We start from the raw sequence: 144,179 nt of genomic DNA, 5'->3' as shown, positions 1-144,179 counted from the left end.
GGTTCCTAATCAGTGGATTTAGGATTAATCAAGAAGGAGAGTACCTGCATGCGCCTGATCAAATCAGACAAGTTTTAAAAGAGAAAATGGAAGTATGAGAGGTTATGGAGGGGACCATGTGGCAAGGACTGGAGAGTGGTCTCTAGGTTCTGACAGTGATCACTGGCTAACCCTTAGCAAGACAATGGGGACCTCAGCACTACACCCTCAAAGCATCCAGCCAAGAACCCAAGGAAGCTTGGAAGTTGTTATTTCCCTAGTGGAGACTCCAGGTGAGGATGCAGCCAGCCAGCACCTTTAGTTCAGTTGTGTGACACCTTGAGAAGACAACCCAGTGCCCAATGCCCAATCCATAGATACTGTGAGATAATAAATGAGTGTTTTTTTTTTAAGCCACAACGTTTGTGGTAATTTGTTATGTAGCAGTGGAAGACTAACACATCTACCTAAAATTCATTAAAAGAAAAAAAACATCAGTCTCGGTGGCCCCAGGCAAAGAAAAAAATAGACCCCCTGCTTCCCCAGTTCAGATGCTATTTAAAGAGCTAAAACTCTAAGACACTTTAAGAAAGAAAAAAAGTTGACAATAGCATTCTCATTTGCCCAGGATTTGTTTTTACAAAGATGGGTCTCCCTTCAGTGATAGAAGTTACCATCTCTGATCAGCTCCTTTGAGGGGGAACTTTGAGAAAAGACTTTGAGGGGCTCCTGAAACTACTGGCACCCCTTAAATATGCCTACAAAAAGGGTAGCTGATACCTAACATCCAAAATGCCACTGGAGGCTTTTAACAGGAGAAGGGTCTGAGTTGGAGGGAGACCCCTGTGTAGGCCCACCCCTATTCTGGCAGAAGTGGCTCTATTTTTCCTGGGAAAGTGGTCAGTCATTCAAAGATGCAAAGTCTTTCCCAGAAGGATGGCTACCCTGGAGAGTCCACATAAAGGAAGTATTTGCCTCATAAAGGGCAGGGTTTGTCTCCTCCATTACTATTGAGCTATTAAGATAAGGAAGGTTGTGCTTGCCCCTTTAGGACCCAGGAATGAACCTACCCTCTCTCTTGCAGACAGGATGAAGCCGAAGTAGACACAGGCCCTTAATAATAATAATAAGCACCAACAGTTTCCGAACGCTGAGCGTGTGGTAGGAGTGGGGCTAAGGGGGCTAAATGCGCCATTTCATTCATGCGTCCCCAGGTTAACCTCATTCGAATGGACACTCGAAGACGGCAGAGGCTGGCTCCACTTTGATGATCAGGGTATCCCTAGTGCCTCTACAGTGCTTGGAACAAGGCCGGGACCTCAAAGCATATTTGTTGTGAGTGAATGAATACCTGACAACTGCGGTTTAGATATTAGGGTTATCATCATTTCCTCAGATGAGGAGCCTGGGGCTCAGAGAAGTTAAGAAATTCGCCCCCCTCACCCACGGCCGAAACCCAGATTTCCTTACCCATTCTGTCCATTCTCCCTGGCTCCTTGGGGGACCTCTGCGTTGGACCCCGCCAGCGACGAACCCGGTCTCCGGCGACGAGACTCCGCGGGCGCCCTCTGTCGGCGACGCTCCGGTGGTGCAACGGCCCCGCCAGCCAACGCGCAGGTGCGCTGACCCGAAGGCCGGAAGTGGGGCGCAGCCTGCGCGCCGGCCTCCTGGCTGCCCGGCCCGCCTGACGTGTTTGCCTCACGTCTGGGGAAGCTGAGCGCGTTTCCTCAGTGCGACCTGGATATCACTTGTGAGTGTCAGATGCGTCGTCCTGGGCCTCCTTAAGGACTCGGCCTCGGGGTGGGGCGTGGCCACGGAGCGGGAGAACTTGCCCAGGTGGGTCGGAACCGGAGGCCATTGGAACTGACAAGGGCAAGGTTCTAGAACGCTAGGCCCTTGACTTCCCTCTGAGGAGGAGTGGGGGAGTGAGGCTGGGGAGTGAAGTTGCCTTTGAACCGATGGGCAGAACCTGTGACGCAAGTAAGACCCAAATTAACGGGAAGCGGGGAAGACCTTTGCTTCCTTTTTCCAGAACGTTCTGTTGCAGTGTCACCTGGCAACGCGGGTGCGCTCGGCGCCCTCCAGGGACCCTGTTTACTTAAGAGAATAACACCCCATTTTGATATTGGATGTATTTTCCTCCACTCCGGTGGATAGTCCTTATCCTCTGGCCCCGGGCACCAGCCTCACCTAGTCCTTTTTGGTTTTTCCCAGTTGTTTTAAAAGAGACCCAATGTTCACCCACATCCAAGGCAGATTCACAATTGAGAAGACGTCTTCATTCTCTCTTTAAAAGTGGTGGCTTTGTTCTGGTTTTTACATCAGGCAAGGTCTACTTCTGAGGCGCTTTTGTTTTTGATCCCACCGAATAATTATATTCTTAATTTATTTATATGTTTTTGCCTGTTGAAATTCCAAACATACAAAACCAACTTTATTAATTTCTATCTTTAAAACTCCAATGAGAGTTACTTATATTACTTCTCCCACTGGATGGGAAAATTTAACTCTGTTTGTTAGGAGTAAAGTATAAAAAGACAAGTCAAAAGGAAAATGAAGGAGAAGTGGCGAATTATTCTGAGAAGATAGGACAAATGCATTTGCTAGTCTCGATGATTCGATTTTCTCTTAGAGTGTTAGAAAAGATGGTATGAAGAGGGCGGGCCATGCGCTTCCATGCAGTTCACCAAAAGAGGTTTTGAGGATATTTGATTTGAAACTACCCTTCTTTCTTTTCATAATACTCAGCATGTCCCTAATCATTATATTCCAGATATTGAACACAAGCTTTTAATCCCTTCTACCAAAATGTTTTGCACTCATTTGAACACTTCTAAATTGAAATTCTAAATTAGTATTCATTGAAAACTGGTTTGACACAAAGAAAGAAACATGAATGAAACCTTCTAAGCCTTCTTTGCATTTCCAAGTGCGTTTTCAATTCTTTAGGAAAGTCATTGTTACCAGTTTAGGGAAGATTTATTCAATTCCCAAGTGCCACCTCCAGAGGGCACAGCTGTCTCAAAAAAAAATTTTTTTTTTTTTTTCTTAAGTTTCTTTAGTTTTGCCAAGGACTCTCTAATCTGTAACTGATTCCTGGGATCCAAACTTGAATAGTTTTACCTAATATATTTTAATGTTCGTTTAGATGTTATGGTATTCTATTACTTTCGGCAATTAACATTTACAATATTTTAAATTTTTATAAAATAAAGAATTAAATTCAACATTGTCAGTTTGCCCCGAGTTAAAAAAATCTGATTCTCTCTAGTTTTAAGTAATCACTCCTGACAGATTTAAACAGCACACTTTAATTTTTTAAAGTGCATTTAAAGGTTTATTTGCTAAAACCTAACTTTACATTTTCCAGAGATTGCACTCATGGCCCCAGTTATCCTAAAAAAATGAAGTGTGAAATGTGCTGTATCTTGCATATAATATTATTTAGGATTTAGTGTCCAGTATGTTCTTGTAGATTCCCCTAATACATTCTGAGTAAATGCTTTGGAAGCGTTTTACTCCTGAAGCTACAGAAAACATCTGGGGGATTTATTTTTGTGACATCAAAATTTATGGTAACTCTTTATTTAAAAATGCTTTTATTCATCCATAAAGGAGGGGACGTTGAAGTGAATTTGCTCAGAAAAGAATGGGGTTATTTTCTTCTAGAATGTACAGTAAACAGTTTACTCGCTCTCTCTCTTCTTTGTCTCAGCCCTCTCTGCTGTGTTTAGTGTGAAATTGAATCTTGTAAGGCTAAAATCCAAGAAGAGGGAGAATTAAGGATTCATGCAAATGATTTACATATATTTCTTTCCGGTGTTTTCTTTCAAGCTTTTGCTTGCTGCTCACTTTGGGCTATTTTTCTTTTCCTGTTATTTTTTTTCCTGTTAACGTTTTTTTCCTGTTAACGCACAAAAATCTATCAACAGGGTGTGAGAAGGATTGTTTGTAAGTATTTAAAACTGCTTAACATCTATTTATATGAAAACACTTGTGAGGTTTTGGAAGCTTATGTCCATGTTGGCATTGAAAATTTTGGGAACTTATACAGGATATGTGTTGAAAGTGTTTAATTTCCATATTTGCTTCACATAAAATGGGAAAGAGCTAGGGCAGGCACCAAAACAGTGTATTCTGTGACAAAGCATGCTTCTAAAGTGGTGGCAGCTAAGCGTGAAAGAACCAAGAGAGGACTTGATGAAATATCCCTAAAGTCAGATTAAGTCATAGATGAGCCATTCGGGGTTGACATGTATGGCACAGCAGAATAATTAGCAGATCCACGAATTATCCCTCTTCTATTTCAATTTGAAAAATAAATGTTAGTTTAACGATTTATTCCTTATTGGTCTTGCCTCCCCAGTGGGATGATGGAAGATATTTGATGGCAAAGAACCATACCTGATGTATATATTTTTTTCTATTTCATCCCAGTAACTAGCCCAGCATTAGATCAAAAAGGCCTTTCACAGATAGTTGGCAATTAATTGTTCACCTGTGGAACTGTTGGCCAAGATTTACTCCCAGACAGAGAATGCCAGACTTGAACGTTCAAAATGTGTGAAATCCAAAGTGTTTTTTTCCCCATCGTGTCTCCGAAAGGCTGGTGGCACTCTGAGCATTTGCTTAGGTGAATGGATGTGCTACTGTAATCTGATGGGTGATTTACAAGAAATTTACCATTAGTATTTGGGATTTTGGGTGCTGCATTCTTATGAATTAGATTATAAATCTGAGGCTAGTGTAGTGGAAAGGATTCAAGTGAAAGTCAAGTTACATAGGATATTCAAAGAAGGGTCAGGAAACCAATGCCTCAGCAGAACAGAGATGACTAAGATAGAAATATGCTCTCACCTTGTCCCCCCATTCATATATCATAGAACTTCACTTACTCATCTGTAAATGTTAACTGTTCTATATAAGATCCTGTACCACTGAAGTTGAGCAACACGCAGAGCCTTGAAAAACAGACATCTATCTGTGGATGTGCTTCAGTGAAGCTGCCAGCGTGTGCCTGTAGGGCCTCCTGGCTTGGAGGAACGTTCTGTTAGGTGGTCTCTACAGTCACCTGCCAGTGAAAACGCTATGTGATTCTGCATTGAGTTCACATTACACTCATTTTATTAGAATCAGAAACAGTTCTACAAATGCTGAAGCATCATAAGGAAACGTGAGATGAAGACCAACGAGCTAAAAGTGTGGGATCATTAGATTAAGGGTGTGTCCTCCGCTTGTAGGGTTCTGTTTCTAGGCCTCTTAGCCTAGGGACATGTGTTAATTACATGAGTAGTTCAGATTTTCTGTCTCTGACAGTTGAGTCTAGTTTGAAGTGCTTATAATTCTAATTTAATTAGAAATGCATTCAAAGAGCTAATGTTATTTGCAAGAACTTAGAAGCAAATCCCTTAGTAAAATAAGTAGACCTTTGGTAAAGTGAATCATAACCTAGTTTTGAAAGTATGGATATTCTTCTATCAGCTTTGCTTGAAGTCTAGCAGAATGTGGGGAAGAGTCCTGGTGTAGATGCAAGACTCATCTGTTGTCACTGTATGACTTAGTTCAGAATCTATATTAAAGTTTTTTTTTCTCCCAGCTACCACCATAGTCTCCAAAGATGAACCATTTATTTAAAAAGTCAGTAATCTAAACAGTTCCTCCCTTTCCCTTCTCATTGTCAAGGCATCCCCTGGTTACCTCTACATTCATGTAGGTGAGTGAATTCCTAGTCGGGCAGTGTTGCAGGTGGAGTGTAACGTGTTATCGATGTTCAGTTAATGTTCAAGCAATAGTACTCTCACTTCCCCTTAATTATGTTAGCGATTTTTAGTCCATTGCAGTCATGGGCTGACTTCATGCCATCAGAGCCTAAAAGCCAGGGCCGTACCATGGTGTTTAATGTCAGGGGCCTCCTGGCGGCACAAGAAGGACACTTGCTTTGCACAGAAAGGCTACATGTTTGGCAGGCAGAAAAGATACAGGGTACTCTCTCCATAAGTCACAGTGTGACTTTTCAAAGTCTGTTTGATTACATTTGCTGTGATATGGATGGGTTCCTACAATTTATCTTCAGTCTCAGAAAGTGGTTTGGGGCTGGATGCACATTCTGGTGTTTGTTAATTCCTGAGGTGACACTTTTAAGTCCCAATGTTTGGTGTTCCACAGTCTCAGAAAGAATGATTTTTGACTCTTTGATCCTATAAGAAAAATCCAATTGTTTTCTGTCTTGTAGTTCATGCCAATGGCTTTAGTTCTCTCATGTTTTAGCAGTTATTTTCTTTTCCAAGGCAGAGTCATGGGTGGGGGGGAGTCTGTTAGGATATTGCAATAGTATAAATAACAAGCTGGTGAAATTACAAATATAACAGAGATTCTTAAGAGGTTAGAGCAAAAATTGGTTCTGGTTATCAAGCTGGAGGAATGTTTGGAAAAAGGTCCAGAGCCCCTTTTTTTAATGTCATGTCTGTGTGCAGTATTCCTTACTTTTAAAATCATCCCCTGTTTGCTAAGAAAAGAAAACATGGGCTAAGAAATAAAATGCCCTGGACATGTTTCATTTAGTTAGATTTTTCCTTCCGTGGTCCTCCTGGTGGTTTTCAACCTCTCCAGTTCTCTAACAATGTTACTTGGAGAATTAAAGACAACCTGAAAAACAAAACTATAGCAGGGAAGAAGGGCAGACAGCAACAATGTACTGAATTCTCTATGTTGTTCACGGAATGGCAGCAGAAACAAAAGAACTTTTTTTTTCTTTTTTATAAAAGCTGCTGTTACCTTTTCTTCTCTTTCAGACCATTTTCTTCCTGTTCTTGGCTTTCTTGAAGCTTTCAGCATCTCATCATGAATGGCTATTTTAACTTCTTGTTATTAATAAATAAGATGATGTTACCATTACTAATTTACTGTTTGGAAAGTAGAGGATTTAAAGTAGCACTCTTGAAGGTTTTAGAGTAAATGCAATTTCAAGTTTTTTTTTTCTTTTTCACCCATTGAATTGGATTTTTCTCTCAGCCAAAGTGTTTTGCCTTTTCTTTACTGCTGGTGTTGTTTTTTTTTTAAGGATAATTGAAAGTTGTTCTACACTTATAGCTAAAAAAGTCATGTTTCTCACTGAAAAACAACCCTGGAATGAAAGCCAACTTAAATCATACCAGCGCAGACTCAAAGTGAAGCTGACATTCTGGAAGAAGGGAGAAACGCTAATGTTCCCAAGTAATCAGTTTGGGCCATTTCAGTGCTAAATGACAGGATCAAGAAGAAAAATTTTTAAATTGATTTTTAAGACTGTCTGCAAAAGGAGGCTGAAATGAATATTAAGTGATTTCTTTGGGGCTGTCAGAAATAATAATGGAAGAAGAGACAAGCCCAGTCTTGCTGCTGATGGTAGGATCGGGGAATTTAGATTAAGTGCAGTTTGGAGATCAAGCTCTGTGCTTCAGTTTTTAAGAAATGTTAATGAACTGAAGGCAAAGGAAGCAGCAAAGAAACCTACTATAAGTAGGTATGAGCTGAAAAGGGGAGAGGAAAAGATGTGGCATCACAGGTTGAAGTGTTAGGAAAGGGGTACTATGCTGGGTGTGTAGGGTGATTTGTACTCTGTGACAATGAGAGAGCCCACTCCTGGGAGCATGTGCCACCAGAGGTGTTCTAACACGGGGACTGGATTTGTCTGGACACACCCATCCTCTCTCCCACGCAGCCCCCTGCCCCTGTCTCAGCCAGTAGCCATATACATCTGTCTATCAGTTGGCTGGTTGGAGTGGGGCTCCAGGCTTGCTGTTGAACAAGTCCATATGGCATGAGGATTGCATTCATGTATTTGGTCTCATTAGCACCATGTTGGAACCAAAAGAGTTAACCCACTAATTAATAGAGAGATGCATTGGGTGTTCGCTGGGATTTGTAATCAGTTTCCCTTAAATTAGCCATGTCAATTACCACAAGCCCATAGAAACCAAGAGTTGGAAAGAGATCCAGCAGGATTTAAAAGCACTTAGGGAGACGTGGAGGATTGGAATAAAAATGGAAAAGAACACCCACCTGACTAAGATTGTGCTTTTCCAGCACATGAATGCTAACTCACTTGCAGCACTGTGAAGGACTGATACAGCATTCTGATGGATCACTTTCTTTACACTCTTGTTTTCAGAAATTTCTTGAATTCCACTTTTTTTTTTCTTATTCTCTGAATACATGAGCTGGAAAACATTATCTTCTTTAACATTCTGCTTACTGATGTGGAAATGGACAACAAGCATTAATTCCCCAGTCGTTTGAGAACAGTATCCAGCTTCCTTCTTGGAGACTTATCTACCTTTCCATTCTTTTGGGATTGTACATCAGGGTACCTGGCCATACCTAACCATAGGGAGGGCAGTGTTGTGATTCAGTCTAAGCCAGTGGTTCTCAGCTGGGAATGATTTTGTCTCCTCAGAGACTTTGACAGTGTCTAGAGACATTTTTGATTGTTAAAACTAGAGAGAATGCTATTAGTATCTAGTGCGTAGAGGCCAGAAATGCTTCAAAAGATCCTACAATGAGTGGGACAGCCCCCTACAAGAAGGAATTATCGAAAGTGTCAGTAGTGCACAGGTTGTAGACCCTGATCTGAGCCAACTGGACTTTCCCTTCTGGGACTCTGAAACACCAGTGATATGATAAAAGCAACAAATCCCCAAAATGATTCTAACGCATTCATTCTAGTAGCGGTGCCTTATTAAGACTGTCAGGTTGTTCCTGTTAGCTAGATCTCCTCTAACCTTTCTGGGTTCCCACTTTTTTTCTGTTCTAGATTTCTAGCTTTTTTAATCTGTTCTGTGAGCTCCACTAAACCCTTTTGATACTGTCTTTTTCTGCTGGGATTAGCCAGAGTGACTTTCTGTTGCTTGCAATTAAAGAACTCTAAAGTGATGTAGAATAGCTGACAGTTTAACATAAATGTGTCAAATGACACTTCATAATTTGACAGTGCCTTGTAAGTCCTATGTGTGGTTATTAAGTATCTGGTAAGGTGAGAGTCAGGTTAGAGGAAGCAGCAGCCACAGAACAGCGAACCCCATACATTTGAGGTTTCTTGTGCTGACCTATCACTTCAATGGTAAGGAGAATCAGTAGACCAACAGATAGTTTGAGAACTAACTTCCAAGCTGAGAAATAAAGTTTTCCTGGATGGTAGGGCCTCAATGGCAGCAGATCAAGTGCAAACATCAAAAAGTAGGATTTGGAAAAAAAAGAAAAAGGAAAGTAACCTACTGTCTTTGAAACTATGCCTGCCTTTGACCTCCTTGGGCTGCTTTGCACAACGTGGAAGCCAGGGGCTACAGATGAATAATTTCCTTTTTTTAAAAAAAAAATCATTCTTCTCATGTCAGGCTTCATTTTAAAATAATGAAAGCGTAGATGGCAGTACCCTACTCACGGGCATAGAAGTTTTCTTTAAAGATTTTAAAACTCAGGGCTGTTACTAGCATGGTGCTCTAACTCCATTTAACAGGAGAAACTTTTCTCAAATTAAGATGATTCAGGGAACAGAATCTCTTGATTACTGAGGCTGGAATAAACGCGTGTGGGTAGTTGCCTGAGCCTGCTTAGCTGTTGGAGACCTTGGGGGCTGCCTCATAAAAAAGACTTGTTTTATTGGAAGCTTCTCTTTCACTAAGTGCATGGGTTGGAATATGTTAAACTGTTCTTCAGTGAACAAAATCATAAAAAGATGTGAGCACACAAATAGATGATTCGTGTTGGAGATCTCATGAGGTTCATTGTACTTCTGAGAGAGGGTTTCTTTTTTTAAGATGCCAGCAAAATGCCATGGTATTTTATTTTTGTCTCCAGTAAATTGCTCTGAAAACTTACACAAATTAAACATCCTGTTTTGTGTTTTTGAGACTCACTGGGGAAACTCAGTCTCTCCAGTCTGTTGTTTCAGGTGGGAAGTAATATGTGTGTGTAATCACCTTTTTAAAATAGTTATGCATGTGCATGAGCCATTCAGTATCAGCCATTCAGAGTTGTAAGCAGTTGTGTTTATTATCTAAAGAAGAAGAAAACAAAAGTGAAGTTTTTAGAGAGTGTGTGTGTGTGAGGTATTGTAAGGTGAGAAATCATTTCGGTTGCTTTTTATATTTTAGGAATTGATTTCTAGTACATTGTATTAGTGATACTCAAAATCCATTGTTGAGGCCATTTAGAAACAAATTTAAAATAAATCTTAATAAAAATAATAATTAATGATCATAAATTCAAATGGGAGGCTGCATGATAGAAATTAGCAGCTAAAAGAGCATACCTTTGGAATTTAATGGGGCTCTGTTTTTTCTTGGGTCCTCCATCACAAAAACCATTTTCCTTCATTTTCAATGTTGGTAAATGGAAACAGCTCCAAGATACTCACCTGTACCGACCTCCCCCACCCCCTTCCACTGTTCTTTGAAATTGAAGGATTGCTTCCTTGCAGTACTTTCCTGCTAGGAGGAATGGGACAGCCTGGAAGCCTGGTGCCCCTGGGCCTGAGCAGTAAGATTAGTGTGTGTAGTTAATTTTAGTGTTTCTCCCCTTCAGCGAGGTCTCCTTGACAATAAGAACTGTCTGACTTGCTTACTTCTCATGAAAACATCTCAAACCCTACTAGCTGGAACTCTCAGTTGAAATGCTACATTTAAAGGCCAAACAGAACCCTAATGAATGGGTTATTGCAGCACTTTTGAAATATCAGTTAACGAAAAAATCTGTGAAGTGAAGGCTCAAGTCTTTTCGGAAGGAGCAGAAATGAACTGTCACCTGGATCCTCCCTTGGCTTGAATTTTGGCTCTCTTCCTCTCTTTCTGGCTTCTCTACTCTCTCCTCATCTCCTCTTCTCTGCACCCTCTGCACCTCCAACCCCCTTCCCCACCATGCACACCTGAGCTACATGAAATTCTGGTTTGAGTGTATTCCCTGGAGGCTGAAGTATGCAAGAAGTGTCACCCACGGAGGTGTTCCTTTCGGAATGTCATTGTTTAACTTCAGGGTCCTGTTATTCTTGTGTGAATGAAATGTCAGAAATGAATTTCACCGTGTAATTTCCCAGGCATTCACAGGCCTTTGCCATCTGTCATTGGATCATGTTTTTACCTTTGGTTTCCTGCCATGTTTAGGGTTTTGACCTATCCCTTTGAGTCCCGGTAATTTTACCTCTCAATGTAGTCTCTGATGGAGGTCTCTGCTGCCACGTGTGACTTTTGTAACTGTAAGGCATGGAATGATTTCTTCCATGGGCTTTGCTTTTTATTATTTTTAAAACCTTAGGTGTCATGAATCCTGTCACTTGAACAGTGTTGATTTGCGATTAATCCCGTAGGTATTATCTATATTTGTCTTCAGTCTTTGCTGAGGAGGAGGGCCTACATTACAGCAAAGTCTGTCTTTTTGAAACGTAGGACTGAGCTCTAGCAGCTGAAAGAAGCAATTTAGGGGAGAAGGGCTGGGGTAGGAAATAGTAATGTTGTTTATAAAGAACCCAAGTTTAATTGGAAAGAAGGAAAACTGAAGTTTTCATTCCCTACATAGTGAAGATTTTGAAAAATCCTACTGCTCTGAAGTAAGAAGATGGATTTTATAAAGTACAGGCAGATTGTTTTTGAACTGAATGTTAAAGCTCTGCTGTCAGAGTTGACAAGTTCCCAAATTCAATTTTCAAACTAAAACTTAGAAAACCGAGGAGACACTGTGTCTCCTCAGTAGCTTATCAAAAGAAATGCAGTGGCAGACTCCCACTGCTGTCTCAGGCTGGCCAGTTTGGGGGAGGCAGGTGGCACCCCCATCACATCTCTGCTCCCTCTGATCCATGGTGCATTTTTGAGATGGGCTGCAATTGGGAAGGGCTCCAGCTTCTCAAGCTTGCTGAGATTGGATGATGATGACAGGCCACCCAGCTCTTCTCTTCAAGAATGGGGAGAGTTTTACCATTTTTAGAGAAGCTTCAAGCACCAGTGATCTTTGCTCAAGACTTATTGGTCTTCATGGTTGGCAGAAAAAGGATTAACAAACATAGACATTAGCACACGAGTCGTTGCTGTATAAGAACAGTGTAAATCTATATAGAATTTGAGGCACAGCCACCAGCAGCCCTCTCATCTTTGTTTCTTTTGGGATAAAAATTAGCTAGTTATGGCTTTTAAGTTTTCAGGATCTTTATGCATGTAGACAAAAAGGGCTGTCTTAAAAAAAACAAGAAGATAGGTTGTAACTAACTACTCTATTAATATAGGTAAATATTAAATATTTACAATGTGCCATATACTGCCTTGGAACCCATTTAAATTTCACAACAAACCTTGAAGTAAGTTAGATCATCACTATTGTGCAGATGGGGAGGATGAGGCTCAGAGATTTTATTCAGAATTTCCCAACTAGTAAGGAGAAGAGCTGGAATTTAGACCCAGCTCTGACTCCTAACCTTGCCCTCTTAACATTTTACTGTAAAACTGCCTCCAAAGTGATGACAATGATGAGCTCAGTGGTAGAATTTCTTCCTACAGATTCTTTCAACAGTAAATAAATATCATGACCTTTTGAATACTCTTCAGGTTGTGTGATTCTATTAAGTCCTAAAATTTCACAGGCTTTTATTTTGTATCCATTTGGTCTTTGAAAATTCAGATTTATTAGTTGCTGTATTTCATTTTTATTCCTGTAACAGTTATAAAACCTTATTAAATTGAAATCATATTACCTGGAACTCTCATTAGCCAGATGTGTTTTTTTTTCCCTTTCCTGTACTCCACTTTTAGAAGGAAGAAGAAAACCAAAGAAAAATAAGTTCATGTCAGAATTTCTTGTAAAGGTTAAATATGTCCTATGGTCCTGTGCCTTTTAGATGTTACCCCTAACATCTAACTATCCTTAGTTAGTTGTTAAAATATGAGTAGATCTCTTTATGATTTTGAAATGCTTAATCAACAGCAAAGTCTGCTAAAAATGTTAAGAGGGTCATATTAGTAACACTAAGCTAAGGGCTGTGATAAGGAATCCCTGTATCCTAATAGTTTATCATGATAAAAGATGATGTCTCATCCACCTCACAGTGCAATGAGAGTCAGCGGTGGTGGGGGCGAGGGGTTGTTGCTCTGCACCATACACTCATTCAGATACCTGGACTCTTTCTATCTTGTGGCTCTGATATTCCTCTAAAATCTCAGTTTTCCACTGAAGCAAAGGAACCTGACTGGCAAACAGAGGAATAACAGCCAACCTGAAAGATTCTCTGGGAAGTTATTACGGGCCAAGTTTGAAAGTGGTACATGATGGTTCCGTCCACCTTCCAGTGGCATGACCCCATGTCTCTGCAAGGGAGACTGGGAAATATAGTCCAGCTCTTTGTCCAGGAAGAAAAGGAAATAGGGTTTGGTATCCACCTAGCATGGTCTCTGTCACAGCAGTGACGTAAAGTCCTGAGATTTTTATGGCCCTTTTGATATTGTAAAACATTTAAGAAATATCTGATTATCGTCTAGATTAGTGATTTCCAAAACTTGAGTCATTAAAAATATCTCTGGAACCTCACTTAGACCCACACAGAATCAGAATGGGAGTGAGGTGGGGTTGGCTAGAAGCAGACTGGGAATCTATTTTTCATAAGCTCTCCAGGTAATTTGGATATAGCAAGTCTGGCACTAGTTTGGTATTTTAGAATCACTGATCTAGATAAGGCAGGAAATATAGATTAATTCATTTCAGGAAGATTTTTAGCAAAAAGGACTAGGAGAAAAAAGAGTGATCCTTAGTTACTTGTATAGTAAATGAACCCAAATCTCTGTTTATACTAACCACTGTAATTAGTCAAGACTTCAGACATTCTGTGGCCAGTTGTTTTGAATGTTCATAGAGTATTTCATAGATAATACTGTTTCATTTCCCAGGGAAATGCCCCATATAGGAGGAGAGCCATCCTGGATATTGCAGGCACTGACTACTTATATTTTATTATAATTATTAAAACAATTTCTCTGTGTCTCATTTCAACCTTTTTCACTCTCCTAGCAAGCACAATTATAGATTCCTAGCTACCTAAACTACCCGAGTAGATGTGAAGGCAATTGCAATGGTAAAACTGTTTTCTAAAGCAAACAGTCGTTGGATTTTAAAAATCAAATTGTGTTTCCTGTTTTGATCATGAAGGATGTGGAGGAGCCAGTTTGTTTGTTTTTAATCCACATGTTCCTCACATGAAATTGTTCTGCTTCATTAAAAATTTTTAATAGTGTGTGACTTCTGAGGAATAAAGGTAACCTCTTAAAACCAGTAAAAGATGCAGGTGAAATTGGTCTCATCAGTTTCACAGGGCCATTCATTATGTGATTGCTACCCCAAGTGAGAGTAGGAGTGCACAGGATGATATTTTAGGTTTACTCTTTTGTGTTGCCATTAGGTTGGATTTATGAAAGACAGTGGACATTTATCACCTTTCTCTGTTATTCCAAAACCATAATTTTCCAGTCTCTTGGTTGCATGTGAATATTTCTGATAAAATGCACAGTTCTCTGAACCTTTGTAATAATGGATTTGTTTAAGATCTTAAATTATATATTGCTGTGATCTGAACAGAGGATAAACCTCAGTCTGCTGTACTTCCATGTTGAGGGCAGCACTGTAAACCGTTCTGTACAGTTCTGATCATATTAGTATCACAGTTACTCCGCATTGCTTACCTAATCCTCCCCCTTAGCTTTGCATTCAAGCACGCCTGTCACCTGACCTCGGCTTCAAGCTGCTGGTGAGCTTTTCAGTCACTTAGCCTATGGAGCCCTTAGCCCAGATCTCTGCCGCGTCCCACTCACTGGCTGATTCATCATCCTCCAGAACATCTTGGGCTTCTTCGCACCTCACATTTCCAAATCCCAACTCCTCCCAAGTGAAATTCAATCCATTCTTTAAGATTCAGTTTGAAATGCCACAGACTTTGAAACCTTCCTTCTTCAGTTGAGCAATGACAGTTGTTGCCTGCACATACCACTTATGATATGTTTAGTTTGGGATATGCACGTTAGATTTTCTACTAGAGCATAAGCTCCTGGAGATCAAAGATTCTGCTTTAGTCATCTCTTATTCCTTATGGTGCTTTATCCATAGTGAGCATTTATTTAACCTTTATAATACACAGCATTCAGTTGAGAATTATGATGCAAAGGGAAAACTCAACCTTAGACTATTGATTTAGAGCATGGTTTCCCAAAATGGAAGGTAATATAAGTTACTTTGGGGAAAAAAAATATGGTTTTATATAAATATATAGGTTGTTTTACTGCAGTGCTTTTCAGAGCCGTTAATATGCTTATAGCATGTAATATGCTACTGTAATAAGAGATAATGTAGTAAGTGTCAATTTTCATATTCTTTTCACTACATAGCTATTTTTTGTGAAGCATATTGATAAACCACAGTTTTTAGTAGCTGATTTTGGAAACTACCACTTGGAGTAATATTCTGCATCTCTATAGTACCCTTTGTTGACAGAAGTACTTTCACCATTAAAGTCATTCTTTAATTTCTCTAAATATCACTGACTGCTCATAAGAAATAAAAAATATTTTCTAGTTTGTGTTACTAAACATAATTATTTTGGGTGTTGTGTGTTTGTAAACTGCTAAAACTTATCAAATATGCTATTTGCTTTAGCTGAAATATATATATAGTTCAGAAAAAATCATGGTGATCTAAGTGAAACCTTTAATAAGGAAGACATGCAGCTGGGAGTCATTCTGTTGCCATACATCTTTAAAGAGATATGCAAAGGCCTTGGTCTTTATAGTAATTTTCCTGAAGGTCACCCACTATTCAGACTGTTTATGTAAATCTCTGTTAATTCAAGCTTTACTGAATAATTTGCTGAATGTAAAATCAATGCTTAGGTTTTTTTTTTCCTTCTTCCATTATTGATTTATCTGTTCTACCCATTCTTTCTGTGGACACAGATTTAAGGAAAAAAAAAAACCAGGTTATTGTGTGTTTGTATTTCTCTCCTTTAAATGAAGTCTGTTATCACCAGCAATCATTTGTCTGGGCTGTAATTGCATGTACAGCAGATGAGATTGAATTTCAGAGCAGGAGGAGTTAAAGGATCTTTTATGTTGAAGCTAAACCTATGATTTTTTATGAACTTTGGGGTGCCTAATTAAGCGATTAGTAACAAGCGAGAGTTTCCAAATGTCAAGTGTATAATTATGAAATAAACAAGAGCTGGTTTTTCCAATAAACTTCTGTGCTGTGCCCTATTACTTGATGGGCCCCAAACAAAGTCTTCTGGTGAAGAGTGCAAAATTAGGATGGATTTCCACTGCTGATGGTAAGAAATCTTGTCTTATGGAACAGAACTACAAAATACTTAGGGTAAGTAAATTTGAACCTGGTAAATCTATGGATAGGTATTAATTTCATCTCTCAAACCATGTGTTATAAAGAAATTTCATTTTATTCCTTTTTGTGTCTTTATTTTGCTTGCTTCAGACTCTCTTGCTGTTGTACTTCACTACCAACATTTCCCTATAATTTAAGAATTCAAAATGGTTATTTTTTTAAACCAAAAAGTGAATTAAATTTGGTGGGGGTGAGGAGAAGAGGGCTGGCTATAAGGCAAGTCAAACATATGACTATCTAATTGGAAGGAAAGTCTCCTATGTTACTGCAGATGAAGGATCTCATTTTTTAAGTACCCCCCCCAACATTTACCCTTGATATTTCTGTACAGATAGTCACTGTTTGAAAAATCCCTATAGGTTTTAGACAATCAAATATTAGGGCCTACAGTATGCTTAGGGAGAGTGGCAGACACGAAGAAAATAAAAATTCTTATCTCTGCCTTTGGAAAGTTTAAAAGATTAGTGAGGAGGCAAAGTGTGTGCAAAGAAGAAATAATTAGCAATATTTATGATTAAATTTTTTTGTAATTTGTTATACAAGTAATAAATCCATTCTTTTAATTAAAGATAAAATATGCATATAGCTTATTTTTCTCTCAAAGAGAGAGGTAGGTAGGTAGATAAATCAATTGATCAATCTAGTTCTTTTCTTTTAATAACCCTTTTATCAACACTCTTTTATTTATTCATTTCTTTTATGCTAGGCATTTGCAGTATGTTCCAGCTTGGTTGCATTCAACAGAGAAACCTAGATAGCAATGGTTGAAACAAGACAGAAGTTGATTTCTCTCTCTTGAAAGGAAGGTCAGAGGTAGGCAGTGTAGGGATCTTCCATGATGCTGTAGATCTCCAGGCTCCTGCAGCTTACTGCCCAGGCACATCCTTATTCCCTGGTCTGATATAGCTGCCAGAATTCTAAAATCACATCTGAATTCCAGGCAGTGGGACTGAGGATATGGAGGAGAAAGGTATGCCTCTCCTTCTGCAAAATTTAGTACTGTGGCCATAGTTAGCTGCAAGAGGGTGCTGAGAAATGTGTTTATTTGTTTTTAAGCTGAGTGGCAATAGGCCCAGCTAAAGATCAGAGTTTTTATGATAAAAAAAGAAGGATTGAAGAGATTTGGGAGGCAGCTGGCAGTCTCTGTCACAGATTGTTACCATGTTTTGCTATTACAAACGATGCAGAAATGAACATTCCTGAACATGGACAATCACACTGGTTCAGGCTAGTAAGTGATATGTGTCTAGTGAGTTACAGGAACAGAAAGTTCTTGAGGAAGGGTTTAGAGAAAGATAAGATCATGGTGGCTGGGTGACTGGAGTAGCCATCGTCATGGAGGTGGGTTTGAGCTTGGTCCTGATGGCTGGGTGAACTGCAGATGGGAGGACGAGGAGCATATCTGGGCAGGTAAATAGCATGCACCAATTCAGTCATATAGTCATTCAACCACTATTTATTGAGCACTTACTATGTGCCAGACACTGGTCATACAGAGATGGAACCAACATAGTCCCTGCTCTCACTGGAACTCACAGAGAAATAATTCATGCCACTTTGATCAGCAGAACGGTTGTCTTTGGGATAGGCAGTCAGATGACCTAGGCTGGATAAGAAGGCTAGGGCCAATCAAAGAGAACTTGAAGGCCTATTTAAAGAGATTAATCCTGATTTCGTAGCCAGTGGGGAGTCACTGAGTGTTTTAATCAGAGGAATGATCTGATCCAAGTGGTGTTGGAGGAGAGTGAACTTCACATGCACAGGTTCACTGAAGGAGGGAAAGGAAGCTTTGAAGCAAAGTGCTGTCACTGGGCTTTCCCTGTGTGATGAGGGCCTGAGGTAGGGAGCTGACCCAGGGTACTGAACAGCGTGGTGGCTCAGAGCATGCTTTCTGAAGATAGGTGGTCCTAGTTTTCAGTTCTACCTCTGTTCCCTATGAGTGGGCTGGGTGTGGTCCTGCTTGCCCAAATTCCATAGATTGTGTGGCTTAAACAACAGAAATCTATTCTCTCACAGTTTTGGAGACTGGGAAGTGCAACATCAAGGTGCTGGCTGATTTGGTTTCTTATGAGAGCTCTCTTCTTGGTTAGTAGACGGATGGATGCCTTCGTGCTGTGTCCTCATATGGTGGACAGAGAGAGCTCTGTTGACTTTCCTCTTTTTACCAAGACACCAGCCCTTTAGTTAAGGGCCCATCCATATGACCTTTAGCCTTTATCACCTCCTTACAGGCCCTGTATAGTCACATTGAGGGTCAGGGCTTCAACATGAATTTAGGGGAGCAAAAATGTTCAATCCATTACAGTCCCCATAGCGATCTGAACCACAGTTTCTCTTCAGCAAAATGGGAGAAATTCCATCAAATTGTAGGGTTGTTAAGAGGATTAGGTGGGGTTAGGTTTATAAAGTACTCAGCACAGTGTCTGGCACAAGGGAAGTATGCAAAACTGGAAACAAGAAGGAACAGGTGGGCCAGGCATTTCAATGGAAAAATTTTAAGACTTGGGGAATGGATACAGAAGACAAGGGAGAGTCTGGGCACAGAGATGCCACTGAGGATGTAAGCCAGGGTGCTGGGGAGAATGATGTCAATTGACAGCAATTGGAGGGTCTGGGAAGAAGCCAGTTTTGGGGAAGAGATTGATGAATTTGATTTTAGGTCTGTTGCTTTTGGTGAGATGGCTGGATATGCAAGTGGAAATTTCCAGCAGACAGTTGGGGCTTATTTACAAGAGAGGATATATGGCTGCTAACAACAGCTCCTGGGGGACACAAAATTGGTAGAAGCTGAAATTCAAGAGGAAGGAAACAGAGAATGCAAATGAACCTGCACAGACCCAATGAACTGGAGGCCCTAGCTTATGCAGTAGAAATTTAGTTTTGTAAACCTCCTGGTTGAGCAAATGAACAGTCTGAGGCAAACTTCGAACTGGGAACTGAATTCTCCAGATCATTTCCTCAGTTCTCCACTTTACTTTGCATATTATAAACACAAGGAGATGGTTCAGGGTCTGAAGCCATACAAACTTGCAAAAAGAAATTAACATCTTAAGCATTTGGGTCATGGATTTCATGTGAAGAGAAAAGTAGCTTTCTCAGTAATAGGACAAAGTAGCTGGGAAATTTCTGAGCTAGGATATTATCTCTAAACACTGCAGAGTCTCGGGCAATCTGAAAAGCCCTTAGCACTTCAGGATCCAATTAAAAGGGAATTATTTTCCCATTCCACAGCTAAGGAAATGGATCAACAAAGAAGTTGAATGACTGTTTTAAAACCTGACAGATGTAACACGGCAGACAAGGGAACGGGATTTAGAAGGCTCCCCCTTTCTGAGACGCTGAGTTATTTTCTTCTTAGTATGGTCTGTCAGTTCTCCCAGCCAAGAGTCAGTTGAAATCAACCTTTGATAGACCCCTGCCAGTAAATAAAAAATAGCTCACCTTTGTCCAGTTTCAGGCAAAGGAAAAGACCAAGTATGTAGAATTTATTGCACTTACTATTAGCTTTTCATTTTCCATGCTCTACCCACATAATCCTTCATACTCTCCCAAATAAAAGTAAAGTACTATTTTCCTCACTTCAGTTTGCATCTGCTTAACTTTATTCTGCTGAAGTAGTTCTTGCTAACATCCCTGATGTCTTTTAATCACCAGATCTATTTGGACTTTTTTTTTAGTTCCTCTCTGAATTTTTCTGCTGCTTGACACTTCTTCATTAAAATCTCTGTTCTGTTGGTTTCCATGAAACCTCACTCTTATGATTGTCATGACATCTCACAGACTATCCCTTCTTGGTTTTCTTCAGAGGATCCCCTACTGCTTACTAGTTAAATTCTGGCATTCTTTTTATCCTAAGCAAACTATTTTTCTCATTCTGCATACTCCCCAACCTGGTCGATCTAATCCATTCTTATTATATCAATTATCATCAATATGTCAGTGACTCCTGAATCTTATCTCTGGCCAAGATTCTTGTATAAACTTCAGACTTACATATACAGTTGGACAGCTTTATTCAGATGTCTAAGGACTGAAAGATCAAAATATTGAAACCAAGAGAGTTTTCTTCTCAAGTTTTTTCCCTCCTACCACCCTCCCATCTATGAAATTTGAAATTTTGGGATCAATGATAATCCCTTTCTCCGCCAGCACCAATGGACACCTACATAGTGGTTAATCATTCAGTAGCTAGTGCCGATGTTACTTACAGTTTTGATGGCTGACACTTGGGGAAGATAAATAAAGCATGATTTATAATAAAAGGAAAGAGACAAAAATTTAGACATGAGAATGTCCCATGTATAGATGATACTGTTAACTATGACTACTCCCTCGTCCTGTCTTCAAGGTAGACTTGTTTACCCCCAAATGATTCATGTATTTTGATGAAATTAAACATTTTTTGGTGGAGAATAAATTATAAATGTGGACAATTAAAGAAACATTCTATTTTGTGTCAGAGAGAGCATGCCCTCTGCCCATTCCCAGACAAACATGTGGAAATCCAGGGGAGAAAAATGTCTTGCCCAAGGTTGTAGAGCTAGCTTGCTGTAGACTTCGAGGTATTTTGATTTTGTGTTCTATACTCTTTCTCCTCCACTGCATGACTTCTATTTGTAATGCTTGCTGTCCTCGTAATGACCCAGGAAGCTCTCACAGATTATTCTCTAGAAGCTTTACTGCTGAATTCCACTCAGCCCTCTAGACTGTTCACGCTGATTATAAAGGTGGGATTGGACATGACCTGATCTGGCCAAACAGCACACATATCATCACCTTCCCTCATATATGCTAGGTGTTACTAGTCAGTTCAGCACTGTATTCCTAATGAGTCAAGGAACAGTCCTAAAGTCCTTAACACAAGGCTTTAGGCAGTTAGTGTCAATCAATTGGTGTTTGTAAGAGAATTGAAACCCATTTTTCATCCCTTCAGGAATGGCTTTAGGTCGCATTTCTTTTGCTTCTGAGATCATTGTGGTGGGCAATGATGCTTTGAGGAATTTTATCAGCCTTTTGACTGGCATCATGTCCCCTGTCATGTATCTTTAGATTACTATTAAGTAGGCAGCCCATTGTATTGGCAGCACCTGCTTTTCCTGCACTGCATTTATAATCACCTTTGAGATGGTTTACTGAAGAGTTACTTCCTCCCCATCGTGGACTTTTTCTATTAGTCCTCTACTGAGGCCTGTGCTGGGTTCTGGATTTCTTCTTTGGAGAGTTTGTCAGAGCAGAGTATTTCCCACTTAGATGTGGAACAGTTCAGGCAGTAAGAAAGGAAATGTATGTAGAGGTAAAAGACAGAAAGTCAGTAATGGAATTTGAGCCGCTGGACATCTGAAGCTTCAACACCAACATGGTGTGCCTTCCTAACACTTATCACTCAGGATTGCCTAAAATACTTCTCAGCTTTAATATACAGTTCTTTCTTTCTTCAAGTTAATTTTTTTGAAAGTATAAGAAAGATGATATTTCTGAGTTGATAGAGTCTCTGAGACTAAAAAACAGTGTGCCAGATGGCGGGAGCAGCAGGGAACATATTCCATCAGGAGTAGAGAGGTAATTGTGAAGGAATGGAGAAAGGTGGGAGGGATTGTAAAATGATAATGAGGAAGTAGAGAGAGACTAGGTTATTGTAATCATTTAAAAAAGAAATTCCTAGTGGATTTCATGACATTTAGTTAATTGATCATAGGTATTCAGCCTATGATTTCTTTATTTCCAATACTGTACTAGGTATCTGGAAAGATATGAGGGATACAGTTTCTTTTTCAGAGAGGCTTAAAATCTTACCAGAGAGATAACTACTTATGAAGAGATAAAGAGAAGCATGTGTGTTGTCTCCCCATCAACTTACATGTCTGGAATAATACCTCACCCTTCTGGTCTAAGTTCTGGGATGATACCACTTCTAGTCTAATACTGAACACCACCTTGGCAGGTCTCCCTGAACTTCATTTTCATCTTCTTGGTTATTAGTCACCCAGGGTTATGTTTAATTCCTTCTTTTATCCTTAGCTCCTTGCACCATTCCAGGCACATAAAAGACACTCAGTAATTGTTGAATTGTTATTTCTCTTTATGCTTTGGCTCTTGTAGCTCTTCCTTCTAGTTCAACCATTTGGAAAATTCAAATTCACCAGCTCCTGATTTCACACCTGGATTATTCTACTCTATTCCAATTTTTCACTCTTGCCAGATCAATCTTTCTAAAATACCACTTTTCTCAAATTGTTTCCTTGCTCAGGGATTTATGGGTGTTCCCTGTTGCCCTTGTTGTCAACTTTTCTGCTTAAGCTTTTTAAGACCTCCCCATTATCTCTATCTATCTCATCTCTCCAGCTGTATCCATCATTATCCTCAAAGCAAGCCTGTGGCTTCATTAAGGTCAACCTGCTTCTTAGTTCCTGTCTGTAGTTATGTTAAATTCAGCTTCTGAGCACAGGAGTCTACTACTCTGCTTGCCATGAGTAGCCTTTACTTTGCTCTGCTATAGTTTACTTATCAAGCCCCATATCCTTCAACAAAACTTCTCTTATTTATCATTTAGTGAATCAACACATAATAATGGGCTGTCTCTCATGGAAACAAAGATCACGAATATGTGATTCCTGCCCATAAGACTCTGACCCTAATGGTGCTAAGCACAGTGTTTTGTACTTTTCTGTTGAACTGAGTAACAGTGGTGGCCCCTCCCCTGCACAGTCTTCGACAAACTACCTAATCTTTCTCTGCCTCAAGTTCCTTCTCTGCCTCAAGTTCCTTATAAAAGGGGAATAACAAAATAGATACAGATAAAGATATAGACATATAACTTCGTGCCTGGCTCATTGAAAGCAATTACTACTTTAGCTATTTTTATTATTACTTAGATTAATAACACAATACACACTAGAAATATAGAGTCCCATATTGTCTTTTAACAGTTTCATAAGTTCAGCAGTTTTCTCAGTTGGGCTGGAAACTGGGTGGACCAGGTCCTGCTCTTGCTCTGTTGGAGCCAATGCAGTGCTAAGTGCAGGGCCAGGAGATTGTTCTTGGAAGGTTCTTGTTGATGAAGTGTGAGCAGCTCACATGAGGTCTTCCATACCCTGGCCATGGCCAGGGTGAGAAGAACCCAGGCAAATAGACTGGGATTGGTCTTCTCAAGAGGCAGGGTAAATAGTGCCAGGAGGGCAGTGAGTGGTTATGGAGAAGAGAAAAATACAGGCTTTTATGAGTATCCAGGTTCACATGTAAAAAGTTTTAGATATGAAAGAAATCTTTAAGTTGGGGTAAAGATGAAGAAGCGCATTTGTTGGGTTTCTTCTGTGTGCCAGGCCTTGGACTTGCTGCTTTCATAGACACCATCTCATTTACTGCTCACAACAGACCAGGATGACTTGTATTGCTGTCTCTAGTTTATGTATGAGGAGCCTGAGGTTCAGAGTGACTGTTTGCCTGGCTGAGGTCACCCAGGGAGTAATTGGCAGGATTTTCTGCTGTACTGTACTATGTGTGATATTTGTGTGATGTGACAATTTCTAAAGAAGTCTGGCAAAAGTTGTATCACTTAATTTAATTTAATGAGGCATATACAGGGCAGATAATATACTAGCAGTTACCACACTGTTTTGTGCTTCTGATTAGTTGACACTCTGCCTTCCTTTAGGCCCTTATCCTCATAAGATCTCAGCAGTAGGTAGGTCTATGGGTTTAGCCTTGGTGCATATGAAGAGGACAGCATTGCCTCTTGCCTGGACATCCCTTGTGTAGTACAAGTGTACAAGGGATGGTTTGAGAGACATCAGTAGACACTCTTCTTCCTCTGTCAAGCACATTGTACTAGGTTATCTGGAATGTCTACATTGCTTATGTCTTTGTGCAAAGATATTAGAGGCCTATTTAACAAACAGTCATGTATCTTAGGAAGGGGGACCACATGGAGCAGTTATTAGTCATTAGTACCCTGGCTCAGTGAGTAAACATACCACACAGGGCCTGGATGGAATGGGAAGAAAGACAGATAATTTTTTATTGCAAAGAGAAAAATCAGAAAACCTGGGCACTACACTAGGGATACTGGTTAGCCAGGGAGAGTCAGAGTCTATCATACACACAGAGGTTGCACAAGTAAGCAAGATCAACTTCAAATACTTTGTTCTTAAAGTTAGCACAGACCCTGGCCATTGGAGGGGCAACAGGTACCATCAGCAGCCTGCCTTGCTTGTTGGCTGTGGGTTGCTGGGCATTGCCTGACTTTGTTTTGCTGGAGGATTCTTTTCCTTAGTGCCATTTTCCATGAAAGCTGTGCTGTTCTGCATTTGAATGAGTGTAAGAGCATCTTCTTTAATCTGGAACATTCTGCTGTGTGTGTTTTCTGGAGATTAGGCTCATTAACTGTTATAGTAAAGGGATTCTGGAAGCCTCTCTTGTAGGTCAGAAGGTCCTCCTGGGCCCAAGAGCTATTTATGGAGAGGAAGAAAGATGACAACAGTGGATACACACTAATATTCTCTCAGTGATACCTTGTTCCTTCCCCTCCCACACCAGAAATTCATCCTCCATCACACTTTGAGATTAAGACAATAATTAAACTATGCAGTTTTTAGGTTAAATCAAACCATAAAACTTTGATTTCCAATCTCTTAAAACTTGTGTTGGAGCAGAGAGATAAGAGAACATAAAATCAGTCCTTTAGAACCTTCCACTTGCAGGGCTGTTTACCTGAAGCATTATAGCACGTACAATTATCAGCCTTGTTTGATTCCCAATTATTCTTGTGACACAGACACAGATTATGGGGTGGGAGTGCAGGGAATAAAACTGAACATGTTATGTCCTACATGACCTTATACCCAATTACTGGAGAATCTGACCTCGTTAAGACTTGGGGCTGGACAAAACTGTAAATTATTGCAAAACATCCTTTGCACCAGACTTAAGCAATATGTAAATCTTGCCTATCCTTTTTTCTAGAGGTGGAGGCAGAGTGAGCATAAAACTGCCCTTTTCAAGTCTTGACCATCAATTAAAATGTGCATTTTAATGTAGCTCCATTCTGCAGGTGCATTTTAATGTAGCTCCATTCTGCAGGTAAACAGCCCTGCAACGTTCCAAAGGACTGCTTTCATGTTCTCTTATCCCTCTGCTCCAGCACAGGGTGTTTTTCCATGAGAGAATACCATGTAGGCTCCAGAGAGGATGGAGGTAGTCCTGTTTGCTGCGTGAAGAATGCCAGAGGTTGGAACACACAGTTATTACAGAATCTAAGTAGATTGAAAATGGGCAGCAAGAGAATATTGTCGAAAGACGAGTCAGTCTTCATTGTGGAAAATACATTTTAGCACGTATGTACTTACTGTACATTTCATTTGGATCAGAATGCAATTCATGGTTATGGGAGGTGGGAGGTTCTTTATTTTATGCATTGCTTAATTTGCATAAATAATCTTATTGTTCCATAAGAGTGAAATAGACTCATTTCTTTTTTTTTTAACATTTTTTATTGATTTATAATCATTTTACAATGTTGTGTCAAATTCCAGTGTTCAGCACAAATAGACCCATTTCAGTTTGTTTGGAAATTCTTTTTTTTTTTTTTTACATGTTGGAAATTTATTTTAGTCGCTTTAGGGAGAGTAATGAAAAAGTTGATAAATAACTTTAACTTAGTTGTTTTTTTTTTAAAGTCAAGTGTAGTCAATTTATAATGTATTGGTTTCTGGTATACAGCATAGTGATTCAATTATATGTATATATAATATACATATATTCCTTTTCATATTCTTTTTCAGTATAGTATATTACAAGATATTGAATATAGTTCCCTGTGCTATACAGTATGACCTTGTTGTTTATCTATTTTTTATATAGGAGTTAGTATCTGCAAATCCTGAACTTTCAATTTATCCCTCCCCACCCCATTTCTCCCCTGGTAACCAAAAGTTTGTTTTCTATGTCTGTGAGTCTTTTTCTGTTTTATAAATAAGATCATTTGTCTCTCTCTCTTTTTTTTTTTTAGATTCCACATATAAATTATGTTATATGGTATTTTGCTTTCTCTGACTGACTTCAGTTAGTATGATAATCTCTAGGTCCATCCTTGTTGCTGCAAATGGCATTATTTCATTCTTTTTTATGGTTGAGTAGTATTCCATTGTGTATATACACTACATCTTTATCCATTCATCCCTTGATGGACATTTAGGTTGCTTCTGTGTCTTAGCTATTGAATATAGTGCTGCTATGAATATTGGGGTGCATGTATCTTTTCAAATTAGAATTCCCTCCAGATATATGTCCAGGAGTGGGATTGCTGGATCACATGGTAAGTCTATTTTTTGTTTTTTAAGGAACCACTGTAGTGTTTTCTATAGTGACTGCACCGAACTACATTCCCAGCAGTAGTGTCGGAGGGTTTCCTTTTCTTCACATTCTCTGTAGCATTTATCATTTGTGGGCTTTTAAATTATGGCCATTCTGATTGGTGTGAGGTGATGCCTCATGGTAGTTTTGATTTGCATTTCTCTGATAATTAGCAATATTGAGCATTTTGTAATGTGCCTATTGGCCATCTGTATGTCTTCACTGGAGAAATGTCTGTTTAGATTTTCTGCCCATTTTTTGATTGGGTTATTTGGTTTTTTTTGTTTTTTTTTGTATTGTATAAGCTATACTGAAAAGAAAGAAATCCACCCATGTCAACAATTACATGTGAATTTTAAAAGATGAAATCTAAAAGCAAGTAGACCCATCACATTAAATGGAAAAACAAATCCATCCATAACAATAATTCCAGTAAATGTGAATGGAGTAACACTCAAATCAGAAGGCAAACACTATTAGATCTGATAAAATAGCAAGACCCAACTCTATGCTGTCTTCAAGAAACACAGTTTAGATTCAAAGGCACAAATAGGTTAAAAGTAGAAGTTTGGAAAAAAATATATTATGCACAGTAACCATAAGAGAGCTGGAGGAGATGTGTTTATATCAGAAGCTACTTGGGTGATTCTGATGTGCAGCCAGAAATGAGAACCACTTATCTCACCCACAGCGGGGCTGTAGAGCAACTGGGAAGGCTTCCAGGAGGAGGCAATCCTTGACAGGTCAATTGATATTGCTCAGGCAAAGAAGATGACGGGTTAGCCACCTTACTGAAAGGGATGGATGCAGTATGGGTCGGAATTAGGTGGCCAGTGAACTACATTTGGGGATTGTTCCAGGGCAAAATGATAGGTGAAGAATGGTGAGAGGGAGGCACGTGCAGAGTTGCCAGGGCTTGATGATGAATGGCCTTATCTATCACACACACACATAAAGCAAAAATTCTTTTACATTGGCATGTTAGGTTTTAAGTGTAATTAATATGTGAAACGTGAAGAGATGAATAAAAAGACCTATAATCATGTAAAGGTGGAGAAATAAGGCTAGTGTAAGGAGGAAGGGAGTAGAAGAGGACTAGTGGACAATTGCATTAGGCCCATAGGCCACACGTAATTTTTATACCTGTGTCAATTTGCTGGCTTGTGGTGAAGATGTTGGTGGGTTAATCTGGTTTACCACGCTTCATAGCAACAATAATTAAAGGATTTGCACAGAGAAAGTCTGGTTAGTTTCACCTGTGTCCATTTCAAATCTAACATCTCAGTAACTGGGTGTGGCTCTTTTTAGAATTCTTAGGGTATGAAAACTTCCACAGTTTGGATCTTTACAATACTTTTTCCACAGTGCATTGTCTGTAATGGTGATTCCTGAGATTATGTGTTTAAAATGTAGACAACAGGGTCCATAAATGGGATCAGTTGGTCAGGGATAGAATTCAGGAATCTGCATCTTAACCTGCCAAGGTGATCCTGATACAGGAGTTTGTTTGATCCCACTTTGAGAAGTATATACTTCCTAGAATTTCATCCTTTTTTCTGTGTATAACATGGTAATCGTTTTACATTTTGAGGAAATTATAATGATGATTCTGCTCTGAAATTCAGTGACCTAAAATTGTCGTAAGGAAAGACGTGCAAAAGTGAACTTAAATGTCAGCAGATCAACAAAATCTTCAGCATACTTAAATATGAGAAATGTTATCAAACAGAAATGAATGTTGTACAACAAAATACAGATCAGTCACTTGAGGTGCTGCCAAAACTATTTTCAGAGGTAAGAGCCGGATGACGCTATTCAATGCCAAATTCAGTTTCCTCAGCTTGTGAGGAAATCTATCTCACTAGCCTCCACTGTACTGTAGTAGGAATGAAGCCTTTGGAATCCGACCTAAATTTGAATTGCAGATCAATTCTTTTGAGAGTGTTTCCTTGCACAAGGGTCTTACTTGGCCTGTTGGAGTTAGGTATTTTGTGTTTTGTGTGTCTCGTGTATGATAGATGGATGAGAGTATAACCACGAAGGGGCATAGAAGGAGTTAAATAAGAAAATGCACATAAAGCACCAGGAAAAAGAATGTACTTGGGAAACATTGGTTCCCTTTTATACATGTTCATAAATACCCACATTTGAAACTAAACTTGTAGTTGATAATGAAAAGGACACATTCTAATAGCCCAGAGAATTTATTGGTGAAACAGTCCTAGCAGTGTAAAGGTGCAATTCAGGATGCTTTTAACTATTTTAACTATTTCTCAGGGGAACAGTTCTGCTGCCTCAATATGCAGAAAGGCGGACAGTGCCCAGGTCCTCCTGGCCTGTTTGGGGTGGTGGGTAGGGAGAGATTTACTTGTCTATCTCAGGGGTTCTTCAGTCCTGTGACCTGATCCAGTCACCTCTTTTTTAGCCCTAACCTGGGTTAACCACAGGTCTATGTCCCTCTTGCCCCCAGAACCTCTGACCTTCAAGATGCTGATAGATTTTGTTAAGAAACAGTGTTAATTACCATATACAAGTACACAGGAGAATTGAAAAAAGGTAATGAATCATGAGGCTGACATTTAAAATATGGGAACAAATAGACATTTTAATAAATTTTCTCTCAGTCATATAATTTTTGGCCCATCCTTTTCCTGAAAAGATTCAAGCAGTATAAGAAATTGCAATAAACTAAAAATGTAATTATTTAGGTGTCCACTCTGAGAACAGTGTTTAGATTGTGTTTAAACTTTTTTTGGGAAAAGAGTCAATAACAGTGTTAAGAGTAGAAGGTTCTTTACCTTTTAATAAATTCAGACTTCAGGACAAAACCAAGCATTTTCTTCGCTGAACAAACCAAACAAATTAACATGGCTGTGATTCTCGGGCAGTTCCAGGGGGACAGGAAGAAGAGGAAAGGTGATTAGTAAGATCAAATAGACTGACCAAGGGTAACATTAATTCATTTTGATTCTCACAAATGTATTTTTTTGTTTGCTTCAAAATTGACATAAAATATGAATTTACTTATTACTTATTGCAAATTTAAAATTCTGATGTCTTTTCATTGTAAAGAAAAAAGCAATTATAAATTTAGCCCCCCCCCCCCGTTTTTTTTAGCAATAGGCTAGGCAGTATTTGCTAATTTGTAAGTCTGAAGACTCAATTCTGATGCATAACCCAATTGTTTTCTGAGTGGAAGATTACAAAAGGAAACAGGCTCCAGACCATCTTTTCTCCCTTTCAGTTATTACCTGATTCTGAGAAACAGAGACAACTTTAGGCAAACATTTTAGAAAGAGTCTGCTTTGGAATAAAGAATAGAACCAATCAAGTCATACTTTAGGTTGTGTTATGTCTTTATTATACGATTGTTACATAATTTTATGAATGGAGAGGGTCAGAACTGTATGTGTGTAAATCTGTCTGTGTTTGGGTCAACAAAAATTTCTGTGATAAGTTACGATTTCTTGTAATGAGTGTCTTTCAAGTGTGATTTCGGTTGAAGTGACATTTATGAAGAAATTACTGTTAAACCAGCTTAAAGTTATGAGAAGACTGTACATAGATATCATGCTTGAACCAGCCCAAACTTACAGAGGTTGACAAGAAAATCTTCTTTGTTTTAACAGCAACGTCGTAACAGAATTAAAGCTGAACAGATTTTGTAGCCTATAGTTACTTGTTTTTGTTTGTTTGTTTGTTTGCTTTTTAAAACAACTCTGATGACTTGCTAGGCAAAAGACCTTTTCACATCCAGGTAACAGCAGCAATCCTAGAAAGGACTGGGTAGACTGGGAAAAACTAAGAAAAACAGTGATGGAGAAAACATAACTATGAGTATTCCACAGCAGCATCTTGAAAAATAAAAGGGGCTATTTCACTTCGCTCTTTTGCAGGGCTACAGATTCCAGATGCTTATTTTAGATATAAGGTTGGTATTAAGCATATACATTCTAAATGTAAAGAAAAGAAATGTCCGTTTCAAGAAATTATGTGTTGATTCTCATCCCACCCCCAGTATGGAGAATCTTGTAATTCATAGTTCTTTCCCCTAAGAAATTTAAAGCTGCCTCCTTTGCCATGTTTCATGTTCTGCTCATATTAAGTATACTTTAGATGAATTTGAAGATGCTGGATCATAAATAATAGATACAGTTACAAAGCTGCTGGGAATTTTATAAAATTGCCAGTTTGAGCTTCGGTAAGGTGCCAGGTCAGATGCAAATTCCCACTGTTCCATTGTCTGAGGCAGGCAGCTGTATGGAGCCCTGAGTGAACTCCGAAGAGCTGTGTAAAATGTTTTTTCGCTAGGTTCATAACTATGACGTCAACACCAACAACTGGACTAAGATGTTTCCCTCTCTACTCAGAATCAAGACAGAACCCCATTGGCTTCTGTCCAGGTCCAGGTTTAGAAAAATATATTTGTCAATTTTTTGTAATAAAATTAATATTATGGATATGTAACCTTAAAATTAAGGACTAGAATATTTACCTTGTTCCCCTGCAGCAAAATCACTTCATATACCATCTCCTTCTCCATAGTAGACAGATCACTTAAACAATTGCAAGGAAGCGTTTAAAAACTGAGCTGTTCTGATGGAATATATAGAAGGGTAATATTCTTAAAGAAGATCTACCCATTTGTTTCCAAAGTATGGGGAATTAGAGATCTTTTCTGAATATTTTCTTTCTTTCCTCCTTTATTTCTTCCTCACTTCCTTCCTTCTTCTCTTCCTCCACATTTAATTGTGATTTTTTTTAAAAAGGCAAAATTATATCATTGTAGGTATCAGAAAACTTTCCTATTAACATAAAATTTTCTAGTTGTTACTCTGAGTCCTTAATACAGGCTAATATTTAAATTAGGAAAGAAAAGGTAAAGAGCAGAGGCATTTTCTGCACTCAAGGACTGAGAAACTACAAGCATTTAAAATATATTTTGATCATATTTATTAAGGATCAGAGGGCTGTTGAGAGCTAGTTTTAAAAAACATTCTAAGATCTAAAATAACCACCAAAGACCTTTTCATTTTGAAAGAATAAACAGGATTATGAGACTGGGTAACTTTTTCCTTGAGGAGCTATAAATGCAAGTCATTAGTAAAGTTCATTCGCTCCATTGGAATTCATTTCTTATAAGGTCTGTTGGATAATTATTCTTTCTAAACACGACAACAAAACCTGAACAGATGTTTAGGTAGATAACAAGTTTGATAGATAAGATATAATGAATCTGTTCTTTTCAGTGTTTTTAATAAAAAAATGTCTGATGGTAAGATTTCTTCAAGGTTCTTAATAGGAATATGTTCCATAGATTAAAGAATAAAAAAAGGTGGTATAGAACTTGATGTGACACTAGGATAATGAAAAATGTATCACTTAACAAGGTCTGCATTATTCAGAGTTATGCCCATGCAACTATGTGCTCTAATCCCCAGCCAATACGTTGCTTGGTAACCAGTTACCTGCACACCTGCTCTGTAACTATAATAGAGACAGTGCATGTATGGTTATTGGCTGTATTTAGTACTGAAGAAAAAGATTTAAAAAATCCAACAAATGTTAATATTTTATGCAACAATATATCTTTTACCCTATTATTGCACTCACTGTTTAGCCAAAGATTTTTTTTTTTTTGAACAGAAGAGTCACTGTTTCCCATCACACTATCACCTCCTAAGTAGAATGAGGAAGGACTTAAATTCCTTTCAGAGCATCTGTAATCAACTCTGTTTGGTGCAGACAACAGATGCTACCATTAGGAGGGATTTTTGTGCTTAGGTGAGAGGGAAGGCTGAATGGAGAATTTCAGTTTATAAAAGATTCCGGCCATGGAGGCAAAATCATTCTAGAATCGGTTTGACCATAAGGGTCTGTCGACACGAATGCTTGATTAACACAGCCCTAGAAATACCAGTCATTGTGATTAGGCTGTGGTGTAGCTGGATTGTTCCTGATTATTTCCCTCTCAGGTTACAGTTCAGAGTACTTCTACCATTGATTGTGTGGCAGTGACCCGGTAGGGGAGCCCTAAGAGGCAAGCTTTGGGACCAACACATGAAGCTCATGTATTTTTTTTCCCATTAGAAGGTTGATTGCACACTATGCATTTGAGTTTCAGGGCTACTAGAAAGGGCGTCCCAAGGGTCTTAAAGTCATTTGCTCTGACTTCTGGCAGGTTGACAGCAATTTTTTTTTTAAGAGTTAGAAGATACCTTTAGGGATCATTTAGTTCTTTGGTTCTTAGCCCTGCCTATACGTTAAAATCACCAGAAGTGCTTTTAAAACATACTGATCCCTGGGCCCACTTCTAGAAGATTCTGATGCTAGGTCTAGGGTAGGATTCTGACCGAAAGACAAAGAGGTAGATCAAGGCCAGGTATGTTATACTAATTGATGACTCTTCACTTAAAGGGAAATGTTGAAAGTGAAGAACTTTCAACTGGTTTCCCTTTCTACTGGTTACCATCTTTTTGTTCTATTATTAGCCTTAACCATTTGGTTAACTAAGGTGTGGCTTTCCCATGTAGGGAACAGAGGAGCAGCTTGTGGCATCCCACCTCCCTAAGGCCCACTCTCCTATGATAACCATTGTTCTTAAGGGGATCTTCCTGGAGTCGCAGGTGGGCAGTAAAGATTTTACTCCAACAGAAATCTGAAATGGATCTGACAAGCTCCTCAACTAAATGAACTCCTAGGCTACTCAGTTCCCAAGGCTGACTGTTCACCCCTTGCTCTGTTTTCCATCATGTATGATGATGGCACATTGTCCATGTCCTGCCCTAAGACTTAGTTTGACAAAATCAAAATCTCAACATCATAAAGATGACTTTAAAATTAATATAAATCCTCTGTAAAATGTCTCAGGAGAAATTGAAATCTGAAGACTTGAAGAAATCCAGAGGAATTCAAGTCCAAAATCATATTTTATTGCCATTGTGATGTAAAAGACTATGGACATTGAAATCAACAGTCCATCCTCCTCAATTTGTTATTTTGATCGGTCTTAGTGAGAGGTGTTCTTGATTTTAGATAGACTTGGGGATTTTCTAAGAGGTATAGCCCAGGTGGAACCTAGTGAGACTGGGGGTGTTCCTCTGTGCCTTGAAAGTTGTCTTGGTGGAATTCCATGTGTCCATGAGCATCATGTGCAGAGCATCTGAAGCTTTAATAGAACACTCTTTAGTTAGAAAATAAGCCAGCCTCCAGTCCTTGAGCTGTTACTCCCTTTTTCTGGACAGCACTGTGTTTCTAGAACTCAGTACTTAGGGTTGCCAAAGGCTGAAGTAGAAATGCAATGGTAACTGGGAGGAGGCCCAGAGGAGAAAGAGTTTGGTTTCATTAGGAAGCCAATTAGTTGTGATCAGCTGTCTGAAACACACAACATATGACCTTAAGCCCAGTGGGAGAACTATCTCATTGAGAAATTGGCTAGTTTGGGCATGGGAATTTAGCCTACCTGGGGAAAAGACCACCTCCACCATATGTCTCCTCCCTTTGACATGCTATTTGAGGCATGGGTACCCTCTGACAAAGAATAAAATTTGCAGAGGAGGCAGCCCCATGTTTGGATCTTAACAGAACTATTTTTTCCTTTTTTATCCCATGTTTTTGCCACCCCTTTATTTATTTTCCCTCTTTATACTCCCTAATCACAAGACACTAACAGTTTAAATTCAGAACTTCATGGGACTCTTGTATACAGCAGAGCTCAAGTGTTTTGTAGTTTAAAAGAAGTAAATATTTTTTGCATCCCTTTTCCCACTCCATCCCTCCATGGTCTGTCCCAGCACTGAGGCACTCTCTTTTGGTGAAGCTGGGACCCTTGGTAAGGTCCTACACATGCCACTTTGCCTCTGGAAAAAGTCACTTGCTTGTGGGCAGAGCCACCACAAGCTGCAAAGATCAGCTGAGGGGAAAACTGTACATGGCATTTTGCGCAGGCCTAGCAGTTCAAAGCCAACTGCATAACTGTCAAAACCAGCCTCAGGGACCATCTAAGCTGCTACACACCACCAAATGGCCCCAAATCATAGGCTCTACCCAAGGCCTATGACTTATGTACCTTCAATTGCCAGTGTATCTTCTTTCTCAAAGTTTTTGTGTCATGTATCAGTTGTTTGGGGGTTAAGGTTACTTCCCCCAACTGTGAGCCTCCCTGTTCTGTGGAAATGCAGATTAGAATGTTGCTTCCCAGGGCAACTTGACTTAAAGAGAGAGGGAAGTGGAAGACGCTAGGCTACACATGTCTTATTTCTCTGCCAAATTGACCGCCAACTAGCTACAGTTTGAGGCAGGTGGAAGTAAGACAGAGGTCAGGAGTTCTGAATTAATTGATGTCCTTTCATGTTTAAAGAAACATAGTGGGAAAGAGGTGTTCCCTTCCTAACACTTGTCTATACATGTCCTACTCTCAGTACCCATCAGTGGCACCAGGTTTTCTCTTACTCCACCTCTCAAATGTCTTGTGTATCAGCCCGTCCACTCTGTCTCCTCTGCTACTGCCCAAGTCAGGCCTTTGTTTTCTCTTTTACTAAGATTTTCATTCTCTTCTTTGCTGGGACTCCGACCTTTGTGCCTTGTCTCCCTTCTGCTCCCTTCCTGCCCTCAACATGCAAACAAGCAAAACTGAAAAAAATCTACCTTCCAGATATCAAGAGTAATTATTTTATTCTGCACATCTGATGATGTCACTCCCATGCTAAGTATCCATCAGTAGCATTCCATTGCCTGAAAGATACCTTCTCAGCTCCTATGTCTGGTGTACAAGATCCTTCACAATTTGAAAGGTGGTTAAGCTTGTGGACTCTGAAGAAAGAATGCCTGGTTTCAAAGCCATTGACAAGCTATGAGTCATTGAGCTAGTAGCTTAACCTCTTTGTGCCTCACTTTCCTCATCTGTGAAGTTCGGGTAATAATAGTACTTATCTCAAATGGAGACTATTTTATAATATAGACTGGGATTTCAAAATTGTAGAATAGATAAACAAGATTACGCTGTATAGCACAGGGAAATATACACAAAATGTTATGATAAATCACAGAGAAAAAAATGTGACAATGAGTGTGTATATGTCCATGAATGACTGAAAAATTGTGCTGAACACTGGAATTTGACACAACACTGTAAAATGATTATGAATCAATAAAAAATGTAAAAAAAAACAGGAGGCAGTTAATAAAAGTTTGTTAAAAGAACCATGGATGAGTGGATGATCAATAAATGACTATTGTATATATAACATTCGCTTTGCTGTACACCTGAAAGTAACAATGTAAATCAACTACACGTCAATAAAAAAATAAGAATTAAAAAAAAACAATATAATTCATGTGGGAAACATCTCTCACTGTGCTTCACACATAGTTAAGTGCTCAAAATTAAACATTATTTTTATTTTGCTTCTGCTTGCTTATCTAGTCCCAAGTGTCCCACGGATCCTCCCTGTACTGTAGGATTGAATCTTAACTTAGTTGCTCTTCTCTGACCTTGCCACTTTGTGTGCTTCATCCATGCTGGTCCAACAGAATTGGAATACCCTTGCCCATCTTGATTGCCTGATGTTGAGGTGCTTTGTTCTCTGTGATGAGACGAAAGTATTCCTTCTCTTGGGCTTCTCCTTCCCAGTGCATGTACTGCTAGCAAAGCAAATACCTCCATTCTCCAAAGACGGTGCATTCCTGAGGCTGGGGATTGCATCTTTCTACCTTTATTTCCTAGTACCTAACCCAGTGGCAGGCACCTATGGAAACTGCTCAAAGTGTTGAATAAGTTACCATACAAATCAGAAGGCTTTTTTCTAGGGGAAATAATTTCAAGTTTTGAAAGCTCTGCGTGTACTGCATTTTATGGAGAACCAGAATATTTTCTGGTGCAACTCAGTGGAAACTTTAAATGAAAAAGAATCTTAGAATACAGATAATTGCTATTTTCACTTCAAACTACTTTTTAAAGTCTAAATTCAGAACTAATAGAGAATTTTTTTGACCTGTACTAATTTATTGTGGGTGTCGGAAGGAAGCAGAGAATAATTCACATCTAACCTCTTAGCTACCTTGTTTGTTGAAATAACTTTTCTAAAACTAATGGTACAGTTGATGAAACCTTTTTTAAATGAATTGCAGTGCATTAATATACCACCCTAAGTTAAGTTAGTTAGTCTCAAGGCAAACAATTCTTGTGTACTGATCATTTCGAGCTTTTTTCCTTATTCCTTTTTAAAAGGTCAGTTGGTTTACTTTCAGCTATTTAGCAACAGTTTACAAAGCAATCTTTTACAGCTGTCATTGTATTAATTTTCATGACTTTAGTAATTGTGAATTTTATATTTCCTTGGGAAGCAATTAATACATTTAGGAATTCTCTTGGGTTTCATAAACACTTCCAATTAAAATATATTGATTTGGCAGTGGTTTCTCCTTGTATTTGTCACAAAGACCAACAAGCAATTCATGTGGCTTTATCTAACCCGAATGTGAGCAAAGATATTATTTCTTTTTTCCTTAAAAGTTAATTAGTTCTATAGGTATTATTAGCCTGTAAGTGCCTGGAGGGCAAGGATAATGTCTTATTCATTATTTTATGTCACCCAGGGTCTAGCTGAGGCCCTGCATCTATTAAGATCAGCAATTGGCGCCCCCAGCAGGCAATTTGCATAAGTGAAAATGATTTCCTGCTGGCTAGTGTGGAGCCCAGAAGGAGAATCAGCAAAGGTCAGGGCAGGAGCTTAGTGAATTCTGGGAAACAGAGGAGACTGCAACCTCTCAGAGGTACCTGGGATGAAGTGGGAAAATGGGAGCACAATAGAGGAGCCCTTCCTAGAAAGCCTCAGAAGGGGAAGGGGGATCCAATCAGGAGACTTCTAGATGTGGTGTAATTCCTTGAATACATTTCAAGTTGGCATCACCTGGAAGATCTGAGTGAACAGATAGATGTTTATGGAAATAGGGAAGAGTCCAAAGTCTGGGGATAAAGGTTCTGATGAGGAGCATTTGCGATACTTTCTTGTCTTCTGTGTCTGTGGTATATCGGTGGGGCATATAATGAGTTTGTGTGGCTCCTTATCAAAAATTAAGGCACTATTGGAGCAAAGGATTGGATTTCTCTCAGAGGCTAATCTTTATGTATAAGGATCAATTGATCCTTATTACCACATGCCTAATGCTGTGTCAGATCCTGTGGAAATACAAATAAAATATAAAATACGATATACTCATCAGTAGTTTACAGTCTAATTAAATGTGTGAAAAAGATCACATAAGCACTAGAACAGGGTATGATAAATGAGTAAATAGATAAGCTGTTCAGTGTGTTTCCAAGAGAAAGACACTCTGGCCTGGCTTTATGGGGAGGTAAGACATAATCTGAGCCTGGAGGGATGAATAAGTGGCATTTTCAGAAGCAGAGAAGAGATGTCACATATGACCTGGGGGTGCAAACTCACAGGTTTTGAGTGAAAGTGGTGTCGAAGATTCCTGTTGTATGAGGAGTTGAGGCAGGGAATGTTAGAGTGTATTTAGGGCTTTTTACAGTCTGGCCTTGAATGTTGGGTGAAGGCATCTGAACTTCACCAATTAGGCAGTGGAACACCATTTATGGTTTTTCACCAGGGGACTGACATGATCCGAGTAGTTCTGTAGAAGATTACTTTAGCAAAATTATCCAGGTTGGCTTGAAAGATTATCTGAAGGCAGTGAGACCAGTTTTAGGGTGTCAGTTTCCTGAAACCCTGGAACACTGTATCATCTGCATTCATCCAAATATAATTTGGCCACTTTCAGATCATTCTCAGTACACTGACACATAAAAAATAAAATTTTACTACATTCTTTTTATCATTTTGTATAATGCATATTAAAAAATCTTTAAAATTCTCTTCACTCAAACGATAATTTTTTAAAGATAAAATCGTGACTCTCAGAGAAAGGCAACTATCATATAATATCACTTATATGTGGAATGTAAAAAATTGGCACAAATGAACTTATTTACAAAATAGAAACAGACAGACATAGAAAACAAATTTATGGTTACCAAAGAGGGAAAGAGGAAAGGGATAAATTAGGAGTCTGGGACTTGCAGACACTGCTGTATATAAAATAGATAAACAACAAGGTCCTACTTTTTAGCATAAGAAACTATATAAAGTATTTTGTAATAACCTATATGAATAAAGAATATGAAAAAGAATATACATGTATAACTGAATCACTATGCTGTATACCAGAAACTAACATAACATTGTGAATCAACTATACTTCAGTTAAAAAAAATAAAATCGTGACTCTCATACAGGTGTAAAATGAACGCATATAAAAGATTTTATTTAGCTCATTAAAGAGGGAATCTGTAAGATGTTACAGTTGGGTCAATGGAGAATCCAAAGAGTAGATATATTTATAGATCAGAAAAATTGAAATAAATATACAAATGGAGGTGAGACTGGATTTTTCCATGATGGGAGAGGGGAGTGAGTTGAACTATCAAATAGAATTCACATGTCTGTAGACAAGAACTATTTTGAATAGCTATCAGTTATCTACAATTTACAGAGCTGTAAACTGGCTTAATGACAATGAAAGGCTAGAATTTGATAATGAAAGCTAGCAGCATGTAAATCAGTGAAGTTAGAATACTCCCTCACACTATACACAATAATAAATTCAAAATGGCTTAAAGACTTAAACATAAGACAAGATACAGTAAATCTCCTAGAAGAAAACACAGGCAAAACATTATCTCACATACATCTCAATAATGTTCTCCTAGAGCAGTCTACCCAAGCAATAGAAATAAAAGCTAAAATAAACAAATGGGACCTAATTAAACTTACAAGCTTTTGCACAGCAAAACAAAATGACAACCTATGAAATGGGAGAAAATATTTGCAAAAGATGAAACTGATAAGGGCTTGATTTTCAGAATATATAAACAGCTCAGACGACTTAATAAGAAAAAAATAAACAATCCAATCCAAAAATGGGCAGAAGACCTAAACAAGCAGTTCTCTGCTGAAGACATACAAATGGTCAATAGGCACATGAAAAAATGCCCAGTATCACTAATTATCAGAGAAATGCAAGTCAAAACTACAATGAGGCATCACCTCATACCAATCAGAATGGCCATCATTAAAAAGTCCACAAATGATAAATGCTGGAGAGGGTGTGGAGAAAAGGGAGCCTTCCTACACTGTTGGTGGGAATGCAATTTGGTGCAGCTATTGTGGAAAACAGTATGGAGATTCCTCAAAAGACTAAAAATAGACTTACCATATGATCCAGCCATCCCACTCCTGGGCATATATCCAGGGCATATATCCTAATTTAAAAAGACACTTGCATCCCAATGTTTATAGCAGCACTATTTACAATAGCCAGGACATGGAAACAACCTAAATGTCCACCAAAAGATGACTGGATAAAGAAGATGTGGTATGTTTATACAATGGAATACTACTCAGCCATAAAAATAATAAAATAATGCCATTTGCAGCAACATGAATGGCTCTGGAGAATGTCATTCTAAGTGAAGTAAGCCAGAAAGAGAAAGAAAAATACCATATGATATCACTCATATATGGAATCTAAAAAAAAAAAAAAGAAATGAACTTATAATATATAAAACAGAAACAGACTCACAGACATAGAATACAGACTACAGACTTGTGGTTGCCAGGATGGATAGAGGTTGGAACAGGATAGACTGGGAGTTCGAGATACTGATTGGTATATATAAAATAGAAAAGTTTATACTGTGTAGCACAGGGAAATATATTCAATATCTTGTAGTAGCTTCCAGTGAAAATGAATATGAAAATGAATATGTGTGTATTCATGTATGACTGAGGAATTGTGCTGTACACCAAAAATTGACACAACATTTTAAACTGACTATAACTCAATATAAAAAAAAAGCTAGGAGAGGGGAAAAAAAGATAATCTAGAAGGTGTGCTGTAGACAGTGCAGAATTTTCTATTGAAGTATAAAGGTTTTTGTTTTTTTCTAAATTTCAAAGGCTCATGTCCTTCTCTTTATACCAAACTTTATTTCAAACTTTTATTTTAAAAATGCTACCATCTTCACCCTCCTCTCACACTGGGCTGCTTACTCTCATCTCTGAATTAGTTCTCTTTTTTCCAAGAGCAGACCCTTTCTTTCTAGTGTTAATTAACTAATCCTCTTACTTCTCTCCATTTTCCTTTGTCCATTACTAGATCAACTCCGAAAGACAGCAAGTTCTCCTTATCCTTAGAAGGAAGTTTGTGAAAACATGTAGTTTGTATTTTCTTCATCACCACACGCAGTCCAATTTTTATGCAATTGTTTTGAACCAAAAATGTTTTGAGACTGTGATCCTGATTGCCACTTTTCCCTTAAAGAGTGCAAAAGAAAAAAAGTTGATAGGAAAAATTTTAGATTTTCTTTTCTTTTTCTACAATAAATCTCCTACTAAGGGATCTTCTGGTCCAACCTTATTTCAGAGCTGAAGCAGCCGAGGACAGTTAAGGTGAATGCCCTCTTCAGTTAGAGGCAGAGATAAGGTTGGATGTTGGGTTCTTTGGTCTAAGAGTCAGTCATACAGTGATTTATTGAGTGCCTACTATGTTCCAGGTCTTCATGCAGCTTACATTTTATGTAAGGTAGACAGGCAATAAATAAGATAAATGAATAAATTATGCAGTGTATCATATATACATTATATTATATTATGCAGAATGTGAAAAATACTGTGAATACAAACAAAGCAAGGCATCTTAAATATAGTGGTTAGGGAGGGTGGTATTTGCACAATAATGTGAAGGATGTGAGGGAGTGAGCCACAAGGGTATACGGGGGAGAACATTCTCTGCAGAGGGACCAGGAAGTACAGAGGCCCTGAGGTGGGAGCATGCCTGGTGTGGAACAGCAGGAGGCGCCAGTGTAGCTGGAGTGATGAGTAGTGCACTAGGAGATGAGGTTGGATAAGCATGGGGAAAAGGTGCAGATCATTTAAAATCTTGTAGGCCATTACAAGGTTTTCGGATTGAGGTGGGAAACCACTGGGAGGTTTTGAGTGACATTATGTTTTATATTTTAAGAGGATTATCTTGGCTGTTATGTTGAAAATAAACTGTAAGAGGGCAAAGGTGGAATCACTGTGGCCAGCAGGGAGGTAGTTGCACTGATCCAGGAGAGGAATGACAGGAGCTTGGAGCCCGAGGGGGCAGTCAAGGTGGAGAGGTGGTAAAATAATCATCGGGACCGTGTAACCTTGAGTCAGTTTGCTTCAATTACCACACAGTTTGGGATGTTTAGTACTTTTCTAGGCATCTAGGGACTGGGATCCAGAGTTACATAAGATCCAGTACCTACCTCGAGGAGCCAATATTATAAAAGAGACATCTATAAAAAATATTAGAATGCATTGTGGCAAGTGTAACAATAGAAGTATGTTCAAGGTACAGAAAGAGTCTCCCCCAAAAGGAATGATGAGAAGGGAGGGTTTTGTCCAGGAGCTATATTTTGAGAAAGGAACAAGAGTTTCACAGAGTACCCTTCCCAGGTAGAAGGAAGCATTTCATGTGAGGGGAACAGCAAGGTTTGAGGGGTAGTGTAAGCTAATAAGTGGTAAGTTGTTAATTTCTGCTTTATCCTTGGTGATGCAGTAGATTCAAAGTGTTGAAATAGGACTCTACATCCCTACTCCCTGTGCTCCAAGAACAGCCTGACAGCCCCTGTGCTTTAATAAAGGTCTGTCTTGGGGGAAGAGTACCAGACAGAGTGTAAAGACCCTAACATGCAAACTTGCTTTGGGGGGTAAGGAGCATCAGGAGGCTGGAGGCTAGACTGGGGAGCTTAGGAAACAGGCAGCCAAATGCCCGAGTCTATGGGAAGGTATTTAGGGACATCAAGGAGTTCATCTGGAATTTTTCCCAAGGGAGAGAGAGCACACTTTGTATTTTGAATTAAAAAGGGAAGTGTCCCAAGAGGGATGAGATAATAACCTCTTAGAATTTGAGAAAGAGATAGCAATTTGGATATTTTCTGAAGTATAGGATATAAAGGTGTCATGTGGTAGGAAAGGGGCATGTGGATGCTTGTATGGGGTTGATCAATAAGTCCTTGCCAGCAGTGATGAAGTTTCTCCCTGGCCAATCCTGCAGGCCATGGAGAGCTGCACTGTGAGAGGTTGTAGAGGACTATGGTTAAGAGCAGGAGTCTGGAGTCAGGCTGATGGGTCAAAGCCCAGCCCCACCACTCGCCCTGGCCAAGATGCTTAACCTCTGAGCCCTGGCTTCCCCATCTGCAAAATGGGGCTGGTAAGAATAGTGCCCACCTTATAAGGTTGCTGTGAGGAATATGTAAGTAAATATTGAAAATTGCTTAGAACAGTGGCTAACACATAGTAAGTCCTATATAAGTAGGTGCCATTATTATTACTACCCTCTGGGATAAGCAGTGCTCGTGGCTACAGATAGCCTCAACAGAGGTGATAAGTAATAGAAAGAATGGTCACAATAGGGCAACCCTGTGGGCTAGGGACAGGGCCTTTTCCTTTGGGAGCTCTGGGGTCCTTACTGAGGGCCAGGACACTGATCTTTGGCATTGGATTTCTCACCGACCCTGGCAAAGAAAGGCTGACACATTTTCATTTTATCTAGAAAAATAAAAAGAAATGTGATGTTTCTCAAGTGTATCATGAAGCAAATTCTTAGTGCTTACATGTGCTTAAGGCACTATAACCAGCTATAAACTGCTGAAAGATAGATTTTGAGGTGGGGACAGGTGGCAAGCAATGGTGAAAAGGTGGGCAGGGATCAAATCAAGATGGACCTCAAATGCTTTTCTAATGAACTTAGTCTTTATTCTGCACATGCTGGGGAGTCAGCGAAGGATTTTTAAGTAGAGGTGACATAATCTGATTGAGATCTTTAATAACTTTGTTGGCGACAGGGGCATTGTTGTAAAATTGTCAAGACAGGAGAGAAAAAGCTATCAGTTAAAAGGCTGTTGCAACAATTCTGAGGAGGAAAAGTAGGGGCCGGATTAAGATATTGACAGCAGGATAAAGAAGAGACATGTCTAGAAGGCTTGAACCTGATACTACAAGCATGGAAGTCAGGCTTCTGGCTTTAAATATGGGAAGGCCAGGAGAAAGAATAGATTTGAAGATGACAGTGAGTTCCATTTGGGTTCTGATAGCTTGAGATGCCTGTGTCCAAGTGAGGTTGTCACAATTGGGCCAAGATAGAGAGATCATCAGGATGAAGGTGGTTAGGAATGAGGGGAGTAGAATTGATTAAGACAAGGCAGTAATCAGAAGAGAACCCTGGATACATCAGAGGCTTGATGAAGATGAATGGGAAGAAATGGCCAGACCAATAGACAGACAACAGAGAGGGTAATTGCCAAGGAACTAGGGAAGGAGTTTCCAGAAAGCCTCATGATTAATTGAGAACAGAGGACTTCAAGAACAGAGGACTTTGCTGGTGCATGTCAGTAGATTGGCAGAAACAGCCAGTCTTCAAATCAGGGGAGAAACAAGAAGCATGGATGTGGTGAAAGTGAGTGTGGACCACACTTTGAAGAAATTTATGATGTAAGGATGAGGATGGTAGCTAGAGGGGCAATACTGGGTCAAGGAATATTCCCCTCCCAGTTCTCCAGTTTGTAAGGATTTATTAACTAGGCCATGAGAAGTTCTCAGTAGAGAGAGAGAGAGCATTTGAGGATTCATGTGTGTGTTGTGTATGTGTATGTGTGTGTGTATGTGTGTGTATACTTTTAGAACTTTCTCGAAAGCAAGTCTTAAAAAATTATCAGTTCAACTAGATGAAAAATTCACATAAGTGAGAAGACATGAATGGGATGTTAAGTGGAGAATCCTTATATTTAACTGACATTTTCATTTTGTTTTCATCAAAGTTTGACATTTGTATTTTCTAAAATATGTTTTACTCCACATAAGTAAGGGACTTATTATTACTCTGGCAGCTTCATCTCACTGCATAGCTATGTGTACTTTATTCCATAAACTCCTTTTGAAACACTCTTTTAAATGTGATATTGTAGAGTACACAGTTTATCCTACAGCACAATTCGAAAAATTTAAAACCATTATTCAAGTGCTGAACAGCAATGAAATCCATTTTTACTATTCCAAAGCGCACAAACTTCACAGGAAAAGGGAGCGGACCTTTTATTTTGGAGAAATAGTGGGAACACTGTGGGAGGTATATTTGGGATAACTGTAAATACAGTTTTCTCTTGCAAGAATGAATCTTAGATTGTTAGTTAGGAATATTCTGAAACAATACAATTATCAGCAAGAAAACACTCAGATGCCTCATTGTGTTCAGTGGTTTCTTTGATTAACTGTAACACCTGGCATTTCACAGCCTGTGCTTCTGTCTCCAGACACAAAGTGCAGGGGGTCCCACAACAAATGTTGGCCTGATTCAAGCCTCCAGATAATAAAACAACAAACTGTGTTGCAGCCTCAGTAATCTAGCTATGTGCAGTAAAAGTGAGTTTCTTCTTGTTGGAATGAAATGTACTTGATTTGAGTTGTTCATTTAACAAATATTGATGAAGAGGCTTTTATATGTCAGGCACTGTACTAGGCTCTGCAGTTACGGTGGAGCCTTAAACGGATAAGTTTCCTGACCTGATATCATTAATGGTTTCGTGAATCAAGGCAACACAAAAAATTAAATACATATATGAAGAATGAAAGGGAAAACACAGCAGGGCATAGTGATATTCAACAGGCAGGGATGTGGACCTAGATAACTAGATAACCTGGACTCTGTTTACCCCTTTAGTATGGGATGAAGGTAGCTTGGGGTAAGTGGTGTCAATGGAAATGGGTCAGCTTGTGGATATTTTTGGAAGGTAGAGCCAATAAAATTCCCAGATTGATTGGTTGTGGGATGTGAAAGAAAGAGAAGAATCAAGGATGACTCTAAGGATATTGGCCTGAGCAACTGGAAAGATGGAGTTTAGAGAAATTTCAGTTATTAGATCAGAAATGGTGGAACATCTGGATAAGAGAGGCAAGATCTTAAACAGTTCCATTGGAATGATTCCAACCATGAGAGATGGTATCCAGGAAAGCATTAAGAAATACTCTCAAAGTTACAGACAGAATTTTCTCCAAAACCAATTGATAATGTACCTCCCCCTTCCCCAAGAATTTTGACAGCTATACCAACTGGTTATAGGTAATCTGGACAGATGTGAAGAGAGAAGACCAGGAAGAGCAGTGTAAAATACTCAAGGGATGACTGGTGAATTCAAGGTGATGTGTTGATAGTGGATCGTAGGTGCAATAAATGTATAGGATTAGATGTAAGGATAGCACACGCAAGAGAAAGTACTAGTGAGGAACCAGCTGGATGTTAATAGATGGAGTCTGAGTCTGGGTTAAATGTGGATCTGATGAGAACATAGGTCCTAGTTTGTTTTATGCTATTAAGGAAAGTAAAGATAGAAAATATAGACAATTTGTTTGAATAAAGAAGCCTACTGGAAGACTCAGAACTCATGGACTTGATAATGCTCTCTCACTATGCGAGATCCCACTAGACTATCTAAAAAAGCATGTTAGAAAAACAGGCGTCTTGACCGGAAAACAAAAGAGCAGTACAAGGGAAAGAGACATTCAGTTTCAGCAAACTGACTAGAGTAACTTGTATTGGGATAAAAGGGGCTAATTCAAGAGATTAAAGTTGTTATGGACTCCACTTAGTCTTCCTGAATGGGATAAAAAGTCAGTGGAGGAAAATAAAACTCCAGAGACATTCCTTCCTCCAACAAAAGATGTGGAAATGTTACTTTATCTGAAACATTCAAAGGCTTAGGAAAGACTGTCTTGGCGTGCCTGTGGCAAAGATATTGGCTGTCACTAGGCTGTCAGGGGCTCATACTGGAGAAGCTTCAGTTCAGGAATCTGCTGAGAGTGATTTTGTAGCTGAAACAAATGTGAGCAGAGAAGGAACCTCTCCCTGACTCTCCAAAAGTCAGTCTTAGCATTTTAGATCAGAGCAGTCCTAAAGTACAGGGACAGAAGATGTCTGCTTTTGGAAGATAGTGGAGGAATGGAGGCCAGGCCACCAGACAGAGCCCACTGAGGCACATGGGGCTGAAAAAGAAAGTGAAGGTTAGGTTTCGAATGTATTGAATGGGAAACAGACGCTTCTCAGCTTTGATAGAGGTCAGCATTGTTTGCTTTCAGAGAGGATATATTTACCTACTGGGCTTTTCTCCCAGGTATGGCCAACATGATGCCTTGAGTAGTTCTGTGATGGGCAGTTCTCCCAATAGAGTTGAAGGTCGTAGACTGTCTATTCTGGACACCTGGCATACACTGGCTGATATTCTACTTAGGTTAAGACCTGTATTCTTCACTTACTCTTCTTCCATCAGGTGGTGCTGAGTCTTTGGCAGTACTAAGCATTTGGTTCTGGGCCTATGATTTTGAGAAGCATAAATATATTAGTAGTGGGAGATTGGTTTCTTTGCTGAACTTGGCAGATACAGGACGAGAGTTAGGATTTTCTTGTAAATCCTATTAACTTTTTGCACATATGGAAGGCATTCGTTTTTGGGGTCTTCAAAGGTCATAGCCTAGGCTTTCATGGTTAACAGAGGTAACGTGAGTAGAGCACTAAGCATAGTGAGAATGATATTAAAAATTATTATTAGTCAATAGAATGGCTTTTTTATGCAAGGTGATTTTTAAAGTTTTTAAGTCTGTCAGAATGGTTTCATGTGGAGCTGGAGAGAGAAGTCAGTCTAGATCAGGCTAGACCTTGCCTTGGGTACCATAGAGTTTAGACTTTATCTTGAATGACATGTGAAGCCATTAGAAGTTTTGAACAGGAGAGTTTGGCAGTAAGATTTTGTCTTAGAAAGTCACTTGCATTGGAGTGAGGAGGTTGCTTACGGGAGGCAGGCAGGGAGATCAGTAGGGAGTCTGTTGACATAACACAGGTGAGAAGTGGCAGTGGCCTTCACCCATGGTAGTGGAGTGGTAGTGTTGTGGGAAGAGGTGGAGAACTGATGGCCTTGGTGAATGGATGTCAGGGTTGAGGGAGGGGATGTCATCAAGAATTATTTTCATGCTTCTGGCTTGAACAACTGGGCAGATAGTGATGCCCTTCATGAGGCAGGGAATTAGAAAAACCAAAATGAAAGGAAGGCACTAGTGTTGATAGCAGTAATGTGGATTGCCTCATTGAATACACGCAAAAATGGTAATTACTATTATTATTACTAATGGTAGTTATTATTAGTATCTGCATTTTACAGGGGAGTCAGCTCAGGAAAGGTTAAGGAAGATGCCTATATTTAGGAATTGGTGAAACAAAAGTCTGGAATCAGACAGATCTGGGCTCGAATCCTGGATCACCAGGCCTTGAATCTTGGGCATGTCTGTTAACTTGTCGACCATGGAGAGAAGACCTGCCAGTTGAGGCTCAGTGAGAGGACAAAGCAGGAGCCTCCAGCACAGTGCCTGGCACGAGGCAAACACAGTGAACAGTAACTATCACTGACAAAGTGTTCTCCAATTTTTACTATAAGGCTATGAGGTAGGAATTATAAATATTGCCATTCATAAGACTTGCAAAGTGTACCTCAGGACAGTTATTTTACTAGTTTGTGCCATATGGCTAAATGAGTTTTTCCCATTTCCAAATCCATATTCTTTTTACTACAACAGGCTGTCTTTAATTTTCTTGGTAGTAAAATGCTCAATAATTAACTTTTTAATGTCTTGAAAAGTCACTAGTCTCCAGTGAAGCTAGGAACTCTCTGTGCTCCCTAGCTAATTTTTGCATATGTGGCTGTATTTTAAATTGCAATATGAGGATTCTAAGCTCTTAATCTGTTATTATTAGTAGCTGTGATCAGTTACAATGACCTGGGTTCCCTTTTCAAAGACGTTTGACTGTCAGTGTTCCTTCCTCTCCTCTGTTTCTGCACCAGTCCTCTCTTGCTTTGTTACATTTCCATTTCCTAAGTAATTTTTCAATATAACTTGTTATAAAGCATTAGACATCTCTTCTGTTATTTATTTATTCTTTCAGCCAACATTTACTCTGTGCCAGGCACTATGTTGGAAGAACAATGACAGCTTGTCCATTATAACATTCCCAGACTATGAAAAAGACCAACGTGTTAGCGGACACCTGCAATCCTACGTCACATGGTGGGCATGAACAAGACGACAGTCTGCATACAGAAAAGGAGCTAGATGATTCTGAGTGTGTGTGTATAATTAGGGTGGGGGAAGATATGGAGAAGGGCAGTCACGGTAGGCTGAACAGGGCAGGTGTCACCTGAACTGGTTCCTTTTTAAACTTTCTAGATGCAGGGGGAATAGAGGCATGAAAGCCGTCAATGGATGGACTCGCAAATGTTAGGGTAATTTGCCCATTAAAATCACATGGGAGTGTGTAAAAAATCTCAGTTCTCAGGTCCCACTGAAGATGCACAGAAACAGAACCTCTGGGGGTGGAGTCTGAACACAGGTGGTTTTCAAAGCTCCCCAAGTGTTTCTAACATGCCCTTAACATTGCAGTCCACTGCCCTGGAGAAACTCCAGTACAGGAGTACAAAGGACTACAGCATATCCATGGAAGCCCTGTTGGTATTAGCAGAAATCTGGAACAAAACAAAACAAACAAATGTGCCTTGAGAAAAGATAGGATAAATAAATTGTGCAGTGCATGCTCCCCACTGGAATTGAAGTGCTTTGCAGGGAGAGAGTGTGTCTGTTGTGTTAACTACTGCAGCCCCAGCATCTAGAACAATGCTTGCTACATAGTAAGCACTCAGCTATTTGTTCAGCAATGACTATGGTATACTTATATAATTCCATTATGTGGGCTACTTGACAGCAGTGGATATTGAAGCAGCAACATGCATTGACATGGGTGAATGTCAGAAACATGAGTGTGAAAGGTAAGACAAAAGAATCACCACAGTACGACGCCCCTTTTTAAAGTTCAAAGTCAAGTAAAACCACATAATGTACTATTTCGTTATATAGCTGTTTGTGGTTAAGTTTCTTCATAAATACAAGAGAAAGATGAAGAGCCAAAATTCAGGATTGTAGTTGTAGTGGTAGAGGGTGAGAGCCCAACGATGGTTTTGGGGAGAAGCACATGGGTGGCACTTTTGGAGGGATTTGTTTTATTATGCTTCATTCATAACTTATATATTATTTATACTCATTAGAAATACAAATACTCTGTTTAAAAAAAGAACTGATGGTAGTTGATCAAAGGGACGTGGGTAGCTAACAGAAAGGACTATGTAGCATGGAGTAAAGGTGTGGGCTTTGCTCTCTTCCTGGTTTAGCAGGAGCTCCTGCTGTGCGAGTCCACAGGAAACCCCTGAGGTCATCACTGAGGTGGACTTCCTTGGGAGGATGAGTGTCTGCAGCCCCCTTCGATTCTGAGGGCAGCCATGGGATGGGAGATCAGCCCAACCTTCTGGAGGGAGAACACCCTGGAACCACCAGGAAGGTGAAGGGCTCCTGGTCTGGTGCTGATGAGGGAGCTGTGGACCTTGTGCCCACCCACTGCTCTCAGTGGCTGCTGGTGGACACCCAGGGAAGGTCTGTGCACACAGTCAGGGATTTTGTTCCAGATTCTAGTCAAACTGCATTCTGATTTACTGTGTGAACTTGGTAGGCACCACACCTCTGGGCTCCAGCCCCTTACCAGTATGATTGAATGATGAGACCAGAGCAGTCATCTTCAGGCTGAATCGGTGTCACCTTTGGAATTCTCTGGTGTTACTGGCAGGTCACTTAGAGAGCAAATGGGTACAGTTGAAACATAGGCCTCAGCCTTGCCACCCCGAGTCCAATCAGGGCAACCGCTCTAATGGATTTTATATGTTTAGGTGGGATTTCATTTCAGAGGAGGGTTCTGATGCTAAAACAAAAAGTAAAGAAAACCTAAACAATTAAATGTTTGGAAACCACTAGTCTAGATTATTATTTCACAAATGTACCTATATATCAAATTACCCTAAGGAATTTTTAAAAATACAGACTCCCCAAACCTTACCCTTGATTTACTGAATCAGTATTTTCAGGAGTAGGGTTCCCAGGGGCTTTTTTTATTAATCCCCCTAGGTGGATATCACAGTGGCAGCCCATCTCTGGTCGAAAGCCTGGTTTTTGGAAGCCCCTGTTGTGTTAGAACCTTGGAGTTCTCCTCTAAGCACTAACGTACTACAGTCTGTGTTTATATTCCTCCTGTGTATAACACCTTCTGTTCCATTTGTTTATTTTTCCTCCATTTCTACAAAAACAACAGCTTCTAAGAACCAAAATATCAAAACGAAGCTGCCATCCTATTTTAATTTTTTTCCCCATATACAAAAGTTAGGGTGGTTTTTCTGGTTTTTGCGTCTCTCCCCCCACCCCCTGAACATTGTGTATAAAAATAGGCTCTTTGTTTTTCCTATAGCGCCTACCGCTGTAGCTCCCACATGCTTTGGAAATCATGCCATTCAAGTTTGAATAGATACTAATGCAGCCCAGGGAGTAATTTCCCTTTACATCATTCTGGTGACAAAATATTTCCAAACTGTGCTCTTGACATTGACTTTGAAATATCTCCTTTCCTGTTTGCCCCCACCTCCTGAAAACATATAAGCATGCTTGATTGAATAGTCCACTGGAGAGAGTTAAAGATAAGGCTGGGAACACCTGCTCTTGAAATAGTGTCTGTGGTTAGTACCCCTTAACAAAGAAATATGATTCTTAGAAGGGCCAGTGAAGGGCAGATGAAAGAATTAAGGGAATATGTGGGCTGAAACATGAGGTCAAACTAAGAAGATTAAGCCTTTCAGCCCACAGAGATGAAGGCTACATGGGGAGATGATCAAAGTCGGTGAAGCTATGAAGGGCATCAGTATGTTTGAATTCACAAATTCTGAAGCACAAGAATGGGCAGGGAAGACTGTTTGAAACTTGAAAGAAAAGAAATTTAGGACAAACAGAAAAAAAAAACAAACATTACACAGTGAGTCATAAACTTTTGAAACAAGTCATTCTCAAAATATGGTCTGGGTTGAAAATAATAAAGGCGTACAAAAGGTGTAATATATTTATGAATCATAGAGACACAGTGGTTTCTTAAGAGTGAATTATATTGTCCTGTGTTACCCCTTTGGCATTTTGTGTTTGGGCTAGTACCATGTCTGAGACAGAATGCTAAGCTGTGTTTACTCTGCAGGAGATCTAATATGAGAAAATTTATGTCCTTACAGGGAAAACAGCTTATTCAGTCAGGGTCCTTACATTTTTTAAATAATGGAAACAGTTTTCTCACTATGTAGGGATTTCTTGCTTTAAGAAAACTCTCCATCCCCCTCCCCCCCTTTTTTTGCTTCACTTAAAAATTTTTATTTATTGAAGTATAGTCAGTTTACAATGTTGTGTCAATTTCTGGCATCCGGTCTTGAAGCCTAGGGTTTGTCAGTTTCTGGGGGCTGTTTTCTTCCACACAGGGAGGCTGGGGTAGGAAAGAAACACCTGTAATGGTGAATGCATTATGTAATCTCTAAACACATTAGCAGGGCCAGAGAGGGAAAAGACAGAAAGAGACCTCGCCTGATGCCATTATGTATCCCCCTGAAGTCTATACCAGTGAGACAGCCATGTGAGTATTCCTCAGTGTCACACATGGGAATTCCTCTCTAAGGCAAGCATGACCTTTCTGCCTTCTTATTCCTCCTCAGTCATGCAAAGGACTGACAGTTGGAGCAGACAGACAGGAGAAGACTGTATCCTGGGATATGAAGTCAGCCATAGAAAGAGGTGGAAATAAGAAGTGACACCAAAGCAGGAGCTGTTAGCCTTCTTTAAACTGTTTCTCAGATTCTAATAAAATATGTCCATAAATAAATTATTCTAATAATAAATAAACTACTCTAGTAATAGTACACCAAACAGCAGGACCCAGAGTTTATTCCTTCTTAGCTTATGGAAATTACACTATATAAATTGCTGAGTCATGTAAGAAATTTAATTAGAAGCTTGCTTGTTATCTATTGCTATGTAATAGCCACTCAAAAACTTAATGGCTCAAAGCAACAACCATTGAATTATGCTCATGGATTCAACAAGTCAGTCATTTGGATGGTTAATCTCTTCTCCACAAGCAATGGGACCTCCAAATGGCTAGGGGCTGGAATCAGCTGGATGTTTCTTTACTTACATTTGTGGGACCTGGGCTGGAATGAGATTAAGGCTGCGATCAACTGAAAACGTCACCAGAGCACCTACATATAGCCTTTCTATGTGGGATCTCACAGCATAGCAGCTGAGTTCCAAGTGGGAGAATCTGGAGATCGAGCTGATGGAAGCTATGTGGCCTTTCCTGATGTGGTCTAGTTTCAGAAGCCATGAAGCAGTCACTGTTGTTGCATTCTGTTGGCATGAATGAATCACTGAGGCCAGCCCGTATTCAAGGGAAGGTATTAGATGCTACCTCTTGATGGAGGAGAGGTAACGTTACATTGCAGAAGAGCATGTGAGAGAGTAGGGATTGTCATGGCCATTGTGGACAATGAATACAATGTACTATCACAAGGATATACGTGTGTGTGTGTGTATGTGTGTAGATAATCACCTTTTTCCCCCATTTAAGATCTGAGAGGGGAATTCTGTTGGCATGTAGATGACACAGAATGCCTGTCACCCAGGATGTGTTTATTGGGAGTGTGAGAAGGATTAAGAGCAATTATTTGCAATTTATCTGTCAGAATAGAGGAACTAGATCAAAATCTACTGTCAAGAATGAACAAACAAACAAATTAAACCAACATGAGACCTTTGGAAAGTTTCTGCAACTTGAGAGAGGGGACCATTGTCTTGATAGAGATGGAGCGCATACTTTAAAAAATGCCCTGTTAAAGAAACAAAAGCATATTTTTCAAATATTCAGGGGAGGAAAGAACATAACTGAGAATGCAAGAAATTGCATCAGTTACCATGAAGAGAAAATTGAGAGGCTCCTTTAGAATGCAGAGGAAATGATCAAGGAGATGAACATGATAATAGCAAAGCTGATCAATATGGAAGGCAAAGAACAGATAATGGAACCATGAGTGTCAGGAGTTACTGAAGATCAAATCAGCACAAATGGTATCAAAGTGATAATAAAAGATATAAAAAAGAAAACTTTCTCAAATGGAAGAAAGATTGAGTCAGCATTTGATAGCACTCAGTATTCCCAGAGAAAATAAACAGAGAAGATTGGAGGAGAAAAATGTTGAAAGCTTCCAGCCATAATAGTTGCAAAGGAGGTTGCAACTGCAGAGCCAGCCTGCCTGGAATATTACAAAAAGAATCTAACCCGATTAAAAAATGGGCAGAGGATCAGAATAGACATTTTTCCAAAGAAGACATACAGATGGTCAGCAGGCACATGAAAAGAAGCTCAGTGTCACTAATCATCAGGGAAATGCAAATCAAAACCTCAATGAGATATCGCCTTGCGGGTGTCAAAATGACTGTTATCAAAAAGACAACAAATAACAAATGTTGATGAGGATGTGGAGAAAAGGAAACTCTTGTGCACCATTGGTGGAACTGGTGCAGCCTATATGGAAAACATTATGAAGATTCCTCAAAAAATTAAAAATAGAACCACCGTATGATTCAGCAGTTCCACTCCTTGGTATTTATCTGAAGAAACAAAAACACTAATTAGAAAAGATATATGTACCCCTATGTTCATTGCAGCATTAATTATAATAGCCAAGACATGGAAGCAACCCAAGTGCCCATCAATAGATAAATAGATAAAGATGATGTGATATATATATACACATACATACATACACAAAGAGATATTACTCAGCTGTAAGAAAGAATGAAATCTTGCCATTTGCCGCAACATGGATGGATCTAGAAGGTATTATGCTAACTGAAATAAGTCAGAGAAAGACAAATACTCTTAAGATTTCACTTACATGTTGAATCTAAAAAGCAAAACAAATGAACAAACATAACAAAACAAAAACAGTTATAAATTACAGAGAACAAACAGGCAGTTGCCAGAGGGGAGTAAGGTAGAAGGAGGAAAGGAGGTGAGGAAGATTAAGAAGTACAAACATTCAAGTTGCAAAATAAGAGACTTGCAGGTGTGAAATGTACAGTGTGGGGAATATAGTCAATAATTATATAGTATCTTTGGATGGTGACATTTTATGACTAGACTTATGGTGGTGATCATTTTGAACCGTGTAGAAATACCAAGTCATTATGCTGTGTAACAGGAACTAACATAGTGTTATAGGTCAATTGTACTTCAAAAACAAACACAAACAAACAAACGAATTTCATAGAAAAATCAGTTTTGTTCTTACTAGGGGCTGGGCGGTGGGTAGTGAGAATTGGATGAAGGCAGTCAAAAAGTAAGAATTTCCCATTATAAGATAAATAAGCAGTAGGGATTTGATGTACAATATGATAAATACAATTAACACTGCTATATATTATATATGAAAGTTGTTAAGAGAGTAAATCCTGAGTTCTCATCACAAGAAAAGAAGTTTCTCTATTTCTTTAATTTTATATCTATATGAGATGATTGGATGTTCACTGAATTTACTGTGATAATCATTTCATGATGTATCTAAGTCAAATCATGCTGTACACTTTATACTTACACAGTACTATATGTCAATTATATCTCAATAAAACTGGAAGAAAAATATATACTTAAAGCTCAAAGAGAGCAGATAACAGAGAGTAGGAATGAGTTTGCAGAAAACAGAGAATTGAAGGTTTGTATTTAAAGACTTGTTTATATAAGAACACATAGTCTACTTTCTCCTTCAGAAAGTCTAGCAACCAAATGTTTTCCTTCAGGCAAAAACAACAACAGCAACACAACAAAAAACAGAGTGTTCTTTTCTCAAGAAATTGAGCACATATTTTGGGAAGACTTGGCTGTTAGTTTGGGTGTTATCACCCTGGAGTAAATCCCTTCACATTCTGTCGTTTAGATGGCCCGTAAATAAAGCTGGCTCTCACTTTTTCACCCTGTCATCCTAAAGGGAGGACTATGAGTTGACAAATTCTGCTCCTACTCAGTCTTATATTTGAGGACATTCACAACATGGAAAATAAAATGAAAGTTAATCATAAAAACTGACCCCCAGAAGAATCAAATTTCAAGGAAATGAAGATAATTTAAAACAACAATGACAACTCTACTGCCCTCAGAGAGACTTGAGAAGATAAGGGGGTGCTATTGTCTCCATTAAAGGATAGCAAGATGCCAGGAAAATGAAAAATACAAAGAATAAGGAAGAACACTTGGAAATTAGAGAGATGATTGCTCAAAACATTTTCTTCAGTGTAATTGGGAGAAAAAGTTGAGGAAATTTCCCTTAAAGTAGCCCAACAAGAGAGGATAAAAGCAGAGAAGAGATAGAGGTCAGTTAAGGTGAGGATTTAAAAGTGTCCAGTGGATGGATTTAGCAAAAATAAGGGCATTGATGATCTTGCCAAAAATAGTTTCTGGGGAACAATAGAGTGAATACAACATAAATATCCAAATAATGTGGTTTTGTTTGTCTGGCTTAAGAATATGAGTTCAGTGGTTTAAAGTTAGTGGAAGAGAATCCTGTGTCTCATCCCAAATGTAAGATCCTAATTCATCCATATATAGTTCAATGAATAGTGACTTCACAATCTTAAATTGTTTACTCAAAAACTACCTGCTGCATTATTTGTCACTTCTAGTTCCAGGTGGATGGCAGTGACCTCAGGTCAGAAATGAGCTGGGGCAAGGTTGTCCAGATTATTAGTTTAATTTTCAGGAATCTAGGTTACATACCATTAGGGATCTTTATGGTATTGATAGTATTTGGTTGTAAACTGGTGATCTCTACTAGGAGAAGGACATGTGAGTCATTTGATGAGTTTACCCATTACCATGTCATAATTTGGTTCATAATTTCTCATATGATCAGAGAATTCTCTGAGGGTAAGCATTTTGGTTTTCTGCACATAAATAATAAAAACTCAGATAAATATTAGAAGAAATAAATGAAGATTAGGTGACAGGAAAAATGATGCTTAAACTACATTTTTCAAAGATTTCCATAAAGTTTTCATTGACCTTAAAATCGTACATCACCAGTATCAGCACCCAAAGAGAAGTAGTAGCTCATTATATTGATATTCTTATTAGATTTTAAGAGGGGGAAAATGTTGCCTTCCAGGTAAGAACTGTCTTGGAGCTTATTGTTTAACTACGAACAAAGCATTTCCAGCACTGTGTGCTCTTTAGCTTTGTACCATTGGCAGGAGGCAAAATGATAATGGGAAATCACTAAAAAGTCACTTTTTATATAGCAGGTGAGCTTGAGACTTTCAGTCCTGCAAATTAAATTAAAATGAATGGCTTCTAAACAGCACATTGGGTGACAGGAAGTTTATAAATGTTATGTCTCCTGAGGTGTTCCAGTAATAGTAAGTTTGGGCAGAATAAGCTTTTTCTGTAACAATCTCCTTGGAAAGACCAGCAGTCTCCAGAGAGATTGGTTAATGAGTCAGTTACCTGAGTGTTGAAAATGAAATAGAAGAGGTAGGGGAATAAAAAAGACTTTGAAGGAGAAAAAAATGTTAATTTAGCCAGTTCAGTGCTGCTCCTACCTGAATGATATCCAAGGCTGACTAACCCACTGTCACTGGGTACTCTGATTTCAATTTGTATGATGGCCTCCATGAACACAGGGTTTTTGTTTTGGTCATTCAGAGCTGATATGGAGAAGATGATGGATGTGAGATTTAGGTTATTCCTGGAGAAGGCTGGAAATGGCCTTAGGAGGACCACTGGGGGTGCTGTCTGATTAGACAGCCCAGTGTGTGGGATAAGTTGTTGTTGTCATGAACTACCCTTGTCCTGTTGTTACTTTTGCAGATCTCAGTGGGAATTGAGGTATTGGTAAGTGGTATACCTATATGTCACGATCTGACAGTCATCCCTAAAAAAAGATTTTAATTTTCTCATGTAAAGGTACTCTAAGAGGGAACATGATTAACTGCCTTCTGAAATGCCTTGATCCTTGGATAAGTGGTGCTATATAAGTTCACAAACAACATGTACTTGCATGTGTACAAGAAAGAGCATCTCCTTGAAAAAGGCAGTGTAGTTTACCTAAAGTTTTGTTTTTTCTTGTCCTTGGGGTGGGGTAAGTTTCTGAAGCAGTGGTAAGAGAGAGAGGATTGAGATTTCTTCAAGTTTCACAGGCCACCAACTCACTAAGTCTCATGGTTTCGTTTTATACATGTAACCCTACATATGTTTACACATAGTTTCTCCGATTTTCTGGTAGCCCAGAAGTTAATAGTGTTGTTGTTAAATAAATGAATGTATTAATTTTAATGTGAAATGATTTTTGAAAAAGCAGCAGTGTTTTCTCAGGAGAGCTTCATGAAGTATTCATTTTTCTATCACCACACTGTAACTCTATTTACCAGCTATAATCATTTTAAGATTTAGTTTGTTTGCTCCTTGGTTATTATTTTGACTGAGAGGACAGAGAGGAGGACATGACATCATTTTATCAGCTCTCTCCTACCTTCTGCTCTCCTTTCTCTGTTCTAATGCCCTGGGTCAGGCTTACATTTCCCCTTGCCTGGACTATTGCAGTAGCCTCCTCCTAACTGGGCTTCTGACTCCAGCTTTGTCCCTCTGCAGATCCTCCATACAGAAATGATAGGTCTTAGGGTCATATCTGATCATGTCAATTCCTTCCATGATTTCCAGTGAGTTAGAAGAAAATAATCCAAATCCCACACAAAGCCATTCATACATAAAATGACCCATTACTACCTCTCTAATCTAGTGACTTTCAACCAGGGTCAATTTGTCAATTTTGCCTCACAGAAGACATTGACAGTGTCTGCAGACTACGGGTGTGTGTGTGTGTGTGTGTGTGTGTGTGTGTGTGTGTGTGTGTGTGTGTATACTGGCATCTAGTGGGTAGAGATCAGAGATACTGTTAAACATCCTACAATCCAAAGGACAGCTTCCACAAAGAAATGACCAGTCTAAAATGTCCATAATGCTGAGTTTAAGAAGCTCTGCTCTTACTTAATCTGCCCATTTCTCCTGTGCCATGCTGCTTCTCTTGTCCTTGTCTTTGCACATGCTATTCCTTCTGACTGGAATGCCTCCTCCACTTTTACCTGGACATTCCTGGGTTCTTATAGTACCTCAGGGATCTATCTAATTTGTGCTTCTGTTGCACTGTAATATTGGCTTTTAAATTTTTTTTCCCTTATTCCCTACTGGGCAGAGCTATTCATGTCAGGCATCATGACTAACATCTTTCTGTTCCCACCATCTGGTACAAATCTTGGCATGTAGTAGGTATTCAGCAGGCTTGTTTGTTGGATACTTGGCTAGATGCATGGATGAACAGTATCTGTATTTAGATCAGATAATAGTCAGAGTCCAAAATCATTTATAAGCCAAGGCTACCAATATTCCAACTTGGAAATTAATTCTTCTTTTAGTCCATTGCTTCTATGTCACCTTCTTGACTATTTTTTAAATTCTTTCAATCCTTTGATTGCTGGTACATTGAATGTGGTAGGTAATCAGTAACTATTAAAGGAATGTTGGCCCTGAGTCTGGTTTAAATAGATTGTTACATTGGATAACCTTAGATTCTTTCTCTTCAGAAAGGCAGAAAAGAGATTTTTTTCCTTCAAAATTGATCTCCCTGGGTTACCTTGTTCCTGCTCTGTTTCCCTCCACTTCAGTGGTACCTCCTTACCCTCCACTTCACCCACCCCAGTTCAGCCCGCCCTGAAAGCTTGGGTGCAGAACTTGAGACTCCAGGAGTGAGAAGGCCTAGGGGCCTCCCACGATATAGTTGCCTTAATTCAGTTCAAGTTCAGAACATTAAATCCCATCTTTGTTGCACTGGTAATGGCAGAGATTTATCTTCTCTTTTGGCCACAGCCTCTTCTCTAGGTTCTGTCTCCTTCAATTATGAATGCTGGTTTATTCACCCTGCTTCTACTCTTAAATCCCAAGTTGAGCTGTTTCTATATTTAGCCTCCTTTTTGTCATCTGGAAGAGAGTGGTCTGTCCAATTTCTTCTGGATGTCCTTTCTTCCTCTGGCTGGAGACATGGATCATTAAGGAGAAGTACCATATTTCAGACCAGTATTTGGGTGATTTTCCATTCACTTGTCTAACCTCCCCATTCCTTTTCCTCTCAGTACAGTCAGCTGTTGATAGTCTCTGGTTTTAGACCCATTTTCTTGTTCCTTGGTTCTTTCATTTTTATTATAGATTCTGGTCCTCCTCTATCTGAGACATAATTATTTTCTTTCTTGTAAAGTCTTCAGTTATATTGGGCTCTTGTTCTTTGCCCTCATTCCTCTATAGGTACCCACTAGCACTTACATCTCTTCCCTCTGAATTTATCATATCCTTTTTTAGGAGATGGCATTTTTTTCACAGGTCTTTAACTTGGGTCTTCTACCTATTGTACTTCTTAAGTATCAAATACTTGGTGGTCTTAATCTTCAAGTTTTATTGTGTCTAGGAAATGGGGTTGGCTGGGGGAGAAAGGGAGTATTTAAGGAAGAAAGAGGCAAGAGGTCTTCACTTCATTCTTATCAGAAAAGGGCAAGGATCACAGCAAGAGGGATTCTTTTCCATTAAAGTCAGCTCTGGGTTTTATAGAATTTCCTTTTCTTTCTTGGAGCCTTGATCTCTACTTCTAGCCATAAGCAAAGTTTTAATAATTTGTCTGTGAAATTTGAAAAAAGCAAAACCAACCTAAGAGAGATTGCTGTTGGAGTCTATTGTGTAGTGGGCTTGGCATGGTAAGAAACATACACCTCCTCACAGGAGCAGCCAGAGTTAGGAGATAGGTGTATTTCAAAACTAATGGCATTGGATCAAAAATAGGCTAAGGAAGAAAAAAGTCAGTTTTCAGCAAGCATTTCAATCAGGAAGTTGCCCTTCCAACAAAATATATAAAGTATATAAAGTAAAAACAAAATAAAAACAAACAAAACCTTTTCTTTCCTTTGCTACTGGCAGACAAAAAAATACAGAATAGCCCGCCAAGAGCTCAGAGAGTAGACGGGCAGTAAGTCACAGCACATCACAGACTGAGAGACGAACAGTGTCTGGCAGCAGTTTATTCAGAAGGTCGGCAGCCAGCACGTTATAGAGGCTATTGGTAGGAAGCAAAGTTTCTTCAGCAAAATGATTGATAATGAGAATGCATAAAGTGAACTCTGAAGTGCATTAAGAGAAATTTAACAAAAGGACACTGATGAGAAATGCAGTTACTCCATTATGGACCAGGGTGGAATAAGAATAGGGTGGTGGAAATGGAGGAGGAAGAGCAATTCAAGTTATATCACAAGCACAGTCCCCTACCCTCAATGGCTAGGGTTTTCAGCAATTTCTTCCATAAGGAAGAACAGGGTATTTGTTTTAGAACCCTACCCTCTTTCCTTTATACTTGTGTGGGAATAAAGTTCATTCGTTCTCAGTGTGCTGGTTATCTTCGTGAAGTCAGAAGTTAACATCACCTACAGGCAGCTTTTATCATGTGCACTTGATCCTATTTCAGCCAAGTCTGGCATGCGGAATGAGAAGAGCAGATAGGTGGCACCTTTACGGAGTATTGTCATTACCAAGCTCCCCCATCCTCTGACACGAGTTCTTTTATATAAGGTGAATGTCCTTGGATTCTGGTTAGAACCCAAGTAACCAGTGTGTTTTAACAGTCCCAGTTCCCACTTCCACTCACTGGTTTTGAATATTTTAAAAAATTTTCATCAGCAAAAGTTCAAATATCAGGAAAGTAGAAGGTAGCAATACTTAGTACATGAAAGGATCCTGAAAACTATTTATAATCCATGAATAAGTATTCTGGGATTAGTATAGATTCAACTCAATCTCCTTTACATGATTTAAATCAGTAGCTATGGAAACTTCTATTTGAAATTTATTATAATAAGCCTGAAATGATGACCTCAGCTGTGTTCTGGATGTGAATGTACTTAGGCTGGAAGGGGAACTAATGCTTCTTGGAGGGACTTAGAAGTCAAAGCAAAGGTTCCAAGAACATTCTCAATACCTGTTTTTTAAAAACTTTTTAAATAAAACATTTCAAACATATACAAAAGTAGAGAGGATGATATAGTGATCTGGAGGTTCAATTAGATTCAAGTTCAGTTTTTAGGCAAGACTCTTTCCTGGGTAGTGCTCTGTATTTCCTGTTGCTTCATGTTATGAAGCCAGAAGGTCTGGTTGTCTTACTTTAAGTGATGCTGAGATTGTTGAGTAGGGACAGGTGTGTTAGCCTCATCCCACCATTATAAAGTTTCAGTTCCTTGATGACTGATCTAGATCCATTATTTTATTGAGGAGCTTGTAAAAGGTGATTTATTAATTCTGTCATTTCTTCTGCATTTATTAATGTTGATTTTCCCATAAAGAAGAAATTTCCCTTGTTAACTACTTGATTGCCCTGAAACACAGGAAGCGTTACCATAAAGAATCACCACAAATACCTGATTCAAGGGGGAGGATTTGGCTCAAGTGGTAGTGTGTGTGCTTAGCATGCATAAGGTCCTGGGTTCAATCCCCAGTACCTTCTCCAAAAGTAAATAAATAAACCTAATTTACCACCCCCCCAAAAAACCATGATTCATTCCTTTCATTTATCAGACTGCAGAGTCACACGTTGGGAATCCAGCAATCAGATTTGTGGCCACTTAACAAATGTGACCTGGGGGTTTGTTTTTAAACTCTGTTTGCTAAGGTCATTGGTAAATTGTCCCTCCATTCTAGAATTATATTATTTTTCTTGGCTAAATGTAACCCTCTTACGTCAAAATTCATACCCTGACTTCAACAGTAACTACTAAAAACTCTGAAATAGAAGTGACAGCAGAGGTGTTGGTTTGAAGGAAGAGTTATGGGTTTTGGGTTCATTTTTCAAGTATTTTATGATTTGTGTTTAACAAGGACCTCCCAGACCTGACATTGCAAGGGTAGGTTTAAATATAAATTCTAGATGTTGAGAGGTGATGTATGGCCTCTTCCTTCCCTTGCAGCAGGCCTATTGTAAGGATGTGCACATGCTTATGATATATGGGCAGGGAACTACTGGGGCAGTAGCATTTCTCTGTATTGGGCCTCATGCACCTGGCAAGGGTGCATTTGGTGTTGCCAGCATGCTCCATCAGGGGTTTTAGGAAGCAACAATGGCATGCTTCTATTGGAGATTTCCACTGTACAGTAAACTGTGTCTATAATAGGCCTAATCCAAGGGATCATCAGCAATGCTGTTAGTGTTATATTTTGGGGGTGGATTAGCACCAGTGAATTATTTGGAAGACAAAATAAATTTACTTATTTATTGTTTTCCCTCTTTTTAAAAATCATCCCTTGGGTCTTCTCTGAATTCAGAGTTTGGTAACCACGAAGTAGTGGAAGCAAAAAGCTTATAGGGTTTGGATTAAAAGCTTCATGAAATTTAAATCTTTGAAGCTGTTTAAGCTGCTGAAATCTTTTCCAGAGGACTAAAGACAATACCAAAAAGAACGTGGAGGATTAGGTTGCCAAATAAAATACAGGGTGCCTGGCTAAAGTTGAATTTCAGATAATAGTCAATTTTTTGGTAGAAGTATATCTCAAATATTGTATAGGACATACTTCTACTGAAAAAATTAATCACTTACCTGAAATTCAACTTTAACTGAATGTCATGTACTTTTATTAGCCAAATCTGGCAGCTATACCTGGAGGGCTCAGGGAACTATCTGAGAATTGTTTGTGGTGCTATGTGCTGAGCCTCCAGCCCTTTAATTATCTCAGGGAAACTCAGGGGAGTGCTGGTAATGACCATGAATATTCCTATACAATGTGATGATATTCATCAAAGCAAAGCCTGCTGTTCCCTAATAGGAATGCTTTTAATGGTCCTCTTACTTTTATACAGAAGTGAACATCAGTAGGCATAGAGTTTTCTGGGGGGTCTGAAGACCCCCAGCTAATCAATCTTTCCCACTAAGCATCTTAGGTATATGAGGTTGTAGCATGGGAACAGTGAAACTCTAGGAGCCAGGGCAGTTGTCTTTACATTTAACCGGGTGAAATGGATGTTAAATAAAATTTTGTTTAACTTGTTCAGACATCCAGTGAAGAGGGCAGCGTGAAACTTACATTTTTCACAGGTTGGTTATAGAACTGGAGAAATGAAAGGTGTGAGTATCTCTTTGTTTTTAATGTTGTCACATGAAATAGATTGAATCAAAGCGTATATTTTTGATGGTCTCTGAGAAATCCGTGCCTGAGATTTCTCTATACTCTCAGGATTAGGATTATCAGCAATGCCTAGAGATGTTCTTTTTCCCCGTTAGGATACATGTTATTCTAGTGATTTCTGTAGTCTATGTTTACATCTGAAATAGAAGCAAGGAGGTGGCTGTCTAGCCATCTTTATGTGATACTGAATAATTCTCAAAAAGGAGTCTTTCTTGTAAGATGAAAAACTAAGATTTTACACAATTGATCATGAAGGGCTTTATGGTTTTATTTCTTTTTTTGTAAGGTATATTTCCTTTATTTAAACCTTGTGGGTCTCTAGGAGCTGCCATTTTCATGAAACATGTCCACATGCTCAGCCTCTGGTCCAGGAACGTTTACTTGATAAACACTGGGCCAATCATTAGAAAGCTCTGTGCTTAACTCTTCCTGTGATCAGCTGATATATTCCAGTATTCTTCTAAAAAATAAATAAATTCCTTTTTCCCCCTAAGCTAAAAAATTCAAGTTGGATTTCTAAGATTTGCATCTTGAATAATCCCAGCTAATGAAAACCAGAACTAAATTTTCACAAAATATAGTGCAAAATACTTTAGGTTGCTTTAAAAAAAAAAAAGCAACAAATTAAAACCCAACCTCCCCACAGCCTCCCCTTGAAATGTTTCTCTTTACAGTTATTTAATGCTGCCCCTGCCTGTGAAGCTTTTTTGATCATTCTTTGGAAATTCTTTTTCCTTTAGTGAACTATATTTCATTATTTGTGCCACTCTTACTACACTTAATGCATACCCTATTATATCACAATTATTTTTACTCACCTCTTTCTCCTATATTTGAAAGCAGGGACCAAGCTTTTATTCATTTTAGTAGCCCTTGAACTATCTACCTGGTAAGTCAGAAATAATATTTGTTATATGGATGAATAAAAATTCTCTTGGTTGTTTATTTTTAATGGGGTATAATAGAGGTTTAGGTTGCTCTATATCCCAGAGAAGCTATTAATAATTAAAAGAATTATTACTTGGAGATGTTCACATATGTGTGTGAATGGTGTATTTCACACAAAATAGAAAAACTCAGTTTTGAAAATCTGACTCGAAGACAGTGGAAAGATGTGGCTGGCTTGGAGCGAAGGGAGTATCATCCATCTGGTTCTCTGTGTGCTCTGAGAAGGTCAGCCTCTGGTTGTGACAGACAGTGAGGGAACTTCTTAGTTGTCATGGACAATTGGAGACAATGAAAAAATTCCTAATTATATCCTTGAGTTGCCTTAGCAGAAGGAGGCCCATCAATGAATTTAGGCTATGGAATGGACTGGATTCTTTTTACTTTCTTTCTTTTCTTTTCTTTTCTTTTTTTTTGTAATTGAAGTATAGTCAGTTTACAATGTGTCAGTTTCTGGTGTATAGCATAATGTTTCAGTCATACATATACATATATATATTTGTTTTCATATTCTTTTTCATTATAGGTTGCTATAAGATATTGAATATATTTTCCTGTGCTATACAGAAGAAACTTGTTGTTTATCTATTTTATATATACTAGTTAATATTTGCAAATCTCAAACTCCCAATTTATCCCTTCCCACCTCTTTCCCCCTGGTAACCATATGTTTATTTTCCATGTCTGTGAGTCTGTTTCTGTTTTATAGATAAGTTATTATTAGTGTCTTCTTTTTTCTTTTTTTAGATTCAACATATGAGTGTATCATATGGTATTTTTCTTTCTCTTTCTGGCTTACTTCACTTAGAATGATGATCTCCAGTCTATCCATGTTGCTGCAAATGGTATTATTTTATTCTTTTTTATGGCTGAGTAGTATTTGGTTGTATAAATATACCATAACTTCTTTATCCAGTCATCTGTCAATGGACATTTAGGTTGTTTCCATGTCTTGGCTATTGTATATAATGCTGCTATGAACATTGGGATGCATGTATCTTTTCAAATTAGAGTTCCCTCTGGATGTATGCTCAGGAATGGGATTGCTGGATCACATGGGAAGTCTGTTTTTAGTTTTTTAAAGAATCTCCTAGTGTTTTCCATAATAGCTACACCAAACGACATTCCTACCACATGTAGGAGGGTTCCCTTTTCTCCACACCCTCTCCAGCATTTATCATTTGTGGACTTTTTTAATGATGGTCATTCTGACTGGTGTGATGTGATACCTCATTGTTGTTTTGATTTACATTTCTCTAATAATTAGTGATATTGAGCATTTTTTCATGTGCCTATTGGCCATTCTTATGTCTTCATTAGAGAATTTCTTGTTTAGGTCTTCTGTCCATTTTTGGATTGAGTTGTTTGTTGGACTGGACTCTTAGAGAAAGACACACTGGAGATAGGCGCATGAAGAACTGGAGTAAAATCACTCCCAGGGAAGATATCTAGAGGTTGGCTAAATTGCACTGGTGGTGGTGTCAGAGAGAGCATGGCTCCAGGTGTAATACATTGATAGGTCTCTAACCAGAGTCCCTCAAGTACCTGCTCATTCTGGTGTCTAGGAAAGAATCATGTCTCTGGGGGCCCATGAAACCTGACTGTGCTTCATGCTATTTGGCCTGAAAAAAAAGTCCTGTTATTTGAGCTTAAGTCTTTAATTCACATAATGCTCACCACAATCCTCTTATACATGACTGCCTGATTTCTAGGCTTTTATTTTTAATTCAACTTTGTTCATAGGAATTTATCTTATAGTATATTTTTAAAATATACATATCTTACGTATCTGAGAATGTCTTTATCTTTACTCCATACATGGATAACAAGTTGGTGAAGTAGAAATATTTAAATTGTAAGCTTTTCCCTTCAGACCCTGTAGCTGTTGATCTGTTTTTTCTAGAATTTACTATAAAGAGAAGAAGTCTGAGGCCAGCCTGTTTTTTTTTTCTGGATCACTTTTTTTTTTCCTCTGTGGAGTCTAATATGGTTTTTTTCTTTATCCTTGTAATTCAGAAATTTTTTTAGCATGCAGTCTTAGTTCTTAATTTTGCCTAGAACATAGTAAGCATTCAGTCTGCATACTCAAGTCATTTTTTTCTAGCTTTGGAAAGTAATATTTAATTGTGTCTGATTGTTGCTTTTGTTTCATGTATATGGGCTTTTTTTGAAACATTTATAATTCTTAGATTAAAATCCATGTCAATTGTGATCTTTTTTAATGTCAGAGGGCTGTTTTTGTGCAGAGAACAAGGCTATGCTGTTATTCAAGGTTTTAATTTAATATTTACTTTATTAAACACTTGTTTTTAGAAATCTAGTTTTTCTCAAACCTGTAAGTTCACCTTTATTATTTCATTTATGAATCTAGTAAATTTTAACAATTGCTTTCAAGGGAGTCTTTGAATAATGTTTGATCAATTTGAGTTGAACACATTTAACTCCCAAGCAGGTCCCTTTACAACTTAGTTAATAAAATCCCCTTAAGTATTTAAAATCCATTTATACATTTAACATATTCAGTTTTCTTTTAAAGCTTTTCAAATGCCTGATCTACCAGACAAACCTTAACAACTCCAGTAAATCTAATAAATTAACCTTAAATAACAAATCACATGTTCTCCTAGCCATTTAGAGTCTTTCAAACTTTATTAAATTCTCTAAATCTTTCCACTTAAAGGTAAAAGTCTAAAATCCATTACTCAATTACATGTTTTAAATTGGAATCCCAAGTCTAATCTGTCATATTCACTGATATGCCATATGTACTTAAACATCAAACCTTTTTATATACTAAATACATAAATATTGCCCCTGATTTAAAACCAATTCCTAAACATACCATAAAAGTATTAATTTTGTAAGTTTGATTTACTTTATCATTTCTATATTTAATGCAAACTTCTTGGAGGGAAAAGACACCCTTACCAGCTAGATTATATTATGTAAAATATAAATCAAGGTTGCCACTCTAAACAAGTTGGAATTACCATTGAGGGTGATGTGGGTGCTATGTTCTGTCAATTGGCTAAGAATGGTATTTGGCTAGAGATTTTTCGACCAAGATGTATAGGGTCTAGGGTGATAGCATAGTATTGTCGTTACAACAGGAAACTCCTAATCCATTGCCAAATCTTTTTTTTTTTTTTCAATTTGAGTAGGTGGAAATACTGCAGGCCCCTAAGTACTGCAACTAATTCCAAAACTACCTGTTTGGAATTTGCATTTCTTTAGCCTCTTTAAGCTATTTTAATGTATTTCTCTTTATCTCTAGGGCCACGTATATCATTCTCTTCTCTGTTTGGATAACAACAGTACAACTGGCATATTGAGCATTTGCTATGTGCCAGATTAAGTGGTTTACGTAACATCACATCACTCTTAGCCTTCACAGTAGCCCCATGAGGCAGGAACTATGATTATTCCCATCTTATAATTTAATTATACATTTAATTTTTTAGGTAAAAAGAAATAAAGTAACCTGAGCAAGGTCTCATAGTGATGGATCCAGGATTTCAATTCTGGCAGTGTCTTTTGGCTTACTCATTATGAAATGCTATTTCTTTCTCTGTTGTGGCTAAAACCAAATAGGACTTTGAGTCCAAACCTTTTAGAGAGGAGTGAACTTCCTGGGCTCAATTTATGCCTTTAGTTTTATAACACTCCTACTAAGGTTGTAATTAACTTCCTTCCCAACTTCTTTGCTGCCTGATTGATCTCTTGACTCATTTACAGCCTCCTTCATGCAAATACAATTGCATTGCTAATCTCTCATGCCTGTGCCTGCATCTGTTATCACATCCAGTGCCATGCTAATCACGTGCTGTTATTTGTCCAGCCTTCTTACCTGTCATTCATAAAGAATGCAGTACTCGTGCTCCCCATCCTTATTTCTGATTTGATTTTCTGCAATGTAAATTCCGCTCTTTTCCATCTTCAATATGAGTTTGAATATTGTTACGGCAATTTTAGTTTTCTTGCAAGTCTTTCTTGTTTTCCACCCAGCATCTTTTGCACTCAGTTTATAGCTTTCAAAACTCATCCTGTTGTCCATTTTGCTTGACCTTTTCTTTCCTAATGGCTTTCATTTTGGGTATCATAAAGGGCACAGCCTCTTGGACAGTACTGGACAGTACCCAGTTGACTGCCAAATTAATCTTTAGAATTCTTTCTAATTGGTCTATGTAAAATATTTTCAGGAGTGTGCTCTGCCTCCAAGATATCTAGGTTTGGTGAGTCAGAGGAGGTGGGAGGAGAGTGAGGAGAGGGAGTAAATAGCCTTGGATGCTTAGCTTGTGGCCCTTCAGACTGGGATCTCTGAGGTTCTGAGAGCATACATTTTAATCCACGTTTGTAAGCCGTGTTTTTAGTTGAAATGCTTGGCAGAGTCTAGTAATAGTTGTCTATAGCTCTTTTGTTGTTGTTGTTGGCACTGTGGGTTTTATATTTTTCTATGACTTTGTAAATACTTTAGGTAGGAAACAAGAAAGGCCGTATCAAGGGTTGCCAGCCAGATTCCATTTAAATCAGAAGTATTTGTAATTCTTGAGTCTCTATGGAATAGGCTGGATATCCCAGATGATTTATTTGCTGGATTTTATAGTGGACTTGGATTTTTCTCATATTTTTTTCTTTTTATCTGAGAAATAATCTTCAAAATGTTGTATTTCTAAATAGCCAGAAATGAGTATTATTTATTTATTTATTTTCAGTTTCTTGTACACAGAAACCCAAGCAATGTATGTGGCTTGAAACCTTTAGCTCACCTACTTTTATAATAGAGAATAGAATGAAGAATACAACATTTTATTTTGTAGAAGGAACAAATAACAAGAGGACAGTTGGCCAGAATGAGAGGATAGGAAGGGGAGACTTCTCAAAGACAGATCTTTGAAACCCCACCAGAAAAACACCATTGGCTCTCCATGGTGGACAGTAGAGTCTAAATCTCTTACCTGGCATTGAAAGCTACCTGCAGTTTGCATCCCATCTGCTTTTTGCAACCCTCTCTTTTACCACCACCCTATATGACTCTTCACTTAAAGCAAAGCAGTCTACTGGGCTGAACTTTTCAGCAAATATTGTGCTCTCTTACCCTTATATTTTTGTTTGCAATATTCCCTGGGTGAATGTTCTCGCCTCCTACTAGGGTCGTCTTCCAAGGCCGACCTCTTGAAACAGGTCAGCATTTACAGTCAGATGCTGCCTTGTATAGTGGCAATCTGGGTTCTTGTCTTATCTTTTAGTTTGATTGTATTTTCCAGTCTAATGAGGACCCCACAGTGTACTTACATTTTTCTTAAGGTCCAGCAAATTGACCTGGACAGGGTAGGACCACAATGAATAGGTCATTTCATTGAAAATGGAGTTACAGTGAGAAGGAAATGGGTAATAATAGTAGTAGTAGTAGTAGTAGTAGTAGTAGTAGTAGTAGTAGTGGTAGTAGTAATAATAATAATAATAATAATAATAATAATAATAATAATAATAATAATAAAAAGGAGAGATTGAGTAGGCAGACAAAATAAAGATGACAAAAAGAATAAAAAAATGGCAGGTAGGTAAGGAAGATTGAGATAGACAGACATCACTTTTTAAATTCAGAGAGATATATATATATGTTTTTTCATTGAAATGTTTGTTAGCATGCTAGTGCCTTCAGCATTAGGGAAAAGAGCTTGTCTACTTTCATTTATGAATTTCAAAGCTTATATTGGAAATAAACATTTATTTTCCCATGGACTGCCACAGATTTTGTATTGAGTCAAGGAATGTGTTTGGGTTTTTAAAAAGCGTTTTGGAAACTCCAGAGAATCTATCAGTTTTCCAGTTATTCCTGTGAGTCTCTTTGACACTTACGTTCTGTCACCTTTGCCTAATCTTTGTTATTTGAGAGATTAGGGCTGTCTTGTTTCACAATACCTGAAAGATTTTATTTGAGATCAGCATTCATTTAATTAGGTGTACTTTTTTTTTTTCAGATCAAAGTTCTCATTTTCTCAAATCCAATCATTTTGGTTTTGATTTAATTGTTTCATGGCGGGGATTATATGTAGAAGAAACCAAAAAAGTAAGTGTTAAAAAACTTGTTGGGAAGAAATCAGTTGCTCCCTGTTCACAGCTCTTAAGCTGTTCTTATTAAACTTCCAGAGCCTTAATTCTGACCTTGGTCATCTCAAATGCCCGCGGCAGTCAGGTTAGGCTGTGGGTCATCAGGTTACTGCTAGTTCAACACCACCTCGTAACAGCTTTTCTTGGGCCAAATGAAATGAAGGCTAATTAAATGTGATACCTAGTCTATTTTCCACTTTTGCTTACTCCTAAGGTTCTAGTCAGTAAGAGATTTAAACATCCTGAAGTCTTTGTGATGTGTGCTCTTGCTTAAATAGCGTAGAACTGACTTTATGGCTTTTTGAATTTACATCATTTCTTTGTGGGAATGAGTTTCCAAACTTTTCATCTGAGTTCATTACAAGGTGATGAATATTAAGGTGGTGATTCTGGAATCTGGCTGGTAGCCATGTTTCTTCCCTTATGACCTTTGGAGAGCATTTCTAATGGAGAAGGAGTTGTATCTGGAAGCTCTATGAATAGCTGTTAAGAAAGGTGTATTGTGAAAGGATCTTTCAGTGTTATAGTCAGTTTAGGATGGAAGAATACAGAACCCCTTTGCATAAATGAGAGTTTTGGTATTAGAAAATTAAATTAGAAAGTGAGACTACAGCAATGGAGTTGGAGGATAGGAAGGAAGGATGTTTCAGGTAGAGGCATAAGGATATGCAAAGATCCAGAGGCGACAGAAAGCTGTGTTCTGGGAAGTGTGAGTATAGGTAGAACATGGTGTGGGATTTGGGGAAGTGGAGAGAGATAAGTCAAAAGAGAAAAGTGAAGGGCACTGTACACCAGGAGGAGACATTGGGACTTTGAGCTTCAGAGACCTGGCTCCATGAAACGGAATTAACAAAAACACAATCCTGAGGATTCAGTTCAGTAGCCGTAGCCTGGATCAGCATTTAAAAGGAGCTTCAGTCAGGGCTACTGCTAGCCTATACAGACCCTCAGCATGAATTAGAAATAGGTCTTGGTGGATAATGTGCCAGTTATCTATTGCTGCATAACCAACCACTCCAAAGCAGAGTGGCATAAGACAACTATTTTATTATGCTCTCAGACTCTGTAGATCAGGAATTTAGACAGGGCCCAGCAGTGATGGCTTAATTCTGCTCCACAATGTGTGGGGCATCAGTGGAGAGAATAGAATGGTAGAGATGATGCAGCACCTGAGTATCATCGGGAGGTCTTCACATTTGTGTCTGCTGATTGATGCTGGCTTTTTACCAGGACTTTAGATGAGACCGTCAGGCAGAACATCTGCACGTGGCATTTCTATGTTGTCTGGGCTTCCTCAGAGTGTGGTGGCTAGGTTCCAAGAGTGAATGTCCCAAAAGGCAAGTAGAGGAAGCTGACACTTTGTTACTTCCAATGTTCTATTGATCGAGCAGTAAAAAGTTTAGGTTGAAAGGAAATGGAGTGTAGATCTCTCTTCTTGACGGGAGGAATATCAAAGAATTAGGAACCCTTTTTAGAAATTACAATATGTGGGTATTATGCTTAGTGAAATAAATCAGACAGAGAAAGACAAATACTGTATGTTTTCACTTATATGTGGAATCTGAAAAATAAAACAAATGAACAAATACAACAAACCAGAAACAGACTTACAAATACAGAGAACAGAATGGTGGTTGCCAGAGGGGAGAAGACTTGGGGCAGGGACAAAATGGGTGAGGGGGATTAAGGAGTACAAACTAGTAGGTACAAGATAGGTAAGTTACGTGGATGTAATGTACAGCATAGGGAATATTTTGTAATAACTTTACATGGAGTATAATCTATAAAAATGTCAAATTACTGTGTTGTATACCTAAAGCCAATATAAGTCAACTATATTTCAATTAAAATAAAAAAATGAAAAAATTTAAAAATAAAATCATCATATGCTATATAGAAAAAGATACTTCTTTGGGACAGACATATCCCTTTAGGCAAGAAAAAATGTTCTCCAAACATGTGAAGCCCCACACCAGGGAACACAGGCTGGATCCAGCCCCACTCAGTACCTTCACTGGGAGCCTTTGTGCAGTTCACAGTCTGCACAACCATACACAGAGGCCCTAGGCTAAGTGACTCTTATGTACTCACTTTCTCTCTATCATTACTCAAAATCAAAAGGAAAACTACCTTTCTCCATGCAACTCTCAGCCTTCCTTTCTATATCTGTTTTTTTCCCATGTGACTGACTCCATTTAATTAAAATTATTTTTTGTCATGTGGTTTATGCTGACTCTAGGATTTCTTTGCTTGATCATTTTTAAAAGGACTTCATGTAACCTATCACCGAATATTCTTGTTTTCTTCTTGATTCCCCCACACCCCTCATGCCTTCCTGTACCATGCTTCAAACTACTCAAGTAGTAGGTAAGTGTTTCTAAAAGACCCAATTTTATTGATTTGTATTTTCTATTTTGGAGCCTTTTGGAGTGGAGCAAGTATTTTGAAAGTGTTAATCGTCTTTTCTCTTAAAAACTTCCAGGTTATAAATGTTTATTAACTCAGAAGTTTTAAAAATTATTTTAAATTAAATCATTTATTATAATGTATTTCAAACTTTCCTTAAATCTTTCCTGAAGCAATTGGCTTGAAAAGAAATTGAAAGAAAGAAAGAACAGAAATTGAGAAGAAAGTGGACAAGGAAATTAAAGACAATGTGTACTGGTGAGAATGATTACTGGGATAAAATTAATTGAGCTACAAATAGGTGAAGAATGGGCAAGTGGGCTAGGATAGCATATTCATGATTCTATTACAGAGGGGTTGGAAGATGATGAAGACAATTTGGGGCAAAACACCATCTTGTGCCAGCCACCAGCTGACCCTGTTAACCCAAGAACAGCTTGGATATTACACTGATAGAGAAGAAAGTTGGAAGGACAAGGAACAGGGACATCATTTTAGGAGGAAAGGACATTCATGCAAATGGTGTATTTGCAAATAGCATATAGTGAGGCATTGATTAGCAGTACTATATTCTGTGTGTTATTCTCTGATTTATTTCCTAATTATAAGTCATCCAGGCTCTGAAGTTGAATCAGATACTTATTTTATATATTCCAGTATCCAGCCAATGCCAGGCCTGTAATAAGGCGATTAAACTATAGGTTAAAATTCAACAGTGATTTCTAACTAAATAACCTTTGCAACTAAAGAGCCTTTATTCTTCTGTGAATCCATGTCTCTTCTCTTTTCTTTCTAGATTAGGAGATCTTGATTAAGAGAAGAGAGAATGACTTTAGGAGTCATAAATATAAAAAATTGGGTTTGGAATGAGAATCATCTGAATATTCACATTCTAAGAATGGAAGTATTTTTGGTCATTGAGAGATTATAAATACATGCTTTCTATTCATTACATATTAATCATAAGGGACTTTTTAAAAAAGCAAATGGAAAATTTGTGACTTTAGGAAAATCCCAGGTAAAATCAGCAAGACCTACAATTTTAAATGGGCCCACTAGGGTTAAAACTAAGGACTCTCCTCTAGTGACCCTTATGGCCAAATTTCATTTTCATCTGGATGTTCAGTTACTTCACAACAGCAGTGAAACACTGCCTTCCTGGCCTACTAGTCCCTCTAGGAGCAGACAGAAGACAATTGCAGAGATCAGGGCCTGAGGTTGCCACTGAGATGACAATTGAGGCTAGAGGAATCCTTTGTTGTCTTGCTCTGGTTGTCGACATAAGGGTTGTAAGGGGAAAATTGAAATACTCTTATTTAAACTGGCCTCCAGTGTGGATTTCAAGGCATGACCCCTCTTCCTTTAATTCACTTACAAGAGAATAGCACTGTGAGATTATGTCTACTGGATGACTGTGTCCTAATGGATCCATTTTTACTCTTGCACACTAAATTTTTTAAACCCACTGAAGAAATGTGAAAAAAAAAAGCTCTGCTTTTCAATTGGATGCACCATTTTCAACATGTGTTAAAGCATTTTTTTGAGAGGTATGATATTAGTGTAATACCATATCTCATCCATTCAAGGAATCTTATTTTATGTACCATTGGGAAAGGAAAAAAATGGATAAATTTAATGTTACATGTATTTACCATAATAAGAAAAAAACCCCACAATGTTAAAACACCTCTTTCACATGCAAAAAAAAGGAAAAACCTGTCAATTAACTGGGTGATACTAGATGCCATCTGTTGTAAGATGCATTTTGGAAGGCAGCTATGCTCACCGCTATACCATCAACGCTGCACTTAAGATGCATTTTGATTTCAGAGAAATTAAAAGGCAGAAAAGAATATCTTAAAGCCAGTGAAATAAGGTATATATATTTGACTTTTAACACTATATCAATACACATATAATTTTACATAAATGTAGTATTATAGTGCAGTCTCTTTATTTCTCATTTTCCCCATTATTGCTACTTTATCTATTTATCTTATATCTCATATAATTAATAATATACCTTTCATATAATTAAATTATATGATATAAAAGTATATTATATAGAATTCATATTTAGCCCCATGATTGTATATTTATATGTAAACCCATATATACACACATAAATTAAGATTTTGGGAAGTTTAATCATTATTTGATAATAATGTGCTTTTTATAAGATTTTTTTCTACATTTAGATTTTGTCACTCAAAACACCTTATGGAAATTCCTTTTATCCCAATTGACAGAACTGTAATTCATCCTTTTTGTTGGCTGTATAATATCCCACTTTGATCCAACTGATAAGCATTCACTTTTTTCCATTTTGTTGATGTTATTGTTAGCTCTTATGAACATTAAATACATTACATACATTAAATATCCTGTATTTCAGCTTTTTTTTTTTCCCACTTTGTCTGGATTCCTAGGAGGGAGAAGTTTTGGGGCAAATATATGTGTATTTTTAATGAATGTGGACAAATTGCTTACCAAAAAGGCTTTTACAATTCACATTTCCTTCTAACACACTTTTACCCTCATGCACATTTTTGCCCTCTTTAAGAAATGTAATATGGACATGTTTTTAAAGCTGAACATCAGCAATAATAATTACTATTCTTTCATACTTTGCCAATCTGATGAGCATAAAGGATATCTCATTTACTTTCATTAACATTTCCTGCACCACAAGTGAAATCGAACATCATTGAATATTTTCTGGCCATTTATATCAACTCTTTGGTGAGTTTTCCCCTCCTATTCTTTTCCTATGGGGGAAAACTGTCTTCCTGTGAATTTGTTGGAGCTTTCTGTGTTCACATCATATATTAACTGTCTGTTTTTCTTCTCTTTTGCAATATTTTTCTCCAAATACATTTTCTATTATATTTGTGTAGGGTTACTTTTGCCATCAAAAATGTCTTGTTTTTACTTAGCCAAATACATATATTTTTCTCTTTTATAGTACATGAGTTTTCAATTTGTATTAGGGAGGTTTCCCCTGCCCCCTCAATAAACACATAACCTCCTAGACTTTCTTAAAATATTTTTGTTCAGTATTTTCATCTTTATATCTTTAATGCATATGAAATTTGTTTTGGTATATAGTGGAAGATTTTAGTTCAAACAATGTTTTCCCAGATGGATAACCAGAATAATTTATCAAGTAAGCCATTTTTTATCCATGCTACCCTTGTCATATATTAAATCCTTATTAGCTGGCATCTGATTCTTTATTTTCTATTATGTTTCAGTGATTTAATTTTCAAGTTAATACCATTTTTTCTTTATAGTATGCTCTGTTATCTGGTAAACTCTTTTTTTTTCTTCTTTTTTAAAAATCATTTTCTCAACTGTTCTTAGATATTTACCCTTTCATATAAAATGTATGATCATTATAGCCGAAATTTTAAAAAGGATACTGGAACTCTAATTGAAGTTGCATTAAAATTCTATAGCTATGTAGGTAGATATTATATAGACATTTTCATAGTATTAAATCTTCTTACCTAATAACATGGGCCAATTTTTAAGTGACATTGGATCATTGGGTTGTTTTCCTACTATCTAATTATACATTTAATATTACAGTAAAGCTAGATTTAACTAGCAAGATTTCCTTCATTTTCTATGCTTTATAATGGTTTTAATAATACTGGAATTATCTGTTTATCAGATCACAGTGCTGGCAGGTTTGGCTTCTTCTGATGCCCCTCTCTGAGGCTTGTAGATGGCCACCTTCTTACCATGTCTTTATGTGGTCTTTCCTCTGTGCATACGTATCACTCATCGTACAGGAGATACTCATACGTATCTCCTTTTCTGTCCAAATTTCCTTACTCTCAGAAAGACCTTTATCTCCCTAGCTTTATTATAAGTAAAAAAGTGCATGTATATATATGATATATTCATTTATTTGTTTATTTTATTTTATTTTGGTATCCTCTGTGGGACTCAGGTCTGGTTGTTGGAGATCTGAAGTGGTAGCAGTTCAGGGAGTGAGTGATAGAAGGCAATGTGGTCTCTGCATTCTGGGTAGTTAGCATAGCTCTAGCCTCCCACAGAGGCACCAGGAAGAAGTCTCTTGTCCTAGATTTTCTTAGACTCTGTAAGGCTGGGGACAGGGAGGACTAGGCCCACCTGCTTAGTTGCTTGTTGTCCACTTATCTACTACTTCTTGTCTGAGGACCCCAGGCATACTCAGGGCACTTAGAACCCACTGAGTTCTGTGGGCTGAGCTCTTTCTAGCATCTTAGGAGTTATGATCCTCATGCTAGACTTCTGTGAGCTTCATAGCGTAGGTCTCTTGCTCATTTAGCTCCTATGTAGAAAATTTGAACCGTCTCCTCCTCTGTGGTCTCACTCTGAGGGGAGGCCTCATTTCCATACAGCATTTGTGGTACCCAAAAGAAGCAGATAGAGTTGGGAGTACAGCTGTAACAAAACCTTAGCAAGGTGGCTGTATTTTCAGAATCCCTAGAGGTGTGTTTTAAAATGGTGACATTATAAATCAGCAAAATCTTAGCAAAATCCAGACTTTCCTAGCTTTTTAAATCAGGAGAAGTAATCTATCTAGGCTGATTCTTTGCCTAAATGCACATTAGCAATGAAGGCTTAAATGCCAAATGATGTTTTGTTTCTTTTTTTTTTTTTTTTTCCTTTGACATGTGTGAGATGGAGGAACATTTATTGAAAAAGTTAAACAGAGTGACATCTTGCTTTGGCTGATGTGTAAGAGTTCTTGACTGGGCTGCTTTCCTTTCTTCCATAATAAGTAGTTAATAGAAATTCACTGACCTGCAGTGCAGACTTAATTTATTGCGTATATCAAGTTGATTTAACAGGAATGGAATGTGGTGGAACAATAGCTTCCCTCTCTCCCCACCTTTTGGTGATCCTCTGACATTTCATCTGGAAAGAAAATCAGATTTAACACCATGTGGAACCTTTGTGATTTTAAATAATTGGACTATGTTTGAAAAAAAAGTATTTAATCAGTGACAATCATCTGTTTATTTGAAAAACCGTTGGCTTGGGGAGGTGGTATTTGTCTTTAAAATTTTCACTTGTAGAAAAAACTGAAGTGGCTGAGTACACTATGTACTTTGCACTGTACAAAAGAAAAAAACTGAAAATCCTGAATTGCTTTTTTCTTTCATGGCATATTCTCTATTTAGAAAATCCTTAATTAATTTTGTGTGAAAGCAGACGGTCAAAGGATTTAAAGAAGCAGAAAAACATCTTGAATTCCCTACTGCTTGCAAAGTGGGAAAAGTGAAAATGGTAGGCTGATTAAAAGAAGTCATCTTGAAGTCTCCCATTATAATGAGATGTAAATAACAACAGCAACAAATCCAAATCATTTAAGAAAGTTTGCACAGGGTTTTTCCATCTGAAATGCATTTTTTCCCCCAACTTTGTTCTCTTGAGACATCAGCCATTTAAAAGCATGATATTGGAACTAACCCAGCATCACTTTTAATTAGCACAGAAATGCTAATTATATTTTCTTCTGTGTGATGCTTAATGTGAGCTGTCAGGGCACTGCATTTTTCACATCAGTTAGTTGCATTGAGGTACACACGTTCGCCAGACCCATTTTAAAATTGTAAAGGCTAGTACATTCAAACTGATTATTTTTAAGAATCTGCTAGAAGATGCATGAAAATAAGGACACCAAAGTGAAAAAAAGCGAGCTTTTTGTTTACTCCAGACACAAGCATATTTCATTTTATTCAATATTTGTGGTCTGTGCAAATCAAATTTCTTGCTACTAAATTGTTTCAAATACCACATAAAGCTTGATTTTGAAAGAAAGCTACTTTTCTCATAAAACAGTCCTTTGATAAAGCAAATAACCACTCACTCTCCATTTTACAGGTTCAGGGCTTTGCATTTTAGATTTTCTTAAAGGAAGGCCTTCCTGTGTTCTTAATGTGATTTTTTTTTTTAAGCCAATAGCTCTAGGCATGCAGTGGATACTGTCCTTTAATAAAATCTGTTGTACAAATTTAAGCACAAATTTAATTAAGTTTATCTTAATTACTGAAGACAATTAGACTTAATTCCTCCCAATACTCAAACACATAACCCTCCCTTTAACCAAACCTCAAATACAAAACAAGACAAACACATCCAGCTATAAACTCTAAGCCTTATATTTTATCAGCGTATATCAGGGTGAGAGTCAAAGCTTTTAAGGTCTATACTTGTCATGTAATTCTGGGATTCTATATAACAAAAGGGATTTATTCTATATTAAATTCATTTTTTTAAAAAAAATATTGATGTGATGAGCCCTAGAGTCAGCCAGAAACCTGGGGGCATAACTCAACAAAACTTTGTATTTGGGGAGGCTTAAACCAAGTAAATTCCTCAACTAAAGTAAATAGTTTGTAATTTTAACTTGGAGAAAATCCTAAATTATTTTTTAGAAGTCTGAATATAAAATATTATAAAAGAATTTGGTGGCTTTTGGTACAATTGGCCTACTGTGTAATGGTAATTACAACACAACAGTGATCACTGTAATGTTTGTTGACTGCCTGTATGGTCCTGGCGCTGTGCTGTGAGCTTTACAGAATAATCATACCAAGTAAGAGCCATTATTCTCTTCATTTTACAACAGAGGACAGTATGGCTCCTACATTATGGAGCTTGTCCAAGTCTTCATGGCCAGCAAGTGGCAAGGGTGAGTCACATGCAGGCCTGTCTGGTACTAAAACCTCTGTTAACCATTGCACTATGTGATGAAATTTACATGTTTTTAGTAGAAAGTCCTAAGGGTGTTTTTATCTCCCTCTGAAATCAGGTTTAATATGACCCCATGATCATGTTTTCACTGTCCTTAGGAAACCAGTTCTTACCTATGGCAAAAGTAGATCTCTATCCAGTGTTGTTATAGACTGAATTGCATCCCTTCAGAATTCATTTGCTGAAGCTCTAATGCTCAATGTAATGGTATTTGGAGGTGGGGCTTTTGAGAGATCATTCAGTATAGATAAGGCCATGAAAGTAGGGCCCCCATAATGAGATTAGTGCCCTTAAAAAAAAGAGGGAAAGATACCAGGGCTCCGTCTCTCTCTCTCTCTACCATGTGAGGACCCAGCAAGAAGGTAGTTGTTCTGCAAGCAAGGAAGAGAGCCCTCATCAGGGAACCAGTTCAACCGACACCTTGATCTTGGACTTCCCAGCCTCCAGAACTGTGAGAAATAGAGTCCTGTTGTTTAAGTCACATCATATTTTGTTATGACAGCTGCAGCTAACTAAGACACAGACAAAGTGCAAATAAATGGAATACAGAGGAGTAGTCAATTCAGGAAGCTAAATGACAAGAACGTAAGTATGACAATATCAAGCACTGATGAGCCCTACTCTGTACCAGGCATTGATCTGTGTGCCTTAAATATATAACACTTGACTGAGCCCCACAATAATCCTCTGTGGTAGTACTATTATTATCATTTTACAGCTGAAAATAGTGAGAGGTTGAGCCTCTTATCCAAGGGCATAGCTATAGGTAGAACCAGAAAAGAACCAGAATTCAAATCCGGGCAATGTCACTCCTGAAAATAGACTTTCCTTCTTATTCCCCCAGTGGTTGTCAGTTTTGTTATCTGAAAATGGGCATAATGACTGCTCTATTTACAGGTAAGGAGAAATAGGTGACATCATGAATGTAAAACTACTAAAAAACAAAAGCAAAACAAAATATAAGATATTAATATTTATCAGCACAAATTTTCAAAATTGATATTTATTTGGTGAATTTATTTCTACACCAACTTTTTCAAAAAATAAGATGAGACAAGCTGTTAAAACAGGGCATAAAAATAAGGTCAATAGGAAAATCAGATTTAAGCCCAGGAGGAAGATGGAACAGCAAATAATGGTAAACCTTCTAATATCCGAGACAAAAAAGTGAAATGCAAACTACATAGTTTAAGCAGTAAAAATAAAATAGAGTATTTTCTCAGGAGAGAGAAAGTTTTTTTCTCTACCATTACATTTAAAAAGAAATTTCTCATGTTGGAGCTTCTAAAGTGAACATAATGATCAATGGTTGCACAGAGTAAGAAATTTGATTTATTATAGTATCATCACTTTTGCTTCTTTCTTCTTGTCATGGTGGAGATATTAAGGAGCCATGAAACCTTCAAATTTGGTCAGCAGGAGGGAAATGTTGTAGAATATAAGGATATAGATAATTTAAGACTAGATAATCAACCCTTAAATTGTCAAAAATTGACTGTTTTCTAAAAAAGACCTCCCAAGTGTGCCAGATAGATCTGCTTTGGCTGTGACAATGCTAACCACCAGGTCATTTCACACTGATACCATGTAGGGTGTGATATGGGATGCATAATTAGATAATTAGATGCGGCTTCTGCTCTTGGGAACCAAATTTTAAATTAGACACAGCATATTAGTGCAGAGAATGGATCAGAATATAAATAAGGGAAACACATTCTCATTGTAGAATATTTAGAAAATATAGAAAAATATAAAGAAGAAAGTCAGTTACAATTTCTTCATTATTACCTTTTGGTGTTTAGCTCCTTGCAGGCTCTTTTTCTCATCCTCATTCTCTCCGTAAGTAGAGATATAGATGCAGGTACAATATAGATATGATATAGATATAGATACATACATATGTTCACGTGCACATATTCAAAGGTTCAGAGATTCAAGCAGGTTATGGATCTTTCCCAAGGGTTCAGAAGTAATAAGTGGCAAAGATGGAGCTCACATCCATTTCTGTCTTAATCACTGTTCTATATTCTGAGTATGTCCATTTTTTGACACATTATTTTATGAAGGTAGAAGCATGCATTATTTAGTACTTTGTACCCTGCTATCCTCCCTGTAATTACCTTGTATTAGGAGCAGTGTTTTAAGTTACTAAACATTTTCTAAAACATGATTTTGATTTTTTTTAATATTCTACCATAGACCATCATTTGTTTAATTATTTTATTAACTTAAATCTTTGGGTTTTCAATGTTCACAAATGGTTATGTGTCACTCATAAAAGGCAGGGTGATAAACTCTGCCTGTGTATCAGGAAAGGCTTCATCAAAGAGGAGGCACTAGGATAGATCTTGAAGTTGCGCAGGGGTTGAACAGTCAGAACAGTTCTCATATAAGAGAACATACCAGTGGAGGAAGAAAACATGGCAAGTCTGGGGAACTGAAAGTAGTTTAGTGTGGCAACGTTGTGTAATCGTTAAGAGACCTGACTTTGTTTTCAGGCAGGCTTTAGCCTTCTTAGCTGTGTGACTTTGGGCAACTTATTTAGCCTCACTAAGCCTGGATATTCTTATCTGTAAAATGAGGATTGTAATCAGGTTGTTGTGAGGACACAGAAGGCTCTTTGCATAGACCCTGATGTCTAGTAAGAACTCAAGAAATAATACTTTTCTTTATTAGTGTTAGGGTATCAGCCATCTTAAGGTGTGTGATGGGAAGTGTTAACAAAGCAGGACAAATTCTTGAGAGACTTAAATGTCCTGCTAAGGAGCTTTGTCTCTATATTATATGTAGTTAGGCCTTAATGGAGGTACCATGATCAAATTTGAACTGCAGTACAGATATAAGACTATAAGTAGGGACATTACAATTCCAGGTGAGACATGATGAGGACTTGAAGTAAGTCAGTAATAATTTTATCCGAGAGCTGGCAAATAAGAGACAATCTAAGGATAGAGAATCACTAGAACTAGACAATTCTTTGGATTAAGGGGTGAGGAAGGAGTCCAGGATGATATAAAAGATATTTGATTTTTCTACTAACGCAGTGTTCTCCTTTCCTTTTTTTTTTTTTTTTATCCAAATAGCATATCAGTTTTCCTCTGGGTGATTACTCCTCCCCCATACTCAGTCTGTTTGCTAATCCCTTTGACCCAGGATGTGTGCATGTGACCCAACAGTTTCATATCCCTGGCCACAGTAACTAGTCAGGAGTAGGTCAGTGAACTAAGTTGGTCTGATGAGACCAGGACTCTGGCTGAAATTACAAGGAAGGAAAACCTCTTTTCTTCGGAATTAAAGCCAGGTGGATGTAAACTTGGTATACCCAATCTTGAATGGAGCCGACGTTAGAAAAACTCAGAAGAGAAAGAGAGCAGGAGAATAATTTCATAACATCACTTAGCTGGGTCCAGTCACACTCAGCAATAGAGTATCCTTTTAGACTTTCCAATTAAGTGATTCAATAAATTATATTTTCTAGGCAAGCCAGCTTCAGTTGAGTTTCTTTACTTGAAACTGAATTTGAAACTCTAGCAAATACAGGTGTATCCCAGATTTTTGCCTTGGGTGATTGGATGTATTAACCAGTATGTGAAACACAGAGAGGGTACAGGTTTGGAAGAAAATGATGACTGGTTTGGAGCATGTTGAATCTGTATTACTCATAGGGAAAGTGGGTAGAGATGTCTGGTAGACACATGGATAAATGAGTCTGAAACTTAGGAGAAAGAGTTAGAGCTGGAGAAATAGATTTGAATCCATCAGATTTTGTAGTTCAGAAAGAGTGTATTTCTTTTTGAAGTTCTGCTTTTGTGATGCAAAGCTGATCCCATGGTAGGCACTCAGGATATATTAATAAACTAAAAGGTAGAGGGAATGGTGAACAAATAAATACTGTGTAGCATTGTTTTGGGGCGGTTCTGCTTTTTGTCCATTTGATGTACATTGATACCACGCTATTGATATGTCAGTAGCACTATCGGTTAATTAAGATACCAGTTTTCCATCTTAGGAAAAACAAAATGTTTATTTTCAAAAGCATCCTGTGATTTTCTTTTTAAGGATACAATAATGCATACATTTCTTTTATAAACCAGAAAAAAACTAGTAAGCCTGACTGCTGTTAGGGTGGATGTAGATTAAATAGATGGGTTGGTAGGAAATGGTATTTTACTATTTGGTATTTTCTGATCACTAACTATTTAAATTAAATAATGTAGCTATTTAGCTACAGTAAATGAACAGGTTATATCTGCTCCCATTCCTAAGTTGAATGTCCAGCCAGTAGTCTTGGACAGTGTAGCTCAGTGCTTCACAAACATTGGTCCCTGGATGTTTGGCATTTGAATCATCTGGGAAGCTTTTAAAATTCACAGGATTTTAGATTCCACTCCCCAAAGAGTCTAATTCTGCAATTCTGTGTGTCCAGGAACCTGTATGTTTGCTCCCAGGTGACCCATGTTTGGCCAGGTTTGGGAACTACTTAGTGGTAGAAGGAGATATCAGATGCAGTCCCCAATCACATGTGTCCTTGGGCTGGCTATTTTGATTCTTTGGGCCTTTATTTTCTCATTGTTAAACTGAGGGCATTGAATTGATCATCTTTAAGGTCCCTTTCTGGTCTAAATATACCTTCATTTCATTCATTAAATGAGTTTTTTTCTCCATTCATATGTGACTCTTATAAAGTGCTTTTCCTACTTCATAAAGGAGATAAAAGAGATAAAATTCAAACCAGCGTTTCAGCTGTCTTTTGACTGCTGACAAGATGACAGTTTCAGGAGCGTCTTGGTTTAGTGATGTGTAACAGTAATGATTGTGAGCTGTGTTGTATGTAATTTAATCCTGAAGCATGCGTCTACCACTTAAAGTTATTTTCTATACACTTAAAATGATAAAGTAGTGAGCAGAATTTTCTTTAACTTTCTCTATTTTGTTATTGTATATGTGCTATTCCCACAGGGGAAAGCACAGTGCTGGGTAATGATTTTTTTCTTCTTTTCTTTGAAAATCAGATTCATGCAAAGTGACAGGTTTAGAACATATTTCTAAATCAAAGAATGACCATTATAGGACTCGATCATACAAGTTACTTCCCTAACTACCATTTATTTGTGCTAAAATTGGCTACATTCCTGATGATAATTCTGCAAGACAGCAGTAGGGTATGACTTGCCTTCCCACTGTTTGATATAAATCGCCACTGATACAAATTGAGTTCAGCTGCAGTGAACTTAAATGCTAATGTTGAAAACATAAGGCAGCCTGCTGTTTCATTTATACTAGAAAATTTTAACTTCTACAGTCTTCTGTACACCCCTCTCCTACCTTAGGTTAGATCAAATTAGAACCACTCCATTTCTGTCTGAAGGGTGAAATGTGCAAGCTTGATTTACATAACTCAACATGAAAATGGAAGAAGTAATTAGTCATAGGATGGGTGCCCCACTCTTGCCCTTGAGTAACACACCGTAACAGTCATGGGAAAATGGTGAGTGCAATAGCATTTATCAGATAGCCAACCAGTATTTGTTAAATACTGGTTCTGCCCAGTACTATGTAAAGCATTCTAAGGTCTAGAGAACAATAATAATCAAAATGAATAATGAAATATGTTGAGTGCTCACTGTGTGCCAGGTACTGTAGTAAGCAGTTTACACGTATTATATAATGGAATCCTCAAAATAACCCTGTGAAGTAGGTACCTATTATTTATATAAATTTTACTGATCAAGAAACCGAGGGCCAGACAGACTTAAAATAAATGGCCCAAAGACTCCAGATACCAGGATTCAAACACAAGTGTCCATGCTCTTAGCTTCTTGATGTTCCCTTGAAAGAGTTACAGTCTTATTTGGAAACATGAAGAACATAACTCTCTGGAAAAGGCACAGCATTGCAAGGCATGCATAAATCAAGGAGCATCAGGGTTCCTCCCTGAACATCGGCGTTGTCAACAGAGGTAAAACTATAATTCTGAAGTGGGAGAATGACACAGGCTAAAGAAAAAAGCAAGAATGGGAAAGAAGATCGATTCACTTGTACAGCACTTACCTGGTTCACACCTGGGATATTTCCCTCAAGCTTACATATGTGAACTTTTCTCATTTCACTTTTGTTCTGACTCAGGATTGATCCTGGGGTGCCCTAATAGTAGGTGTATCTAGAATCTTAGATGTTCAATATCGCTGATGCTCTGAATTTGAAAGGGAAAATGGAATGAGATGAGATGGAATCTCATGCTGGGGGCTATTGAAGATATCATGAGGATATCATGAGGAACTTGGTCTATATCCTGAGTTGGACTGGGGTGTGACATACTTAGAATTGGGTTTTGTTGTTGTTTTTGTTTTTATTTTTTGCGGGGGGAGGCAAGATTATTCTGGATGTAGGATGGGGAATAAGATGCAGGAGATGTAAGAATAATACATGTGAGCCAGGATAGTGGTTTCAACTTGAGTTAGGATGGAATGAATGAGGCATAGTTGGGAAATATTTAGAAATGGAGCTATAGGATTTTCGGTTTATGCCTTCATCATTCCTCTAACCCCATCTCTGTCATAGTCACAGTCTCTGAGTCTATGAACACTTTTCTGTTCTCTTTTTATTTGACTGTTCTAAATAGTTGGTCTCTTGACTTCTAGACCCCATTTTTCCTTTGACCTATTTTTCTCCGTCTCAGTTTATTTTCACCTGCTTCTCTTTTTTTTTTTTTAACCTACCCTTCCAGTCTCTTTTAAACTATTTTTCTCCCTTTTAACAACTTGTGTTGGAGTTCAGCAGGGTTGATATCCTGGGATTGCATTCCTTCTCTTACCATAGTGTAGTGTCTCTGCTGTTTTTCTAGATGATTATACTATCTACATGCTGCTGACTCAAAAGTTAATGTCCAAGGCCTAGACTTCTCCTTGAAGTTCTAGGCTCGTAACCCCTGAACTGCTACTTGACAAGCCCATGTGGAAATCTAATAGACTTTTCAAACTTACCATGTCTAAAACTTACCTGTTGATTCCGTACACTTTCACCACCTCAGTTAATAGCACTACCATCCACTCAGGTACTCAATTGAGAAGCTAGAAATACTCCTTGATTTCTCTCTTTTCTTTAATGCCTACATCCAGTAAATCAGGAAAACCTTTCAATTCTATCTCTCAATACCTCTCAAGTGCCATATGCTTCTTTCTGTCTTCATTGCCCCAGCTCTAGTCCGGAGAGTTATTTTTCAATCTGTTTTGTTTTTCCTTGCATTTCCTGCTTTCTTATTTGTTTGTTTACTTGTTTAGTGGCTCCTATTTTCCCCACTAAACTACCAGTTCTGTGAGGACAGGGGATTTGATTATTTTGCTCCCCACAGCACCTAATACAGTTGATAGACTCAGTAAGTATTTGTGGAATGAATGAATGAGTGAATGAATGAATAGACTTATGGTTGATTTAATATGAGAGATGAGAGACAGATAAAGGAGAAAAAAGTGCCAAAAATCATTCCCAGATTTCTGATTTGGGTAAGTGGTTACTTGGTTATGCCATTTACCAGGATAGGAGCAAGTTGTGGGGAAAGTTCTTTTTTAGACATATGAATTTAAGATTCTTGCAAGACACCAAGTGGAGATGTCTAGTTGGCCTTTGGATAGATAGGAGTAAAGCTTAGAAATCAGTTCTGATCTGGAGATACTGAATGAAAACTCATCAATCTAAGGATGGTCCTTGAAGGAGTGTCTAAGCTTCTTTAAATGAGAGGAGTGAGCCCAAGGAAACATTAAAATTATGAAATCAATAGAAGTGGCCAAAGTGGTAGGAAGAAAACTTAAAATTATGTGCTGTCAAGAAAAAATGAGAATTTCAAGAAGGAGAGACTAGTCAATAGTATCACATGCTGCTGAGAGGTAAAGAAATTGTAACTGAAAAATGACCATTGGATTTAGCAACATGAGGGACAGTGGTAATCTTGGAAAGCAGTTTCAGTGGAGTGTGAAGGAGAGGATGAGACTTAGGAAACATGAAGAGTGAGGGAGATAAGAAAGATGGGCAGAATTTGTTTAGGACAAAAAAGGGACAAGAAAGAAACATGACAATGTGGAGATTGGATGGAGGGTTAATTTTTTTTTTTTAATGTGGAAGAGACTTGAGCATGTGAATTGCCATCTGGGAAAAGAGAAAAGAGAGAGATAAGAGAGAGAGGTGGGGAAGAAAGAGGGAGAAAGGATAATGGACAGTTATACATTGAGAAGACAGGTTATCACTAGGAGAACCAGAATATGGGAGGCGATAGCAACAAATGTACAATTGGGAATGGCTTTCTACTGGAGGAAGGTGCAACCTATGTTCTAGCAGGAAGGAGGAGGGACCATGTGCACAGAAGACTGACTTATGGATTTGGTCAAAATTGCAAGAGCCCCATCTAATGGTTTCTATTTTCTCTGTGAAGGAGGAAGAGAGGTCTGTGCTTGGACCACCCTTTTAAGGGCTGCTGCTCCTCAGTAAGGGCTACTCTAAAAATGTTCTGTATTCCCAACTCTTATTGAAATACTTCTTTTCAGTGATAGTTCAGAAAAGAGCCTGTCTCCCTTTCTTAATGATGTTATGCCTCAGTGGACAGACTTTCAGAGAATTGTGATCACTGTAGTATATTTGTGCCTGGGTTTTCATCATTCCCATGACTAATATGAAGTTATCTATTTATTATTCTTTTGCTCCCTCTTCTTTTTTATGGACACTTTGCATTTCACCTTCCTGTTTGTTGCCAGGCATGATGAGCTGGAGTGAAGATACTTGATGTAATGATTTCAAATTATAATATCAATACACTTTTTATGCTGCTAGATAATTAATGCTGAAATTCACAGCCAGTGGTGTTAACAAGATACAGAAAACAACTCTAAGCATAATGCAATATACTTAATAATTGGTTAAGTTTTCCCTCTGCCTAATAATCAACTTTATTTTTACCTGCTATGACAAAGACTGGTTGGGGAAGAAATGTATTATGTAACAGTCTCCTCCTTGACCCCATCCAAGTCTAAAAGACATATTATCTATCTAGTGGGTGACTGGGAATCCCAGTCAATATTTTATAGTCCTAGATTTTCTGTTTCCATCTTGGAAATAATAGTAACTAAAACATTACTCAACTCTTTGGAGACCTAAACTGCAGCATCAACAGTCTTCTCACGTTGGTTATTGCATGACCATTAAACAATTTTGAAAATCAGATTTTCACTGTTAATAATTAAGTAATTAGGGAGTTATGAGCTTTGACAAGAATTTATCATCTTTTGATGCCTACAGGGAAAATAAAAACAACAAAGTGAAAGTTAATATACTGAATCCAATAACTGGTTATCAATTCCTGCAAATGCCCTGGTATTGAAATTTCAGGGGGAGCTGGACCAGACACCTCCGAAATGGATTATTTCCCCCCTCATTTTCTGACTGTATATTTCACTGGAAATCTCTCTCTATCCCAGAGATAAATATGTGTGACATTGGCTAGGCCACCCTTTGGGAATTTCCCATATTCAATCAGAAGTTTGCAGAGCACTGAGAATATATTTTAAATGTCAGTAAAGTCTGAGAAATTTTGAACAGGGTAAGAATCATGAATTAGGAAAGAAGAAAGACCTTAGAATTTTATTTTTGTCTTGAAGTAAAACAAGCTGACCTTGAAGTCAGATCTTGGCTCTATAACTTATTATCTTGCTCTTTGGCAAGTTACTTCTCTGAGTCTCAGTTTCTCACTTGTACAAAAAGTATAGCAATACCCACTTCAAGGATCCTTGGAGATTAAATAAAACAGTTCATGATAGCTCCTGGAATAGGATCTACCAGATATAATTCTCGATAGATATTTGTTTCTTTCTCCTTCTTTCTCAAAATAAAATTTCTTTACAGCTCCTGAACCCCTAAAACCTCCTTTAAAGATTCATCTTGTTAGATCTACTTCTGTGACTATCTCTTGCATCTGTATCTTCCTTTCCATTCCTACTGCCAGGAGTAGCATCTCAAGTTTAAATTGATATCCCTAGAACATGATTCCAGTTGTATGACGGGCCTACTCTGAAGCCTTCTGTGGTTTTCCATTGCATGCCTAGAAAAATCCCAAACCTCTCAGCCCAGATAAGTGGGGCCCTCTGAATCTCCCTCCATTTCCATCCTTGCATCACTGAATTCCCTGCATACACCTAATAAACCATGCTACTCCTTCTCCCTGAACACTGCTGGAACACTGGCATACTTCTTTACCTTCTCTGGCTTAGACTATCCTCCCCATGATCCCTTAGCTAGTGTTAGGGCTCTATCCATTCCAGGATGTATCCTGTCTCTCCCACCCCTGAAAGGATTTCTCCCTCTAAAAGCTCCCATAGCAGATCTTTATTTGGCCATGTCTGGAATGTTCTGCCCCAGTGTCTCAGCCTTGTTATCTCTTGTCTGTCCTAAAGTCTCAGCCCAAAATCACGTCTCCAACTGTTGGATCAATGTCAGTCCTCTTTGGTGTATGCTGCCTTCAGAACACTTATCTCAATCTGATCATTCCATTAATGTTTGTCACCCACTGCCAGATTGGAAGCTCCTTCAGGGGAGCAGGGGGCGCTGTTTTTCTCTGTTGTATCCTCAGTACCTTACTCAATAAGTGTTTGTTGAATCAATAAATAGATGGAGCATATTACTTGCCACATACTGTCTTTACAGCTATTTGTATCCATGCCTGTCACATCTATGTCACTGAGAAGAGGGGCTGTGTCATATTAATCCTTATTGACTTCATAGCACCTAGCTTAAGACCTTGCTGATCATAAGTGCTCACTAAGTATTCATTTAGTGAAAAATTAGTGAGCACAGAAACAGAGAGCCCCAGCAGGAAGCCTACTGCTGACATTTTAAGAGGTACAGTTGCTATCTATATGGGGGTGAGGGGAAAGACTAAGCCCACTTGAAGTTTAGGAGGAGTCTTCTTGTTTTAGTAAACAAAACACTTGTAGTGGGTTATCAAACCTTGATTTTCAGATCTCATTCATAAATGGCAAGATTTTTTTCAAGGAAAAAGTATTTTCAAAGCAGAGATTAAAACGTGAACCCTTTCAATAACAAAAACAAAAGCTTCCCTTCCACCCCCATGTTTCCTATGAAGATCTAGGCCTTTCTCTGGAGATATAATTTCCTCTGTTCACCATCTTTCTTTTAAATTGCCCAATCAATCAGGAGGGGGGATTTGCGCCTGTGGCGAGACGTTTTAAAGAGAGGAGACATTTGATTGCTATGTTTAGATTTATGGGGATTGAGATGACCCTGAAGATTAAATGAAGAAGCAACTGTAAAAAGAAACTGAAACAGGAGAGAAAATTGATTTTTAAGTTGAAAACATTGGCGTTGAGAGGTTTAAATGAGGAGATAGGTCAAAATGATAAGGTCCAGATGGGTGGGGGAGGGGGCACCCTGAGGGGAAGCCATGTTGTTTAATTGTCACTCCTGTAATCCCCATTGACCTTCAGAAAACTCCAAGAGTGATGATATCATGAGACTTGAGTTTTTAAATCACATTTAGTGAACACCTAATCAGAGCTACAGACGGGCTTTAGATTTGATCCTTCTGATGAAACTGAATTAAGACAGGGTAGAAGACAGATAATAAAGAGTGACTATGAGATGAAATTCCTCAGAGTTATTTTTCAAGATGCGAGAGGCAGCAAAAATATATTGCTGGCTAAAACAAAGGAAATTTAATCAGTGAAGATAAAAATATGTTTTTTTTCCAAAGGGAAAAAATGTGTTGGCAACTTCCCCAAGTGTATGAGAAGTTTCTTTAGAGAAGAGCTACTTCTGCTTATCAGAAATTGATTTATTTCTGCTTTCTTCTAGGTCACTGATCTCTCATCTGTTCTTTTGCATTTTGCAGTATGATATCATTTCTTTTTACCTTTTCCCTGTCACCTTTTGATGATTGCAGAAACATCTCTCTAGGACTGATTTTGAAACTTTGGTGGCATTGAGCCAATATATTTGGGTACTTGTTCTTAACAATATTGTAAAATTTAAACTATTGATCCTGTCCTCAGGAATTTAAAGAACTATTGAGGATACAAAGCCTATACATGAAATAGTGAATAAATAATTAAGCCATAAACATCTGTCTAGTAGGCATTAAATAGAAGGGAGGGAGATCCCTCAGCGCTGGCCCATCTTGGTAAATTACATGAAGGAGATAGAATGTAAAGCACTGGGGTATGGAGAAGTTATGCATAATGGAGTGTGTCGGGGAAAGTAGGCTAGAACAATCATGGAGCCCAACTGAATATGGGGCTGTTGAGTGGCCAGTGAGGAAACTGACCTGATGAGACTAGAAATTGATTATTAAGAAGTAAAGGTCAACTGAAGTATCATCTGTGGACTTTGCGTAACTGTTTGTGGTGAAAAAGAACTACATGTTGTAGGAACATGATTATACAATTGTTTATGTGTTGCATTTTAGTGTTTAGGTTCAAATACATGATGGGAACACAGGGTTTTACAATTGTTTCTCATCTTTGAAGCTGTTCTGTTCACACACACACCACAGTGTGCACAGCACTTTGCTAAACATAAAGCTTCATGCAGTGCTTAATTAATATGATCGATTTTTCTGGGAGGGAGAAATAGCAAACTTTGTTCTGAGCACATCATTCTTACTAGATAGATAGGCTAGAGGGACTAATATATGGCCTTCTGCATGGGAAATAAAAATTACTAGATACAAAATTCCATTAATGCATGCAGATGGGAACAAAATGATAGTGGCTAAGTGGTTTAAATACCAAATTGTTCTTTAGAAATGTACGTTTAAAAAATATGAAGTAAAGACGTTTGGACAATTAAAAAGACATCAGGAACAATGTATGAGTCTTTCCTGGTGTATAGGTGAGAGAGATGAGTAGGGGAAAAGCATTTGCATTTTGGAGTATTATAAAAAGAATAATGAAGCTTATTCAAGCATGGCATTTTAAATCGTAGGAAACTTGAGTAGTAAAGAATGAGGGGATAAAATGTAACACTAGGAGGCATCGTGAATTGTTGAATAAGTGAAGCATTGGATTTAGAATCTATGCAATTTCACATTTCTTCTGTAAACTCAGTTTCTCCATTTTAAAGGAATGCTATAAAAATAATAATATTGCCTCTATCACCATCACCTTTCCTAGATAGTCCTTGGCTTAGTTGTTCTCTGACAGCTTTTTACCCTTTCCTGTTCTATTCTGAGGAGCAGAGTCCTGGTTGTATTTCCAAAAGTCACGTGTCAGCTGGCATTTTACTGGGTTCAGCTGCGGGAAGCACTTGCAGGAGATTGGAGGGTGGGAGGATGGGAAAAGTCAGGGTATTTCTCCCCCCACCTCTCTGCCTTGGCTGCTACTGCTTTTTTATTGCAGTCATTCCGGATGAGCCCCCACTGTCCTGGCTTTACTTGGTGACCCTCTTTCTAGGTTCCAGAAACACATACAACTTCCTTTGTTGAGTTTAGAGGAAGAGAGTTCCTATGTTGCTAATCTGTCAGTTGCTTCACTGTCCCATCTGGTTATTCATCTCTTTTATCTCCTGTTCAACAAAATTCCTCCAGTATTAAATTCTATTTTAAATAACTGTTTTCTTGGTTGCACCATGACTGATATGTTGGTTTTACATGGATAAGACAAGGAATGAAATAATACAGTAGACCAGCCTGAGATATTTGGAGAAAGGCAGTTATACATGTTCAAATAATTTTAATTTGATACTTTATGAATCCAGAGTAATCATATTTAACACTACAGGCTTTCACAGAAGTATTGCAAGGCTTCCCATGGGATAAAAATTTCCTGGTGACTCTGAAATTATCTCTAAGTATTACTTTCTGGATTGTCACTAAAAAATGATAAATTCCCAAGTTCTGGAATGTATCCAGTTTATATAACATGAAAGCAACCCAGGTAAATGCTTCTCAATGTTAAATTTATTTTAACACCTTTGACGGGAATATATGCTTTATGTGTGTGTGTGTAAGTGATTGTAATGTTTCCTCTATTGCTTAATTTTTTTGACCAAAGAGCAGAAGATTGTAGTAAATGAAAATGTCTACCTTTGTAAATCAAGAATATTTCAAAATAATTTTAGCATTGCTAATAAAGGTAATACTATAAGAATTTTGCCAAGTCTTTTATCTTTATAGTCCCGATTCTGCTGGAAAGTCTTTCTGTATGCTACTGACATATAATGGCTAAACTCTTCTGCTCCTCTGATACTTTGACTATCCATATCAGTTTTTCTCAAGTGTGATTTAAGAAATGCATATGCTGGAATCACCTGGGTGGTGGGTGGAGATGCTTGTTAAAAACACAAATGCTGAATCAGAACCTCTAGAAATAAGATGTGAAAACTTGAATTTTAATAATAAAAATTTTTTAACCTGCTAGGGTTTGCAAAACACTGGGTATCAATGAATGCAGAGTTGCCATTGGTTTGTATTTTATCTGCTCAGTGAGATCAGTGGCTTCCAGAGGAAAGTTTTCTTCGTCTACTCTCTATCTTCCCTACATTGCCTGGCAGAGTATAAGCAATTAGTAAACGTGAAATAAATATTTGTAGAATTGATTTGAATCCCTTTATCAATCTAAATATGAGAAGTAATTTTTTGAACATTATCCTAATGATAATGATTATTGTTGTTCTTTGGAAAAATGAACAACACTGACATAAACATCTAGCAAAAGCAAGGTAAATCTATCTGGGAAGAATAGAATGAACATTAATAGAAAATCTGCAAGTATTGATGAAACATTTAAGGGTAATGATAATGGACATTGTGAAATAGGAATTTAAAAACAGCAAATCATGCCAGAACAACTTGATTGCTTTATTGGATATAGCTACAAGATCAGTAGATAACAGTAATGTGAAACTGTAGATGCAATCTGTCTCAATTTTGGTAAAGTGCTTGATAGTGTCACATGAAATTTTCCATCTTGAATTAATTGAAATTGGCTTTTGTGTCAACCTCTTGTTGCCTGCTAGATGCTTCAAAAGGCTACTAACATAAAATAATGATGCATCTGATGACAAGATATTTCAGAAATGAATTGCCATCTTAGTGTTTGATTTGGAGGCTGTATTTAAATAAGTTGGTGACATTTTGTATTGGTGTTATATTAAAACTTGTTAGAATCACCAGGGAAAGAGAAATTATGCTAATATGTGCTCAGATATCATAAATATTCATATTTTATACCATGGACAACCTTCAGGCTTTTAAATAGTCTACCAACTTGCACAGTTCACATTTGGTCTTTTCTAGACTTTGTAAATTTACAAGCATATTCCTGTTTCAAATTTATTAAGAGTTGCCAGATTTATCAAATGAAAATATAGACAACCCTAAATACGTTTAGAATTCACTCTCAAACACAGATACTTTAGGGATCCTAAGAAAAAATTATGACAATAATGATAATAATTACACTTATTCATCTAAGTATGCTGAGTCAACCAGCATAACTAACCTGCTTTTAGGGCTAACCTGCTTTCATGGATTGATATAAATGTCTAGTGTGAAGTATGGCCTGGCTGTCCAAGTAGGTATGTTTAGGTGTAAATTAGAAATAGTATATTGAAAAGACATTGAAATTTTTCTTTTCTTATGATTCTGAGAGAAGTATAATTCTGAATTACTATATTTTAAAAATTTGTGTTTGTGGAAAGTTATAGGAATGCTTAGTGCTGAAGGATTTGATTTATGTAAGTTAGAAAGATAAAAATAAATACAGGAAATAAATATGTGTAGTTGACTGAAATGATAACTAAAGGAATGTGGTGTGTTGAGGTGATATCAAATAATATCCAAAGGATACGAACACTGCAGAATAAATTACCATGGTACATAAGTATTAATGAATGACATTAAATAAATGAAAATTTAAAGAGAGTGATACCAGGGTGAACTATTTTAATTACAAAACTTTTAAAAAATTGTTGGGTAGTCTAACTTATAATATATTTAAAATTAGACTAAAACCCAGCATATTCCTCAAAAGACTTAACTAGAGATGACAACTTCTTATTTCTCATTTTCTCTGATTGTATTAATTCTGTATTTTTCTATATAAGAAGTAATGATAGTTAATTTTTATTTAATACTTACTTAGTATTAAGCAACAGACTTTCACTAAGCACTGTTGTGAGAATTAGCTCACTGAGTCCTCCCAACAACCCAAGAGGTAGTATTCTTATCATCCTCATTTTGTAGGAGGAGAATCTAAGGCTTTGATGAGTTAACTTTGCCAAAGTCACATAGCTAGGAAGCTGAGATTTAAGCCCAGGCCCACCAATTTCCTAAACATGTACACTTAACTGTGATGCCAGCCATACAGCACCTAAAGGGACTTTGATTCAGTTCACAAAGCTTACTATTGTTTTAAATGATAAATTTCTCAGGTGCATTTGAAATCACTCAGTTTATGCAAATTTGATTTACGCATAGCTTTTTAGGAACAGATGTGTTAAATAAAGTGAGATGTGTCTGCAATGCTCAGATTTTCTTTGATGGCCAGAGACCTCAGTAAACCCCACCTCAGTTGTACTCTGTGTAGGTAATGATGTGAGGTTCATGAACAGAAAGGATGCTTCATACAATTTTCCTAAAATGTCTATGGGTGATCTCCCAGGACTAATGTTCCCAGGAAATGTGAGCATTCCCTCAGAGGAAAGTCTGATAGTTAAGCCTAGCAGAAAATATTTAACCCACAGAGGATCTGAATCTATTTCTCCTACTCTTTTCTAATATGACTGTACAAATAATGATATTTTAGTGAAAAAATGTATTATAACGAAGGAGTTTTTTATGGTCTGTCCTTTAGTTCTTTAATTACCCTCTCTGGTGCCAACTGATTGCTTCAAAAAAATTAGGGTAGCAGTTAGGGTCTCAGGTTCTAAAGTCTGACTGCTCAGCTGCATATCTGAGTTTGAGGACATTTGCTTCTGGCCAAGATGGGTGCTAGGGACTAGATTTATCTTCTTTCCTTCTTTTCCTAGAAAAACATGCAACATATATATCCCTGGACAATTTTTTAGACATTGGATATCATGCCAGGAAGGACAGTGATCCTAGAGATAAGGGAAACAAATGAGGCAAGTCCTACAGTGGCCCTTTCCGACTGCCCGAGAGTTTCCAGGCTGAGGTGGAGGGAAGGGGAATCCAGATAAACAGGGAAGTCTCTCTGAGTGAGAAGACAGAGCTGAGTCCAGAATTTACTGGGTATTGGAGAGAAGAGAGCTACATGGAGAGAGCCGTGGATATCTGCAGAGGGTCTCTCTTGAGTCTTTGGCTGAGTGTGATCAGCACATTAATGTGAGGAAACTACCAGAGATGGGGGAAGAACCACCTGAAGGGATTACAGGGCTAATACGAGGTGCTCTCACAGACCTGGGACCAGTTCCACTTCCACCAGCCAGAGTGTAAAACCCCATCATTTATGTGGCATCAGATAGCATATTTCGTAGAATTTTGCCTCAGTAGTGGAGAATATTTAGCTCTTGACTGAACATTACTTTGATCCTGTTGAGCAAAGCCAAAAAGCAAGAGCTGAAGTAATCAATTTCTCCCAAGTATCTTAACTACGTTCCAGAACACAGCTCAAGAAAATAATGCAAAAATATCCAACATCCAACAATGTAAGATTCACAACGTCTAGCTTTAATTAAAAATTACCTAACCAAACTTGAATGAACACTTACCACCTTGAGTAAGTATTCATACTCTCTAATCCTCTGTTTCTTCATCTTCAAAATAAGGATAATAATAATAAATTTCATAGAATTATGAAGAGCAAATAACTTCATATATGTCAAGTACATGGTATAGTGCATGGCATATAGTAAGTGCTTAATAGGTAAGAGCCATGCACTACTGCTATGGTTATTTGTGAAGAACCACGTTTCTTATGCAGACCTTCAGGCTTCTGTTGAAGACCCTTCTACCTCTAATATCTATATGTCCATAAAGTACAGAACAGTGCTTGCCATTGTTTAAAGTGAAGATCTTTTTTCTAAGGAAGACTTTGGTTTTCAGCTGCACCCCTCCCCACCAATTTTATGATAAGTAGTTAGGAATATATTTAGGATAATAAGAATGTAAATATTCTATCTTGACAGACAGGAATCTGAGTTTTTGTCAACTGCAGATTTTTATTTGGTGAAAAAAACAGCAAAAAGAAAATAATGCCATAAAAATGTCATTTTTTGAGAGCGTCTTCTGACAGGAAAAAAGGAGACCAGGATTAGCCAGAAGTTTCTCTTGACTACTACCATCCACAGACTCTCAGTCAGTTCTGTTATACTGCCTCTCAGTACCCCATACTCAACCAGCATCATGTTGTGGTCTCCTGCCCATTTTTCTCTGCCACCAATCTTATTCTAATCCCACCAGGATCATGGGGTCTAAAGCTGCAAGAAGTACATGATAGAGCAGGTGTTATGTCAGCCAACGAGCCCATCTCTGACTCTGAACACTATTATTTTGAACACCCACGGCCAGCTCTACTAATTGTCTTCCTAGTGCCACTATATTTTGAGCAAAACAGAATGGAATTCATTGTATTTAATTTGGTGCTATGGAGCCTAACATGAAAGAGTATATACTAATTGAAGTGATTTTAATTTAGGATGATTTGTTTCTGTTTCCTTTCCTTTAATGTATGACTGTTATTTCTAGCATTAAGCAGATTTAAGCAGGTTTCCAGTACTTTTGTCTGTATGTAAGGGTCTTACCCTATTATTTCATTTCATGACCTTTCTTTCTTTGGTTACTGGGTTCTTTGTTTTATTTTATTTGTTTTTTAGGTGCTTGCACGCTGCACCTCCAGTGGTTGTTAGCATTTGTCAGCTCTCAGAATGACAGTTCTGTTCACTATAGGAGACAAGTCATTTTCTTCCTAAAGAAAGGGGAAGCTAATCTCCTCCCACAGTAACATGTTTTGAGAAACATAATGCAGTGGGAAAATGTACCAATTATTTCACTGCAAATTGTCTCCCTTCTGTTAGATAGACAATCATATCAACGTTTTCCGATTTTTGGACTTTTTTTTTTTGCAGTTTTATAACACAACTCGCCTCTTGCAAAGTTAAGCTTGATGTTAAAGAAAATGAATGAACATTCTATGAACTATATGCATGATAATGTATTGCCATGTGGTTCTGGGCAGCTATTATTTGAGATTTCATTCCTGTTGAGAGCTTCCGTCCAAGCCCTTTAGCAAGAACATTTGTTTTCCATTATTTAGGGACAGGAGTGGAGATGGTGGCTGGGTTGGTTACTTATTCTTCATGAATTTGGCAGGGAAAATTAGGAAGAGGGTGTTTATGGCATAACAACCACTTTCCTCTGACCTCTTTAATGACTAGAGGGCAGTAGGAAGAAGGGAATAACTTCATTTTTTGAGTCCGTGTGCAAACCAGTCATGCATTGCTTTAGATGTAGAGTCTGACCTGAGTTCAAGTCTTAGCTCCTGCACATGCTGGCTAAGTGGCCTTGATCAAGTTGTCTAGCCTCTCCAAGCCTTACTTTGTGCATTTGTGAAATGGAAATAGTCATAATACCTTCTCTGTGGGATGCTTCAGAGGATTAGGGGCCCAATGACTCAATGCAGTACCCAGTAGTCAAAAGAAGCATTAGGATATGATGTCTGCTGTGATCAGGACTGTGATCTTAGACACATATTTAATTTAAATGACTTTAAAATATTTATAGTCTCTTAATGTAAATTTAGCCCTGTGCAAACTCCATTTGGATTTTTTTTCCCCGATAGAGTATACCCAGGCAGCAACCACATCAGGATATATGGAAGTGGCTGTCACATTTCCTGACACATTGAAGGTGTCTGGCCAGAGTTACTCCTTTACCATATCTGAGAGTAGGTGAACTTAAATAATTGAAAATTTTAGGTATTTAAAAGTAAATGTAGAATTGTTTTCAAATTCAGATTAATAATTCAACCTGATAGCTGGAAAGTATTTGTCCTACAGTGCCCACTTCAACAATTCAGTGACATCTTAATTTCTAGAAACTGGGGAGACTTTTGTGGTATATCTTATTCAACCTTCGAGTTTTATAATTGAGGAAATTGAGATCTAGAGAGTTTAATTTTTTTTTTCAAATTGTGTAATTTATTTCCAACAGAGTATGAACTCAGATTTCTGAACTTGGATTTCTTCCAGCCTAGTTGAGCACTTTTTCTATATCTTCCTGTCATTCATTGACTCTTTTGTAATTTTAGCCTCATTTTTATGCAAACAGTGTTTATATCAGAGGTCTCATAAACACAAGTTACCTATCTTCTTGCATACTGTCTACAGTATTAATTTGCCTTAGATTTATTTTTTTGTTCAGTAAAATTCTAGTCAAAGGAGTTACAAATTTGGAATTAATGTTATCGAAATGACTATTACTGTATTTTAATAGCGTCTGTAATTTCAGTACACTTTGTATGGTTTTTAGCAGGAAACATTTCGTTTGGATACCTGTGCATTTTCCCATCTTGAAAAGAAGAATATTAAGCTTTTTAGAGATAATAACTCAAGGAGAAACCCAACCAGGTTTTAATTTGACAATGTGAGTCACATGTGTGCTAGACACACAGCTTGCATTTTCCCCCTTACTATGCAATTATCTGTAAATACTGTATGTGCTCGGCTGAAATGCTTGGAAGTCTACAATTACATTAATGCAGCTCCTTAATTGCATATAATGGGATTTTTCAGGCTACTGCAACCTATCACATTTATCATATTCCTAATAAAATTACTCAGTTTTTGTCTAAGCCTTTTTATTTACTCTTCATTTAATTTAGAAGAACTCTAAAAAAAATTTAATTCTTTAGAAATTAAATCATTTGTAATGAAGGAGGAAAATATGAAATCCAGGTTAAGAGCTGAATCCACTTAAGAGGCAGTTACCCAAAACCCCAGGTCTTATTGATGAGACACTTTGTGCCCCGGGCGGCAAATGCTAACAAGTGAGTGGTGTTTGGACTCAGCTTATAAGATTCCCAGCTGTCCTTTGGGAAGGAATAGGAATACTTATAACCCCTTTGATGTTGAAAACAGGTATCCCTTGGTATATAGAGTAAATGTATTCCCCTTCAAAAGTTATCTGTCTTTAAGGCAAACTTCTTCCCATCAGTCCCATTTGCATGGATAGCCATTAAGAAATCCAACTGGCATTTCAAGACCAAAGACTCTCCAGCATGTATAGTGTTGAGTTCCTAGCAAGAAAAAAAGACACTGGTATAAGGAAAGGTTAATAGTATTCAAAAATCCCTGAAAAATACCCATTCTGACCCTCAAAATACTAACCTCGGTTTAAACCTGTAGTGGAAAGAAAGGAGGGAGCAAGTGGTAAGGAGCTGGACGAGCAGGAGAGGACAGCCAGGCCCTAGCTGAGTTCACGAGGGGGGCCCAGAGCCTGTGAGGGGCAGGTACAAAAGTGCCTGGTTATGTACTAACTTGCTTGCTCACTCTCATTTGCTCTTACTCATTCTCTTTGAATTTCTCTAATCTCATTGCACTTGTTATTTGTCTGCTCAAAGCTTTCCAGTCTGGTTTTCTAACCTGAGGCTGAGTCACCCTCTCCTTACAGTCTGACTGGAGTCCCTGACTACATGTGTGGGAACAACTGATCTATTCTTTCTTACTGCTCCCGGGTAAACCATGGCATTGAAATGGAAAGTGTAGACATTCTGCTTTCTGTCTTCCTAGTTTCACCACCCCTGGCAGAGTCATCCCTCCAGGATGATGGTAACCTCTGGCCGCTTTCCTGGTCTCAACAAAAACTTCTGGTCTCTGGCTGCTAAGAATTTCAACTCTGATCTGGACCACACAGTTGGTAGAGGAGTAATGTCTTGTCTGAGCACTGCTAACTTCCCAGAGATGTCTGGCCATTAATGCTGTCTTCTAGAAGCACTGGGAGATAGAGAGAGAGAGAAGGTGGGGAGAGAAGGAGCATGTGTGTTGAGAGGTGGAGGATAGATAGTGATATAGAGGCATTTGAAGGTAGAAAATCTCTAGTCAAGGTTTGATTTATCCAAGTGCATGGGGACCACCAGGGACAGTAGAGCATGGGGGTAGCTAGTCCAGTCAGTTGAGCTGAGATTTAAACCCTAGTACCAATTCTTCTTGGCTGTGTGACTCTTGGCAAGTTATTTAATCCCTCTGTGCCTCAGTTTCATCATCTGGATAATGGAGTAACAATCTTTGTAGGGCTGTGGTGAGGTATTACTAAGGGGCAGAAAGTAAGTATTCATATATGTGAGCTATTACTGCTAGCAGCCCCAGAGTAGAATGCCTAACTCACCCTTTCTTATTAGTTTGTATTAGTTTTGAGGTCATAGTGTTGTTCATCTTTGGGTAAAATGAGTAGACTTAGATTTTTAGGGAATGCAGGTAGCATCTATTTGTTTCCAGTTACATGTACACTATCACTGTGAAATGCTGCTTGTCTGGCTATTCTGTCTTGAGAAATATTTGCATCGTATGCAATATGTATTTAACATATATAGGGGAAGGGTGCCCAAATTATAGAGGCTTTAAACTGTAGCTTCTCCAGTGGCAAAAAGGCTTAAGGCTTTTCCTCTCAAATTGTGTCTGCATATTTTCTTTGAAACAAGAGCTTTCCTTCACAATTTTGGGGGGTTAATTTCCCAGTCTCCCCCACAACCATCTCCCCAGTTCCTAATTCTAAGTACTAAATAGCATATATACCAGTGCTGTATAGAGATCTGACAGTGAGAGTCCTTGGATTTATCTTTATTCCACTGAGAACTCTCATTTAGGGCTTATTGGTGAACAGAAGAGCGATGAAGTGGATGTCAGGAGAATTTCTTACTTTTAGCTCCTTATTTTTATCTTTTGCAACGATTCCTCTTGTTGGTGAGACAAATATAAGAAATACCAAAGCATGGAGTATTTTTTTCTCAATCTAATGGAATTACAGTTTTGAAAATGTTGAAATAGGGTGTGATGTGTGGAGGAATAGCTCTTTGTGGCTGCCTGGAGAGTGAGAATGTTTAGGGCCAGTGCGTTACTTGTTAGCCTGCCTGCCTGCTTGACCTGATGCATTGGCATCTGAGAGAAATGAATCTCAGGATAGAATTTATTTGGGTCACCATAGCAACTGAAGTGGGGGTGCAAAGATCAGTTTGGAAGCCTATAAAGAATGCACACAAGTCAGTATGACAACTGCAACACCTGCTTCTCTGAGTTTAAATGTTTCAGGGAAAGTCTAATATTTAACTTCTCTGGTGGCATTCAAACTTTTCTTTGGCCATTGGTGGTTAATGTGGCATGACTCAGACTTTGATGTCTGATGTCTTTTTAAGAAGTTAGATTCCTGCAGGAATTCAGTGACTATTACATTTTGAGTCATAATACTCCTGTGGCAGTCTAGCAGGAATAAACTTTTTCTTTTTTAATTATCTTGTTCTATCTTTTTGGTTTCTGACTAATAAAAAAAATGTTCTTTTTACTGATGTGTACTAACACCGGGTGCCCTTCTTTATCATTCCATTACTGAGCTGAACATTTTAAATGTCATTTAGAAGAACATTATATTGAGCTGCTCACAAAGAAATGTCTTTCGTGTTGGGATTCAATATGGGAATTTAATTCAGCCTTTCACTGAGATACTGGAAAGATTAACAGATTATAGGATGAGAATGGAAATTTAAATGGCAGATCAAAGAGAGCTGACTAGGCTGTCGTCTTGATTTCCTCAACTAAGAGACAGAAGAGTTAAAATAAAGCATGTGTATTTGAAAAAAAGCAGGTATAAAAGCAAGTTATACATATTTGTTTGAAATCTCTACACTAGAACCTGAGTGTTGGAATCTGTAGATACTTGGAAATCTGAGGAGCATAGGGTTTCCAAGACAAGGACGTTCCATCCATCATGTGTTTTTATCTTTACTCCATCCCAGTCTCAGTCTTTTTTCCTGCTCCAAGTCCTGCTTCAACTTCTTTAGTTCTCATATAGAATCTTCTCTTAGTTCCTCCTAAGCATTGAGTAGGTTGACCCGTGGTTCCAGTTTTCTAGAACTGTCACATCTTTAGCATTAAAGTCCCATGAAACTTCGTAGTCCCAGTCAAACTGGGCAGGTGATCACCCCTGCACCAAGCGTTCTTTGCATATTCTTTCCTACTTTCCATGTCCTATTTCGCATCACCGCTCTGTTCTCTGCCACTTTATTAATGGTCCAGACATGCAATGGTCCATTACAATATGGTAGCCACTAGCTACATGTGATTATTTAAATTAAAAATAGTTAAAATAAAGTAAAATTTAAAAAAATCAGTTCCTCAGACTCCCTAGCCAAGTGCTCAACAGGCACATATGGCCCATGGCCCACCCAGTGGACAGTGCAGATATAGAGCATTTATTTCTAGGCTCTCAGAACATTCTGTTGGACAGTGCTGATCTGTGTAACAGAGCTATGGAGAATGGGGTAGGGGCATGCAGGCAAATTTTCCCTATAGTTTATGGCTTAGATATAATGTTTGCTGGACACATGAACTGCTGAAAGAACTAAGTAATCCTTGGGTTCCAATTTCTTTGAATTTCTCCTTATATCAACTATGGAACTTGTAATAAGGCTATTTGTCATCCTTATTGGGTCATTTGTCAGACAGATATTGAGCACCTGTGCTAGGATACCATGATGAATTATGGCATCTGCCTTCTAGTACCTTATGGTCTAAAATGAGAAGAATTGTGACAGTTATCGTATATAAGTCTCTTCATGAGGTACAGAGGAGGGGTTGATGAGCAATTGAGGTTGGTAGTCAGAGAAAGCTTTGAAGAAGAGATGATACAGAACGAGGAGTTGAAGAAGCAGAAAGAGGCAGTGCAATGTGTGGTTAAGGAGTTGGACTACCTGAGTTTGAATCATGCTTCTTCTCTTCTCTGACCAGTTTACTGGCTGTGTGACTTTGGGCAGGTTTCCTAACTGGTCTATGCTGAGGGGTCCTCATCTGTAAAATGAGGACACTGATAGTATCTGTCTCACAGGGTTATAATGATTAAATGAGTTAATAGTTGTAAAGCTCATTGAATAAGACATGGCACATGATAAGAGCTGTCTACCTATTTGTTAATAAATAAGAAGGAAGGGTAATAGAGACACAGAATGTGAAAAGTGCAGAGATTACAACAGCATGATGGGATTAGAGAACCACAGGCTTTCTAGAGCTGTAGGAGTAGAAATGGTGATGGTGGGTGGTGGCCATGGTAGGGGTGTGTGCGTGCATGTGTGTGTGTGTGTGTGTGTGTGTGTGTGTGTGTGAAGGGAGTAGGGGAGAGGGGAGGGCCGGAGGATTGAGGACAAAGTGGTTGGATATATAAGTGGGGCATACCAAAGAATGGGGACACAATTCTATAAGTGACAGGAAGTTGATGTTTTTAAGCAGAGAAGGGACAAAATTAGATATTCAGTTTACACAGGTCCCAATCTGATGGCTAGGAGGATATATTTGAGAAGATTGACAGCATCTGAAATAAGAAGTGGTCTGAAAAGGAGATGACAGATTTGAGAGAGATTCAGGAGGTTAAAAAAAAACTATTGAGGGCAGTGAACAAAGGGAGAAGTGCTATGTAGTGATATATTTGTTAACCCCATGTACTTGAAAATAAGAAACATAGGGTTAAATTTGAGGGCTAATTTCAAAGACAGTTTTCCCTGCCTCTAAAAGATGCTGTCAGAAAGAATATGCTATTGCTCTTACTTATTGCTCTATAGTAAACTTGTAAATGGAGTCTTCATTTTTTTTTTTAAAGAAAATCTCCCTGTGATATGGAGAATGAAAAAGGGAAAATTTAAGGGTGGAAAGTGGTAGAAAGTTTAACATCATTCTGTTATTTTAAGTTATTGCTTTGCCTTTGGAAAAGTAATAAAAGCTTATTTCCTTTATAACTTCATCTGTGTACTCGGGACTGTCACATTAACCCCACATTAGTATTAGATTTTAATAAAGGACAACACTGCAGGAAGAAAGATGTTTGCTAAATCTAGAGAGTGGGCCATATAATTTCATTTTTGGAGGGTTTCTAATATTGTTTTTATTTTTTCATTGTCTTGAAAATGATATTTGACTTTGTCAAATAACTGCAACAGAAAACAAAGGCTGTGTTTGAATAGAATTTGGGAGGTGTGGACTTCTGTTTTTTACCATTTTCCTCTTGATAGCATTTTGGAGCTAAAGGGGAGTTGGATCTTGTGATTGGTAACAGTCCCTGGAGCTCATTTCTGTGCTATCTGAGACATGTTTCTATGGACAGTGTTCTCCAGTGTGCTCCTTTCCTTTCTTCCCATATTACATGCTTAGTAAGTCTGATGATTACATTATACAACCTCACGTAATCTCTGAGCCTCTGATGGCTAAAAGCTTTGGTCTTCAACCCAGAGCTGGTTCCTGCTGCTCATGCACCTGAAGATGTCCTCGGCTTGCTCCTTATGGACACTTCTTCCCTCAAAGCTCCTTTTACAGGCCTGGGGTTTCCTATCTAGGTGATTCAAGCCAAGATGTTTCCATGGGTGGAAGATCTCTCCATCTAATCCTCCACCTCTGATGGTAGGTATGCTACTGCCCAGAACATTAGTATTTTTCATTTCCCCTCGTCTCTTTCCAGAAATATTTTTATTGACTCCCTGATTCCAAGTGAGGTCAATCCCTCTGTAACCTCCTTCTCATGGCAGGTTCCTTGAGCCTTCATTGGTATCAAAATATAGTTAATAGCTAACATCTTGGGTTGCTTCCTGTGTGCCAGGCACTGTGCTGAGTACTTTACATTCATTATTTCTTTTAGTCTTTAATAGAACCTACTGAAGTTTGTACAGTTATTTTCTACACTTTACAGGTGAAGGAACCGAAGGTCAAAAAGCATGGTAGATTTGTAAAGTCACACAGTAGAAAGTGATGGAGCTGGGTGGTCTGGCTCTAGAATCCAATCTCTTAACCAGTATCCTACAAATCTGACTTTCCTTGCAGCCACCAGCCTTTCTCATACACACCTTGATTTACTAGGAAGGGCCACATGTAAGAAAATCTGCTGAGATGTCACTGCAGGATCTTGTGAAAACCAGATTTTCCTTGCCTTTACTGTTAGGCACAATGAGCATCTAAATCTTGCCTCTCAGTGCTTCCCAAAGTGCCCCTTAGGGAAAATTGCCAAGCCTCAGTGCCACATAAGTGTTGAGTTTCCACAGGAGAAGCTTTCTCTTTGTAAGACGTTTTGATAGAAGTAGGTCAAACTCCTTGAGGAGGAAGGCACACTTTTTTATAATGCTCATTCTTATATATGGAGAAAGGGACCCAAAAAGATTAAGAGACTTCCCCAAGGTTGAGTTGCAAGTCTTCAGAGGTGACAGAAATGGTGGCTGGAAGATAAAGAATCCTCAACTTTCTTTTGAAGTCCCTTAAGTGTGGGGCTTATAGGAGTCTCTTCGCTTCTTCAGCTTATCTTGCACCACTCTGAGTGTCTGATCTGACCCTTCCTTCCCCTGAGAGCACTAAGGCAGCTGCAGCAGCAGGCTCTTGCATGGGCTCAAGTTGGTTAATTCGCTTAATAACTGCCTTTTGTAGCTCTCATCCACTCAGGAAGGGCTCCCCTTTTTCTCCTGTGCTTACTCCATCACACTGCCCATCTGCTGCTGAGAAAGGCCACAGAGTATTTTTATTCTGGTCATCCTCTCATTACCCTCGGATAAAGTAGCCACAGGCACAGTGTTAGGTAACATTTATAGTGGTTTGCAGGAGAATTGCTATTCCTTTATGTTTTCCCAAAACACAGCTAAGAAAAATCCTCTGGTAGTCAGAGGGAATGGAAGCTGCTCACCCACAGGTCAAATCCTATTACAAAGAATGCTGCTGCGGCCGTCATCTCTGTGTGATAAAAAGGGTTTTCGGCTATAGCACCCATCTTTCAGAAAGCAACATGACATCCATTTACTCCTTCCAGCTACCGTTTCATCTCCTTTCTTTCATCTTAATCACTTTTGGAGCACTGTTCCATCTCACTATTTGAAATTCCCAGAAACCCCTTTTAGAACAGCTCTCATTCCTCCAGATTACACAGAACCCACGTCTCTTTACTAAGCTTGCCGAAGCTTCCCTCAACCGTTGGTTTCAAAGGCTGCTTCTTAACTACTCCATTGTTTTGGTGCCATGAGCTACACCTTTATCCTTTACTAGTCTGCAGACTCTCTGAGGACCCAACTCAGTGCCTAGTACCTAATAGGAACTCATAGAAGAATCAGCCACAATGACTTGGCCTCTGAGGAATGGTCTCAAATGCTGCCTGTTACTTCTCCTGACAACCCCTCTGTACCTTCTCTTTCTCACGTAAATACTTCTGGAGCTGTAGCCTGAGTTTCTAAACTCTCTACCTCTATTTGTATTCTCTCTCCTGACTTACCACCCACATCCTCTGGCTACAGTTTCATCTCTTTCAACCTCTAGAATTCCTTACTCACTTCAGCACCTGTGATGTCCCTTATCCCCAACACACACACACACACACGGACACGGACACGGACATGGACACGGACAACTGCAGACTGAATATTTGTGGAGACTGCTTCACCGAAGGGGTTACAGTTTTCTTCTTTAGACAGCAACCTTGGTCACTATATCTGCCCACATAATCTCTTCTTCTTTTGACAGGTATGTAAAACTGACTTACCAATTCCAAATGACTTTGCCTTTTCAACCTCCTAGACCAAGAGTCAGCAAATATTTCTGTGAAGGGCCTGATAAATATTTTAGGCTTTGTGAGCCAGTTGGTCTCTGTGGCAACTGCTCAACAGTACATGTGAAAGCAGCCATAGGCAATGAGCGGGTGTGGCTGTGTTCCAGTGAAGCTTTATTTACAAGAAAGCTAATGGGCAGGATTTTGTTTATGGACCAGAGTTTGTTAACTTTTGACCTAGGCTTTTTTTAGCCTGCAATCTTTGAACCACTGGATTCCCAGTGTAATTTCTGCAGTCAGGCCCAGGTCAAACTGCTGTGTTTTGTTCACAGCAGTATTACCCCTGTACTCTTATGGAATGTGTGCCTAGATACTTTTAAGCTTCTCTCTCACCCTAGTTGACACTTTCCACTGGGTTCCACTTTCAGCAGCTTTTTTGGATCTGCTGATTTTGTCCTTTCCAGAGTCCTTGCCTTAAGCAGGTCCTTTTATTTAACTTCTTTAGTTCCTTACCATTTTCAGTCATCTCTTTGGTCTTAGGAATCCCAGATCCAGGTTGGTTGGTTTGTTTTCTTTCTTGTTAATTTCTATCAAAAAGACAGTTTCTAATAGTTGGGAAAAACATGGACATGGTGGGAAAAGAATGGAATCCGACCACGGGTTAACCTCAGTCCTTCAGTTGCAGACAACAGAATTCATTCGAGATAGTTGAAACGGAAATGACTTTATTACAGGGTAAAGGATAATTTGCAGACTTTCCAGGCCTGGGAGATAAGTTTGTATGCTATGCAGCCAGAACCATCGCATCCAGAAGAACATTCTAAAATTGCAAGGGACTTCTTTAAAGAAGACCCCACTGCCATCTCTACCTGCTGTGCATCACTTCTTGACCACTGCCTTCGAAGAACCAAAGATCCTGCCCTGTGCTTGGCAAAGAATCCTCTCTCTTCCTTTGATGTTCACATCTACCTTCCTCATCTTGCATAGCTGTATCTGCTTGGCTGAACCTAACTCATATGTAGGACCAGAGCTGCAAAGGAGTCTGAAAATTAGCCTCCATAGTCCAGGAAGATACAATGGAAGGGAGTAGAGTGGGTTGATGGTGGTACTGGACACAGCCATTTACTGGCCACAGGGTGAATTACTTGGTTTGAATTTTCCTGTAGATAAAATGAGGATAAAAGTACATTTCTCATAGTTTTGGTAGAATTATTTGCAAAACACCTGACTCATATTAAGTGCTTAGTAAATGGCCATTATGTTAGTATAAACAGACAAATAAATGAACATTTTAAACTACAGTTGATCCTAAACAGCATGGGAGTTAGGGGCACTGACCCTCTGCACTATCGAAAATCTGTGTATAACTTTATAGTCGGCTCTCCACATCCACAGTTTCACGGCCATGGATTCAACCACCCACAGACTGCATAGGACTATAGTATGTATTTACTGAGAAAAAAATCTGCTTATAAGTGGATCTGTGTAGTTCAAACTTGTTATTCAAGGGTTAGCTACATATAAGTATACAATGAGCTTGTTAAGGAAAGTTTTTCTTATACAGAAATAATAATGGATCAAGTTTCTACCCTCAATAATTTTAGTGTTCTGACTTGCTGACATTCTGTCCTTTGGTCAGTTCAAACTAATATCAAAATGCTCTTAACTCATGTGTGTTTACTAAATCCAATGCCTTTGCTTTAACTCCAAGCTCTAAAATTTACCCACATATTTTTACTCATAAAACATAGAATTTATACATGATCACTGTAGAAAAGCTGGGAAATACAGTGAAGTATAAAGAGGAAAGTAAAGATCACAGGTAATCCATGCACCTTCCTAACTTATGCATGGTAAAGTAAAAGGCATCCACCAAAGAGAGCAATTCAAATGTTCATTGCTTGATGCTAATGGAATTGAGGTTGAGGTTCAGCAAAAATGTGAGCACAGGCCACTGTGTTTGGTGTTTGAGCATATGTTATTGATTTGCTTCTCATTAGCATTTGAGAAGGCAGCAATACTTGTCATCCTCATTTTTCAATGGAAGAAACTATAACAGGAGGTGACCAGTGTGTGGTTTCACAGTTTGTGTCTTGAGAGGCCAGGGTTCAAACTTGGGTATTCAGATCCCAAGTCTAGCTCTTTTTTCGTTATCCCATATTTCTTCTCTCCTTATGAATTGTGTTGCCCTGGGATCAGTCAGTAAAGCACAGGGAACAGTTTCATTGCATTCTCACTGATTATTCTGTCCAGGTGGGCCATTCTTATACACTCTCTGATAAAGAGGGAATTAATATCACACTCTCAGTGTACAAAAGACAATGTCTTACCAAAGACTGTGCCAATGAGTTGCTAAAAATAACTTTGGGATGGTGACATAATGAATTGACAGCACAGTGCAGGAGGTGGCTTATTGTGTTATAATCATGAAAGTATGAATTTTGGTTTTTTGGCTGCATATGCTTAGCACATATTAGAGTCTCAGTTAAATATCTTTTGAATTCATGTTTATAACAAAAGACCTGTGGGAAAACGTGGTTCTAAACTGTTTACTAGTGATTGGCCTGTTCTTAGAAGGAGGTATTATTACCTTATATACTGCTCAAATGGAAATAAAAGACAATAAATATCATCAAATTTAAATTTATTTGACTTAAAAATGTTTTAAAATAAATTCTCACGTGGTATTTGAATTTAGAAGTGGGAGGAAGTTTAAAAAAAAAAAGACACCATGGATATGTGCCAGACACACCAATATTCCACTCATTCCCGTGTTCCTTGAGAGCTGAGCCCTATTCCCTTCCTTTCTGCATGCAGCTGCAGTACATTCAATAAAGTGACCAAGGTCTGTTGTTAAACTTACACAGTGCTTCACTGTACATAAATCTATCCTTAATTGACTCAATCTCATTAGGGCTTAAAAAAAAAAAAGAAAAAGAAAAAGAAACACATCACCTTGTATAGCTGATTAAAGAGGATGGACCCAATTTATTTCTAGGGACGTTGGGTCCCACACCAGGGCTGTGGGAAGCAGAGCTGATTCTGCAGGTGCAGCATCACTCCATGAGGGCTGGCAGGGCTCACAAGTGCCTCAAGTCTCTATGCACTGAGCGTGTCATGGGCAAGAGAGAATGGTGTGGCAGCAGGAGCACCTCCAACGAGGCATCTTCTTTTGAGTCCTAGTGTAATTGTTTGATTCCCTGAGTAGGAGGTGCACGCAGATGGGATTTCTTTTGGATCGTCACCACGGTATTGTCTTAGTCTCTATAGAAACCATTCTTACAAAAAGGCAAGTCCTCACTTTAGGAAACTAAGTGTCAAATATTTCAACATATCTTTCGCTTTTGTTATAGACACGTTTATTGTTTTCTGTGGAGTTTAATTGCTTTGCTCCTTAGCTTGCTTTTTCCTCATTGCATTTCCTTTAAAAAAAAAAATGGTCTCACAAGACAGAAGGAGGGGAGGAAGTGCAAAAGTGTTAGTTTTCTTTCTTCTTATGATCACCTTCTAGTCAACAGATGTTGTCAAAGACAGCCCCACTTTAAACACGGTTCTAGGGTTTCTTCAGTAGAAATATTTCCAAGCCTGGAATAGATTATTGTGATCTATTTTAAATGCAAACCAACAGGAATATTTTCTTCCCTGACACTGTGCTTTACTTGTGTTGTTAATAAAATTAGAAAGTGCTTACAGTTGTGAAATTCTTTAAATTTACTTGACAGTAAAAATAGTAATTAAAGATGAAAACTCCTAGTTCTTTAATTCTTCAGGAAAACACGAATTCTGAGTGGGAGTTTAGTTCTTTCTCTAGGGTTAAATTCTGTCTTTAAAAACATGTCACTTATAAAATACCAAGGGATGTTTCAAGGCTCCTTTGTTTTCTCAGAATAGGCAGGTGGACATATTTCTATTAACTCTAGAGCAGTGACTCTCAACCTGGGCTGCACATTAGAGATCACCCGGGGCCCTTTAGTAAGGATCAATAGCACCCTCATGGAGTCCCACTTAATTGGCTTGGGGTGTGGCCTGAATGCAGGGATTTTAAAAACTCCTCGGTGATTCTGATGTGCTGTCAATGTTAAGAACTACTAATCTAGAGCAATGATTTTATAGCACATCCTTTGAATTCTCAGGTTATAGCTATTGAAATGGACTCTTGCTAAACTTACGTACCAAAGAAATTTGTGAAAGGATAAAGGGAAGCTCACTGACTCAAAGGAAGAGTTAAATTACCAGGTCTCAGGACAGAAACCAAGACAATTATAGTGATCAAGGTAGCATGAATAATGGACAAAGTCTTTAGGCACTGCTGGATTGAATCAACTGCACCCATTTTCTTTCCTTGAAGTTCTGCTTAAGGTTCAAATGCCAGGGAGAGAAAGAGGATTGGCTAAACTCTTAGCCCCACCCTTAGCCGAAAGAATGGAACTACCTTTGGGTATTTCCCCAAGGGAGAGTTGATTCGCTCTTCTTGGAAGATGGCACTGTTGATTCTTGGCAGACAGCACAGACAGATGTCTCCACACCCTGAAACCATTTTGCTCTGGATGGGGAGGATGTAAGGAATATTTCTCTCAGTAGGTAGTTGGCTCAGGATCCAGCTCCTTTGGTGTCTGCTTATTTGTGCACGGTAGTTATTCATTCATTCAGAAAATGTTTATTGACTATCTATAATATGAGTGTCTCTGAGAATGCCAAGTTGAGGAAGTAGTTGATGCTTTGGGGTACTTAAAATCTCAGAAGGGTAAGAGACATGCAGATGTCAGCATCATGTGCCAGACAGAGCTCCAGGCATTGCTCCACAGAGTAAAAACAGCATCCGCCAGATGACCACTGCTTGAGTGCCCACAATTTGTTAGACCCTTGTAGTCCCTGGCTAGTGAAAAGAAGATGGGAAACCATCAATGTCTGTAGAAAAGCTTGATCCTTGCATTGGTTACCAGTTACCCATGGGTGGAATTTCTGATCTTCAAAAGGAAGGAAACTTTTCCTTTTGTTTCTCAGTCTTTTGGAATATTGATGGCGCCTTCCTCCTACTGTGCCTGGACTCAGAGCTGCCTTCACTCTCCCCGACTGCGTTAGTTGAATCTTCTGGCCATAAATCCCATGCCTGACTGATTCAGAACCCTTCCCAGCATCGTTATTTTTTTCTGAACCACTATTCTGACATGAGCCTAACTTCTTGCTTTGCTTTGTCAGACAAGGTCCAAGAAAACAGGCTCTCTCCTTGACCTTGGGGATAGTCATTCTTAATTAGGCAGGCACATAGAATATGTTAGATGGTGGGCAGAAAATATATTCTTAAAACTACTCTTTGGCCTTTTAGGCTTATGTTCTAAGCTCAGATATAGTCAGATGACTATTATGTTAGACCTATCGTGTATTTTGGGTCTGTTATCTCTAATTTCACCCTCAGAGTATGATGGGAATCTGCCAAAGCTATCAACCTAGTAGTAATGACAACTATAGAAATCAGAATATATGAAAGGATCCAAATGATAATAATAATAACAACAACAATAATAATGGCTAACATTTTAAATGTTAAATGTTAAATGTTTGCTATACTTAGTACATGGCATATAGTAAATGCCCATACGGATTTGTTGTTGTTTTATTGTTGTTATTGTTGGTATTGTTTTGTGGCCTAGCAGGCATCATGTATATACGTATGTGTGTGTGTGTGTGTATATATATGTATGTATGTGTGTATATATATATAAATATATAAAGATAAGAACTTTATATTTACAGATGTATTTAGTCCTCACAACAATCCTATGATGTCAGGGTACTTTCATTATCCACATTTTACAGACGAGGATAGTGAGTTATCAGAGATTGAAGAATTTATTCAAGGTTCCATAGTTAAAACTAAGTGGCATGGTTGGGAACTAAACTTGGGTAGTGTGGCTCCATTTTCTTAACCCCAAGATCATAGTTATTGTTTGTTTTTACTAATGAATATACTGCCTACATATAGTTGCTTCACAAATGTTTGTAGAATGAATGAATGAATGAATGGTGGGTTCTGTGGCTGGCTTTGTTAACTTGTTCCCTATCACCATGCTCTGGAACCCAAGAATTTAAATTTATTTAAAATTTTAATGAATACATAATTATGATGACAATTTATCATATAAAAGCAAACTATATGCCCTACAAACCAAATTTGCCATTTGTTATGTTTTTATTTATTTATTATTATTTTTTCCAGTTTTATTAAGATAGAATTGACATATAGCCCTGTGTAAGTTTAAGATATACAATGTGTTGGTTTGATATCTATTGCAGAATTACAATCATAGCATTAGCCAGCGCCTCCATCCCATCACATAATTACCATTCCTTTTTTTGTGGTGAAAACATTTAAGATTTACTCTTTCAGCAACTTTTCAACTTATGATACAGCATTCTTAACTATGACCATCATGTTGTACATTAGTTCTCCAGAACTTGTTAATCTCATCACTGGACATTTGTACCCTTTGACCAACACCCTCCTATTTCCTTCACCCTCCAGCCCCTGGTAATCACCACTCTACTCTCTGTTCTCTGAGTTCACCTTTTATCCAGGTGTTTGGTTAATGTGGTTCCTTGTGATTTTACTAGTTTGAATCACTGAGGGTTGCTTAGCTTCAGAAGAATGATAATTTGACCAGTACAGACAGTGCTTCAGGAAAAGGCAACAGTAACCAAGAGAAGAGACAGGGCTGCTTCATTCTTGTCTTCCTGATTCTATTTCCTGTGCTTGCTTTTTTTAGGCTGGAAGATGACTCTCCCTGAAGTTAATTCCTCAATTGTCCTTGCGCTGTCAGATGCCTTTCTTTTCTGAAGGATTTCCTTAATCCACTGTGGTTCTTTAAGTGGCTGTCTTGATAACACCAAATGCTGTCTGGCAAGCGAATGACCTTACCTGACTATCCACATATATTGTTAGAGGAGACTGCAGACTTTATGTTGACCTTAATTTTAGGAAACTGAATCCCAAGGCAGATATAACAAACACGAAGACCTTTCCTATTTCCTGTTCCTGCACTGGCTGGAGAATAATAGAAATGATTGTTCTTTTTAAATGTGTGTTTATTTACCTATTTTTGGAAGAGCTACTTATTTTTAAGTGACAGGGAAAGAATGGCAACAAACCAATACCTGGGTGAGTCACAGATTGAAAGTAACCCTGCTGGGGATGTTACAAAGATGCTGCTGTGTCTTTCAAACCAGGAGACTGTGAAGGCAGCTATTTACTGTATCTCTTTGTAAAGCGTTGCCCTCAGTTTAAGTTGTGTGGTGACAAAACAAATGTTTGTGATAAACACTGAGTTCTAGTCTTCCTGTGCCTGGAACAGTAAGAACTAGGTACACTCCTGAGTATGGTTTTGAGATCTTCAGTCTAAGAGGCAGAGTAGCCTGGCTTCTGTGCTGGAGCAAGCATTCAGGCAGAGCACCCGGCTGGGGCTGGCAGGAAAAGTGGGTATAGGTGGCGGTGGGTGAACCCATACCTGTTGTCAAATAAAATGAAAGAAAGAGAAAGCCTCCAGGCATTTGGCTTCTCAAACAGTCCTAGGCTAGGAGAGAAACATCCAACTCAGGCCAGGATGAGGTGGAGGAAATGACCTTTGATCTAGGCCTTAAAGAAGGAGTTAGCTCAGCAGAGAAGGAGTTGAGAGCAGTCCAGGAAGGGCTGCATGTGGAGAGACTTAAAAGAGAAAAGAAACTGTGTGAGTGGCTGATACAGCTATGTGTGAGGTAAGATGGGAGAAGTAAACACGAACCAGATTACAAAAGCCTTCTTTCTCCCAAGTAAGGATTTCTTCTTTATCTTGAAGGCTCTGAGAAGAGGAAGAAGGGAAGTAGGATAGTGGCAGTACTGGATTTTCATGCTTGAACCATCATTCTGATGGAATGATGAGTGAGAGATGGCTGGAAACTAGAGACAGGAAGATCAGCTTCAAAGAGTGGTGGCAGGGGGAAGAACAGGAGTTTGGGTCTGTGAGATCTTTTAGGAGGTAAAAAATCAACCTGTAACTCATCACACCATATCCCTCAATTAATTACGGGTCCTAGAATGTAGAGTGCCAATATTCTTGCCGGTAGCTACATGGAGGGCTGGGACCACATCTGCCTTGTTCACCCATGCATCCCCAGTCCCCCAGCAGACTACTTAAATTTTAAGAAACAGTTTTTATTTGGGGAGTTGTAATGAAATAGTACATGCCATGTAATAGGTACCAAATAAATATTTGCAGATTGATATGTTGAGACAGACTCTTCTTACTATCCCCTGTGCTGATCACTTTCCCTAGATCCAACAACCCAAATGCACATTGACTTGTTCCAGTCCTGCCTACAACCAGCATGCTCAGATCAAGTCCAAGTGCCTCTTTAGGCTCTAATTAAGGAAGTGGGGTATGCAGTCCTGTTCCTGTCTGGCTGGAGTTTATCCCCCACCTGCTCCCTTCCCACACACCTTCGTCATGCAGAATCAGCTCATCTGTCTCACTTTGCATTTTAATTTGTTTTTTTTTTCCCACTGATCTGTCTCCCCAACAAGAATGGAGCCCTGGCTTATATACTTTGCCTTCTCAATACCTCACATGGTATCCAGAGCTTTCTTAGATGATGAGATAATTTTTCATAAAGAAAGAATGGGTGGAAGGAGGGAGGGAAAGAAGAAGGCAGAAAGGATGAGAAAAGGGTAAAAAGGAAAGAGGGTAGGAAATATGGAGCTGATTAGAGACACAAATCCCTAGTTTTAAGACAGCTTCCACTCTCTCAGAGTTGCCCCTAGTTCTGTCAGATTCTTCTGGTAATGAAGGTTTCTTTAGCTGGTGAATGAAATACTTTGAGAGGCCCATTAGTTTGAAACTGTTGGTGCAATACATAGACTAGTACTTTTGTGGCTTGAAAGATAGAAGATAACTTCAGACCCAAGAATAACCTGAGAGCTCAACCCACTGAACCACAGAACCCAAAACTTATTTCTTATACTCATAGTCTGGATCAGACACTTAATGCTGTAATGGATAATAATCATATTGCATGATATATTTTGACTAATGAACATGTGGGATGGTGCTCCCACAGTGGCAATGCACATGGCTTTTAATATGGCTAAGTGGAACTGATGCCTGTGTGCTGTAATCTAGTATTAAAATTGTATTTGCAGCCAGATCCTAGAGAGACTCAGACGGAAGAATCCACCACAATTAGAATGTCAAATCACACTTCCTCTCTTCTAATTGCATTTCTAAAAATAAGATAATGAAAATATGTATTTGTGTGGGAAAGAGCTTATTGTAGAAAGCTGCAAATAAGACCCAAGGAAATGTCTGGGATCAAAAACCCCATTCAGGAGGAGGTTTTCACTGCAGGGAGCTTCTGTGCCACGAAGAAAGCTGCATGATGTGCTCTGCGCACAAAAAGGTTACAGCCAGGAAAGCTGATAGCGTTTCTAAGCTTTGAGAATAAAAAGGCATGCAGACAACATTGTTTTTCCGTTAAGGCCAGTCTTTCCTTCCCCCTGTCATTGGATTTCAGACATTCTTTAAAGGAGTTGAAGAAAGACTTATATGGTCTATTAAACATTGCTGCAGCTTTTAAGCCTTTAAAATGGTTCATTATTGAATACGTTTGGTGACCACTATGTAATGAAAATCATCTAAGGAGTCCAAAGGATTACTCCTATACTTTCTTTTCATCAGCTTCCTGTTGTGCAGATAAATCTAAATTTAGTAAAAAGGTTTAGGATTGTTATTGATGGCAAGGGGAAAAGTCAGCTGATCTGTGAGGTTCCTCCCCTTTGGAGGTTATTCCTCAACAGTAAGGATTATTTGAGATAGTCTGTCTTTTGGAATGAGACAAAGTATGAAGTGGAAGGAGAGATTTGGGGGCACCTATGTCTTATTTAGTTTTTATTTGGGGGAATTGTAATGAAGTAGAATCATTTTCTGACCCAGGAATAGACTCTTGGATTGTTTTTTTTTTCCTTCCTTTTTTAAGATTAATGAATTCTTTAGGAATATAAAATGTCTCTGACTCAAATGAAGAGGGGATTGAGAAACCTATTCATTTGGAACAAAGCATAGATAATGCCATTTTAACGGTCAAGAACTTACTAAGAGATAATCAGTGTGCTAGGAACTGGTCACAAGTTGTTGAGCTTAATGGTCTAGAGATTACTGACAGATTTTTGAAAATGTAGGCTTTTTGTTGCTTCTTGGATTTCAGTGTTACTATTTCAGATTATTTTTCTTCTGCCTAAAAAAAAATCCTTTTTAGTAATTTTATTTTTTAGTGCAGGTCTGCTATAAATGTGTTTTTTACATATTTGAGGTTTGTTTGTCTTAAAACATCTTAATTTTCCTTTTATTTATGAGTATTGAAATCTTGGTTATTTTCTTCCAACACTTTAAAGATGTCATTCCATTGTCTTCTGGTTTTCATCATCTTCCATGAGAGTTAGATGATTCTCCTACTGTTGCTATGAAAGATAATGTGTCTTCTTTCCTACTCTGTCTACTTTTAAGATTTGTTTTTCATATTCTTTGGTTTTCAGAAGTTTGACAGGATATAGCTACATATAATTTTCTTCATATTAATTTTATCTAGCTTTCTCAGAATTCTTGAAACTGTAGATAATATCTTTCATGAGTTTGCAAAATTTTTAGCCATTATTGAAGTACTGAAGATAAGTATTACTATTCTATCACTCCCTTTCTTTTGGGATAGCAATTACATGTATGTTAGCCTTTTTTGTTGTTTGATATATAGTTATGTTCTTTTGCATTTTTATGCTTTTCCTCTCTGTTCTTCAGTCTGGATGTTTTTATGGACCTGTCTTCCAATTCAGTAATTTTGTCTTCTGCCATTTTAAGCCTATCCAATGAATTCTTAATTTTAATAATTGTATTTTTCAGTTCTAGAACTTTTATTTGACTATTCCTTATACATTTTAATTCTTTGTTGAACTTCTCCATCTTTTCATCTGTCAAGCTTTTTTTCTCCTTTAGTTTTTTGAAGTTATAACTCAGTTATTCTAAAGTTTCTTTTCTGTTAACTCTAATATTTGGATCAATATCAACCTATTTCCATATCTAGCTTCTCTTTAGATTTTTAGACAAGTTTTCTGTATTTTGGCATGCCTAGTAAATTTTTCATTAAACACCAAGCATTGTGTATAAAAACAAATTATGGTGGCTCCAGATAATGTTCTCTTCCTCTCACCAGAGTTTACCTTTATTCTGCTAGGCAGACTTGGGGCTGTTTCTCAATTCAAGTAAATGTTTCAATTTTGGTAAAGGTCATTCTACTGCTTCACCCCTACCCACAAGGCCTAGCCTTCCTGAGAGCCTAAGGACTTCACTGGGTCCCTCTCTCAGGCAGGGCCTAAATTCTAATCTTTTCCTCCTTAACTTTGAGATTCTTGAAAACTCTGCTCTGTTTTTCAGTTTATCTCTTTAGCTTCTAAGCCTCCTGGCTTTGCTTCAGAAATTGGTATATGTATTAAGGGAAAACCTGGCTGTATATCAGGCTTAGTTCTCTGTTCCTCCCTTGTTACCAGTAACTTGGCTCTTTAAGTCTCAGATTTCATCTGTCCAGCCTTACAAGACAGTGAAAACCTCTGCTTGTTGTTGTCTCTAGCACTGGCCTTCTGGCCGGACATAACCCAGATTTGCATTCTCTAGCTCCAAATCCAGAATAATCAAAATAGTTGCACAATGTCAGTGTGTCTTCTAGTTCTTTCCTTCCCAGAATCTTGCTCCCTCTGGTTCTGGTTGTTTCAGCAGCTTGTTAATATCTTTAAATAGCTTGGCGTTTTTAAAAATCCGGAATTTTAAGTTATTCTTGGAAATTCTGATCTGCCATCACACTGAATTTCTTTTGCAGGGAAGAACTGTTTGGGTCAGCCTTGAAGACATATCAACATATCAGATACTGTTTGAGGTATGAGAAGTACAAGGGCAAATAAGGTTGATGAATTCTTGGCATAGATTCTGTTCTATACAGGAGTAAAGTCTTGTTATGGGTTGGAATGTATATCCCTCAAAAAGATACATTGAGATCCTAACCCCCAGTACCTCAGAATGTGACCTTATTTGCAAGTAGTGTCATTGCAGATATAATTAGTTATTATGCACTTATACTGGAGTTTGGTGAGCTCCTAACCCACCACTTTTTATAAGACAGCCACGTGAAGACACAGAGACATAGGGAGAATGCCATATGAAGATGGAGGCACAAACTGGAGGAATATATCTACAAATTAACAAATACCAAGAATAGACAGCCACCATTAGAATCTAGGAAGTAACAGGAAAAAAATCATTCCTACAAATTTCAGAGAGAGGTCATCTGCTGGCACCTTGATTGGTGACTTCTAGCCTCCAAAATTGTGATACAATAGATTTATGTTGTCTTAAGCCAATCAGTTTTCAGTACCTTGTTCTGGCAACTCTAGGAAACAGATGTAAGACCCTTGTTTTTAGAAGTCAGAGAAGCTGCTCTGAATAAGAGAGGAAGAATTGGTTGGAACTCCTGTGAGATAGAGAAGAGAGAGATCCTGGAGGATGACAGACAACAAGTTAGAAATAGTGGTTCGACACGATGCTTTATGCTGTCAGTAATATTTGTGACATTCTGAATCTTTGGTACATACTAGAAGTGATACTTAATTGATATTAAATTTCTTAAAGTAACCAGGAAAGTGATTGAGAACAATGTCTAGATAATTGTGAGACAAAACCAAGTTAAGATAAATGGGTGTCAGAAGGCAGAAGAACCCTGAAACTTCTAAGCCCGTGGCATTCAGAAACATCTTAGGGAGAATTTTGGAATTCTGCTGGCTCTGGGAGTTTTCTTCAGTGGGACCGAGGACGAGTAATTTTAAGAAGTTTTACTTTGAACCCAAGAGTCATGACTATGGGCTATTCATGTGTTCATTCACTCAAAATTTGTGGCATTTAGTTCCTTATTAGCCATATTCTTGAGTCATGCTTTTGGAAGATTACTATTTTCCCTGGGTTATTTTTTCAAGCAGTGTCAACTATATTACTCATGACAGGCTAACTATGCTGCAAGGATAAATTCATCCTGAAATCTCAGAGGTTTTAACAAAGTTTATTTACTTTTTATGTAACGTCTAATGTTGATAGTAATGAGGGGTGCTCTGCTCTGCGTAATCATTCAGGCAGTCAGCGTGATGGAGCCTCCACCACCTGGATCATCAGCACTCACTGTGGCAGGGGAGAAGAGAGCATGGAAAATCATGTGCCAGCTCCTAAACTCTTTGGTTGTCTGGGTGACACAGTTACTTTTGCTTATGGCCTGTTGACTAGAACTAGCCATATGGTTCACTTCACTGCAAGGAAATGGAGAACATACAGGAGCACACAGAATATTGTGATAAGCATTATTGTCTCTACCACTCCACCTTAGCCAGTAAATGAGTTACTATTATTATCCACATTAAGTAGATGGGAACATTTGAAGCATAGAGAAGTTAAGTAATTTGTCCAAGGTCACACAGCTAGTGAGTTGCAGAGCCAGGACTCAACCCAAGCAGTCTGAATTTGTAAGCACATATTTTATGGAGAGAAAACAGTGGTCAGTATGCTTTGAATTTTGGCCTTCCTAGTGCTCCCTTTACCCATCCTCCATTTAGTGGGGATTTCTTTATAGTATTTCTGATTCCTAAAGTAAGATGTCAAGAACTGTTGGTGAAACATGTCTTTTGCTCCTTTCTGGAAAATGAGCAGAATAGACTATTTTCCATGAAATCTTCCTTAACTAGCTATCTTAGTCTGTTCAGGCTGCTCTATCAGAATACCAATGACTTGGTGGCTCAAACACTTATTTCTCATATTTATGAAGCCTAGGAAGTCCAAGATCAAGGTGCCAGCAGATTTGGTGTCTAGTGAGAACCTACTTTGTGGTTTATAGACAGTAATCTTCTCACTGTGTCCTCATATGGTAGAAGAACATGGGGTTTCTTTTTTAAGGAAACCAATCCCATTCAAAAGAGTGCCACCCTCACGACCTATCATTCCTCCAAAGGCCCCAAACTCCTAATACCATCACACTGGGGATTAGGCCTCAACATGAATTTTGAAGGATACAAACAGTGTATAGCACTAGCTAAAACTGATCTCTCCTTGCTCTGAACCCAAAGTACACTCGGACTGCATTGCAACAAGGAGGAATTGAGGGATATTAATTTTTCCATAATCCTATAATATCTATTGGCTTACATACAACCCACAGACACACACACATACCTCTTTATTATGGACAATTGACGTGTCCTCAGTCTTAATATATAGTGCTGGACAAATATGGATTTTTACTTCCCTTCCAAACAGATTGTGGCTCTTAAAGCACTTCTTTGTAGAAATTCTGGTGCTACTGTTCACACATTTGGGGATTCATTCTTTTCTGAGTATATACCTTGTGCTACTTATTGTGAGCGCAGCAGTGAATAAGATGCACACAGTCCCTGTTTCTATGGGGTAAAGGCAGGACCAATAAATACACAAAGAAGTGTATAATTACTTGTTGTAACCGTCCCATGTTTGATTTCCCCAACCTAACTGCAAATTTCTTGAAGTCATTAGAAACATCTTATACTTGTTGGGTCCTTCCACTGTGCTTGGCTGAACTCTCAGTAACTCTTGGTTGATTATTAATTATCTGACCATCTGGACTTGAGAAGAAATTCTAGGGCTTCTTGGCAGAAGGAATTCTCTGAGGCTGATATAGATTCTTACTTGGCTCTGTCTTTTTTTTTTTCCAATAGGAAGACACTCAGGTTTCTGAGGTTGGTTTTGATGCAGTCAGAGGTTAATTTATTCTATTAGAGAATCTATGTTCACCTATGAAATTCAAAGTATTAGACTGAAGTCAGAGGTGCTATTTTCTATAATTGACTGAAGTTAAGCAGGTGAGTAATATAGTTTCTTGTGCAGGTGATACAGCTGAGCTAGCATAGTGCTGGCTCCATCTTAGAGACCCCTGAGCGGTAACTTGTTTAAAATATGCTACAAGGCTCTTTTAACCAAGTTAAGTTCTCCTCTACTTTCTGACCCCCGAACAGGGCAGGTTTCATCTTATATTCCAAGGCGACATCACTTGTGTTATCACACTTGGGACTTGGTTAAAGGAATTTTTATTGGACTACAGCCTCTCATACTGTCTGGAATTCTCTTGTCTTGTTGCTTAATAAGGTTAAGGGCTGCATTGATCTTAAAGTGACCACACGGCCCCAAACCCAGCAACCTGCTGAGAATAAGACGGAAGCTTTGGCAGAAAGAGCTGTGCCTCTTAACTGAGAGAATGGGCTTATAGAACACCCTGGAAAGGAGAAAGCTGGCAGGAAGGGAATAAGGTCACAACCTCCACCATTCTCCTTTTTATGCCAACCAATTATTGATAGAGTTTAAGAGTATCTACATTGAGCAAGGCATTTTCCCCTTCCGTTCTGCTGCTGAGACAAAGGAATGCTTCCTATATGTTCACACAGATCACATTTTTGGCCTCCTTTGCTTTTAAATTAGGGATATGTCCTGATAAAAGGAAGCAGTTGCCTCCCGGAATGGAAGAGTCACTGTTGCCAGCATGTTTTTTAATGTGAATGGGAGACTAGATAGAATATGACCTAGTAAGAAGTTTTTATACTCAATTTGTAGTTAAGACAGTTCCCATTGTCAAGAATACAAATAGAAGTCTATGATGCTTTGTTAGTATTGTTTGTTTCATGTAGGCAAGAGTCAGCTTATAGCTGTGTTGTTAAAAAGAAAAAAAAAAGAAAGAAATCCGAAATACCTGGAGAAATAGTTTATCTTCTAACTTTACTGTCTTAGTTCCCTGTGACTGCTGCAACACATTACTGCAAATTAATTGGCTTAGAACAATGCAAATGTATTGTCTTACAGCTTGGATATCAGAAGTCCAAAATGGGTCTCACTGAGCTAAAAATCAAGGAGCTGGCAGAATGCATTTTTTTTCCTGGAGACTCAAGGAGAATCTGTTTTCTTGCCTTTTCCAGCTTCCAGAGACCATCGTTTTTCCTCCATCTTAAAAATCGACAACATTGGACCCAGTTTTTCTCACACTGTCATCTCTCTGGCTTTCCTTTGTCTTCCTCTGTTCTTTTTGACAACTCTTAATGATTACATTGGGCCCACCTGGATAAATTAAGGCACTCTCCCTAATTAAGGTCAGCTGGTTAGACACTTTAATCTCATCTGCAACCTTAATTCCCATTTGCCAAGTAAACTAATATATTCTCAGGTTCTGGAGATTAGGCTGTGGGCATCTTTGGGGGTGCCATTATTCTGCCTACCAAAGGAATGAGGAGGTCTTTGTTGTCTTTTAAAATCTTTTTTTGATAAGTCCAGGGCCTGCTCCCTGGTTGTGGGTTTTTATCTGTCAGATATTTAAGAAAGAATCTTTAAATTTAGACCTTCCCAGAGCCTTCACTGGTGTCATTTCAGTGTCACTTCACAATATTCTCAATTTTGCAACTGAAACAATTAGACACAGGCATTGATTATCAACCATTTCCTTAGATTAGAAACTACTAGAGAATTACTTATTGGTTATGTACGACTATGACATGATTGTTTTGCTTTATTGCAGGTCTTTGCAGTGATTTTTAAGATAGGATTGCAGGTCTTTGCAGTGATTTATCTGATAGGATAGAACAGATCCAAACCTGTTCCCAATATGACTTAATATTCCCAGACCACCATCCCCAATAGGCTGCTTCTTTGAATTTCTAATCTTCTCCCAGACACAGAGACTGGAAACTTTAGTGTCATCTCTGACACTCCAAAGTGTCTGTTTTAGTTTCCAGGGCCTTGACACCCACAATACACCAGTGCCCTGACTGTTGCAATGACTTCTAATCATCTGCCCTGATTCGAATCTTTCACCTCTTTCCATCTTGCACACTCACACTGGGAGAATTTTTCTAAAATATCAGGTTCACAAATCATTAATTTTTGTTCCTACACTTACTAGCTGTGTGACCTTGCAAAATTAGTTAACCACTCTGTGAGATGCAGATGAGATGGAGCTAATGTACAGTGCCTACATCTAAGGTTGTGGAGATGAAATGAAATTTAATACACGTAAGTGCTTTAAACAGTGTCAGGCATACATTCAGCACTCAGCAGACATTTGCAGCTATCATTATGATTATCACCAGTATTATTAAGATATCAACCAATGTGAATGCTTCTACTCTTGTCTGCATGATCCCTCTGGCCCAGGCATCTCCTGTAGAGAGACTGGCCTCTCCTTTGCTTACTTCCGCTTCATCCTTTCCCTACTCACCACCCACCCACAACCCTTAAACCCAAGAGTTCTTATCTGCTCTTGGGTAAGGAGAGGTGGGAAGCCTTCCTTTATCTCATGAAGCCTTTGTGCCTGCATCTCCTCTGGGCTTGAGCTTCTGAGACCTAAAAGGCCAGACTTTGAACTTCAAAAAGCTTCTTCTCTTCTTTTTTGTTCTGACGACACTTTCTGAGTTTGAAGCTTCACTATTTGGCTTGAATGGGGAAAGTGCCAGAGTGTAAATAAAAAAACTACTAGGAATCCCCAAGTCTTTTGCACACATGCACACACACACACACACCAGATTATTAAAAGGTTACCTGACTGAGGAAGTGTTTTGAGTAACAACAGCAGCAAACACTGATTAAGCTCTTTCTAGGGCACGGGCACTGACTTTGGCTGTGCCATCTCATTTCTGGCTTTGCTTGCTTTCATGGTCCTCTGCCTCTGACCTCCACTTTACTCCCTGACCTTGGATTTGCATCCATGCCCCCGAGACTTTGATTCTGCTGTTTTCCCCTGTGTGAATTGCCCTCCTCCTTTTGTCCATGTAGTAACTATATCCTCTCCACTCTGTATGGCCCATCTGTAGCATGGACCACTCTAAAACCCATGGTTCCCCTCTGCCAGGCACCATGAAAAAGTGAAGCAAAAGGAAAGGATCTTGCCACTGAAAATCTAACCAAGGAGATAAGGGCAATTACAAGACACAATAGAGAAAACTCCACAGTACTGTTAAATTCTGGGGCAAAAATTATAATTGCTGCACAAGTGTCCAGAAGGCATAGTCAAATGACCAATTATAATTCTAAATCGACACATGTATAGAATTGACCAAATCCTTTCATCCTTGAAGCAGATTTCTGTTATGAGTTCATGAACTTGTTCCAGTCACTATGTATAAATTAGTTCAGGAGCTTTCCACTTTTAGCAAAGCTGAGGTAGATATATAAGAAACAGGATTTACAAAACATTTTTCGTCATGATTATTTCCACCAAAAGGCTTACTGTAAAATTTCTTCTAAGTAGCAAAGTTTATTTGCTAAACAGCTTTAAAACATGATTTGATTTCCAAAATGGTTTCGTTTGCATAGGATTTCAGGACAGATAGCCATTGTATAAAAACGAGACAAACCTCTAATGACTTTACCGAATAGCCTGGAGTGCCGTGATTTAATACAGCTTCCCAATAAGCTTAATTCATTCCTAAGAAGTAATCTGAATTTTAGTTTTGGTGGAAGGTGTTAGTAAATCATGTCCAAGAGATAATTAACTGCTCATATTCATCATTTCAGCTGCCCTTAGGGGAGTCTCACCTCCATCTTTACTCACTTAAGACTTTATTTATGAATAATGAGTCACTATAAAAAGAGAATTTGAAACAACAGAAAGGAGAGATCTTGAAATGTATATTGGTTCTGTCTCTAGAGCAAGGGTTCTAAAATAGGATTCTCAAATCGTGGATAAGTTTTAGTGGGGTTCTCAAACACTGGAAACTGTAAGCCAAAAGTTGTGTATATATATGTGCTTTCTGTGAGGAGAGGTCCACATCTCTAATCAAATTTTTCCGAGGGATCTGTGATGTCCCTCCCAAAATCCACTCCTTATTCCCCTGTGGGTGAGCTTTAGGAAGTCCCATGAACCTCCTTGATTTGTATCACAACCTTTTATATCCGATTTCCTGGGACAAAGCCAACTAGGTACCCACACTCTCAACTCCTTCACCCTTCCTTACTCTGGCATTAACATTTGCCTTCTTGGATTCTGAGAACTTGACTTTATATCAAGTTTCATTAAATACATTTTCCTCAAATGGTCAAGTGACAAAACTAAAACAATCTAGTATGGGTTTGATGCCTTTATTCAAGGGAAAAGAATCTGTGGGTTGGGAGAGGACAGTGCCTCACTAGCAGGGGCGCACTCTTCCAGAGGGATCTGGGGCAGGAGCCGGTTCTATTTTCCAGGGTGAGATGAGCTCACTAAAGCTGAGTTGGGAGATTGTGATTGATGTTATGTTCCCATTTACCGTAAGTGCAGGCTGACTTAGGTTTAGGTTTGTGACATGGACTGGGCCCCTGGGGCGGCCTCCATTTCATGGGTCCTGACATGCAAATTAGCTTTATCAGTGTGGCGTTTGTACTTCATGGGCATCTGAGTGCCTTGAGAGGGGGTCACCATGTTGCCATTCTTACAGTTGTCTATTTGTTATGAGTTGTACAAACTTCTTTCAAGGTGGTCATCTAGTTTTTGCCAGGGATATATTACAGGGCATGGCTCTTCTGAGGTCTACTTATTCAGTGGGTGTGAGTTCGTATCATTTTCTTTGGTTTATTTTGACTGCAATGTAATTTTTTTCTGCATTAAAGTTTGAATTACTTAACAGCCTATCATTTGTATACCTTTTTGTGAGCACTGTCTTAATCATTAGACAGAAAATAGCTCCATAAAAAAAAAAACCTAAAAAGGATCAAGGGAACAACCATATTGTAGAATAATTAATGAAGGAAAAACACCTTTTTAGGTTATGTTATGATAATGAATGTTAGCTGTAGAGGTAATTGAGCCCATTGTAATGGGATTTGATGTTGTTTTAACATAAATTCCTATCAATGTGGATAATGGAAATACAAAACTCTTGCCCATTGAAATTGGTTGTAATAACATTTTGAGAAATAGCCCTACAGAAATTTTTTTTTCAGGGACAAATTACTCTCCAATAGATTAAGGTAAGACTATTTTGCTCTTATTCTGTCTAGAAAGACTTTTCCAGTGTTTTCAGACCTGTGACTGTATTTATCTCCTCTAGTTCTAGGGAAATTGCAGTATGTGTGAGATGACCACTCTTTCCTGTCACAGGCAGGTGATTCTTTTTGTTGTTGTTAAAAGAAAAAAAAAAAGATCACACTGTAAACATGGGTACCAAAGGGGAAAATGTGGATTAATGATTGTCTTACAGAAGTTCAGGTACAATGTTTTCCTCTTACTGTAGAATGTCCCAGTTTTCATCAGCATCAACTAGAAATGCCCAAAATACACATGTAAATCTATTGGACGTGTGTGTGTGAGAGAGAGTGTGTGTGTGTGTCTGTGAGCATGTGTGTGTGCTGGATGTGTTGGGGGTGGTTAACTTAGAAGGATATTGAAAAGAAGTGGAATGATTGCTATTGGCCCCTCGGTGCTGCAGACGATTTTGATAGATGCTGTTTACTGTTGTTGAAGATCTGACTCAAGCCTTCTGGAGAAAGGTCATTAATGACACCCAACAAATCACTTTTATGTTGTAGCTGATGTGGAAGTCAAACGGAAATTGTTTTTAAAAGTCAATCAGAGTGAGGCTCACTATAATTCTGGGCAAAATAAGTTTCCCCAAACTCACCAGTTTATGAGCTAAAAAACCATGACCAAGAGTAACAGAAATCATGAAAGAGAAAAGATCTGGCTTCAGTAAACACTGTGGGAACGAGAGCCTGGAAGAGAAATGGTTTTCAGGGCAATACAGCCTTTCCAGAGCCTGAACAGCACGGCCCCCATCAGCTTTGCCTCAACAATTCAGACACTTAGCACAGAGAGCTGCCAGCGCGGCTGGACCAAGCCCGCCAGGCGATGACTGCTAGCTCAAGCATAAAGACCGAGGGAATTGAAGTCCGTGATTAGGAAATTGAAGACTGGCTGAAAACTTGAGATTTCCTGTACTTAGCTGGGGGAACTCGTGAGAGATTTGATTAGAATGCACGCCGAGAGGCCAGCTCTTTTGTCTCTCCTCCTCTACATTGGACTGAAGTGGTGGGGTGCATTCCAGCGCCCTTATTGGATTTGTCTCTGAAGATTTAAAGCATTCAAAAGTAAAATTCCATTGATCTGAAAGGTCAGAAGGGGCAGGAGAAGGCATTACAGGTTTAATTTCCAATTCTTGGTGACTTCCTAGTACTTTACCTCCTTGACTCAGTACCTCATCCATAAAAATGGAGGAAATGTTAAAAAAAAAAAAGAAAGAAAAGAAAAGAAAGATAAAGGAAACATTCCTCAGAAACAATACAAATGAAAAAAAGTGAACTTGTTAAATGCTCGCAAAAGAAGTTAGTGAAAATGAACATTGTTATACTGTTTCAGTCTAAAGCCTGTTGAATTTACTAGTATAAATAAAAGGCAAAAATAAGACAAGGAATTGTTTGCAGTAGTAAATTATGGCTAATGTGAACATAAATTATCTTTTAAGGGAGAAGAGAAAGTTGGGGCTCCACCTGCATTGGAGCTATACAATGAAATCCACATTATCTGAAAGGGAAAGATAAAAGAAAAAATTAGACCAATTTGGGTAGATTGGAACACCAAGAAATCGTCCACTGTAGGTAACTTGGGTGCTCCTGATGGGTATGTGGCAAGATGAGTGTGTTAAATGTAGTTTCCTTGTAATGTCTCTGGGAGCCCCAGTGACAATAAGATACTTTCCTCTTCACCACTGTGAACTCCTTCCAAGTTAGCCCTTTGATTAATTCTGCCAATTTCACATACTGCCAGAATTATTTTGATTTAGTGACATTTTAAATCCATCTTCTGTGTTTTCTTCCTCCTTTGGTCTAAAGTTAGCATAACCAGATCAGTTTGATGCACAGTCGCCCTGTGCTTCTGAGCTTCACAATCCCAGAGAGAGCCTAATGCGGTGCCTCTGACTTTCTTAATACAGGAGAAGGCAGAGCTGAAGAGCATCTGTAATGGAAAACATTTTACATAGTAAATACAAATGGCCCCACTCTCTCCTAGGTCACATTTGATATTAAACATCAGTTTCATACTCCGGCCTCCCTTCTCTTCTCTACATTTGGTACTTTCACACCATGATTCTTTCCAGTCATTTCCAGCTAAATCAGTCCCCACGATGGTGATGGTGCAGTACTGTTGACGTTTTAACAGACTACTTATGACAGGGATATGTATTGTCAGCATGCTGGGAAAAATGAAAAGGCAAGAAAAGAAGCTGTGTGTTATTCATAATTATGTCCCTAACACCTAATGTTCCTGCCTAAGATGCCCAGCACCTTGCTTGGTCCATATTGGGTGCTAAATATGTATTTTTTTCCAGTGGAATAATTTCATCTATGGGTGAAAGTGCCAATGACCAAAATTAATAATAAAACCTAAGTTCCCAGAATTGTCTTTTAAAATTGGATGTTTCTGAATTTTAAGTGGAAAAAAATATTTGTAATAGGTTTGTAATGAGCACTTAAGTCAGGGAAAGCTACACTCTCCAATTTGGGGATCCTCCATTCATTCCATATTTCTTGAGGTAATTATAAGAACTGGGAGAAATTTCCTGAGTTACTTTGGTCAGTAACATTGCCAGTACTATCTAATGCTATGTTTCCTTTCCTGGGCATTCCTTTTTCATTTTTAATAATGTTTCCATCCCACCAGCTTCTGATACCAAAGACTTTGGAGTTATCCTATACTTCTTTTTCTTCTCTTACTTCCACATCCAGTGAGTAAACACATCTTATTGTCTTCACCTTCCAAATATCCAGAATATGACCTTCTGTCACCACCTAGGCTTCAAGCCACCTCAGGTTGTCATAGTGGCCTCCTAACAGGTCCCCTTTAGACTCTTCTCAGCATGGCAGCCAGAGTGATTCCTTAAGACCCTAGGTCAGATCACTAAACTCTTCTGCTCAAAAACATCGATGGCTCTCCATCTCACTTGAAGTAAAAGTTGAAGTCCTTCCAGGGGCCTCAGATCTGGTCTACATGGTCTCCTGAACTTCCCCTCAGACCTAATTTCCCTCCACGCTTCCTCCTGCCACCCATACTTGTCCTTCAGGACCACAAGCCTACTCTCCCACCCTGTATGCACCATTCCTTCCATGTGGGATGATCTTCCCACATATGTCTCCCTGGCTGGTTCTCTGACCTTCTTCAGGTGTTTGTCACCTTCTCCAAAAGTCCTCCTCTGACTACTCGATTTAAAATTACTCTCTCTTGACACTCCTATCCCTGCTTTATTTTTCTTTGGATTACTCATCACCACGTGATATTCTTTCATTTTACTTATTTATTGTGGGTCTCCTCAACCAGAAAATGAACTCCTTAAGGCCTGAGGTCTTTGCTCCGTCCCCCTTCTGTATCCCTGAAACTCATCAGGGATCTGACTCATTAAGTATTTGCTGAATGAATGAATGAACTCTTTCCTACTGTTTTAACCAAGTTGCAATGTTTATTAATCCAGCGTTTAATAAGCCAAGTAGACTGATTTGTTCTATGATAGGGCTTGATAATATGATTTAATATGTGTTTTAAAGTAGATAGAAGGAAACTCCATCAGACCTGTACTCAAATGAATGTAGCTGTGTATGTAATTTAAACTTCCTGGGAATCAAACTTATTGCTCTAGAATTGCATGCATCTTAACTGAATTGCCTTTAAAAATTATTGGTACTCCATTACCTCTCTGAGCCCATCTACTCAGCTTCATCATACTTGGAAGTCTAGGGGGATAGTCCCATTGCCTGTCTATCAGGGAGAAAAAGATGCAAGAAAGAGGTGGAAAGAGGTGGAAACTAACGGTTATGGTAATATATGGGTGGAATAAACAAGCTGTAATTGATCATTTACTATCTATAAGGGACATTTCAATGTTTGAAAATTATTACAGTGTGTAAATCCTGGAAAATATTAGTTAAATAATCATGTCAAAGGTAAAATTGTTATGAAAAGGCCAGCATAGAGCCTTTCTGAACGTATATTGGCATCACTGACCAACTGGAAAAATCTGTAACAATATTTCTTGTAAACAATAGTGACCAAAGAGAAGTAGACCCCTTAAAGAGTTGACTGCTCTTGAAATCCCATTAAAGCAACAACTGCATTCCAAAGTCCATTACTAAGCCTAATTAATGGCATCCTATTTCAGTGACATGGTCTTTTGCTTTGTAACAACAAAATATACAAAGAGAAGTAAGATGTAAAAAATAAAAATAGATTCCTGTTACTCAGCCCATGAAACTTCAAAACCACTGAGTTTTCTAGATAAAAATACTTTCATAGAATTAATTACTCAACTGAACTGATACCCTTTTACCTTTCAATTCTTATATAAATACATTTACATATTTATGTTTATATGGGTGTTGGAATATACTCAAAGGTGATAAATCTAGTAATATACTTTATTTGGTATAGAAGTATTATTTGGTGACCTTTTGTATTCAGCTCAGTCACAGATATTTTTATCTTATTTACCTGTAAAATTATCTGGATACAAACTATTTCTAGAATTCCAATTTAATTTTCTTTATAAAACACTAATTTATAGGGCTTATGTCATGGCAGTCTAGTATTTTTCCCCTTACTTAAAATAATGCTAAATTTGCTGGTTTTAGAATATCATGATAAATCTATAGTGAAAACAGATATTGGAAGAATTCTTTTTTTTTTCCATTTTTCTAAGTTTTTCTGTTTTCCATTGAAGCTCTCATCAGCAGATACTGCTTAGGTTTATATATGCCCATAATATTTTGCAGCTTAGGGTACAGTGTCTGTGAGACATTTGTCCCCTCCCAGCCAAATTATTAAACTTGCATCACAAAATGGTGACAGCAATGGAGCTGTGCGTAGAAAAGACCGACAGCCTTACTGACCACCACTGCAAACCCTGAGAAATAGTGTCACATTTAGTATTTGGGAAGGAGAGAGGAAGGAATGCTATTGGTTGGAAAGCAAAATACATAGCCATTTGAAGCCCATTGTATTGATTTTCTTCAATCCATTTTCATTTGCTTCTAATAACTTTTATAAAGATTGACAAGTAGAATCTGTGCCTTTCCAGGGGTGAATTTTTCTCTTTGCAAAACAAAAATTATTTTAAAGAGGTTGTTCCTAAGTTAATACAAATGAACACCAAACAGATGGGGTTCTAACCCCATATTTTCTACTTAGTACCTATGTGACTTTGGGCAAGTGTATTAACTCCTCTTTGCCATACTTATCTCATCTGTAAAAAGGGAGTGTTAATGACATCTCCCTGAAAGTCTTGATATAAAGATAAAATGAGCAAATATAAGTGACATGCTTAGAACAGTGCCTGAAACATGGTAAGCTCTATACATGAATGAATAAATGAATGAGCTTTGGAATCAAATATATCAGGATCTGAATCTTTGTTCTTCTAATTATTAGCTGGGTAATAAGTTATACAACCTTTTTCAGTTTTGTTTTCCTCACCTGAAAAATCAGGGAAATAATTTCTCTCTGCTAGGATTGTTGGGCAACATCAAATGAAATTATATTTTTCACTATTAGAGTGGAAAATCTATACATTTAATTCTCTGTTCTGTTGGAAAAGTATGGGAAAATGGTTCATATTCAATTAGCAGGAGTATAAATTGGTGCAACTATTTTGAAGGACAATTTGGTAGTATTTCTTATCCATTTAAATGTATATGCCTTTGTCCAGCAATTTTACTTAGGCTTATGTCATTGATAAATAAAAATACACATGCAAGGATACTTATTGCACCATGTTTGTAATAGTAAATAACTGGAAACAACTTAAACATCCCAAAATAAGGAGCTAGTTAAGTAAGTGATATTGTCTATACAATGGAATTATACATAGCCATGAAAAGGCATGAGATAGATACACGAATTTTGAAAGATATCCAATATTTATTATTATATAATAGCTAGTTGAAGTATAGTATATGATAGGCATCACGTAACACATGTCTATATGTGTATACACAGACATATAGTAAGTGTATATGAACATAAAAAAGATGCAGTATCTTGTATGTAACCAGCTTGATATGTTTCACTAACTTGGTACACAGATGAATACATCTGTCCTGTTTTTCCCACTAATTGCTCAAGTGTCCACTTGTCCTAATGAATTGTCTGAAAACACTAGGGTTTATGCACTTAAAAGGGATATGTCATTCCAACTCTCAGCACCAGGGGGAACCAGCACAGCAGCATCTGCTCATTCCTCTCTGGGCCTGGCCTCTTATGTCCAGGCTAGATTGTACTGACTGGTCTTGGCACCAACTTTCAATGGCTGTTGGGATGTCTCTCTCCTCCAGGATCCTGAAAAGCGTTGATGGCCCATGTTGTGCTATGGAGGGATAGCTGTTTTAGTTTCTACCCACAGGCTCAGTCATTATCTTGCAAATCATAAGTCTTGTCTTAGCCACATTTTCTACAGGAGCCCTTCAGTGGAAGCTCATGGGCCCAGTGATGAGCTGATGTCCTTTTGCCCTCTTGATGAGGCCTCAATGTCCTTTCCTGATGGAACCATCCAACCAGCCACCCAACCAGTTTCCCTAACTTCAAGCAGAGGTTGAACTCTAGGTTTCTTCTTTACCAGAAGACAAAGTGGGCAGGGGTCTTTTTTCGAATTGGTGCTTCTTCTCTCCAAACTCCACTCTGTAATATTCATGAAAGCATTTCGCCATAGAGGAAATATGAGAGAAGGGTCAGAAAAGTCTTGAACTGTTTCAAGGCGGGCCAGAGTGCATGGGTATTCTTTACCATAGTCTTTATTCACAGAGCTGCTCTGTACAGTTTTATAGGATGTGCACTGAATAAGAGTGTCAAACACCACATACTAAGGATAAGAGTGGCTTTTGCTAAAGCACAGTATGTCTGAATTGTCCCTTTCACTCTTATCTCAGGACACTGGGTGTCTGCTGCCCTTGCATTTGCAAAACTATAAGCAGCTACTTTTTCATTGCAGAATAATGAAGACGTCTTTTTCAAGGTGACTTCCTGGATCTGCCTATTCTAACAGGTAACAACTTGGGGGAAACGGGTGCTCATCCCTGTCTTACAAGGCATTCCATTTGTCTGGATATTTATATTTCTCATGCACACAAGTTTTTATTTGTTTAGTTTTTTGTTTGTTGATAATGCATATGTATATAGAAACTCTCTGGAGAAACTATTATTAATGCTATTTATCTGTGAGGAGTAAGAATAGTTAGGAGAAAGACTTTCATTTTTTACCTTATGCTTTAGTTTTTTGCTGGGATTTTAAAAAATGTACTTTGTTATACAAATAAAAACAAAAATAAAAAGATAATTTTTAAAATGAGAAACTGTATTTCCCAGCGTATGACAAGTATTAAAAAAATGATTGTTTCCTTTCTCCACCTGTACACTGGTATTTTTTGTGGCCCACTTATCTGGATAGGAGAGACTGATAACATCTAACATGTCCAATATTCATGAAGCATTTGTCCATAGTAGAAATATGAGAGAAGGGTCAGAAAAGACTTGAACTGTTTCAAGGTGGGCCAGTGTGTATGGGTATTCTTTACCATAGTCTTTGCTCACAGGGCTGCCATGTACAGTTGTATAAGATGTGCACTGAATAAGAGTGTTATATCTAAGGGGTATATTCATGTAACAAGTATAGTAGATTGGTATATTTATCATTACATTTTCCTGGAACATGCAGAGTCCTATTCAAACAAAATTCTTATATTATGATAATCTTATAAAGATGAAAGTAAAGCACATGGGCACTGACTGTAGAGCACACTATAGCCAGCTACTGCCAGAATTGATTATTTCCAACAGTGATGGAGAAGGCTATTCTCTGCTCTTCTCTAACTTCCATTCACCTTTGTGATTGTGCTGTCATGTGCCACCGAATTCCTCTCCTATAGGAGGAGAAAAAATAGAGGATAGCATAAACTTTCCTCTTCCCTGAGCCTTTTTCTCAAACAAGGTAACTTCAGAATTAGTAAATGAGCTTATTGTCATTTTCTGTGAAACAAGATAGAAGTTCTCCTATGGTCCTTGCTTATATCAAAGTGCTCTTAGGAAAGGTGTGACTGTGTTTAAAGTAAATGAAATTTTTGTACCTTTAGATACATAATTCTCTATCTTCCAAGTTGTGGACTTTGAATGACAAGGAAGGTCAATAGAGTTAAAAATGTTTGCTTAAATTTATTATTTGGTATAGTTATCAAAACATAAGAACTGTTTCTAGGACACTGCTTGGAATTTTCCAAAGATTAATTTTTAATACATTGGTGTATATTAATGTCTGTATATATTATTTAACTTTAGGGTTAATTTAATTGCAATATAATCATTGATAGTTGTCCTTACATCCTCAGTGTGCACACTGTTATATGCAACAAAGTGCTACATAAATACTTGAAGTTTATGCATTGAAAGGAGTAGAGTTCCAGGAGTCTGCCTGTGCAACTCTGTTGGTTTTATCCAGGTACAAAAATTTAAATCCTCTGGTAACAATGCCTCTGAATAAGATAGTAAATAGATAAAAGCTTATATCTGTTGGGATTCTTACAGCTGTAAGGGATAAAAACTCAAGTTGAAATGGCTTGAGCACAAATAGAATTTATTGGCTCCTGCAACAGAAAGGTGCAGAAGCAGGAAGGCTTCAGGACTGGCTTGATCCAGGGGCTCAGACAATGTAATACAGACCCAATCTTTCTCCAAGTGAGTTTTATTCTTGGGCTTTTTTATGCCAGCAAAACAACTGTAAAAAGCTTGAGACATGCAGTTATCCAGGTTCAAGTCCAGCAGAAAAGAGCATGTGCTTCTCTCTTAGTCTTACTGCATCTAAGATTGATCATGCACCCATTCCTGAGCCAAATGCTGTAGCCAGAGAATATGATCTTCTCTTTGGCCAGGAGTGAATTGCATACCCACATCTGGAGTCAGGAGTGGAATCAACTGTAAACCCTTGGTCTAACATTAGGGGAAGGACTGGTTCCTCAGAGGAGTATTAGGATGGAAAAACATTGGGATGCAAAAAGAAAAGTGAGAAATGTCTAACTGAAAGAGAGTGGATAGGCCGGATTTCCAGATGAAAATTCTTCTCTAAGGTGTGTAAGAACCAGAACAAAGAACAACAGCCTGGGCATGCCATAGGAATGTGCAGTGACAGTGGTGGTTGTGCATGTCATTGTGTTACGTATTGGTTCATTAGATTCACTCAAATCTTAGTGGCTTTTTTTGTCTAGATCGGAAGGAAAACACTTATAACATTTTGTTTTTAAAATGATTTTTTAACTTCTTTTTTTTTTAATGTTAACATCCACATCTCTCCCTACGCCTCCCATCTTATGTCTTTGTTGAAACTTGGGAAAATCCTATAAAGTAAAGAGAAACCAACAAAAATCACTAAGACTTACCACCTAAAGATTTTCTCTATTAGCATCTTGGCATATTTCCTTTTTTCTATTGTTTTATTTTGCATTAAAAATTATAGGAATGATTTAGAAAGGTTAGTGAAAAAGTGGCAATTCTAAGCTAGGAGCTTGGTATCTAGATATAAGGATACAGATACAAAATGTTTCAAGAACATTTAACGTATAAAAACAAACCTCAAAAGACAACTGCATTTTCTAATGCCATGTTCTATCCTGCAGGCAAGACATTATTCTTTCTCAGGATATGAAAGGTTATTTCAGTGATATTGGCTTAAATCAAAGAGTCAGGTCAATCTGTCATATGTCCCTGAGTTTTCCAATCAGCAGGATTTACAATATTATTAATCACATTTTTATGTCATTTTATCAGCTGTAGAGGTCCTGGACAGGGATCCTGTGAGAATATACAGTGTGTCATACATTTTTAATACACTTGATATTAGGCCTTCCACAGAGCTTCTCTCCATTCATATAGGTATATTCCTGTATTAAATCATTTTTAGAATAACATGAAAGGAAAGCAAGGCAGAATGCTGCTTTTACTTCCCTTGATGTTCTTTCCTCCTTTGCAAATGGAGAGTGCATTTAATGAAAGGTTGCCTAAGAGCAGGTTTCCCTGGGGCGTTAGCCTTGGGCCCTCGTGGCCCAGTTTTTCATATACTCATGAAGGCCATGGCTCCCTTTAGTTACTGAACAAGATACACCTTCCCACATTCTTTTCACAAAATCCTGTATTAATACCCTATGGTTGAGACATTTTTTTCAGTTTCGAATTCTGTGTTGGGATTCGGTGACAACTAAATAGAGGCCATAAATTGTGAATATTCAAATTTAGCTACAGCAAAGATCTCTGGGTGCTCCTTGCACCCAGAATGTCTCAACCTTATTCTTGCCTCCTGATTTTTATGGCCACCTACTCAAATGCTATCCCACTCTTGTTCTTCAAGACTCCAATAATTTCCCCCGTTACTGCTGAATGTTAAGTTGGAAGAATCCTATAAAGGCATCTAATGAAGGAATCTTCAAGCTGTTAGCATTCACTTTCTTCCCTCTTCATACTTCTCAGTATACAGCTTTATTATCACCCACTTGGCCAATCTGTAATGTTCCAAGTCACCTTAGATTTCTTTTCCCCGCCTCTATGAGCCCTCCAACCACCCTAAACCAGGTGATAGAAAGTTCTGCCAATTCCATGGCCTTAGTGTTTTTAAATCCCTGCCTCCTTCCTGTTTCTCCTGCCCCACATGTGGACAACATCAATCACTCTTCTGGTGGGGAACCAGACCACTCACCCTCTCTCTACACTGGTTTGTTTTAGATGGGGCTGACCCTACTCACCTCCCAGTCTCTAGGCCAAGTCATTGTCAATCCATGGGCTTTGCAGCACCCCTAAGAAAGAAGCATTCCCCCTCTGTGGGCTGGTAATTATATGTAAGTGGTTAACATTTATTAAATGAATATGTGACTTGTACTAGGGCGCCATCTCCTCAGTAACAACACTCCTTAGGATACTAGAAACAACCTAATGGAGGCAAGCGCCAGTTGACTCACAGAGATCCACGTAAATCTGGTGACTGGGGTTACTATACCCAGCAGTGACAGAAGGTTTTACAAAGCTAACTTCTACTCATGTTTTAGGTCTTAGGTGAAATGCTACTTTCTTGGTAAGGCTTACCTTAAACTTCCCCTTTTTGGGGGATTGGAAATTCAAATGCAAGTCAGGTAATATAGATGAGTGTGGTGGGATGATACAAGCAGAAGGGCATCTTAAGCCATATTCTTCCAACACAGACACTGTATTTTACTTTGAAAAGATGAAACAGTTGATCATTTCTACAAAGAAATATGCTCTCTCCTCTTTTCTGGGGATGAACGACTCTCTCCATCTGTCTCTTTTCTTTCTCATTTTTGGTAGTTACATTCATACAGAGACTGTTCTCTACTGGAAGTAGGTAGCAGTGTGAGCATAACGACTGTGGCCACTAGCTTTGGGGACAAAATATAAGTGGTGAGGACCATGGAAAGTTGGTTATTGATGCCTCTTGTTCATGGGTTTATTTACTACTCAACTTTGGCTAGAAACGTGGGTCCAGTTTTACCAGATTTGATTTTTCAGAGAAGGTGAGAATCTATATTTTAATGGGAAATCTGTTCATTTTAAAGTTTGGGTCAAATGAAACAAACAAATAAATAAAATAAGTGGTGCAAACACAGCTGGAATTCACATCTGTCCTCAGCTTATGTTTGCAACCTCTGTTTAAGGACTCAAACTCTGGTACTTGTTAATACTTCTTAACAGAACTGGTGGATGGGCATACGGTGAATGAAGTATTGGTCTTTCTGCTTCAGATTTCTTCTCTCTTCAGGCTGTCTTCTTGGTAGATAACAGAATGACCTTTATAAAATGCAAATTGGATCATGCTGTAGCCACTTAGACACTAGCACTGGCTCCTCATTCATTACCTTTAGGTTTGAATGAGGTAAATGAGTTAAATGAGGTTGGTTGGTAAAATACAAACCTACTAGCATGGCCTTGCCTGATTCTTCATCCTCTTTTATGCCTCACACTCCAGGCACATGTGCCTGCTTGCCACAACCATCCTTCAATAGTTGAGTCTATCCTAATTTTGTTCTTACAATTCCCTCGGGCTAGAATGCTTTCCTCCTCATCCCTGCCACATCAAATCATGCTTATCCTGTAAGTTCTGTGTTAGTTGTAACCTCTTCTGTGAAGCCTTCACAGATGTACGAGGCAGAATTAATGGCTTATGTTTTCTCATATCCCCCTTTTTATACCGCTGATATAGCAAGGCTCTGTTCTAATATAGATCTATTTTTAACTGTCTCTGTAGCTGTGTTATGAAACACTCAAGGTAGGGACCAGTTTTGAGTCTCTTCTTGAGTAATTTCTTGTGTCTTGTTGTTACTTTGCTTTTTTAACTTAATTTTTCATTGGCTTGTCAATGCCTTAGCTTGCCAGTTAAGTTGGAAACAGATTAGGGTAGAGATTGTATGGCTCATAAGACATGTTACTCTTTTATGTCTAGAGTACATGTTTAATAATCTTTTTAAAATGTCTGCATGATTGCATCAAAGCCAACACCTTTTGGAAAAGAATAATGAAAACATTGTGTAAGATCAGTGATTTACTCTATCTTCTCTTTAAAGTAAGTTGATTCTCAGGACCATTAAACTGGGCTTATCCTTAATTGAGGGGAAACCTAGTTCAATTTTTTTTAAAGTATAAAACCAGAATTATAGGTTTTGTGAGGAAATTCTGTATCTGTTCCATTCAATCACATGAGGCACAGTGCTTTTTAAATCAGCCCATATATACTGTACAGAATTGTGTTATGAGCATTTAAAAGTTTGCTGGCCTTCATGCTTAAGCAGACCAAATTTCGGTTTTGTTTGCACTGTTCATTTGCTTAGCTATGAATACTTTGTCCTGTCTCCTACCCGCATGCAGTACAAAGGCAAATACCATTGAGGTGTGATTGTTCCACTATGGTTATTACTACTACACTGGAGACTCTGTAACTATCTATGGAACACCTATAGCAGATGCTAGTATGGGTCCATCTGAATCAAAGTGATATGTAATTTCTATTATTTAGGATTCTTTGGTTGCAAGAAACAGACTCTACCCAGTTTTATTGGATTGTTATGTACCTCATAGAATCAATAGGCTTGATTTTCCCAATTCTGGCAAATTCTGATTGTAGGTTACTTTCATGTTTTTTTCCATCAGATAAGTGATTTCACAAGAAATTTGCCTTAATTCTAGTCTAGCAGAATGTCTTGTAGTCTCCTTGATGTGAACCTCAAAGAGAAATAGCTCTCCCATCATAGCCCTGTCTACCTTAGCCCTGACTGTCTTCCTTTCTATTTTGTACTCCATGGGAATACAAAGTAACACCAGGTAGGAAAACTTCTCCGTTCTTCTAATAGGCACAATTGCATTCCACGCTGTGAGTTTCAATTCAAGACAAGTGGAAGGTCAAACTCAGGATATTAATGAGAACTATATTTTTTCTTCCTTGGTGGCTATTAAAATGATGTATGCCAGTGCAGTGGGCTAGAGGAAACCCACTCAAGACCTTGAATGTTACCATCCGTCGTTAAATCTCACACATACACGTGTCATTATACGTGAGCAGTGTAAGTGCAGCCAAGCTAAGGCTGTGGCTGCTTCCCTATCCTGTCTGTCACCGGGCTGTCAAATCTCAAGCAAACAAAGAAGGTTTGCTTATTATTGATTCAATGAATAACAGCAAGAAAAAGCTGGAGCCAGATCTTGGTGGATGCATTCCTGAGCTGGGTTCAAGCTAGGTCAGAAGGGCAGGAGTCAGGTAGCAAAGCAAATTATCCCATGCACAATGCTGGCCTGAAAGGTGATCTGCAGAGGCGAAGCCCTGTTTGCCCAAATTGTCTTGATCTCTAAATCTTACCTTCCTGTCAACAGTTCTCATGTTTAGTGACAGTTTTAAGGGCTGCTGTTTTACTAGACAGCGGTCATATCTGGTATTTTAAATCAGAGTAGGAGAAAAAAAGGAAACATGGGAGGGGAGGAGTGAGAGAGTGGAGAGAAAGAAGACTAGATGGGTGGTTAACATGGCATGGATCCACTAAGTTAATTAATTCACTCATTTACTCACCCAGTCAGCCTTTATTGAACACCTTTGTGTGCCAGGTACCATGCCAAATGCTGGGTATGTCAGTGGTTCCCAAAGCTACCCTTAGATTTGATGATTCAGGAGAAGGATTCACAGAACTCAGAATAGCTGTTATATTCATGTTTATGGTTTATTATAGCAAAAGGGTACAGTTTAAAATTAGTAAAGGGAGAAGATATGTAGGACACAGTCCAGAAGAGACCAATTCAAGCTCTTAGTTGTCCTCTCTCAGTGGAATCACAGACAGTTTTCCCAGTAATGACGTATGACAGTGTATGTGAAGAATTACCAACTAGGGAGATGCAACTGAGCTTTGGTGTCCAAGGTTTTTATTGGGGGTCAGGTATATAGGTGTGGAGCACCTGCGTTACTGACTTTAGCTACTCATTCTCCAGCCCCCACACCCTCAGAAGTCAGATTGGTGCAATGGGTCCCGGGGCCCCAGGCAAACAAAAATAGGCAATTACTGTAAATCACATTATTAGCATACACTCTCTCATGTGGCCCAAGATTCCAAGTATGCAAAGACATTCTGTCAGGCAGGATATTTCAAGGACTTAGAGGTTATCTTCCAGAAGTTGGTCAAGGGCCAGTTCTTATATGGGAATGTTTGGTCGGTTTGAACACCTCAAGCCTACTGAAGTAACCCTTTACTGCACACAGTGGGGTGGGGGTCTTTCTCCCAAGAGCCTGGAAGTCTAGTTATGCAAGCAAATACATGTAAATAACACAACCAATACTGTATTGTTATTTTGACTTAGCTTCATTTCTTCTTCTTCAACAGTTAGAGTATCTACTATGTGCTTGTGATTGCTCTAAGCACTGGGAATAAAGCGAAGTTCTAAACATCACCCCTATTCTCATGGTGCTTCCATGCCAGCTGGAGGAGGTTAGACAATTGACAGATACTTTAATAATTATGCATGAAAAAAGTAAAGCAAGGTTAAGAGGGTAGTTAGAGATGAGGACATGGAATGATGAGAGCAGGTCCCACTG

This window comes from Vicugna pacos, chromosome 12 (genome assembly GCF_048564905.1).
Source record: "Vicugna pacos chromosome 12, VicPac4, whole genome shotgun sequence".
NCBI classification, from domain to species: Eukaryota; Metazoa; Chordata; class Mammalia; order Artiodactyla; family Camelidae; genus Vicugna; species Vicugna pacos.
Note: the sequence above shows the minus strand (reverse complement) of the source record.